This window comes from Myxocyprinus asiaticus, chromosome 4 (genome assembly GCF_019703515.2).
Source record: "Myxocyprinus asiaticus isolate MX2 ecotype Aquarium Trade chromosome 4, UBuf_Myxa_2, whole genome shotgun sequence".
Taxonomy (NCBI): Eukaryota; Metazoa; Chordata; class Actinopteri; order Cypriniformes; family Catostomidae; genus Myxocyprinus; species Myxocyprinus asiaticus.
In genome coordinates, this window is record NC_059347.1 from 53013720 (window position 1) to 53157898 (window position 144179).

Sequence of the window (144179 nt, forward strand, 5' to 3'; positions counted from 1 at the left end):
AAAGAAAGTGGTTTATCTTGGTATTAGCCACCACTGCTAAATAAATAAATAAAATCATAGAAAGGTTTTGAAGGCATATTATACTATTAACTAACACACACACATGCAGTAGCCTACCATTGGACATATACCATACCAATATAAAAGGCTTGAGGCTTTTGGAATATTTTGAAGTTTCTTGAGTCGTTTGTAAATAGGATATTTAAGGCTTGTTGTCTGGAGGATCTCCAGAGGGTTCCTGGTGTCTGAGGAAGCCCTTATAGTACTTAAATTATAGCTTTCTTTTTATTTGTGTTTACATCTGGAACACGTACAATTTTTTAGGTTGTTTGTTCATCTGCAACACGTTTATAGGATGTTTCCTCTCAGATGTCAATAAGATATTCAGCAGATGTCTTTGAGACATTCATGACTGAGAATGTTTGAAAATCTTATATTTTCTTATAATATGTTAAGCAGATCCCTTACAAAAATCGAGAGTTCTGGCTAAACCCTGTGGAAAACCTTCCGCTAATTTGTCAAAAAGCTAACATGCAAATAAGCTTTGCAGCAAACTCTTCATTGTTGACACAGGTTTGCCAGATAAGTGTTTGCCAGCAGCTGCAAACTGTCCATTGTTGCCAAAGGTCTGATGCAGGTTCACCAGAGCTGCAAACTTCTGGCAATAATTGGCGGCAAATCACAAGCTCACGTGCATGTGAAAATAATGAGTGGCAAATTTGTGGCAAGGCTGCCAGAACTCTAGATTCTTGTAAGGGATGTTAATTAAAATGCCATGCTTTCAGGTGAAATGCTCTTAAACCTACATCTCATAGACGTACAGGTGCCATCAGGGTGTACCTTCGGATACCATGTAAAATCCATTGTACAGAAAAATGCTAATGTTCAGTAGGCTACCTTATATGTATCAAATTACTATGATATTGGCTAATTAAAACATAACCATGGTGTTTCTTTAATCTAATTTTCACTCTTTTGTTGTTGTTGTTTTATTTTGTTCTACTTTCAAACTGTGAAAGAAACAGAGAAAGAAAAGCGCTCACGACTGACTACTTATCAGGTTAATAATGTCTGGAATAAAAGAAGAAAATATATCAGGCAGCGCCGAAGACACCTCTCCTCCGGCACGGGGGCTTTTCAAGTTCATTGTCGCATGTTTTTATTTCATCCCCACACGTGCCGTGCCGCCGTTTATTCAGGTACTACAATCACATTCGCTTAATGTATATGTTTTACCCTTATCATTTAATGGAAAATATTCGCATATTGTTGTATGTCGTTGTGCGCGTTATTGTGTGACTCTTAATGCTTTAGTTGTGTTTATGCAGCAGTGTGTGCAGAGAGTGTAGTATTCTACGTGGAGCTCGTGTATTGGGATGAAGCTGTCAAGGGTTTATCGCTCCTGTCAACACAGACTGTAAATCTACTGCTGCCATGCCGCCAGCCACATATTTAGGAATAGATCAGCAATCTGTTTTGCATGGATTGAATGGGTAGCATAGTTGCTATATATAGTCCATAATGTTGATCTGCATTAATATGCAAATTATTATTGATGTTTAAGTCAAGGTACATTTATTATAAGGTTTCTGTGCCATTGGTGTACCGTTTTTAGAATAATAAACCCTCTTGTATTTGTGCATTCAGTGGTTTTAGAAAGTTTTTTCTTTGGAAACTTTAAGGTGCACTCAGTAATTCTAATCCAATACACTTTTCAAATTCTGCTAATATCTCACAGTTTGCTAGCTGTCATTTCTGTGGGTGGGCTGAAAAATAATCTAGTATTTGTGCACATCCCTGGCTCTGTAAATGGGACAAACACAAAGTGGAACAGACCGATCCACACAACACTACTCCAGCCAATCAGCAACAGGGGGTGGTTCTTGCACGTGCACAGGATGGGGGGTGGGGACAGAGCGAGTGGGAAATTCATTAGAAGAGCGACGGCAAATCTGGCTGATGCAAACTTTCTATACACCAAGGAGGACAAATGGCTGAGAAACAGACCAAGAGGAAAAGGTCAGACGATTATAAACTAAAAAAGGATTATGATAAGTCGAGGGCTAGGAGCCGTGTCAACATCGGCGAGGCTTTTCAGCGGTAGAGAGACCTCCGAGAGGTAAAAGGAATGAATTTGCATGCACGAATTTGGGGGGGCGGAGCTTCCAAAAGAGCACTGAAGGGAGGGGTGTGTTTGTTTTGGCAGTTGAGTTTGAATATCAACAGTGTTTCTCAGGAATCACTGAGTGCACCTTTAAGCCACACATAAAAAATGTATGAACGTCATTAGATAGATTAGACCACAAAACAAGTGGCATTTATTTATATGAAAGATACCACAAGCACACATTTCAAGCTGAAAATTCTGCAAAAAAATTGTCATGTTTAAAATAATTAAATAACTAAAGATCATTGAAATTTAGATTCGACACTTTGTGATTGTCAAACAGTGCAAAAATTGCCAAAGATTTTAGTTTTCATAAAAGATGTAGCATCATTTGTTTGCAATTTTATTTTTATTTTTTAATACATTTTAATTTGACTTAACTGTCCAAGTGCCGTCAGAGCAGTGGACATGAACCTGTCTGCGTTCCGTCCAGTAAACCTGCATCTTGTCATACACTGCTGGAAGGAAACAGGTGGTAACGTCCACTGATAAATGAGCATTACCTGCAGGCCTCTTTAGTAATCAGCACAAAAAACCCTTAAGTCAGGATGCAATGACAAAGTGGCCACCATCACCCACGCACACACCCACACTAAGAGCAGCTATGCATTCTGCCCTTATCTGTCTCAGCCTTAGTGTGGCATTCACGCCATGGATGGGAACAATGCAGCCAGTCGCTCAGATTCGTCAGTCTGAGTGACAGGGTGACAGTGGGTGTGGAAACACTTGTGTCTGACATCAGCTCTCGATCTTCCACAGAGCTGTTTTTCCAGTCCAGATACCCCCTCCTTTTTCCTTTACTAATGCACAGCAGCACAATAAAGGGCGTGTGTACCCCTCACTTCCTCATCTGTTTGTTTAACTGAGCTTTAGAATGGACCTACAGGTCTGTTCGCCACATTTGCTTCCTCTACGGGAGAATTTGCCTCTTTTTTTTTTTTTTTTTTGGCATTGGGGGGTCGTGTGTAAACTGGGTTAGAAACGCTGACTAATGATTATGTGAGTGCTGTGTTCAGTGAGGTGGAAATGTCAGAGAGAGGGAGATGGGGGAAGCTGAGATAAGAATGAAGAAAAAGAATGACTAATTGTAGAGGTATGAAATCATGAAAACCGGAGAGTACCGGCTACAGTACCTCCCCGTGGCTTTCAAAATGAATCTACTCCCTCTCTGCTGTCCTTCATTCTGTTAATAAGGATTCATTGATGTTTTACCGAGGAACATTTTTAAACATTTCCAAATGAGCTTTTTACATATACTAGAAGAATATATAAGTGGTGTTTGCATGTTAAAAACTTGCCACCACAATGCTAGGGCGTTGCTAGGGGAAATATTTTTTTGTGGTAATCAACATTATGCCACAAATGCTGTCGATAGAGGTTAACTTGTATAGGCCATTTCAAGCATGTAAACAATAACAAGGAATTTGACTACAAGTTTTCCTGCATCACTTCCAGTATCATTAAAGTACAGGTTTTAAATCCTAAACGGCAATTTAAATCCTTTAAAAACGGTTCTCGAGTTGATTGAAAGATTATGTCTGTATCTAAAAGGTGATTGGCTCATTTACCTGTAAGGCGGGACTTGCTTTCTACATCTGTTGACCGTTAGGCGCTCCAGTGTCTCCCATTCATTTTAATAGAAGTGATCTGTCTCTCCTAAATAATCTCTGGTTATAATCATTGAAGCCATTTAATGAAGCTTTTTCTGTCAGCACGACCCGCGGGCAAGTTAAGGATTTCTTTTTTTAATGATTAAAATACTTTTCTTGTCTCTATGTTCTGGATAAAAGCGTCTGCTAAATGACTAAATGTCAAAGTAAATGACTTGCGGAGCTGAGTAATCGTGTTAAAGTCACTATGAATGAAGCTCCTCGCACTGTTGTTTTGAAATGAGGATGCATTCCATTCAGAAGTAATCATCACAATGCACTTTGAAGACTTTACCATCCACTGTGAAAATTTGAAAGGCTAAAAGGTATGGGGCTCAAAAATAAGGGTCATTTGGAACTCAACTTTTAAGTCATTTTTATGGGAAATTCTGTTTGAAACGATCTTACAGCATGACTATCATGATTGTTCTCCCTTCAAAGCGCCCTTCGGAAGGTGATTTATCCCGTTATGAATGCACAACTAGCAGGAAATGTTCAAGGAACAAAAAACGTCACTTCCATAAACTTGAAATGGTCTACTGAACCTGGAATATTCCTCTCTAACTGCCCGTCAGGTTAAAATCGGAAGCATGATCATATTGAAAAATAGTGGCACACCTCTCATCACCAAGTCGCACTATTTGAGTATCATGCTTATAGCTCAGAATGTAGGATGAGTTAGGCCTGCACATTAAAGGTTAATACTTGTGGTTAGGAGAAAAATCCCTAACCTTTAAAGGTGCACTCACTAATTTTTTTTCCCCCATTAAAAAAGTTTTATTTAATTGTAATTTTGAAACATATTTTACAAGTCGTGACCACTCACATGAGATGAGGACTCTTGTCTAGGGCTGCAACTAACAATTATTTTGATAATCGATTAATCTAACGATTAGAACGAATATTCGGCGATAATTGCAACGATTAATCATTAGCTCTTAACTTCAGCTTGTGCCTTGACTTAAAAGGTTGTATTAAACATGCTTACTAACAATAAAGAGGACAAAATCATCTTTTAAAAATACCCCTAAATGACATTCACTGAATTAAAAGGGGGAAAAAAATACTTTTTATTAAGTTTAATTCAGTAAAGAAACTCACTGCAACTTTTGTTATCAAGTGTTTTTGTCTTGTTTTCCATTTAAAATGGTCTAAATACCCTTAAAACAAGATACATTTACTTGAGAAGCAACATAAACTCAGCAAAAAAAAGAAACGTCCCTTTTTCAGGACACTGTATTTTAAAGATGATTTTGTAAAAATCCAAATAACTTTACATATATTATTGTAAAGGGTTTAAACAATGTTTTCCATGCTTGTTCAATGAACCATAAACAGTTAATGAACATGCACCTGTGGAACAGTCATTAAGACACTAACAGCTTACAGATGGTAGGCAATTAAGGTCATAGTTATAAAAACTTAGGACCCCAAAGAGACCTTTCTACTGACTCTGAAAAACACCAAAAGAAAGATGCCCAGGGTCCCTGCTCATCTGCGTGAACATGCCTTATGCATGCTGCGTGGAGGCATGAGGACTGCAGATGTGGCCAGGGCAATAAATTGCAATGTCCGTACCGTGAGACGCCTAAGACAGCGCTACAGGATGACTGGAAAGACAGCTGATCGTCCTCGCAGTGGCAGACCATGTGTAACAACACATGCACAGGATCAGTATATCCGAATATCACACCTGCGGGACAGGTACAGGATGGCAACAACAACTGCCCGAGATACACCAGGATCACACAATCCCTCCATCGGTGCTCAGACTGTCTGCAAATGGCTGAGAGAGGCTGGACTGAGGGCTTGTAGGCCTGATGCAAGGCAGGTCCTTACCATACATCACCGACAACAACGTCGCCCATGGGCACAAACCCACCTTCGCTGGATCATACAGGACTGGTAAAAAGTGCTCTTCACTGACGAGTCGCGGTTTTGTCTCACCAGGGGTGATGGTCGGACTCGCGTTTATCGAAGGAATGAGCATTACACTGAGGCCTGAATCCTGGAGCGGGATCGATTTGGAGGTGGAGGTTCCGTCATGGTCTGGGGCGGTGTGTCACAGCATCATCGGACTGAGCTTGTTGTCAGTGCAGGCAGTCTCAATGCTGTACGTTACAGGGAAGACAATCTCCTCCCTCATGTGGTACCCCTTCTGCAGGCTCATCCTGACATGACCCTCCAGCATGACAATGCCACCAGCCATACTGCTCATTCTGTGCGTGGTTTCCTGCAAGACAGGAATGTCAGTGTTCTGCCATGGCCAGCGAAGAGCCCGGATCTCAATCCCATTGAGCACGTCTGGGACCTGTTGGATTGGAGGGTGAGGGCTAGGGCCATTCCCCCCAGAAATGTCCGGGAAATTGCAAGTGCCTTGGTGGAAGAGTGGGGTAACATCTCACAGCAAGAACTGTCAAATCTGGTGCAGTCCATGAGGAGGAGATGCACTGCAGTACTCAATGCAGCTGGTGGCCACACCAGATACTGACTGTTACTTTTGATTTTGACCCCCCCCTTTGTTCAGGGACTCATTATTCCATTTCTGTTAGTCACATGTCTGTGAAACTTGTTCAGTTTATGTCTTAGTTGTTGAATCTTTTTATGTTCATACAAATATTTACACATGTTAAATTTGCTGAAAATAAAAGCAGTTGAAAGTGAGAGGATGTTTCTTTTTTTGCTGAGTTTATAAGATATTTAGACTTGCTTTAAGAGAATGTATCTTAAATATAAGTGTATTTTGTATAAGTGTATTTTTTCACTTGGTTATACTTCTGCGAGTGCAGTAAAGACAAAATGTACTTGAATACAAGATCTATTCTCTAAAAGCAAGTCTAAATATCTTAAATGCTGTTTCTCAGGTAAATAAATCTTTTTTTAAAGGAGTTTTAGATATTTATATTGGAAAACAAGCCAAAACAAATTTGTTGCAGTGTATAATGGGGTGAAGACTACTCTCTCTCACCTTTCTGTTCACTTCAATCCATCTTTAACTCACAAAAAAAAAAAAAACTCTGTCTTATTAATAAAGCTGCCTATTGCCAATTTTCTTCATGATATGAATTGCACAGTGACACATATATTATGATTTAATAAGTCACAAGCCATCACGTTATAATCTAGCTGCATTAAGCGTGCGCGCTTGAGGGACTAGTGTCCCCGTGACCGAGTGTGCCTCAGCCGGGCTTGTTGGTTTTGATTATTGGGGGGGGGGGTTACCTCCCCCCATCCCCCGGAATCTACGCCCTTGGTTTCAGCCCTACTCTAGTCATATCAATAACCTTATGAAAGCTGTTTTATTCTACATGGGACAGGGGCACCCTCATGGGGGCAGCCATTTTAGAATCACATGACCAGCTGAATACTACTCGCTTAATCTCAGTAACCATCTTGTTATTGGACACTTTCACTCTTGGATTAAATTAATCATGGATGATTGTGAATAGTGAATTTCTAATATGGCTGAAATTCTGTAACTGAAAACTATTAATTTTGAATGATGCTACATCCACACCACTAGGTGTCACTGTAAGGCCAAGATGACATGAGCAAAATGTTTCTCAGTGCACCTTTAAAGGGATAGTTCATCTGAAAATTGAAATCATGTCAAGTACTCAGTCAGTTTGCCTCAGTCAATACTCACTATCCACTTTCATTGGATGGAAAAAAGATGCAGTTAAAGTGAAAGGTGACTTGGAGTCTAACAGTGTGCCAAATATCTCCTTTTCTGTTCCACGGAAAAAAGAAAGTTATACAGGTTTGGAACAACATGAGGGTGAGACAGATTTTTCTTTTTTATCCCCTTAAGTACCTGAATGGGCGGTTGTAAAAGTGTTGCTTACCTTAGCAACATTTGTAAAACACAGAGTGATAAACCTTTTTTTTTTTTCTGCCGTTTTCACATCTCCCATGATTTTCTGCTCGTGTAATACTTCAGCGATGACGTTCACGTTGGCAGCAGTTATGACATTCTATATTCCCACAATCTCCAGGATCTTATTGGGGCTTATTTATGAATGGCAGCATATGACAGTGGCTTGGGCAGAGGTGTGTGGCTGCCCATCACTGGCTTCACGGACTCCAAAGCGCAGGGGAGGAGAGGAATGCAGACAGCCTATCCTCGATCTTTGAAGCCCACATTAAAATGACTTCTGCTCCCCCTCCGCCGGTATAAGTCGCAGCGCAAGGGGCACAGATAGAGCCCGTGTTTGATCTGAAGGTCGCCAGCCCTTTGCCTGTGTTGAGAGATACCTGGCTGACGTGGCTGCTGCTTATTTAATAACATGAAGGGGAAGCGAACTCTCTCTCATAATTAGGCCTAATTACCAAGCAGGTGTTGACAGAAGGCCCAAGAAGAGACAAACTGCCTTTATCCCAAGTCTTAGAGTCAGATTACTGGAGCTGTCTTATCTGTTACACAGAGAGAGAACTCAAACTCTCTCTCTCTCTCTCTCTCTCTTCTTCATCATTCCATCAGAAGAAATGGGCATTCTCGTTTTATTTCTGCCATTGGCTGTAAATTTAAGACCGTCATGTTCGTGGTGTTTCCAATTAGACATTCAAAACCACATCAGTTATTACTGGTTGCATACCAGTTTGGGTGTAAATATTTGGTCTGACAACAATACAATTCATAATAATTAAAAAAAATCTGGGATCTGTTTTTTTGTTGTTTTTTTTTACAACTGAAACTAGGTTGTGAATTAGGGCTGGGATCGATACAGATTTCTTGATATGATTTGATTAACAAGTAGGTATGTGACTATCAAATTTTCATATCACGATAATTGCTAAGGCATTTATCACGGTATACGGTATTCTGTATTTTATTGAATTACAAAACGGGTTAAAAGATAAAGAAACTTGTTGTTATTAATTACAAGAATTAAGTTACTTGTTAATTACTTAAATTTAGATACTTTTTTAATTAAATGATCACAAAGAAAATGATTTTGCAAAGATCAAAGAGACATGGTGGCTTTCAAGAGTCCAATGCTTCTATTTTGCATTTATCTAATTTATTACGGTTTATTTCTATTGCAAATGAACAAGTAACAGTGATAATATTTTGAGGGAAAAGTTTAATTGAAAAAGAGACATGCATTTTAGAGTTTCCTAGTAATTTGGTATTTATTCCTATCACTGTAAGAGTTAGAGTGTTGGAAATGTTAATTTACTGATGGAAAAGCTACAGTGCATTCAGAAAAATCTAAACAATTTGGTTAATAAGTTATCTATCACTGTATTTTTAAGTGCTCATGATAACAATATTGTGTTAAGTATCACGGTATACCTTATTATTGAAAATAGGCAAATGTCTATTCACATCAACTACCCATTTCTCAAGTTCATATAGTTCCAGAACGCATTAAGCTAAATGGATTTGGCGTTCTTTCTATAATGGAAGGACACTACACTGGCTTGAGCTCTGAGATCGGGATTGTTAAAATGAATATCGTGATCTATTGTAAATTTCGATTTTTACCCAGCCTTATTGTAAATCAAATTATTTTGGATAAGAAATGAATTTTTAAGGCATCAGGCATTATATTAAAACAAAAACAAAAAATATAACAGATGCACTGATTTTTCATTATCATAGATGTGTTGCGATTAGGGATGTAAATGATTAATCGATGGTCGATTAAGGTTATCGGTCATTGATTAATCAATTTCAGAACAAATGTGTTCAGTAATCTTTCCAGTAGACGTTGAAAAGACAGTCAACGGCCGCTAGAGGGTGCACTGCCTTTTGCGCATTGTATGTCACGTGCGCAACACAGAATAAAAACCACACAGACGTGCGTCTGTCACTTACTCTCTTGTAAAGAATCAGGCTCAGTGTAATCAGTGTTACTCTATAAATCAACTTTGTTTTCTGCATACACCGTGATGGCTTGTTAAAGTACGAGATTACAAAAAGCACTTAATCTGCCAGTCTCCTCGTCCCAGCCTACAATTATGTTAGTGATCGCCGGAAGAGCACAAAGGTACGTTCACCTAACATCTCACCATTACCAGAGAAGCAGTATGTTATGTACTGTGATTACACAACGTGTTATGATTTGACTTTTTTTTTATTTTTTTTGGATTTTTCCCCTTTTTCTCCCAATTTGGAATGCCCAATTCCCAATGCGCTCTAAGTCCTCGTGGTCGCATAGTGATTTGCCTCAGTCCGGGTGGCGGAGGACAAATCCCAGTTGCCTCAGCGTCTGAGACAGTCAACCCGCGCATCTTATCACGTGGCTTGTTGAGCGCGTTGCCACGGAGACATAGCGCGTGTGGAGGCTTCACACCATCCACCGCGGCAATCACGCTCAATTCACCATGCACCCCACCGAGAACAAACCACATTATAGCGACCACAGGGAGGTTACCCCATGTGACTCTACCCTCCATAGCAACCGGGCCAATTTGGTTGCTTAGGAGACCTGGCTGGAGTCACTCAGCACACCCTGGGATTCGAACTAGCGAACTAGCGAACTCCAGGGGTGGTAGCCAGCGTATTTTACCACTGAGCTACCCAGGCCCCCGTAATTTGACTTATTTTAAAATAAAAAAAAGTCAGAATATCCCATGATCCATGATGTTAAGTTTAAATGAACTCAAATATGTATCTGGTATAGATGTTATTATTAACAGTAATTAAATACGTACTAAACATAGCCTAAATGTATTAAAATACATTGAACTAAGAATATTTTAAGTGGTAAATGCCAATACATGCGTTTCTGATGAATTATTTGGAGTCCTCCATCTGCGTTTTGAGGTATTAACGTTAGCGATAATTAGACAAATTGATTGCTTATTTCCACGACAAACGATTATGAAAATGTCTGAAAATTGACCCCCCCCCACTAGAAACTGATGACAGCTGTTTTGCCTCCTTTGAAGGTTGTGCTAAACAAGGCTGAGTGATAACCTGCCAGTGGTTTGTTTTGCTTGTTTAAAGATTTTTTGTTGTCTCAACCCTTTGCAAACCTGAAAAGGGGTTTTTGTGGGTCACTTGAAAATGGGCTAGTTAAAAGTTGTGGTCGCCATTGTGACTGTCCTAAACTGGTGACTTATGATCCAGGTCAGACAAAATCAATTGACTTTTTGCATATTCTGTGTTGATTTTGAATCCCTGTAAGTTCAGTTTGGTGTGACTGGAACAGTTAAAATCCATAATATAAAAAATAGTGGCTCTGGTGTTAGAGCCATGGCTTAGTGGGTAGCGCTCATGCTCTAGACATGTTGAGCCATGAAGGTCATGAGGGGGAACAGGTTCAAATCCGACTTAAATTGTGTCCAGACCCTATGTCCAATCTTTACCCCACTAATATGCTTTCTTTACCATCTCTGTTAATCAAAAGTTACTGGGAAAAAAGTTGCCCTGAGTATGCAGCAAAGATTGAGTCTTTCCTTCTAGTTCCTCAGCCTGTGTTACTACTCTGTGCCTACATCTATATCTCCACATCTTTGACTGGCAGAGAAATGTTTTGATGCATTCTGTTTGCACAACGAGAACATGCATTTCCAGACCTGTGTGTCAAGCAGCCCTGGTGCTGTGAGTTTTACAATAAGGGCATGTTAATCCTCTTTAAACTGAAGAAAAACCTTGCTGTCACACACACACACACACTCATCCGACAGAGCACTCTGCAACCCTTGCACACACTTTAAGGACAGGAAACAACAACTCTTGCCATTTCCGAACATTTCTAAGAGCACCGAAAAGGTAAATGGCACTTTAATCAGTTTAAGGTTTGCCGTAAAGCAAACGGACACGTAGAGATATGGACAATTATTCAGACAGTTATCCGAACGTAAAGTTTAATTTCAGCCCCTTTATGTGCAGTAGACAGGGTCTGGCTCCTATACAGGCCTGATGGCGACTGATAGTTACGGGTTCTAATCCCACTACCTCCCTCCCCGCTCTCCTGGAAGAAGGTAGAGGGGCGTTTAGTGACTGTCCTCTTTGTGAGGAGCTAGTATGGGGCGGCAGAGGGCTTGACTCTTTATTAGGAAGGTAGGGCAGTGAAGAATCTCCGCTTGACAGATTAACATGCACAATTTAACCACTAACCTTCCAAAATGAGCTCCCCCAAAATACCGGTGGCTCCGGTTTCAGCGCGAGGGGCAGAGGTGAGCAGAAATGACACTGAGCACAAGGGGTCTTCATTAACCGGTGACTTCCATATCTCAAATCAGCAATATCAGTCACCACTCAAAGTAGAAAACCTGCTCTGTCTCTGAGCAAGTGGTAATTTTTGTTGTCCTGTGGTGTTTTTTTTTTTTGTGTGTGTTTTTTGTACAGTTTAAAGTCCTCTTCAAAGTTAAACATTAGAAGCAGTTTTAAATGAACAGTCACCCCAAAATATGTAGACACTTATGAGATTTGAAAGCTGCATGAAGATTGAAACAATATCAGAAACAATAACAGCATAAGGGGCCGTTCACACCGAACATGTTCAGATAGACCTCTTTGACCACTGCGGTGTGTCTTGCTGTTGCTGCATGAAGTTGATGCTGTGTCTGGCAAAAAAGAACCTCAACTTTTAAAAGCACATCTTGAGATACCCATGTTCTGTTATGTGTGGCTAGCGTTCTTGCTTTTTTTTCAGTCTGAACAGCCCTTAAGGGTTTTGGAACAACTTGAGTGAGAGTGGATAATGACAGAATATTTATTTTTGGATGGACTATTCCTTTTATGAGATTTTATATTGAATTTCTTTTTTTGTGTTGCAGTCTAACTGGTTGCAAACCACATCAGTGTCGCAAGTTGTCTTGAGAATCAACACTGACATCTTATTTCCGTCTGGATTTTCGTGGTCTGTTGCATCTCCACAGTGGCCCTCCCTGCAGCAGACAGAACCGTTTGCTCTCTCTCTCTCTCTCTGCACGCATTGACAACCTTTGTAACCTGCTGATAAAAATAAAAATAAAAAAACGGCTAAATCTAGTCTGTTTACAGTAATTAAGCTGTCTTGCTTTTGATTTATGATGTATTGAGTAAGAGCTTTTACAAACTCGAAAGAAGAGAGTTACAAAAAAATTACACCTTTTTTCTGTCTACTTCGGTGCTCTCAGGCTTTTGACATTTACAGTGTTAATGAGTGTCACATTTAAATGTGTGTTTGCACATGTTTTGTTTTCATGCCTTTTAATTTGAAATTAGTTTATTTCCTGTCCCTGTTTCTGGTCATGTGTCCTTGTCATGTGATTTCCTGTTCCCCTCATTTGTTCCTGTCATGTGAGTATTTGGTTTCATGTGTCTTGTTATCTTATTATCAGTTCTGTTTTATTATTGGTTCCTGTTTTTTGTCTTGTTATCATGTTCATTAGTTTAGTCTCGTCATTGGTTGTCTATGTCATGTGGTTACCCATGTCCATTTATTTAAGCCCTCATGTTTGCCATTTGTCCTTGGTCAAGTATACATGGACTTTGGCGGAGTTGATGGACAGTACCCTGGTGCTGAGCGGTTTGTCTTTCACTGTGGGAGTGGCTGATGAGGGACTTAGCACTCCCACAATGGCTGCCACATCTGAGTCGTGCACGCCTGCCAAGGTCCACGAGCCAGCGTCCATGCCTGCCACGGTCCACGAGCCAGCATCCACGCCTCTCAAGGTCCACGAGCCAGCATCCACGCCTGCCACGGTCCACGAGCCAGCGTCCACACTTGCCACGGTCCACGAGCCAGCATCCATGCCTGCCACGGTCCATGAGCCAGCGTCCACGCCTGCCACGAGCCAGCGTCCACGCCTGCCATGTTCCACGAGCCAGCGTCCACGCCTGCCATGCTCAACAAGCCAGTTCTTGAAGCCGCATCCGTCCCAGAGCCAGCGTTGCAAGCCTCGACCATCCCAGGGCCAGCGTTGCAAGCCTTGGCCGCCATGTCTGCCTCATCATGCCATGTTGCCATGTCTGCCACGTCATGCCATGTTACCATGCCTGCCATGTCTAGTCAAGAGGCCCTATCTTGCCATGTTGCTACATCTACCTTGTCATGCCATGTTGCCACATCTACTACGTCATGCCATGTAGCCACGTCTGCCTCGTCATGCCATGCTGTCCTGCCTGCCATGCCAAGCCAAGCTGCCACACCTGCCATGCCTAGTCGAGCGGCCTTGCCATGTCACCACGTCAGACCCGCCTTGCCAAGTCTGCACGCCTATCCCGTCATGCTAAGTTGCCATGACCCCTGAGCCTGGCACGCCTACACCCTCAGAGCCTTCCACAGCAGTGTTCACGACCACGGAGGTCGTTCTCCTGTCAATGCCGGTACCCATGACCATGGAGGTCGTTCCATCGTCACTGTCTGTGCTCAAGACCATGGAGACTGTTACCCTGCCACTGCCTGTGCTCACAGCCACTAAGACTGTTCCCTTGTCACGGCCAATCCCTGAGACTTCCATGGCTCTGCCCTCTGAGCCACTCCCTCCTGAACCCTGTCCAGCAGCCGCAGCCCAGAACTCTGTCTCCTCTGCCCTGTGGCCGCCTCCCAGGCCTCCTGACCCTGTTCCTGCCCTGTGGCTGCCTCCCAGGCCTCCTGACCCTGAACCCTGCCCTGTGGTCACCCCCCAAACTGCTGGCCCCGCTCCCTTTCTGGAGCCGCCACCAAACCCTCCACCGGCGCCTCCCTGGTCTCCTGCTCCACGCCATGCCTCACCAGGCCATGCCTCAAGGACCCCACCCCCCAGCTCCCTATTGAACTCTATTGTTAGTTTTGTTTATGTTTGGGTGTCGGGAGCCGCCCCTTGTGGGGGGTAAATGTCATGTTTAAATGTGTTTTTGTCTGGTAATCAACATTATGCCACAAATGCTGTCGATTGAGCGAAACTTGTATTGAACCAGAAATACTCCTTTAATTATGGGCTATTGGAATCAACTTAAATTTCTATAATGGTGCATATTTCTTTGTGTTTTTTAAAAGGAGGCAGTAAATTATTTTATATTTAATGTTAGGAGTAATGTTTTTGTTTCCAGTATACAGACCATTGATGTTGCTCGCCTAGGAGTTGCCATGTGATGGTGATGGCGCGCCCTCCTCCAGACCCATTGTACATCCTGAGGGGTTCAGGGGCTGCAGTCAACACCCTGCACTTCAGCTGTAGTGGACAGGGGCCTCCACTTCTGTACTCAGGGTTAGTATACAACAAGTAGGACCATAAAAAAGTGAAACCCTAAGTGCAAGAACGGTTTAGGGAAGCCACAGATTCACTGTTAGTCCTACACTAGCAGTCACAGCCCAGTTTCATGTTAATATTCAAACTGTTTGCAAGATCACTAGCATAAATAAATTCAGATAAGTTTACTGGATAGCTTTGTGGTTCATAATTTTTGCATTTCTGTATATATACTATATATCCTATTTTTTTGGCAGCCTCTATCCTATAACATTGATGTCCTTGTGCTTTAGGTCAGGTAAAGGTGCGATCCATGTGTGGAACCTGACCACCAGGAGAGCAGAATATGTTCTAGAAAGCCATGCTGGCAACTCCGTTATCTGGCTACAGACCTTCAATGAAAGCAACACCCTCATTAGGTATATCACATCCTGTTTCCTGAACATAAACACTTCTATTTACTTCCATTGGTTCAGTAAAACATGTTATGGTTAAGTTGCTTGAATGTGTCAGAGCTGTGGCCTAGCGGTTTGCACGGTCCAGGCGTAATGAGACTTGGTGCCAATGTGTTTAAATCCAGCCTGTGTCATGTCCAAATCACATTCCACGCATTTTCTCCCTAAAGAAAATCAAAATAATTCAGTTAATTAATTTGTGATCGCATGTGTGACAATGACTGTCTGTGTGTGTTTTCAGTCAGGGTCGTGACATGCAGGTATGCTTGTGGGATATGTCTGAAGGCCGCAGTACAGTGACGGACTCTCTCCTCACGGGCAGTGTGGGGTTCTGTCAGTGCTCTCTGCTGGAGACCTGTGCCGGATCCACTTTACTGGCTCACCCTACAGAACAGATGGAGGATGTGAGAGATGAAAGAGAGCTTTTCATACTTACATTACAATTTGTGGACAGTTTTGCCGCTTCCTTTGGTGATCGTTGTGCTGTACTGATAGGCTGAACACCGGGGCTGGTGAATGCTCTGACATCGCGATCCACATATGTCTTCTCCCTCGTAACGAATATTATCCATAACGATCAAATAAAAATTAAACATGATTGTCACTAGAGGGCGAAATGCAACTGTCTTATCCGCAGGTCGGAGACGGTGAAATGGGGGTGTTTTGTCAGTCATTGATGCTCTATGGCAGTTTGGGCATACCAATATGGCCGCTCGAACACTTCCGGTGGCTTCATGTCCTGCTGGAAGTTTAATGTTGCGTCAGTGATCCAGTTCTATATATATATCACTGGTCGTGATCCTTTTACTGAATAAGAAGCTGACAATTAAGGAGCTGGATTCAACCTTGCCTTTTTTACAGCGTGTTGTATCTCGTGAGTGCGCACCCTAAAGACAATTTACCTTATTTGGCTGCAGTGTTTAGTTCAGCCGTGAAATGGCATTGACATTGCATTTAATGACATCAACTCGTTTGGTTAAACTTTGAATTTGAGAACGCTACAATAAATATTTGTACAAGCAAGTCATACACATTATACAAGTAAAAGTTTCCTTTTGCTTCGTTCAGTGTATTTTGTATCTAAATATGAGACCCAGGCACCCCATTTTCATTTCATGTCTCTTTTAAAATCCTTTCTGTTATTTACAGTCAGTTGGTGATTAAAAATATAAAAAGAGAGATTATTTCTAAACATACAATGCACAGATGAGGGAAAAACAACTGTGCAACTTCACTCTCGTTAATGTGCGCTTCGCTCATTCAACCGTAAACTTTTGTTCACGGAGCAAACGTTCCCTTAAAGAGACAGTACCAAATTTAGTGTTTTTTTATACATATCAATGTAAGTAAGTAATAATTGACGACGGACCATAATGCGGTAACGATACGAAGTTGAGTGACTGTTACACCTCGGGTGTGCATTATTTTTAAACAGTTCCACTGGGCAGAGTCAATTATTCAGCTTATACCACAGTTACCAATCAAGTTATAATGTCTGTGTGTCTACGTGTGTGGGAGCTAAAGAGAGGGGGAGGGGGAGGGTGTTTCCCACAGATATTTCAGATAATATACCATACCACCTCAGCAGTGCCACAAACTGATCACCTCCATGCCACGCCGAATTGAGGCAGTAATTAAAGCAAAAGGAGCCCCTACCAAGTATTGAGTACATATACAGTAAATTAACATACTTTCCAGAAGGCCAACAATTCACTAAAAATGTTTTTTTTATTGGTCTTATGATGTATTCTAATTTTCTGAGATAGTGAATTGGTGGGTTTTTGTTAAATGTGAGCCAAAATCATCACAATTAAAAGAACCAAAGACTTAAACTACTTCATTCTGTGTGCATTGAATTTATTTAATACATGAGTTTCACAATTTGAGTTGAATTACTGAAATAAATGAACTTTTCCACGACATTCTAATTTATTGAGATGCACCTGTAGAAACTGTTGTATTGATCAAGTGTATCTTGCTCTGGTTCAGCTCAAGCCTTCGTTGCTAGTTCGAAAACGTCACTTTAGAACTAGCAACTGAGGTTGCGCTGCTTTTCGGCATTAGAGTAACAAGGTAGTGCGTGTGTGTGTGTGTGAGCGAGAGAAAGAGAGAAACTGAAAGAGATTGCGAGTTGAATTGCCTGTGTTTATAGTGTCTCTTGTCAGGAACAACATCTCTTCAAATTGCCAAAGTGTATGTTTCCACAGCAGTGAGTTTCGCCATTCTTATATATAGCATTTCTATTGCTAAACAACTGTTTACAATCGCAGTGAGTCTAGGGGGAGTGCTGACTTTGCTAACAAGAGAGTCTGTGTGAGAGCGAAAGAGGGGGGAGGGGTAGCGCAGTGCTTTTTTCCACAATAGCTATATGAGGCTGATTAGGGCGAAATACATTGAAACATTAAAAGTTATTTTGGATAATAGAAACTGTATTGATCAATACAGAATGCAGCTCTATTTGTTAGTCGCAACTCGAGTCTCAATATGCGTGTGTGTGTGTGTGTGTGTGTGTGTGTGTGTGTGCGTGTGCGCGTGTGTGTGCATGCGCGCGCATGCATATGTATGTGTGTGAGCGTATGTAAGTGCGGGTGAGACGAGTGAGAGCACAAGGGCTCTTTTTAACCAAAACTGAACTAAATGTAGGATATTTCAGACATTGTATGACGTTCTTAACTAATTTACTTTAACCAATGTCTTTGTTTTAATTGGTTATTTTGTTGTGGTAGCCTGTAGGGCTTTTTGAAATAACTGAAATGTGGTCAAGACCTGGAACTACTTCAAAGCCGTTCGTTTACTTGAAAAATAATTGCACACCTTAGAATGTCCATAAACCAATCAGAATCAAGCATTTAATAGACCCGTGATATAACTCAATGTAAATCACACAAGTGCATATAAACAAACATGTCACAAAATGTAGTAATGTAGTAAGTGTAATTTGTAAATACATAAATATTTAAAAGGCACAATCATACATTGTGAAATGTTTTAACTTCAGAAAACACTGTAAATATTAAATAATTTAACAAATAGGCTTGTGACACATCCATGCAAGGGATTAGCAATTATTTGAATAGTAATGTAGTTTTGATATAGTAGCACTTAAATTATTATTTTAATAATATAATTATATATTCTATTAGGTTCCTACGTTGTGAATATTTAGCTAAATATGTGTATAAAATTTCAAACAGTGACAACAGCTTGTATCATCATGACATCATTTGATATCAGTTGATAGAATGTGAAATTTGTACATTGGTACACAAGTTAAATGTGAGTAAAAGGATCAAAAGCAAAATAAAATGTACAATCTTGCATACTATTGTGTGAAATCATATACAGTATATGAAAACTATATATATATATATATATATATATATATATATATATATATATATATATATATATATATATATGTACAGTTGAAGTCAGAATTTACATACACCTTAGCCAACAACATTTAAACCTAGTTTTTCACAATTCCTGACATTTAATCATAGAAAACATTCCCTGTTTTAGGTCAGTTAGGATCACTATTTTATTTTAAGAATGTGAAATGTCAGAATAATAGTGGAGAGTATGATTTTTCTTTCATCACATTCCCAGTGGTTCAGAAGTTTACATACACTTTGTTAGTATTTAGTAGCATTGCCTTTAAATTGTTTAACTTGGGTCAAACGTTTTGGGGAGACTTCCACACACTTCTCACAATAAGTTGCTGGAATTTTGGCCCATTCCTCCAGACAGAACTGGTGTAACTAAGTTTGGTTTGTAGGCCTCCTTGCTCGCACACGCTTTTTCAGTTCTGCACACAAATTTTGTATCGGATTGAGGTCGGGGCTTTGTGATGGCCACTCCAATACCTTGACTTTGTTGTCCTTAAGCCATTTTGCCACAACTTTGGAGGTATACTTGGGGTCATAGTCCATTTGGAAGACCCATTTGCAACCGAGCTTTAACTTCCTGGCTGAAGTCTTGAGATGTTGCTTCAATATATCCACATAATTTTCCTTCTTCATGATGCCATCTATTTTGTGAAGTGCACCAGTCCCTTCTGCAGAAAAGCACCCCCACAACATGATGCTGCCACCCCCATGCTTCACGGTTGGGATGGTGTTCTTCGGCTTGCAAGCCTCACCCTTTTTCCTTCAAACATAACAATGGTCATTATGGCCAAACAGTTCAATTATTGTTTCATCAGACCAGAGGACATTTCTCCAAAAAGTAAGATCTTTGTCCCCATGTGCACTTGCAAACTGTAGTCTGGCTTTTTTATGGTAGTTTTGGAGCAGTGGCTTCTTCCTTGCTGAGCAGCCTTTCAGGTTATTTCGATATAGGACTTGTTTTACTGTAGATATAGATACCTGTCTACCTGTTTCCTCCAGCATCTTCACAAGGTCCTTTGCTGTTGTTCTGGGATTGATTTGCACTTTTCGCACCAAACTACGTTCATCTCTAGGGGACAGAATGCTTCTCCTTCCTGAGTGGTATGATGGCTGCATGGTCCCATGGTGTTTATACTTGCGCAGTATTGTTTGTACAGACGAACGTGGTACCTTCAGGCATTTGGAAATTGCTCCCAAGGATGAACCAGACTTGTGCAGGTCCACAATTTTTTTTCTGAGGTCTTGGCTGATTTCTTTTGATTTTCCCATGATATCAAGCAAAGAGGCAATGAGTTTAAAGGTAGGCCTTAAAATACATCCACAGGTACACCTCAAATTCAGTACACCTCCTATCAGAAGCTAATTGTCTAAAGGCTTGATATCATTTTCTGGAATTTTCCAAGCTGCTTAAAGGCACAGTTAACTTAGTGGATGAAAACTTCTGACCCACTGGAATTGTGATATAGTCAGTTAAAAGTGAAAAAATCTGTCTGTAAATAATTTTTAGAAAAATGACTCATGTCTTGCACAAAGTCCTAAACAACTTGCCAAAACTATAGTATGCTATAGATGCCCCCTTCTTGGTTTCCTTAATATCTTTTTTTAGTTTTCAGTTGCATTACAATTACATGTTGTCAAAAGTCTGTCAAGGAAAAACAAAAATATACTAGCCAATGGCAGTTCTTTCTCCAACGTGCCTATAGTGGGTTGCATAACAATGGGTGTTTTGATTTATGTTTAAAGGACACGCAATTCCAAAACCAGGATGGAAAATGCTCATGTTTTACTAAATTCTGTTTTTGGTACAAATAACTTCACAATATATTTTCACCTAAAGGAAAATACTGCTAAAGTGCTGAATTGCTAAATTATGACTAGTTTTGGTGCATAAAAAAAAAAAAAAAAAACACATTAAAATCTAACTTCACAGAAGGAAATATAATTAGGGATGTTGATTTAACATGGTAATTCATTGCAATTAAATATCTAAAAAATAATGTGTTAAAAAAATAATGTAATTAATCATGTCCCCAGACAGTTATAAGGAATATTCCCAACACAGGAGTAATTCAAGCTTAAAGTACCACGTGTTTTCAGCAGGGGGCAGTAAGCAAAACACCAGCTGTTTAGCCAATGCATAGCTGTACAGACAAAAAAACAAACGGGCTGTGTCTTGTTTCGAAGGCTGCGTGCTAGGTAGGATGCGTCCTTTGAAGGCAGCAGTATACCGAGCGTCCTCCTTTAAACAAATCTCATTTAAACGAGACGGCCTTCGTAGGACAAACGGAAATGGAACGTAACATGGTTGCTACGACAGCACGGCACTCTTTAACAAGCGCGAGCGTTTCGAGTGAAAAGGTAACAAAGTCCCTTGAGAAGGGAATGTATGAGGTACATTTTAGGAGAGTTATAAAGATGTAAAGAGAAAAGAAAATAGATTTTACAGGTGTACTTTTAGAATAATACTTTATTTTAATTATATATTAATATAATAATACATATTATATACTCTGCACCCATCTACTGAGGTACTTCAACTTGGGAATTAACATTACTTGCGCTTGAACATCATATTTACGGGCAAATTGGCGTTATTTTTTTTTAGACATTTCCGTTGAAGCAAAGAATTGTGGGTTGTGACTGGCCATGAAGGGTACACCTCATGCATCCTCCTAATTCCTGTGAAAGAAGGTCACATTCGAAGGTTGCATTCGAAGTGTCCTACTCGCTTTTCTGAAACGAGACAGCCTGATGTATGCGGCCGAGAAATGCGACATCCGGAGGATGCAGCCTTCCAAATGAGTAACAGCCATAGGCTTGTTTAATATCAGTGACAGCACATGATGAGAATGCTTTCAAAAACAGCTGGACGGAGTGCAATTCTAAATGCTGGTATGTTGAGATGTGTTTTTCTAAGTTTCATAATAAGTTTTACTCTACATAGCGACCAAAAATCGCTGTGTTTATGACACAACCAAAGTATCCGTCTGATGAATGTGCTCAATGATGCTTCCTTAGAAAAGCCCTTATAATACATTTATCCCGGAATGACTGACAAATTCAACTGCAAAATGAATTGCTGTGGACTGTAGGCCTATGATAGGCTTATGTTCAATAATATGGAAATAAACAATATATTGCCTTCTAGGGTTACTTTTTGTTTTGTCTAATCAGTGCCTTACTCCTCTGTCACAATAATGTAATGCATTTTAATTATTAGAATTATATTCATAATATATTGTATTAATAATTATGTAATCATTATATAATAAATTACCGGCATTGTTCTTTGGGGGGCTTTCTTAGCAAATATTTATATATGCGATTAATTGCGATTAATTTGATTAATCGGCATTTTGTGATTAATCTGATAAAAAAAATTTAAGCAATTAAAGCACTAAAAGTAATACATAAAAAAAAAAAAAAGTATGTCATGACACTTTAATGTTTGTTTGAATAGTTAGTGTCGCATTGATTTTCAAGCATGCTCCATACATGTTGTGCTGCTGTGCTCATGCGGCTGACCTGCACCATCTCCAGATCCCATTTTGTTTCTCTCTTCCAATAATTTCCTTTTACTCTCCACTTTATTTCTATCCAAAATAGGCAAAAGCAAAAATGTATATTTGTTTAAATAATTTAGTTTCTAGTGGTCATTTTAGGTGAGGCGCTTGAAGTCAAACCGTATATGTGATCTGTGCAGTGAAGCAGGTTACAGAGAGGCAGAAAGTGTGAGCTCTGGTCTGTCATGGCTTTTATTGGATCCAGATTCATGTTTCACCATCTATTCTGCCAGTTCTTCACTTGAGAGACTCTGAGCTGTCACTTGATCTGTATTACCATGCTTCAGCTCCCAGCAGTGCTCCCGCCAGACCAAACACACATCTTCAGTATTGCTATTATCCTTTTCACTTTGTCAGTTAAGACTGAATATGTTTCTCCTTTCCTCTTTTTGCTGTGTACTTTTTCACTCCATTTGCCCAACCTACTACTTGTACACCTTTTCCACTGGCCCTGTTCCGTGCATTTCCACAACAGAAAAGGCAGTTCTGGGATGGAAAAATCATTCTGTTTTTGTAATGCTGCAAAGCTTCTACTCCAGACACTTTATTTTCCGTTGGTCTGAAATATATTTAGAATTTTATGTGTTTACCTACATAAAATTCTGTCAGAATTGAATCACCATCATGTTGTACCAAACCATTGTGACTTCCTTTCTTCCACAGAACACAAAAGGTGATGTTAGGAAGAATGTTAGCCTGAGTCACCACTTTCATTGTAAGAAAAGACAGACAGCAGGGGCCGGTTGCATAAACATAGCTGTTAACTTAAGACTTCGTCTAACAATTAGTCTGACTAGCTAAAGACGCCACAGAAAGCCCGTTGCATAAAACAAGCTCACAGTTGTCTTTAGTAAGACAGTCTAATTCGCATTGCATTGTGGGAAAAGTAAGACACTGAACTGCTTAAAAAAAAGGGCAGACAATGGATGCTCAATACAGTTTACATTCACTGAAAATATTTGCTTATTAGAGGAATACAATGCTTCAAAATTGATTCTAATGAACAAATTTAGTGATTTTAACCCAAATAATAAAAAAATACTCAGCGAGTATTGACGCTGACTACCACCCCTGGAGTCGCGAGTTCGAATCCAGGGTGTGCTAAGTGACTCCAGCCAAGCAACCAAATTGGCCCAGTTGCTAGGGAGGGTAGAGTCACATGGGGTAATCTCCTCGTGGTCGCGATTAGTGGTTCTCGCTCTCAATGGGGCGCATGGTAAGTTGTGCATGGATTGCGAAGAGTAGCATGAGCCTCCACATGCGGAGTCTCTGAGGTGTAATGCACAACGAGCCACGTGATAAGATGCGTGGATTGACGGTCTCAGAAGCGGAGGCAACTGAGACTTGTCCTCCGCCACCCGGATTGAGGTGAGTAACCGCGCCACCACGAGGACCTACTAAGTAGTGGGAACTGGGCATTCCAAATTGGGAGAAAAAGGGGATTAAAAAAAACAAACAAAAAAAAACATAAGGAATTTTGTTACCATCATAGAAGTCTAATCTTCTACAAAGTCTCAACTCAAGCCCCTTTTAGTGCTCAACTAAAGCCCCCACCGGGTTAGCTGACAGTTATTTTTCATTGCAACATAGAATGTAAACAAAAGTTAGCCTGGGGGTCTTACATTTTGGTCTTAAATTAGACCAATCTAAGTGTTTATGTAACTGACTGAAAAAGTTAAGACCAAAATTTTAGACAACTAACAAGTAAGACTAGTCTAAAAGAGTTTTATGAGGTTGTAGATGATGACGGAATTTCAGTTTTTGCATTAATGAGGTGACATAGTAACATCAATTTATTACATTTAATCTTCAATAATTCAATGGTCCATTGTCAAATATTTCAGCTCTTTAATCTTTAGCAGATACTACACCCTGTACCAACACTAAAATGAGTGATACTCTCCTAATAATGTACTGTATAAGCACAGACTGCAAGAGCAAAATACACAAAACAGCAATCGCCCAAATTTTCCTGTCCATCTGATGTAAAATGATTTTATTCACAAATGCTGTTTATATTTATTGCTATTTTATTTAGAATGCATTTGTAGGTAGGTTAACGTAAAGCAGTTAGTAGTGTCATCTTTGCAGTGTTGGTTCAGTCTGATTACAAAGTAATTGATTACTGTAATCTAATTACTTTTTAGTACAAAATTAGTGTAGCACATTACATTTCAAATTCTTGTAATCAGATTACTGTTACTGTTTTACTGTTAATTACTTTTAAATGCATGGGTTACAATTTCTAAAATAATATACTTTATATGTAGAATACATTTAAAATATGAATTGCATTAATATGTACATCTGTTTGCGTTTTGTGACAGTTGAAGTGTGTGTGTCACCTAATGCGTCAAAGAACAAGGAGGAAATATAGACATTATTTTGAATTTGTTGAGTGGAAAAACAAAAGCTTTACTGTAAAAAGTGTTTTAGGAAGTAACTTAAAATTAATTAGTAATGTGATCGATTTCTATTAATTAATCAATATAGTAAGTAATCTGTTTACAATTTTAGAGTAGTAATTTATAGTAAATAACTTTTTTGAGCAACTTACCCAATACTGATTGCTTGGCTCTCAAGCACCAGCTTTCATTGCTAAGTATGCAACATAGTGTGCACTTCCCAGTGTACTTATTGCCCCTGTTACTAAAGCATATGGAATCTTTAGCTCTAATTCCTTCCCACCTCGTGCTCAGCTTTGTCAGAAGCCCATCAAGGTAATAACCGTCACAAGATCACTGCAGGCGAACAGCTCCAACATGCATACATCTCCTAAAACAAATGGCAATGCTGCAAGGCATGCTGGGAGCCCGGAACTGAAGCAACAACTCCATCTCCGTGTCTTCTAATTTCTGGAGACTTTCATGTTTAGCGTTCCAGTGAGGCTGACAGAGCAGGGCTTTAATTAATAGACTCGCTGTTATTTATTGACTGTTTAACTCAAGTCAAAATCTCTCTCCCTCTCTCTTTAACCTGGGGGGATGAGAGCTGCTCTTTTCTGCTGTTTATAGATACAGACGTAAACATATGTGATGTGCAGATGTGTTTTAGTGTTAAAATATGAATTGGTCTGAAATCAGAGATGTTAAATAGAATTTAATTAATGAGGAAGTTTCTTAATCATGGCTGCCTTTGCAATCAGCTTAAGATGCATTGCCCTGGAACAGTTCCTCATGGGTGTTATTAAGTTGTATGTATATTATACCGTGTACAGTACCCACAAACTGTATTTGACTAAAGCCACACTTAAAATATGTGTGAATGTTATTGCATTAGATAACAAATGAACAAACCAAATGGAATTTATTTAAAAGCAAGAAGAATGCACAAGCAAATTTTTTTCAAGCAAAACATTTCACACAAAAAACAACAAAAAACAATAGATATTATGTTCAAAATGTGTACAAAATGTGTCTGGTTTCCAAACGTTAGTGGAACATGTCCATAGGTAATTTGATGAACTAAACCTGTGGTTACTCTGCTAGGACACCTGTGTGAACTTGAGGGGAACCGACTTCGTAATACACTCAATTACCTTGAAACAATTTGTTTCAGTTGCATTTATTCATTGCAAAAATGGCTCAGAAAAGGGAAGTTAGTTCTGAGAAAAAGTCTAGCATCACTTGTTTGCAGATGCTTCTTGGTATAATACTTCATCTTGATTTGTCATACATTTTAAGTGTGACTTAAGTGTTTTAAAATATTTTTGGGTCACTGAAGTTGAAGAAAAATCTGAATGTTTATGCATGAGACACATTTTATCACAACAAGTTTCACTCTTTTAGCAGGCTGCATTAGTGTGCCCGTTGCATACTAATAGACATGGCCCATCTCTGTTGGAAAGTGTTGTGTTTGGGTCAGATGTCCCTGTTTGGAGTCAGGCGAGTCAAGTCAAGACTTGATAAGGCAGATCTCAGGAACATGGGAAGCTGCTGGCATAGGGCTGGGCGATATGGCAAAAAAAATACAAATGTATCTTGATTTTGATCAAACTTATGGACAATTCACAATTAAACTTTTTTAACTTTTAAATGTACTCCAACATGATTCAAAATATATGTTCTTTATTAGAATGCAAGGCAACCTGGTTAAAGAAATCCAAGTTCTTTTCATTATAGGAAACAAAGGTGTGCAAGAGAAATGTACAAATGCACTAAATGCACCACAGGGGGAAGTTGTCAGCAGAGTGTAAATATAAAATAAATTAAAATCTTATAAACCCAGATGTTCAGAAATAATAGAATAAGAAAACTGCAAAATAATTCTTAGCCAGTGTAGGTATTCATTTTATCTCAACCAAGTCTATCTAGAAAGTTATCTAGAAATCAATCAATAAATGATCAAGTTTATCTAGAAAGTACTCATTGTATATCAAACAATTTGTGTGTATGTTCATAAACCCCTGCAGATAGAGACGTGCCCTCTAGCGGTTCACGCTGAGCAGTGCAGCAATATGAAATAATTTATTAGTATTCAACTAGCAAAGTTTGTCAAAATGATCGCTTGCCAGATGTTGGCTATATATGCAGTACAACTGAAACACGTCACAGAACAAAGCAATAATTAGTGATAGGGATGGGCGATACCAATAATTCCAAGTCCAATATCGTTGATACCGATACCGATACTTCTATTAAATAGATTTTTTTGCGATGTCTTGGGATAAAATGGGTAATTAAAATATCATTTTTAGACATAATTCAAGTCATTAAAAAAAACCAAAAACATTTTTTTTAATTACTTATTAACAACAATTACACACAATTATAAGAAATAAGAAATGACACCTTTAGGTATGTTGTTATTTTAGCGTGAATTTACTCCAGAAGCAGTGGTGTAGTAGTGTCTGAAGAGGTGGGCATGCTGTGAATTTATGAAAGACCCAACCCAAAACACATGCACCCGATCTCTAAAATTCATTTACATTTATATACAGTACATATGTAAAATGTGTAAGATTATTTTTTTTCTTTTTTTTTTTTTCATTAAAAAAATGACTGTTGTAATTATAGTCCCACATAAACTTAATAAATGTACATCATGAGGGTAAGTTTCTTGCTGGCATGGTGTAGAGTACACTGCTAAGAACAGTGGTATGGTAACTTGATGTTATATATGTATTTAAATTAATAGGTGTCATTAATGTTCCTTTCATTAGGCTACTATGAAAATTGTTAATACATTATTATTACTCGAACTAATAAACTAATTCATAATATGCAATAAACGTTTAAGCATTGTAGCTAATATGAGTGTAGTAATGTTCACGTTAACACATTATCTTGTATTGCCATATATAGCCTACATAAACATTTATGGTTATTTGTTTTATTTGTGTACTATTATGTGCTTTTCTGTGTATAGTGACATTTTTTCCTACTTAGAAAAAATTATTTGTTATCACGAGAAAAAAGGCACCACAGACAGCAAAAAGGCAAAAAAAAAAAAAAAAGCATAAAAACTAGCAGGGATGTAATAACATGCAGTATTTTCACAGAGTTTAATTGTGTAAGTTAAATTTGAATATACTGTGCATCCGGAAAGTATTCACAGAGCTTCACTTTTTCCACAATTTGTTATGTTACAGCCTTATTCCAAAATGGATTAAATTAATTATTTTCCTCAAAATTCTACAAACAATACCCCATAATGACAATGTGAAAGATGTTTGTTTGAAATCTTTGCAAATGTATTAAAAATAAAAAACGAAAAAAAAAAATCACATGTACATAAGTATTCACAGCCTTTGCCATGACACTCAGAATTGATCTCAGGTGCATCCTGTTTCCACTGATCATCCTTGAGATGTTTCTACAACTTGATTGGAGTCCACCTGTGGTAAATTCAGTTGATTGGCCATGACTTGGAAAGGCACACACCTGTCTATATAAGGTCCCACAGTTAACAGTGCATGTCAGAGCACAAACCCAGCCAAGGAATTGTCTGTAGACCTCTGAGACAGGATTGTATCGAGGCACAGATCTGGGGAAGGGTACAGAAAAATTTCTGCAGCATTGAAGGTCCCAATGAGCACAGTGGCCTCCATCATCATGGAAGAAGTTTGGAACCACCAGGGCTCTTCCTAGAGCTGGCCGCCCAGCCAAACTGAGCGATCGGGGGAGAAGGGCCTTAGTCAGGGAGGTGACCAAGAACCCGATGGTCAATCTGACAGATCTCCAGCATTTCTCTGTGGAGAGAGGAGAACCTTCCAGAAGAACAACCATCTCTGCAGCACTCCACCAATCAGGCCTGTATGGTAGAGTGGCCAGACGGAAGCCACTCCTCAGTAAAAGGCACATGACAGCCCGCCTGGAGTTTGCCAAAAGGCACCTGAAGGACTCTCAGACCATGAGAAACTAAATTCTCTGGTCTGATGAAACAAAGATTGAACTCTTTGGCCTGAATGGCAAGCGTCATGTCTGGAGAAAACCAGGCACCGCTCATCACCTGGCCAATACCATCCCTACAGTGAAGCATGGTGGTGGCAGCATCATGCTATGGGGATGTTTTTCAGCGGCAGGAACTGGGAGACTAGTCAGGATTGAGGGAAGGATGAATGCAGCAATGTACAGAGACATCCTTGATGAAAACCTGCTCCAGAGCGCTCTGGACCTCAGACTGGGGCGAAGGTTCATCTTCCAACAGGACAACGACCCTAAGCACACAGCCAAGATAACAAAGGAGTGGCTACGGGACAACTCTGTGAATGTCCTTGAATGGCCCAGCCAGAGCCCAGACTTGAACCCGATTGAACATCTCTGGAGAGATCTGAAAATGGCTGTGCACCGACGCTCCCCATCCAACCTGATGGAGCTTGAGAGGTCCTGCAAAGAAGAATGGGAGAAACTGCCCAAAAATAGGTGTGCCAAGCTTGTAGCATCATACTCAAAAAGACTTAAGGCTATAATTGGTGCCAAAGGTGCTTCAACAAAGTATTGAGCAAAGGCTGTGAATTTTATTTTTTTTCCGTTTTTTATTTGTAATAAATTTGCAAAGATTTCAAACAAACTTCTTTCACGTTGTCATTATGGGGTATTGTTTGTAGAATTTTGAGGAAAATAATTAATTTAATCCATTTTGGAATAAGGCTGTAACATAACAAAATGTGGAAAAAGTGAAGCGCTGTGAATACTTTCCGGATGCACTGTATATATATTCAAAATCCTAAGAAAGATAGGTGGGCATATGGCATGTGCCTGCATATGCCCTAGACTACACTACTGTCCAGAAGCTGTTTCTCTGATTTTCTATCATTACCTCTACAAGACACTGATCCCACTTGTCTGCTTGTGCCTTTCAGCATGCATGTTAAGATGAGCGGAAGAAGAAATAGTTCCCATCCTGCAAGTATTTGTATTTTTGAAACACATAACATAGACCACGGGTTTTCAAAATGTGGGCGGAGAGACAGTGGTAAAAAAAAAAATTATATATATATATATATATATATATATATATATATATATATATATATACAGTTGTGCTCAAAAGTTTGCATACCCTTGGAGAATTGGTAATATATGTACCATTTTTAAAGAAAACATGAGTGCCAGGCAAAACACATTTCTTTTATTTCTTATGGGATTCATATTCAACTGTAGGTTATAACAGAATGGCACAATCATAAAACAAAACATGGCAACAAAGAAAAAAATGAAATGACCCCTGTTCAAAAGTCTGCATACCCTTAGTTCTTAATACTGTGTATTGCCCACTTTAGCATCAATTACAGCGTGCAGTCTTTTGTAATAGTTGTCTATGAGGCCCCAAATTCTTGCAGGTGGTATAGCTGCCCATTCGTCTTGGCAAAATGCCTCCAGGTCATGCAAAGTCTTTGGTCATCTTGCATGAACTGCATGTTTGAGATCTCCCCAGAGTGGCTCGATGATATTAAGGTCAGGAGACTGTGATGGCCACTCCAGAACCTTCACCTTTTTCTGCTGTAACCACTGGAGGGTCAACTTGGCCTTGTGCTTAGGGTCATTGTCGTGCTGGAAAGTCAAGAGCATCCCATGCACAGCTTTCGTGCAGAAGAATGCAAATTGTCTGCCAGTATTTTCTGATAACATGCTGCATTCATCTTGCCATCAATTGTTACAAGATTCTCCGTGCCTTTAGAGCTCACACACCCCCAAAACATCAGTGAGCCACCACCATACTTCACAGTGGGGATGGTATTCTTTTCACTAAAGGCCTTGTTGACCCCTCTCCAAACAAAGCTATATTTTGGTCTTGTCACTCCAAATTACAGTGTGCCAGAAGCTGTGAGGCATGTCAAGGTGTTGTCGGGCATTTTGTAACCGGGCTTTTTTGTGGCATTGGCGCAGTAAAGGCTTCTTTCTGGCAAATCAACCATGCAGCTCATTTTTGTTCAGGTATCGTCGTATTGTGCTCCAGAGCAGCCTGTATTTGTCCTGAGGTTACCTGTGGGTTTTTCTTTGTATCCCGAACAATTCTTCTGGCAGTTGTGGCTGAAATCTTTCTTGGTCTACCTGACCGTGGCTTGGTATCAAGAGATCCCTGAATTTTCCACTTCTTAATAAGTGATTGAACAGTACTGACTGGCATTTTCAAGGCTTTGGATATCTTTTTATATCCTTTTCCATCTTTATAAAGTTCCATTACCTTGTTACACAGGTCTTTTGACAGTTCTTTTCTGCTCCCCATGGCTCAGTATCTAGCCTGCTATGTACATCCACGTGAGAGCTAACAAACTCATTGACTATTTATACACAGACACTAATTGCAATTTAAAAATCCACAGGTGTGGGAAATTAACATTTATTTGCCATTTAAACCTGCGTGTGTCACCTTGTGTGTCTGTAACAAGGCCAAACATTCAAGTGTATGTAAACTTTTGATCAGGGCCATTTGGGTGATTTCTGTTATCATTATGATTTAAAAAGGAGTCAAACAACTATGTGATAATAAATGGCTTCATATGATCACTATCCTTAAATAAAAGACAATTTTTTTGCATGATCAGTCATATTTTCAAAATCAGTGCCAAAATTTCACAATTTCTGCCAGGGTATGCAAACTTTTGAGCACAACTGTGTGTGTGTGTGTGTGTGTGTGTGTATATATATATATATATATATATATATATATATTTAATATTATATATATATATATATATATATATATATATATATATAGTGTATATAACTATTATATATATATATATTTATCAAGAATCTTTGTGAAGATTTTCTGATATTTGTCAAGCCCGCAAATATAGCAGACGTCACGTATTACAATGGAGCGGTTTCTAAGACCACCAAATGCGAATCCTTCAGTTTTAGTGGTCAAACCCAAAAGATGACGATATGATGAGCAGAATTTAAGTTTAGGATTTACATGGACAGGATCAGTTGATACACCACGTTTATCAGGAAATTTTAACTAATGACAGCATGCGACCTTCAAAACTCCACAGACACTTTGACACCAAGCATGCTGAAGATCGACGAATCCACATGTGAGGTACGGTTGCCACCCGTCCCGTAAAATACGGGATTGTCCCGTATTTAAAGATTAAATGATGCATCCCGTATCGAATCAATAAGGGACGTGATTTGTCCCGTATTTAAGATGGTCAGATGGCATCACGGTGAAATCGTTTCAGACCACTAATTTAACATTGATATAAGTTGGAAATTTTGTCTACAGTGGGTAAGGGACCGTCTGAAAAGTCCACACATTATGCTAAACTTTTGGAGAGTGTGATAAGGGACCGTCTGAAAAGTCCACACATTGTGATAAACCTGTGGAGGGTGAGATAAGGGACCTTCTGAAAAGTCCACACATTGTGCTAAAACTGTGGAGGGTGTGGTTAGGGACCGTCTGAAAAGTGCACACGTTGTGCTAAAACTGTGTATATAAAGGTTCAATAAGATCAAACAATGTATGAATACAATCACTGAGTCATAAAGACAAGAAGTACAGGTGAAGGGAAAAAAATAAAAATTTTATAAACTAACCAAAATGTATACATAAATGAGATAAAGAAATCGCATATTGAGGGTTTTATATGTATGATGTTTTCAGGTGAGTGTGGTGGAGATGAGGAGCTGGACTCCAGTATGCACTCTGAAGTCAGACTCTAAACTAGGCATGCTCATGTGTATGAAGATGTGGCAGGTAAAATTCACACAACTTCTGACACCCTCCGCCCATTTCTTTCCCGCAATGTAATCATAGTGTTTTGAACAGTTTCGGTTCAACGGTGTGTGTTTTGTAAACACTGCTGTAAATTTTATTCAACTGCCTTTTAAGCAGCCTATAATTATTTTCAAGAATAATTCATATCTCTTTTTGTAGTATTTATGAGTTTCCCATCTGTATCCTTGAAGTAAAAATGAATCTCTGTGTCATTTGATAGCAGGGCGGGGTTTCCGCTGAGTTAATTGGCAGCGTTAACCTAAGCACTCGATGAAGACGGCATTGGCTGCAGGCGCTTTGGGTGCTTGCATTAATAACAGCCAAAGAAAAGACTGGTGTTGTAATTCTGTTTGTTTTTCACCAGGCTACCCTCATCCTTTTTCCAGGTCTTGAGCAGACAGTGGTGTTCCATGCTGCCTTCCTTTATTAGGACTGATAATTATGAAGTATACAAGCTGTCGTCTTTCATTGCTCAGACAGGAGAGATCTGTTACTGTCACGATCAAGGACAACGAGTTCAATTCCAAGGGACCTGCCTGCTCAGCCGGAGCCGGGAATATGGGCCAGACATGGGCCTGGAAGGGGGGAGAGAGTATGAATGAGTCCAGCTTGAATGTGTTAAAGAAATGTTCCGGGTTCATACAAGTTAAGCTGCATAGACAGCATTTGTGGCATAATGTATATTTCCACAAAAAATCATTTCAACTCGTCCCTTGTCTGTTTAAAAAAATAGCAAATATCACAGTTACAGTGAGGCACTTTCAATGGAAGTGAATGGGTCCAGTCCTAAAACATTAAAATACGCACTGTTTCAAAAGTATAGCCACAAGAGATAAACATTATACGTGTTAACTATAATGTTACTAATCTTACCTGTGTATGTTTATAGCAGATTTTAGTATGGTTAAGAGCAACTTCGTTGCTATTACCCTTTAATTGTGGGAATACTTTTGAAACCATGTGTATTTTAATGTTTATGGACTGGCCCCATTCACTTCCATTGTAAGTGCCTTACTGTAACCACAATTTTTAATAATGCTACAAATGCTGTTGATTGAGCTTGACCTGTATTGAACTCGGAATATTCCTCTAAGCAGCCTCACTCGGTTGTGGCACACTTGGCTGGTCACTTCTCAGACGGCTTTAACACATTGCTCACTCCCACTGTTAAATAATCAAGAAGCAATTGTCTTGTTGTCCTCATTATCCTTGTGAGTCCAGACTGCCATTTCATCAATCTCACACATATAGATGATCACTATCCCTCTTCGCTCTCTTCCCACCTATTCCTCTTTGAAAGCGTCTCTTCCATTATGCCGGCAACAGGCCTGATAACAGATTTATTGTCCTTCTTTAAGTGCTTTGTGCTGGACTATTGGAAGGGATTAAATGCAATATTAAGTAACTCTTTCTTTTGGGTTTGGCTTGGGTCCCATTTGCCACTTTTCGCCCTTCTTCTCCTCTGCACTTTCAGAGTGTTGATTGGTTTTGAAGGGGCCCCTGTAGCTTCTGATTGGTCAGATGGTCACATACAGCACCTCTTTGAGATAGGGCAGGCCTTGGTGTCAGGGATGCAGTGATGTACGACGTAGAAGGCCCTCAGCATCAACGGTGGCTGTTGACGAGAGGAAAATGTTCCTATACAGATATCCATCAAACTCAGCTCATCGCCCAAGAGGGCTATGACATCACCTTCAACCAGCTCTGCTATGATTGATTCCGGATGTTCTCTCCATCGAAATATGGCCTCTTGAATGCTCGTTCCAGAACACTACCTCTCACTCTCCTCCAAAGAACCCATGTGCCCACAATTCAAAGCTTCGCCTCTTCGGGTTCCTCATTATAGCCCCTGTTGCAGCACCATCGCTTTCATCAGCGTGTTGCATACTGAAGTAACCCTTTTGCACATCTGTTCACCCTTGTTCTAGGTGTGGCTTACATACATACACCACCCACAGTCCTTCACACAACTTGACCTGGGGTAACTCCTCTCTCCTGATCTTCCTTTGAAGGCCCCCAAGATGCAAGGAGGGTCTGGGATCAACTCTGTGGTTTCCCACTCAGCAGTGGCTTCGCTGTTGCATGGCGACTTGTTGCCATCCAGTGGAACGCCGCTGCTCTCCTCCCCTCTGTTCTGTTGTGGCTTCAGTGTAGAGCATCCATCTGAAGCAGCTGTTGGGATGATGAATCTTTCCCTGTAGACTGAGTCCTAATCCGGCTAAAGCACCCTCTTGTAGACCAACCATGGAGGATATAATGAATTAGGTGTCTACCCAGGGTTCCATGAACCTTGACCTGTGACATCATCAATCAAGGAGCACCTACACTTAGCTGAAGTGCAGGGGCCAGAGGGCAACAGACGGTAATGCTTAACCACTGTCTATGAGTCTAGAGGATTGATTTCCAGTTGTTTTGTTTTTTATTTCATCGTATAATATGCTTTGCTGGTGATATGTTTACATGGCATTCGTGATTCGGGTGAAAATTTGTTTAAGTGTAGCAGAAAAAGAAATACACTATGCACCAAGAGGATGACCTGTGTGAAAAAAGAGGAGAGGGAGTGAGGGAATATGAGTACGAGGAGAAAAAATAGTCCCGACGTTTTGGCCCTTACACATATGGAAAGAATTTTTCTTCAGCAGCTTTGTCTGTACCCAGTACACAACCATTGCCCACGGCCAAATGATTTGTAAAGATTTTTCATCCTTCTCTGTGTAAAACTCAAAGCGTGAACAAAACTAAATGATTGAACGCCCAAGAGGCCGTTCAGACCGAACATGTTCTTGTGCTAAAAGCTACATGCAGCACAGCGAATAGAACAGAAGTCTCATGAGGCATTTTAAAAAGATGTTTAAAGTTAAAAATGTAGTGCTTGTGAGTGGGAGGTTGAAAAAACAACGATATGTGGCACAACATTTAAAGAAATCCATCTAGCGCATGTATACATAGAAAAACAAGTAAAAAAACAGCACACATGGATGCAAAAAAATGGGTTTAGAATTGGCTGCTTTGCAGCTTGCCATTAGTCTCTGCTGGTAGATGCTGGAACTACACCCTGCATGTTTCTTTATTGAAGGCCATTCGAAAGTAGCCATGTTTTCTGAAGAAACAAATTATTTCCCAAGAAACCTCTGAATCGCAATCATTCAACTATATTGTAGTACATATTTTTCCAGTGACAGATTGTTCTTTAATGGCTCTCAAATGCAGGGACAAAAAATGAAATGTTTTTCATTTTAGTTCGTTCAGAGCAAAAACTGTATTTTTTCGTTCTGGTTCAGAAGTTCTGCAGCCTCCTTTCCAAAGGTTTACTGGTTAGAACTAAATAAAAGAACGGTTAATAATGTTCTTTTTAAAATGACAGTACTCTGTGCTAAGGGGTGGGTGAAATACCAACTGCTGTGTTGCCAGATCTCGCAAAAGAAACAAGCTACCTGGTCTGGAAAAACAAGCCCAGAAAAGCCACTTGCCTCACCAGCATGCAGGTAATTAACAGTTAAGTATAATTTTAATTACAGATCTGCTTCTCAGTAAAAACTCCAAAAGCATCAAATCTGTATTAATGCATCATATCTAACAATAATTCAGTGAAGACTTGGAAACAACTGAGAAATGTACTTTTTACATCTAATAATGTTTTCCTTGTATCTGGATTAGCTGTGCATGTATATGTAGTAATTATACATAGTTGATAAAAAAGTCTTCATTCACAGAATGTGACTTCCATAACGGGCAATTATGCAAAGAAGTGTGTAATGCAGCAGTTTTCTTCAGGATCAAAGCACGTTTATTTTTTTCCGGCAACATGAAGTGGTGTAATTTTAAAAAATTACTGTGATAAACCATTTAGCCTTTAGTTTCATGAAAAAATTATTGGAATGAAATTAACCGGTTAAAACCGGTAACCAACATTTAAACTCCAGAACAGTTGAAAATCACTTTGTTCTGGATTTCGGTTACATTCTGCAAAAAATGTCGGTTGTTTTCGGTTTTCGTTTTCGTTCCTTGAACCGTTTTTAGTTTCTGCTCAAAAGTGTGAAATGAATTTATAATCTGCCATTGACGAGTGATCGGTCACATGACAGCTGATCCCGGAACTGAGCGACCATAAGCAAAGATGGCAACCTCCATTTAGGGTACTTCCAGGAAACTCTGCGCTAGCCATACAGATGCCTTCGAAATGAATGGGGACACTAATGGATAGCTTTCACCAGGTATTTTAGAGCTCCTTGATGTAAACGGTTCCTAAGACAGGATGTTTAAGAACGCTTTCCACTGTTCGGAAGTTTTTTCCAAGTACAATGTCTGCCATCGCCTCAACATAGTTGTAAGGCTAAATATGTTTTATTCGGATTGCTATTTGTAAACATTGGTGTATGCCAGTGAGCAGGTCTGGGCCGTCACTTGCATAAGGAGATAAATGGTCTGCCAGAGAAGAGGTGTGTGTGTGTGAGAAGGAGGGAGAAAGGAGGGGAAGGACACCTCCATTGTAAATCTTGTTGTGTAGACAGCAGCACGCCTGCAGCTCTGTTGTGAGTTATGAGACTGTAGGCTTTTATCAGCTCCCTCATTCTGCTTTTATCCACTAAACTGATTTATGAGACAGCCTGCTGCGTATAGCTGTGTAGCGCAAGTGCTCATCCTAGCAGATAATGAGCAGGGATCATTGGAGGTGCTGTAAATCTGAGTAAACAAACACATACACACCTGAGCTGTCAGTTTCTTGAGGTTAAGTGAAAAGGTCACAGAGTGTAAACAAAGTCAGAGGTCACACTAATTGTGGTTGTAAAAAAGATAGTGAACTCAGGGCAAGCACTTCCAGCACAGTATTTATGCAACTGTTTTATTTTCAAATATTGCCATCTCTTTTAGAGCCATGGTCTAGAGTAGGGGTTTTAAAACTTTTTAATGCCAAGGACCCTCAAATGTGGATATACACTCACCGACCAGATGCACTTACTTTACCAGGTGCACCTGTACACCTACTTATTCATGCTGTTACCTAATCAGCCAATCATGTGGCAGCAGAGCATAAAATAAAGCAGATACGGGTCAGGAGCTTCAGTTAATGTTCACATCAACCATCAGAAGTGGTAACAATGTGATCTCAGTGATTTCGACTTTGGCATGATTGTTGGTGCCAGATGGGCTGTTTTGAGTATTTCTGTAACTGCTGATCTCCTAGGATTTTCATGCCCAACAGTCTCTAGAGTTTACTCAGAATGGTAGCAGGAACAAAAAACATCCAGTGAGTGTCAGTTCTGCGGACGGAAACACCTTGTTGATGAGAGAGATGTCAACAGAGAATGGCCAGACTGCTTTGAGCTGACAGAAAGACTACGGTAACTCAGATAAACACTCTGTACAATTGTAGTGAGCAGAATAGCATCTCAGAATGCACAACATATCGAACCTTGAGGCGGATGGGCTACAATAGCAGAAGACCATGTCGGGTTCCACTTCTGTTAGCCAAGAACAGAAAGCTGAGGCTGCTGTGGGTCTACCATCTGTGCATCTCAGCAGAAATCAATTCATCAGGCCAGGCTATGTTTTTCCAGTCTTCAACTGTCCAGTTTTGTTGAGCCTGTGCCTACTGCAGCCTCAGCTTTCTGTTCTTGGCTGACAGAAGTGGAACCCGATGTAGTCTTCTACTGTTGTAGCCCATTCACCTCAAGGTTCGACATGTGCATTCTGAGATGCTATTCTGCTCACTACAATTGTACAGAAGGGTTACGTGAGTTACCATAGCCTTTCTGTCAGCTTGAAGCAGTCCGGCCATCCTCCGTTGACCTCTCTCATCAACAAGGCGTTTACGTCCGCAGAACTGCCACTCAATGGATGTTTATGCTTTTTGGCACCATTGTCGTTTTTTTGCCAAAAAATTTAATTGTTTAAAGGCGCTCTGGAAGCACTTTGTCCTGTCACAAACCTGGTTTTGCTGAATGGTTGGATTCATGTCAGACACATCAAGTTTACTTTGCTTCATTCTTGTTTTCTGCAGTGTGTTTTAGCGAAAGATGCCAGTATCTATATTGCTGCTACACAGTATTGCCACAAACAATAGGCTGATTTGATAATCGCATGAATAAGTAGGTGAACAGGTGTACCTAATAAAGTGGTAGGTGAGTGTGTATATATATTGATTTTGAAAATATGATTGATCATGCAAAAAAACTGTCTTTTATTTAAGGATAGTGATCATATGAAGCAATTTATTATCATATAGTTGTTTGGCTCCTTTTTAAATCATAATGATAACAGAAATCACCCAAATGGCCCTGATCAAAAGTTTACATACCCTTGAATGTTTGGCCTTGTTACAGACACACAAGGTAACACACACAGGTTTAAATGGCAATTAAAGGTTATTTTCCCACACCTGTGGCTTTTTAAATTGCAATTATTGTCTGTGTATATATAGTCAATGAGTTTGTTAGCTCTCACGTGGATGCACTGAGCAGGCTAGATACTGAGCCATGGGGAGCAGAAAAGAACTTTCAAAAGACCTGTGTAACAAGGTAATGGAACTTTATAAAGTTGGAAAAGGATATAAAAAGATATCCAAAGCCTTGAAAATGGTAGTCAGTAATGTTCAATCACTTATTAAGAAGTGGAAAATTCGGGGATCTCTTGATACCAAGCCACGGTCAGGTAGACCAAGAAAGATTTCAGCCACAACTGCCAGAAGAATTGTTCAGGATACAAAGAAAAACCCACAGGTATCCTCAGGAGAAATACAGGCTGCTCTGGAAAAAGACGGTGTGGTTGTTTCAAGGAGCACAATATGACAATACTTGAACAAAAATGAGCTGCATGGTCGAGTTGCCAGAAAGAAGCCTTTACTGCGCCAATGGCACAAAAAAGCCTGGTTACAATATGCCCGACAACACCTTGACATGACTCACAGCTTCTGGCACACTGTAATTTGGAGTGACGAGACCAAAATAGAGCTTTGTGGTCACAACCATAAGCGCTGTTTGGAGAGGGGTCAACAAGGCCTTTAGTGAAAAGAATACCATCCCCACTGTGAAGCATGGTGGTGGCTCACTGATGTTTTGGGGGTGTGTGAACTCTAAAAGCACAGGGAATCTTGTGAAAATTGATGGCAAGATGAATGCAGCATGTTATCAGAAAATACTGGCAGACAATTTGCATTCTTCTGCACGAAAGCTGCGCATGGGACGCTCTTGGACTTTCCAGCATGACAATGACCCTAAGCACAAGGCCAAGTTGACCCTCCAGGGGTTACAGCAGAAAAAGATGAAGGTTCTGGAGTGGCCATCACATTCTTCTGACCTTAATATCATCGAGCCACTCTGGGGAGATCTCAAACGTGCAGTTCATGCAAGACGACCAAAGACTTTGCATGACCTGGAGGCATTTTGCCAAGACGAATGGGCAGCTATACCACCTGTAAGAATTTGGGGCCTCATAGACAACTATTACAAAAGACTGCACACTGTCATTGATGCTAAAGGGGGCAATACACAGTATTAAGAACTAAGGGTATGCAGACTTTTGAACAGGGGTCATTTCATTTTTTTATTTGTTGCCATGTTTTGTTTTATGATTGTGCCATTCTGTTATAACCTACAGTTGAATATGAATCCCATAAGAATTAAAAGAAATGTGTTTTGCCTGCTCACTCATGTTTTCTTTAAAAATGGTACATATATTACCAATTCTCCAAGGGTATGCAAACTTTTGAGCACAACTGTATATACACTACTGGTCAAAAGTTTTGAAACACTTACTCATTCTTTATTATAATTTTTTTTCACATTTTAGAATAATAGGAAAGTCATCAAAACTATGGAATAACATAAATGGAACTATGGGAATTATGTTGTAACTAAACAAAATCCAAAATAAATCAAAACTGTGTTATATTTTAGCATCTTCAAAGTAGTCACCCTTTGCCTAGAATTTGCAGACATGTAAACTTGACATTTTCTCAACCAGCTTCTTGAGGTATCATCCTGGGATGCTTTTTAAACAGTATTGAAGGAGTTCCCATCTATGTTGGGCAAGTATTGGCTGCTTTTCTTTATTATTTGGTCCAAGTCATCCATTTCAAAAACGTTTTTTTTTATTAAATTTTAGTTTTATAATGAAATAAATTAATATGTTGGCACAATTATATTTTTGTCTACAAAACTAATTTGAAACATTTAAGCATACGCTTTCAGATCAAAAGTGTTTCAAAACTTTTGACCGGTAGTGTATATTTGGTTAAATTCAGCTCTGTTTTCATTTTGTAAAGACAATTGGCGTTATTTATGAGTGGGATAGGTGGGACATGTCCCCACCACTTTTTCATAAGGTAAGTGTCTAATGCAGAAGAAACATCTCCAGTTCTTAAGCAGCAGTTTCCATTTAGTTTGTGTGTGTTATAATAAGTGCTGATCAGTTGCTGGAGTTTGTTATTTTGTATGGTATAATGAGTGCTTATTGCGGCTTTCATCCATGGTGTTGAGTGACAGCGAGCAGCAATGTTTTACTGTGCATCCAGACTCTTTCCCTGTTGTGCATCTTGCACTCCTTTTCAGTTAAATTGCAAAGCAAAATGCAAACAGATATGTCCCCACTCAAGATATACATTCACGAACAAACAGATGTATTCTTTGTTTTTAAATTTAAAGCTATATTAGGACAGTTTAGTACCCGGGACTCCTTCTACCAGAGGCAAAAACTTTACTATGAGACCAATCAGTTATTCTGGTTTGAACTTTCTGATCCATGTATTTATCCTCTGACTAAAATAATTTCAGGACTGACAGTGATAGATTAGTTATCAAATTAGTTATGCTAATTATTTATTGGAAGGCTTGAACTGGTAATCAATAAAGACAATCAGTAAATTTATAAAAACAGTGTTTCACCACATCATGGCATCAGCTGCCTCCCGCCAACTGTCCCCACCACTTTTTTAAACAAGTGTTGCCCATGATAAAGACCCATTTGTACTGTGTGAGAAAAACAATAATAATGGTTTAGCAAAAACAATGCAATTAATGTAATGATTTTTCTAGTATTTACTTTTAAAGGGATATTTCACCCAAAAATGACCATTATGTAATAATTTACTCAACCTCAGGTTGTTCCAAATCTGTATAATTTTTTTTTATTGTGTGGACAAAAGATGAAATGAAACTGAATGGTGACTGAGGCCTTCATCATGCTTAACATCAACTTTCATGTTTCACGGTAGAAAGTCATAGTGGTTTGGAAGTGTGACAGAAGTTTAATTTTTGATACACGCTCGACACACGACTGCACATCCTAACACAGAAACGAATTAGTGTGGAGCAGATTTACTGTACGGAGAATGGAGACTTTGCGTGAACCATGCATGTGAGAGATACGAGCCTGTAAATGCGCAACTACTGTCGTCTGAGCCAGTTTCAAATGCGGAACCACGAAAGAGTGACCCCGCGTGTACGTGTGATTGAGACTGATGTGAGTAAGAAGGACCTGACCGTTCAGCGAGCTGCAGCAGGTATACAGTTGAAGTCAGAAGTTCATATACACTTAGGTTCAAGTAATTAAAACTCATTTTTTAACCACTCCACAGATTTTATATTTGCAAACTATAGTTTTGTCAAGTCATTTATGACATCTACTTTGTGCATGACATGAGTAATTTTTCCAACAGTTGTTTACAGACAGAATGTTTCATTTTTAATTGACTATATCACATTTCCAGTGGGTCAGAAGTTTACATACACTAAGTAAACTGTGCCATTAAGCAGCTTGGAAAATTCAGCCATCATACTGCTCAGGAAGGAGACGCATTCTGTCTGCTAGAAATGAGCGTAGTTTGGTGCGAAAAGTGCAAATCAATCCCAGAACAACAGCAAAGGACCTTGTGAAGATGCTGAAGGAAACAGGTAGAGATGTATCTATAGCCACAGTAAAACAAGTCCTATATCGACATAACCTGAAAGGCTGCTCAGCAAGGAAAAAGCCACTGCTCCAAAACCGCCATAAAAAAATGCCAGAATACAGTTTGCAAGTGCACATAGGCACAAAGATCTTACTTTTTGGAGAAATGTCCTCTGGTCTTATGAAACAAAAATTTAACTGTTTGGCCATAATGACCATCGTTATGTGTGGAGGAAGAAGGGTGAGGCTTGCAAGCCGAAGAACACCATCCCAACCATGAAGCATGGGGGTGGCAGCATCATGTTGTGGGGTGTGTAGCAGGTTTACAATCTGGGCAAGGAAGGAGTCAGGAGGCAGCAAACTGTCAACATGAGTAATTTTTTTATTACTCTTCAGCATCTTTCACAAAACTTAAATAAAAAGCGCAATCAGTGGCCAAGTAATCATACACAAATGATTCAACAATTTTTGTCGAGCACACACACAGGAACAGTCTCTCTCTGGTCTCTCTCTGCCACTCTGCCACCCTGCCACCTCGTGCACCTTTTTATGTCTCTCTCCGCCATCATTACAACAAGAAACAGGTGTTAGAGATAATGATAACCCAGGTGACGAGCCTTACCACTCTGTCTCCCGCAGACAGATACACGACCACGCCCAACTCAGGCCAGGGCAACATCTGACCTGCCAACTCCCCCACCCCCTATTTCTGGAGAGAAAGTCAGCCACAGCCATCTGCGCCCCTGGTCTATGGATCACCTCAAATTTGAACGGCTGAAGTGCCAGATACCAACGGGTGATCCACGAATTGTTATCCTTCATGCGGTGGAGCCACTGGAGTGGGGCGTGGTCTGAACTAAGGGTGAAGGCCCACCCCGGCAGGTAGTAGCGGAGAGTGAGGATGGCCCACTTGATCGCTAGACACTCCTTCTCCACAGTGCTGTACTTAGTCTCTCTCAGCGAGATCTTACAACTAATGTACAGCACTGGTCGCTCCTCCACCTCCTGCGAGAGCACCGCCCCCAGACCTCTGTCAGATGCATCCATTTGCAAAATAAAGGGGATTGAGAAATTAGGAGCATGTAAAAGAGGCCCCCCACAAAGCGTGGATTTTATTTTTAGGAAAGCCTGTTGGCACGACTCAGTCCACTGGACTGGATCGGAGGCCCCTTTTCTATTAAGATCAGTCAGCGGGCTGATGACGTCAGAGTAACTAGGCACAAACCTTCGGTAGTAGCCATCCAGCCCCAGAAACGGTCTCACGTCCTTTTTGGTTTTGGGCCTTGGACAGGCCACAATCGCTGCGATTTTGTTAACCTGGGGACGCACCTGCCCATGGCCCAAGTGGAACCCCAGATACCAAACTTCCACCTGCCCAATTGTGCACTTCTTCGGGTTGGCCGTGAGTCCCGCCCATCACAGCGACCTCAGGACAGCTCTCAGACATTGCATATGCCGCCTCCAGTCATTACTTTAAATAATAATATCGTCTAAATATGTGGCGGCATATGCTGTATGTGGTCTGACAACTTTATCCATGAGATGCTGGAACGTGGCGGGGCCCCCGAACAAACTGAACGGAAGGGTCACAAATTGGTGTAAGCCGAACGATGTTGAAAAAGGGATCTGCCAATAACCCTTTGTTAAGTCCAGTGTCGAATAAAATTGAGCCACGCCCAACCGATCGAGCAACTCGTCAATCTGAGGCATTGAGTACACGTCAAATTTGGACACCGTGTTCTCTTTGCGATTAGCATACACAGAACCAGACCGTCCCGTTGCTCTTAGGTACCAGAACCACCGGGCTGGCCCAATCGCTGTGCGACTCTTCTATTACGCCCATCTCGAGCATTGCCTCCAATTCTTCCTGAACAACCTTTTCTTGTGTTCAGGAAGGCGATAGGGGCTGCTAAAACCACCACCCCCAGGGTGGTCTCGATATGGTGTTCTATAAGGTTTGTGCGACCGGGGAGATGTGAGAACACATCTGCGAATTCAGCTTGCAACTTGTTCACGTCCGTGAGCTGCGACGGGACCAGGGTGAATGAATTAGGTTTGAGAGTCACCTCCGGCCCAAGCTCCGCCCTCTCTGGTACTACCGTCACCAAGGCCACAGGGACCGCCTCCCTCCATGATTTTAGGAGCTTGAGATGGTAAATTTGACGTGCCACTCCCCTGTCAGATGCAGGGGAGAGAGAGAGAAGAAAGAGAAGGGAGAGTCTCTTGTTTGCTGCCTCCTAGAAACGCCGCTATGTAGTCCTTGACCAGCTGGACGGCCTCCTCCAGCGATGCCGGGCGGTGGCACTGGACCCACTCTACCATCTCCAGAGGAAGCTGGGAGATGAATTGTTCCAGTGTCACCAGGTCGATGATCTCCACGGTGCCTTGGGCTCCCTCAGCCAGCAACCATTTCCGGCAGGCATCCCAGAGCTTTTGTGCAAAAGCAAACAGGCAGTTTCCCAAACTTCAGGGACCTGAAACGCTGGCGGCTCTGTTCAGGACTACAGCCAACCCGTTGCACGATGGCCTTCTTCAGATTTCGATAATTGAGGAGGCTGAGGCTCCACACCTCAGCTGTCTTCTCAAAGAGGTCGAGGTAGGCCTCGGGATTATCACCTGGCCCCATTTTGATAAGGATCACTGGTGATGGGGTCTCCGGGTTTGCAGCGGCAGCCCCCTCTCTGTTGATCAGGCTCCGAATACCTGCTGGTCCTCCACTTGAGCCTGGAGCAGGAGTTGGAAACGCTGTTCCTGCTCCAGGCATAACTTGCTGGATGCCGGCGAAGGACTTGATGACTTCGTCCAGCGGTGAAGATTCCATGACAATGTAATTTCCTCAAAATTTTCCCAGATTTGGCACCACTGTAGCGGGTTCGCAATCTGGGCAAGGAAGGAGTCAGGAGGCAGTGAACTGTCAACGTGAGTATTTTGTATTACTCTTCAATGTCGTTCACAAAACTTAACAAAAAGTCACTCAGTGGCCAAGAAATCACACACATACGAGTCAACAATACTTGTCATGCGCACACACACAGGAACAGTCTTTCTCTGGTCTCTCTCTGTCACTCTGATACCTTGTGCGCCTTTTTATGTCTCCCTCCGCCATCACTACAACGAGAAACAGGTGTTAGAGATAATGATAACCCAGGTAACGAGATACATGACCACGCCCCATCACCACAGGGTACTTTGCTACAGGAGTGACTGGTGAACTTCACAAAATAGATGACATCATGAGGAAGTAAAATTATGTGGATATATTGAAGCAACATCTCAAGACATCAGCCAGGAAGTTAAAGCTCAGTCGCAATTGGGTCTTCCAAATGGACAATGACCCCAAGCATATCAGCAAAGTTGTGGCAAAATGGCTTAAGGACAACAAAGTCAAGGTATTGGAGTGGCCATCACAAAGCCCTGACCTCAATCCGATAGAAAATTTGTGTACAGAACTGAAAAAGCGTGTGCGAGCAAGGAGGCCTACAAACCTTACTCAGTTACACCAGCTCTGTCTGGAGGAATGGGCCAAAATTCCAGCAACTTATTGTGAGAAGTTTGTGGAAGGCTACCCAAAATGTTTGACCCAAGTTAAACATTTTAAAGGCAATGCTACCAAATACTAACAAAGTGTATGTAAACTTCTGACCCACTGGGAATGTGATGAAAGAAATAAAAGCTGAAATAAATCATTCTCTATACTATTATTCTGACATTTCACATTCTTAAAATAAAATAGTGATCCTAACTGACCTAAGACAGGGAAGGCTTTCTACAATTAAATGTCAGGAATTGTGATAAACTGAGTTTAAATGTATTTGGCTAAGGTGTATGTAAACTTCTGACTTCAACTGTACCTACTTGTAGAGACTGAACGGCAGCCAGAGAAAATAACAGTTTTGAGATATTAAACTTCAGCAAATTAATTCAGCATTCAATATGTTTTATATCTGTATGTATAGTGTCTAATAATGCATTGGAAATGTACACTTAAGTTTCTCTTGCCAATAAAGTTTGACATGAATCTGCCAATTTGATCCAATTATTAAAGTCCACTGGAAAACGTCAGATTTTGTCCACTGATTTTATGGCATGTATACATACTGCATACTTGTATCAAAGATCAGGGACTAAAAACAGTTCAAGGAATGAAAACAGAAAACAAACTAAATTTTTAGCAGAACGTAACTGAAAACCAGAACAAAGTGATTTTCAGTTGTTCCAGAGTGAAAACTTTACTTTTAAATGCTGGAAACCGGTTATAACCGGTTAATTTTGTTCCAATATTTTTTTCATGAAACTAAAGGCCAAAGGGTTTATCCCAGTATATTTTTGGAACTATACCACTTCATGTTGCCCGAAGGCAACTGAAGGAACCTGAAGGAAACTGCTGCATCACAAATTTCTTTGCCTAATTGTCCGTTGTGGATGTCACATTCTCGAAATGAAGACCTTTTTTAACAACTATGTATAATTACTACATATACATGCATGGCTATTTCAGATACAAGGAAAACGTTATTAGATGTAAAAAGTACATTTCTCAGTTGTTTCCAAGTCTTCACTGAATTATTGTTAGATATGATACATTAATACAGATTTTATGCTGCCGGGTTTTGACTCAGAAGCAGATCTTTAAAATGTTACTTAACTGTTAATTAACTGTATGCTTGTAATGATTTTTGGCTTATTTTGAGTTTTTTTCAGACAAGATTGCTTGCTTCTCTTCAATTGGTATGCTGCAATTGGTATTTCACCCACCCCTTAGTGTAGAGTACTGTCATTTTAAGAAGAACATTATTAACCGTTCTTTTATTTTGTTCTAACTGGTAACCATTTGGAAAGGAGGCTGCGGGACTTTTGAACCGGAGCGAAAAAATAGAGTTTTTGCTCAGAACGAACCGAAATGGAAAACATTTTGTTTTAAGTCCCTGTCAAAGATTAAAACCTGTAAAATTGTCTAATTAACTCTATCCACAAAAAAACTAAACAAAAAAAAAAAACCTGAACATGTACATATTCATCATTTATTTCAATTAAATCATTTATGATGATTGTTTTAATGTTTGTTGTAATGTATCATGTACCATAATTTAATTGCAGATTAATCAGGATTAATTAGTTAAAAAAATTGAATCAATTCCCAGCCCTACAAAATGTATATGTGTTGGGAATAGCGATTTGTGTGGATGACACTTGTAAAGTTCGAAAGGATATTTTTTTTATCCCATTCCGCCACTCTTTGCCAAATAATGTCCCTCCTCTCTCATCTTGTTATCATTGTATTCTCTAAGGTATGCCTTAGTGTGTGTGTGTTTAGTCTTTCACACTAGAGCTGTAGAAGACACACATGAAGCATATAGTGAGGTGTGCTGTGATTGGCCGATGGCAGCATCAGATGATTAATGCTGTGGTTCATTACAGCACGAGCAGCCAGATAACCTCTGATAAACACTGCTACCATTAGCTTGTGTTGATCTGTTACTCTCTTTCTACCTTCCCCTTAAAGAGATAGTTGAATTCTCATTGATGAGAATTCTGTCACCATTACTCACACTGCTGTTGTTCCAAACCAATAGGACTGACTGTACTTTATTCAGAAAAAACACGAGAGGACGTTAGGTAGAATGTTAGCCTCAGTCACCATTCGCTTTAGTTGTATGAAAAAAGATGCAATGCAAGTGAAAGGTGATTGAGACTAACAAACTGCCTAACCTAACAATGAGTTTTTCATTTTCATTTTTGGGTGAACTGTCCCTTTAATTATTCCCACATTCCTTTCCTTCTCTTTCCAACTCCATCTCTCACAGTGTTACATTGTCCTTCCTCTGTCTGTCTCTCTCTCTGTAGGCAGATTCTGGTCCGGTTCTGTGTGCTGGTTATGAAGATGGCTCTCTGGTGTTATGGGATGTTTCCAATCGGCGTCCGTTTAGCTGTCTGAAGGCCCATCCTGAGCCAGTCATGTGTCTAGACGTTGACTTACACAGGCAGAAAGGCATTTCAGGGTCTTCAGAGAAGATTCTCCACTCCTGGACACTTGACAACCAGCAAGTCCTTCAGGTCAGAAAAGCCACAACTCACACAATCTTGCGTACCCTGCTATATACATTCACACAGTCCATATACACTCTGTGATGTTTAGGGAGGAACAAATGCATTTACAGTTGAATTCAGAAGTTTACATATACCTTAGCCAAATGCATTTAAACTCAGTTTTTCACAATTCCTGACATTTAATTATAGAAAACATTCCCTGTCTTAGGCCAGCTAAATGTCAGAATAATAGTAGAGAATTATTTATTTCAGCTTTTATTTCTTTCATCACATTCCCAGTGGGTTAGAAGTTTACATACACTTTGTTAGTATTTAGTAGCATTGCCTTTAATTTGTTTAACTTGGGCCAAACCTTTTGGGTAGCCTTCCACAAACTTCTCACAATAAGTTGCTGGAATTTTGGCCCATTCTTTCAGACAGAACTGGTGTAACTGAGTCAGGTTTGTAGGCCTCCTTGCTCACACATGCTTTTTCAGTTCTGCCACACATTTTCTATCAGATTGAGGTCAGGGCTTTGTGATGGTCACTTCAATACCTTGACTTTGTTGTCCTTAAGCCATTTTGCCACAAATTTGGAGGTATGCTTGGGGTCATTGTCCATTTGAAGACCCATTTGCGACCGAGCTTTAACTTCCTGGCTGATGTCTTGAGATGTTGCTTCAATATATACACATAATTTTCCTTCCTCTTGATGCCATCTGTTTTGTGAAGTGCGCCAATCCCTCCTGCAGCAAAGCACCCCCACAATATGATACTGCCACCCCCATGCTTCACGGTTGGGATGGTGTTCTTTGGCTTGCAAGCCTCACCATTTTTCCTTCAAACATAAAGATGTTCATTATGGCCAAACAGTTACATTTTTATTTCATTAGACCAGAGGACATTTCTCCAAAAAGTAAGACCTCTGTACCCACGTGCACTTGCAAACTGTAGTCTGGCTTTTTTATGGTGGTTTTGGAGCAGTGGCTTCTTCCTTGCTGAGCAGCCTTTCAGGTTATGTTGATATAGGTCTTGTTTTACTGTGGATATAGATACTTGACTATCTGTTTCCTCCAGCATCTTCACAAGGTACTTTGCTGTTGTTCTGCGATTGATTCGCACTTTTCGCACCAAACTACGTTCATCATAGGAGACAGAAGGCGTCTCTTTCCTGAGCAGTATGATGGCTGCGTGGTCCTATGGTGTTTATACTTGCTTACTATTGTTTGCACAGATGAACGTGGTTTCTTCAGGCATTTGGAAATTGCTCCCAAGGATGAACCAGACTTGTGGAGGTCCACAATTTCTTTCTGAGGTCTTGGCTGATTTCTTTTGATTTTTCCATGATGTCAAGCAAAGAGGCACTGAGTTTGAAGGTAGGCCTTAAAATACATCCACAGGTACACCTCCAATTCAGTACACCTCCTATCAGAAGCTAATTGTCTAAAGGCTTGACATTATTTTCTGGAATTTTCCAAGCTGCTTAAAGGCAGAGTTAACTTAGTGTATGTAAACTTCTGACCCACTGGAATTGTGATATAGTCAATTAAAAGTGAAACAATCTGTCATGCACAAAGTAGGTCTCCTAAACGACATGACAAAACTATAGTTTGCTAATATTAAATCTGTGGCGAGCAACAATCTCCTGACAGTTTAAACGGCCTGGATCGCCTGCTTGGATTGTCAAGGAGTGACTGTCATTATTTGTGAATCAGAGGAACTTTGGATCCTGATCCTGAAGTTCTGATTCTAGCTGATAGAATACGTGCTTCAGAGGAAGATATTACATGAGCGCTCGACGTGAAGAAAATGCTGGATTTTCGTGAGGTTCGTAAATTACATCTGTTTAAACTAGAAATCTGCATATTTGCAAACGATATATAATAGAAGTTTTGTTAATATTTGCCTTTTATCATTAGAAAAGAAAGTTAAAAGTGACAGGGAACTGCTGAGGAGAGGCTGATAGAATACGTGCTTTAGAGGTAAATAAATGAGCACTCCAGGATGCTGATCTGCTCAAGTTTTGTGAGGTTTGTTTATTACATCTATATAACAAGATATGCATATATTTGCAGAAAGTATATGATATTATTTTTATTGATAATTGCCTTTTTATCATTAGACAAGACAGTTAAAAGTTACAGGGAACTGTTGAGGAGAGAGAAGGAGAATGAAACAGGTGAGCACTTTAACGTTTGAATAACACTGTGTTGCACACTGGTCTATTATTTTAGTAACACAATGGCACATAACAACAAAATGATCCATGACCGGTCATTTACATGTCTCACTTCACATGCAAGCAGGCGATTTTCGGTGCCCTCAAGAAACAAATCGGCCAAACAGGAAAATGTATCGGCCGATGCCGATAATTAAAAAAAGTCCGAATATCTGCCAATTTATTGGCCTCGGCTGTATATCGGTCGACCACTAAAGTGTATATCCTTTATTATATGCTGAGAACTTTCCTGACCCATGATTTATAAAAAATTATTTATTATTTATCTTCTTTATCTTCTTTATGCATACATCTGTGTTGGTTTATATATATTTTATGTTTTTTCTATCTTTTTTCTTATTTACTTTATTTTAATTATTTATTTTTTCCTTCACCTGTACTTGTCTTTATGACTCAGTGATTGTATTCATACATTGATTGATCTGTGTAATTTTGTTTTATATCTTATTGAACATTTATGTTGAACCTTCTGTTTTTCAATAAAAAAAAATCTACAGTTTCAGCACAATGTGTGGACTTTTCAGATGGTCCCTTACCACACCCTCCACACATTTAACATGTTTCAGCACAAAGTGTGGACTTGTCAGATGACCCCTTACCCACTATGAAAGATTTCCAACTTATTTCAATGTTAAATTAATGATCTGGAACGATTTTGAATCTGATGCCATCTGACCAGTTTACGGGACAAATCTCATCCCATATTGATTCGATACGGGATGCATCATTTCCTATTTAAATACGGGACGATCCCTTATGTATCAAAGTGTGGTTGCGGAAAATCGTAAGTTTATTGGGAGAAACTGTAAATCGGGAGGACAGCGGAAGGAGGAGTGGAAAAACAGGAGAAACCCGGTAAAATCTGGAGTGTTGGCAGGTATGGTTCTGTGCACTCTATACAGATTTTATGAAAATTCGGCTTTCACTACCTGAGTTTTTTCAGGGAAGAATTCAGTTGTAGAATGTGGTTGTCACTCCCTTAAATAGAAGAGCTTTGTGTGTACAGAACAGGATTAAATGGATATTTAACCCAAAAATGAAAATTCTGAAAAAGTTTGGTTGTAAATCATTTGCTCACCCTCATGTTGTTCCAAACTTGTATAACTTTCTTCCTTCTATGGAACACAGGAAGTTAGGCTGAATGTTAGTCACCATTCACTTTCATTGTATGGAGAAAAGACTAGCATCAGCAGTCTTCAAAATGTTTCCTCTTGTGTTACATGGAAGAAAGAAAGTCATACAGGTTTGGAACCGACATGAAGATAAGTGTCATTCATAGGTGAACTGACCATTTAAACACTCAGAAGAGAAGTGACAATTGCATTTATCTGCAGTGTGTACATGGCCATAAAAACACACACCACCTGATACACTTGGAAAGTATTTGGCATGCCGGGTGATAAATCAGGCTCTCTTTTACTTTAGATTGGCAACTCTTTGCCACATTGTGATGTCATGGTGTAGCTTTACTCTGCGCCACAATACTCTGCACATGTATACGCTTTTATAATTACATTTATACAACATTCTTTACAAAAATGAGATCTCACCAGAGCAGTGTTTTATCTTGCATAACACTTTACTCATCTGAAATGTAATGCCTCATTAGCGGCCATACTCTCTGCTGATTTCAGGTCTTTCAGATTCAATATTTCACATTCGTCCTGAAAATCTGCATGGAAAGGCTCTTATTTACAACACTCCAGCCCTGTGCTGGGATTGTTGTTCTTTCCAGAGTCTTTTACAGATGAATGGATGAATTAGAATTATCCCCAAACCTTCCTCCCTGTTTTGTCTGGCGTGAAAAATTAATCTGCAATAATACTGCAGAAGCATTTATTCATAATTTCTCAAAATAGGCACTATATGAACAGTTTAATTTATTTTGCATGTTGAAAAAAAAATTATTTAGAATGTAATTCTCGGAGGGGAGGGCTTTTTAAAAAAGAGGGCTTGGAAAAGGAGTCTGCTGGGGCTTTTAAATAACCCCTGAGTGCAGCGCAGTGTGACGTCCAGACAGCCGCTGCGAGCTCTTCCTACAGAAGTATTTTTGTGTGGCGGTAGCACTGGGGGTATCTGCTGGGTGGCTGCTCCTCTTGCTTAGCCTGCTCGCTCACTTGATGAACGACCCGCGAGAGGTAATAAAAACATCAAAACCTCGCAGGCTGCTAACCAAACAAAAAACACATCTGCAATAAAAGTAACAGTAGTTCACAGTGGGAGGCTCTACGAAAGGCTGAGAAGTGATGGAGCAACAAGGCCCGAGACTTCACTGTCCAAACCATAACATGCTGCTGAAATGCAGATGCTGTGGAGAAGGGAAACCTGTGAGCTTCAGTGTGCTGCAGGGAAACTGACAGTAGTCCTAAAGGAAGCAAGGCTAAACAATAAGAATTTTTACTGCTTGCCCTGTCAGGCCAGATTTTTACTTGCCCTGCCAACATGTTCACTGGACACCCCAATAAATAGCTATTTTTATTAGCTATTTTATTTATATACTATTAGCTATATTTTATCTTTCAGAAATATTTTTGTGTATTCAGTACATTTTTATTATTTTTATAATTATAATTTATTTATTTATTTTTAAATAAATCTGTAGTGTAATTACATGATGTAATACCATTAATTAACACACTTCTGCTGGAAAATGATACAGTGCAAAAGATCAGTGATTTGGGTAAAATTTTACAATAAAGTTCTATTCCATAAGATTAGTAAATGCATTTATTATAAACTAACAATGAACAATATTTTTTTTTACAAAATGTATTGATCTTGTTTAATAATAATGTTTTAAAATACTGTTGTTTATTGTTAGTTTATAATGCATTAACTAATGTTTACGTGCACCTTTAGTTGAAAAAGATATATTAGTACTGTGTTGAAGTGTTATGTTATTGTTCATTGTTAATTCATGTTAACTAATGTGGTTAACTGATGGTAATGGTTAAAGGGATAGTTCACCCAAAAATTACAATTCTCTGATCATTTACTCACCCTCATTCCTTTCCTAAATGTGTGTGACTTCCTTCTGCTGAACACAAAGATTTTTAGAAGAATGTTTCAGCTCTGTAGGTAATTTCAATGCAATTGAATGGTGGCCAGAACTCAGAAGGTCCAAAGAGCGCACAAAGGCAACATTAAAGTAATCCATTGGACTCCAGTTGTTTAATCAATGTATTCTGAAGTGATCCAATCAGTTTTGGGTGAGAACAGACCAAAACATAACTCCTTTTTCACTGTACATCTTGCTTAAGCAGTCTTTAGGCACGATCACGATTTCAAGCTTGATTACACTTCCTAGTGCTTGACACATGCGCAGAATGCTAGAGGCCATTATAGGAAGTATAATCGAGCTTGAAATCATGGTCGCCAAGGAGACTGCTGTCAAGATTTATAGTGAAAAAGAGTTATATTTTGGTCTGTTCTCACCCAAAATGGATTGGATTGCTTCAGATAGCATTGATTAACCCACTGGAGATTTATGGATTACTTCAGTGTTGCCTTTATCTGCTTTATTTTAGAGCTTTGGTCTGGCCACCATTCACTTGCATTGTATGGACCTACAGAGCTGAAATATTCTTCTAAAAATCTTTGTTTATGTTCTGCAGAAGAAAGAAAGTCATACACATCTGGAATGGCACGAGGGTGAGTAAAAGATGAAAGAATTTTAATTTTTGGGTGAACTAACCCTTTAACTATATATTTTTAGTATATGTTTCATTAAATGTTACATTTCTAATAAACAGTACTGATTTAATCATTTTCAACCAGTTCTAACCAATGCTACCAAGACTATCAGAATTAATTCTCGCAATTTCAACAAATCTGACATCTGTGTAAATCAACTAGATAACATTATCTTGGTATCACTGCAAAAAAGTTCAAAACACCACAGAAATCCAAATGTGCACATTTGCAAGGCATAAAAAACATGTACATGATCAATAAACACGTGAAGTAGTCACAACTTGGCAACTTGAAAAGTGCAAGTGACGGTTCTGTCAACTGGCCTGAAACTCTCTCACACTTGCCCCGGGCCATTGGGCCGTCTTTATTGTTGAACCCTGCAAAAGCTGCAACAGAGGTGAAGGACAGGAAACGTTTTGTTTTATTTTTTTTATTAAGCACAGATAAACTACGATTCACCCTGGGCTGCTCGCCTTTAACACTAGCTCACAGATATGAAAGCCATGGTGGTGGAATTTAGCAGCCGCATTTGTCACAGGGTTGACTAAGAGTAATTAAGCTTGCGTATCACTTTGCATGTGTGATTGCAGCAGTATATCTGTGTGATGCCTAAAAGGAAGATGTTGGTTCAGCTTTTGACAAGCTATGGGTGGTTGGCTGGGCTCCTTTCTATTGACAGATGTAGACAGACAAGATCCTAAAGACTGCGATGGTTGGTGTGCGTGTGTGCATGAAGATTAGTGTAAATCAGGCATGGCTGTCTGTGCATGCTGTTTGAAAAGTGCTGACAGCACTCACAGGTGGATCTCCCCATCTCTTCACATTCAGTCCCTGCATTCCTACCGCCCTCCTCAATTAAACGGCCCTCCTTTCCCCTACCCATGCACCAGACCGGGCTCCCTGATTCAGGTATCCAGCATCTGTCAACACCCCAGTGGATGGATCAGGCTCTCCTATCAAGGGGTGTTCTGGAATGGGGAAGTGGAATGGCTAGTAAATTCCCACTGAAAGTCCTTTGTTGGTATCAAAAATAACAGGCATAGATATAACTTTTTACATGAAAATGCAACTAGACATTTTGCTCAAGTGCATACACCTGTGTAGCTTGAAACTGGGTAGTGTAAATTTCAAAAAGTCATAATTTGTTGCAAGATTAATAGGAAAAGGGGTGTGTCCTAAAACACTGTCAGAGGCAAATGCACCCCTAGCCTGTACTGGAATGTCAGGCTCAAGTGGACAAGTGATGATAACTGGTTTCAATGGATCATTGTAAAGTTAGTTCTGCCTGCCAGGTCAAGGCCGATGAGAGTTACATAGGTGCTCTACGTCATCACACACTTTGAACATCTCGTTGCTTTGCTGCCAAAAATCGATTGCACTTACCTTTTTAATTGGCCTTTGTGTACTGTAACCAAGGAAACGTCTTGACCTCCAAATGTGCAGAAAGACATTGTATATTATTTGTTAAATTGCTGCCAAAACATTTTAAGAAGTATATCTCAGCTCTGTAGGTCCATACAATACAAGTGAATGGTGACCAAAACTTTGAAGCTCCAGAAAGCACATAAAGGCAGCATAAAAGTCATCCATAGGACTCCAGTGGTTAAATTCATGTCTTCAGAAACGATACAATAGGTGTGGGTGAGAAACAGATCAGTATTTAAGCCCTTTTTACTGTAAATCTCCACTTTTACATTCACATTCTTCTTTTGTTCTTGGCGATTCCCATTCTTGGTACATATCGCCACTTACTGGGCAAGGAGTAAAATTTATAGTAAAAAAGGACATAAATATTGATCTGTTTGTCACCGTCACCTTACGTATTGCTACTGAAGACATTAGTTAAACCACTGAAGTCTTATGGATTACTTTTATGCTACCTTCATGTGCTTTTTGGAGCTTCAAAGTTTTGGCGACCATTCACTTGCATTGTATGGACCTACAGAGCTGAGTTATTCATCTAAAAATCTTAATTTGTGTTCAGCAGAAGAAAGAAAGTCATACACATCTGGGATGGCATGAGGGTGAGTAAATGATGAGAGAATTTTCATTTTTGGGTAAATTATCCCTTTAAGCTCAGGGTTAAGCAAGTAATCACACACTCGTGCCTCGTTGCATTTCTAAAATAATCGATCACAGTTTGCTTCTTAATTGGCCTTCATGTAGTAACTAAAGATATGTCTTAACCTCCAAGTGTTGCAAGTCATTGCAGTCATTCCATTGCACCACTGCTAAAATTTAACCCAATTAGCTTTTAATGGCCTTTGTTTAGTGAAAACAGTGAACATTTCTCAAACTCTGAGGGTGGTGCATGTCATTGCACACTTTCATCCTGTTGTAGTGCTGCCAAAAACCGGGTGTATGTATCTTTTTGAATGGCCTTAGTGTATTGTAAACTAGAAAAAGTGTGCAAAAAGTCATAAGTCATCATGGTTTTGTATTGCTGCCAAAAATCCAATGTAGTTACCTTTTTAATTGGCCATTATGTAGCTTAACCAAGGAAACTTCTTAAGTCCTGTTGCGTTGCTGCCAAAAATGTATCGCAGTTTGCTTTTTAATTGGCTTTCTTGTAGTGTAACCAAAGAAACTTTTAACCTCCTTCTTGGAGTATGTTGCAAGTCATCATCATCCGTTGCATTGCTGCAAAGAATTGCGATTGTTAGCTTTTTATTTGGTCTTAAATTTGCAAAACCAGTGAAATGGGACAGTTGTGGCTCAGCGGTTAAGGCTCTTGGTTACTGATCAGAAGGTCGGGGGTTCAAGCCCCAGTACTGCCAAGATGCCACTGTTGGGCCCTTGAGCAAGGCCCTTGACCCTATCTGCTCCAGGGGCGCTGTATCATGGCTGATCTTGCACTCTGACCCCAGCTTAGCTGGGATATGTGAAAAAAAAAAAAAAAGAATTTCACTGTATATGTGCAAATGTATAACATGTGATAAATAAATACAATTATAATTATTATAAATGTCTTAACCTCCAGTGAGCAGCAAGTCTTTGCAAACTTTGGTCCTGTTGCATTGCTGCCAAAAATCAATTGTTTTTAACTTTTTAATTGGCCTTCATTTAGTAACCAAAGAAACGTTAAGTCCTGCAAGTCATCGCACACTTTTGTATTGTTAGATTTCTGCCAAAAATCCAATGCAGTTACCTTATTAATTAACCTTCTTGTAGCTTAACGAAAGAAACGTCTTAAGTTATGTTGCATTGCTGCCAAAAGGCTTTCGTTAAGGTTAACCAAAGAAAATTCTTGACCTCCAAGTTTGTTTCAAGTCATCGCACAGTTGCTCCATTACATTGCTGCCAAAATATGCACATAGTTAGCTTTTTATTTGGCTTTTGTTTAGCAAAAACTGTGAAATGTCTTAACCTACAAGTGTGTTTCAAGTCATCGCACACTTTCATCCTGTCCCATTGTTGCCAAAACTCAATTGCATTTAAATTTGCGTCGCATTTAACTTTTTAATTGGCCTTAGTGTAGTTTAACCAAGGAAACTTCATAAGCTCAATGTGCTGCTCGTCCCGTTGCATTGCAGACAAAAATGTAACATAGTGAGCTGTTTGATTGGCTTTCATGTAGTGTAACCAAGGAAATGTCTAAATCTTCGAGTATCCTAAGACTTTAAACACTTTCGTTCCATTGCGTTACTGCCAAAAAACGATTGCAGTTACTTTTTAACTGGCATCTGTGTAGCTTAACCAAAGCTCAAAATGTTCAAGTCATCACAAACATTTGTCCTGTTGCATTTCTGCCAAACATGGTTGGCTTTTTAATGGCCTTCATTTAGTGAAGATGGTGATGGTGACGGTGAAGTCATCGCAGTTGTTCTGTTGCATTGCTGCCAAAAATTGCAAGTAGTTAGCTTCTTAATTGGCCTTTGTTTAACAAAAACAAAAACAGTGAAATGTCTTTGTACACTTTTGATCCATTAATTTTCTGCCAAAAACCAAAAATTGTTATTTTTTAATTAGCCTTTTAAAGTACTAACCATTTAAATGTCTTAACCTCCAGTCCACCACTTGGCCTGAGGTGAGTTAAGGCATTTTGAGATTTGTTTTTGGCTAATCGTCAACAGAACTGGCATGTACAGTATATGTACAGTGCGTGCATAGATGACCTTTTGTTACATATCAGAATCAGAATGAGCTTTATTGCCAAGTATGCTTACACATACAAGGAATTTGTCTTGGTGACAGGAGCTTCCAGTGTACAACAATACAAATACAATACAAAAAACAGCAGCAAGACATAGATAATAATAAAAAATTAAAAATTATTATACACATACGTACAGACACACACATACATACACACATACACATGGGTAGTGCAAATCTAATACAATCTGTTATGTACAGTGTAAATACAAATCTGTTATGTACAGTGCAAATGTTTTTTGGGGGGGGGGGGTTTCCAGAGGAATGAAATGGCAGAAGAGGTTGGATGTGTTGGATAAATATAAGAAAGACTAAACTGTGTATTGCACATAGTTATTGCTCAATGGGGCAATTTAACTGTTCATGAGATGGATAGCCTGAGGGAAAAAACTGTTCCTGTGCTTGACGGTTCTGGTGCTCAGAACTCTGAAGTGTCGGCCAGAAGGCAACAGTTCAAAAAGGTAGTGGGCAGGGTGAGTGTGGTCCAGAGTGATTTTTCCAGCCTTTTTCCTCACTCTGGAAGTGTATAGTTCTTGAAGGGGGGCAGGGGGCAACCAATAATCCTCTCAGCAGTCCGAACTCTCCTTTGTAGTCTTCTGATGTCTGATTTCGTAGCTGAACCAAACCAGACAGTTATTGAAGTGCAGAGGACAGACTCAATGACTGCTGAGTAGAACTGTATCAGCAGCACCTGTGGCAGGTTGAATTTCCTCAGCTGGTGAAGGAAGTACAACCTCTGCTGGGCCTTTTTCACAGTGGAGTCAATGTGGGTCTCCCACTTCAGGTCCTGTGAGATGGTAGTGTCCAGGAACCTGAATGACTCCACTGCTGCCACAGTGCTGTTTAGAATGGTGAGAGGGGTCAGTGTTGGGGTGTTCCCCCTAAAGTCCACAATCATCTCCACCGTTTTGAGCGTGTTCAGCTCAAGGTTGTTTTGACTGCACCAGACAGCCAGCTGTTTAACCTCCCTTCTGTATGCAGACTCATCGTCATCTCGGATGAGGCTGATGACAGTGGTATCATCTGCAAACTTCAGGAGCTTGACAGAGGGGTCCTTGGCGATGCAGTCATTGGTGTAGAGGGAGAAGAGTAGTGGGGAGAGCACTCATCCCTGGGGGGCACCAGTGCTGATTGTACAGGTGCTGGAAGTGAATTTCCCCTGTCTCACAAGCTGCTGCCTGTCCATCAGAAAGCTGGTAATCCACTGACAGATAGACATGGGAACAGAGAATTGGTGTAATTTATTCTGGAGTATAGCTGGGATGATGGTGTTGAAAGCCGAACTGAAGTCCACAAAAAGGATCCTTGCATATGTCCCTGGTCTGTCCAGATGTTGCAGGATATGATGCAATCCCATGTTGACTGCATCATCCACAGACCTGTTTGCTCGATAAGCAAATTGAAGGGGATCTAGAAAGGATCCAGTGATGTTCTTCAGGTGGGCCAACAGCAGTCTCTCAAAAGATTTCATGACCACAGACATCAGGGCGACAGGTCTGTAGTCATTAAGTCCTGTGATTTTTGGTTTCTTTGGGATGGGGATGATAGTGGAACGTTTGAAGCAGCATGGGACTTCACACTGCTCCAGTGATCTATTGAAGATCTGTGTGAAGATGGGGGCCAGCTGGTTAGCACAGGATGTAAGACATGCAGGTGAAACGCCATCTGGGCCCTGTGCTTTCCTTATCCTTTGTTGTCGAAAGACGCAGCTCACATCATCTTCACAGATCTTAAGTGCAGGTTGAGTAGCAGGAGGGGGGAGGAGGGAGGTTGCAGGAGGTGTTGGTGTTTGTGTGAAGTGAAGGTCAGAGTGGGTGTGGGGTGTGAGATTGGGCCTTTCAAATCTACAGTAGAACACATTCAGGTCGTCAGCCAGTTGTTGGTCCACCACAGGGTTGGGGGCAGGAGTCCTGTAATTCATAAGTTGTTTCATGCCACTCCACACTGATGCAGGGTCATTAGCTGAAAACTTGTTTTTCATCTTCTTAGATTATCTTCTTTTAGCCACTCTGATTTCCTTATTCAGTGTGTTCCTGGCCTGATTGTACAAGACTTTATCCCCAACTCTGTAAGCATCCTCATTGGCCTGACGAAGCTGCCTGAGTTCCGCTGTAAACCATGGTTTGTCATTGTTAAATGTTAAATAAGTCCTAGTAGGAATGCACATATCCTCACAAAAACTGATATATGATGTAACAGTATCTGTGAGCTCGTCCAGATTGGTGTCTGCAGCCTCAAAAACACTTCAATCAGTGCAGTCAAAGCAGGCTTGTGGTTCCAGCTCTGCTTCGTTGGTCCATCTCTTTACAGTCCTTAATACAGGTTTAGTAGATTTTAATTTCTGTCTGTAGGTTGGAAGATGAACCAGACAGTGATCAGATAGTCCCAAAGCTGCTCTAGGAACAGAGCGATATGCATCCTTTATTGTTGTTTAGCAGTGATCCAGTATATTTCTGTCTCTGGTTGGGCATGTAATGTGCTGTTTGTATTTGGGCAGTTCATGTGTGAGGTTTGCTTTGTTAAAATCCCCAAGAATAATAATAACTGAGTCCGGGTATTGTTGTTCCATGTCTGTGATTTGATCAGCCAGCTGTTGCAGCGCGGCATTCAAACACGCATTTGGCGCGATATACACACCAAAATAAAGGAGGAAAACTCCCGTGGCGAGTAGAAAGGCTTAAAGTTAATAAAGGGCGCATCCAAATTAGGACAGTGCATCTTCTTTAACGTTGTTACATCTGTACACCAACTTTCATTGATGTAAAAGCATGTTCCACCGCCTCTCGTTTTCCCCGTTAACTCCGCGATGCGATCCGCTCTGAACAGCTGAAAGCCCGGCAGATGTAACGCGCTGTCCGCAATGGCTTCACTCAGCCAGGTTTCTGTGAAGCACAAGGCAGCAGAGTTTGAAAAGTCCTTGTTTGTGCGGGTGAGGAGATGTAGTTCATCCGTTTTGTTAGGGAGAGCGCGGAGATTCGCAAGATGAATGCTCGGCAGCCTGACCAGCGCGCCTGATCGTCTCCCTCGCCTGCGTCTCATAACGCGTTTAAACAACACAGCCGCGCCTCCGACTAAAATGTCAAAACGTCAGAATATTCAAAATCTGTTGCTGTTGAATGTTCAGCAGTTCGTCTCTGGTAAAACTGACTGAAAAAAGATTACTAAACACAGGACAAACAAAAAAAAATAACAAAACAATAGAAGCGCTCCACACCGAGGCAGCCATCCACGGCGCCATCATGATATCCCCATCAGGAAACAAAACTCAAACAGAAAAATGAAGGATGGTTCTTAAAGACTGATCTCTTTGATGTCTGGAAATTCATTGTAGAGGATCTGAGCTCATGGAGAAGTATTCCATAGGAAAGTTAATGATATGATCACTCTCAAACTCCATACTACTTGTAGTACATTTGACAGATGTTCATTATAGTGTACAGTATACACATGAAAGTTGTGCTTTTGTGCATGCAAGCTATACCTAGATGACATGCTCAAATAGCCAGAATTTGCAGTATACAAAAAACCTTTAATGTGCAATTTGTACACTTCTGATCAGTTTCAGGAATAATGAAAGTTGTTGTTGTACTGATAAAGTAGGCAGAATGCAATCTAACATTATGTGATTTTGGACTTTGTGTAAGTCACCGTCCTCTAATGGTTATTCCACAATACAGGCCTAACGGCTCACTTTATAAACACCAATTTACCTTTTTTATCACTCCGCTGTGACCTCTTAATTAAATTAATGTATTTTCCTGACACAAACTATGGGAATCATAACAAACACAGATAGACACATTAACCCATCATTATCAGCTCTGTAATATGGACCAGATGGGCGTTTAGTTCAGGCATACCAGCCTTAGCTCGGAGTGATTCATCTTTCTCTCCCGTCCCTCTTGGCCGCAACACACCACCATGTTTCTCCTTTTCCCATTGTGGGAAAGTTTCAGCCCGTGTCTTGCAGGTGACATCACTACTTTGTTCTAGAAGTCTGATTTGGTCTCTTTTCAAATTTCTGTTATGAATAGGACAAATGCTACAGCCAAACATTATATTTTCCCTTCGTAAAAGAGTGATGTTAGGCTTTTCTTGGGACGGTTTTCCTGGTGCATTCTTCATTATGCTCTGGTCGGGAATACCTGACTGGCTTATTTCTTCCACATGCAGGAGCGAATGGCTCTGATTTTCCAAGCAGAAACAGGAGCACGCCGACAAATTCTTCACTGTCTTCTCCCGCATGAGAGCCATTAGTCTCTTTGGACAACGCTTATGAAGTCAATTTTACGCTGTCCAGTTCGATTCCAGCGTTCGGACCAGATGCCTCCTGTGGAGAGACAATATACACACATACACACACACTTAGTACACGTGTAGAACCTGTAAGTCTCTCCAGGAAATACCTCAGGAATATCCTCAAAGGAGAGGGGCCACAGATAATGAGCTCTCTGTAATACTTTATAATATGTCACTTTGTTGCCCATTACTGAGATTTATCTGGTCTCTTGGCCACTGTAGATCACAGAAAGCAAGGGAAGGGTAATCTTTAGCCAGCCAGCAGTGCAGCATTTGGTTCCTTGCTCTGTTGACCAGACCTTTCAATGCAAATGTAATTCACTAGACTGCTAAAACAACAAGGGCTTTGCAAACAAAGATTTCAGCAAACGACAAAGGTAACTCGCCCTGTCCCTACCTCCTTATACTCCAAACCAAATAGTCATCGGCGTAGCATTTCGCTTGTGCCCCTCATGCTTGAATGTTTTACAGCCGATGATTGAGGCGCATGGATTTCCTCTGCCAGGTTCAACAGCTATTTAGCTGTTCATTTGCAGCTCAATCATCAGATCAGCTGAAGGTGGCTGAGGGGAATTGCTTTTTTTCTCTTTTTATGGATTTAAATGTACTCTCGCTCAGGTCATTAAACAACAAGCTCATCTGTTTCTGGTAAATAGTTTGTGTGTCGCACATTTAAACAGTAATACTTTCTAGCCATTGGGGATGAATAACCAAGTGCAGTGATAATTAGCATGAGGTGAGATAAATTTTCCATCTGATAATCAATTTACATCTCTACTGCCTCTATGAAATTGTAGGAATACCAAGCATTTGTTAATTACAGTCCCACAATCTCAAGTGGCATCTATGATGTTTAATTTGTCCAACAAACACTGATCCTGACTTGTGTTCCTTCACAGATGAACAACTCCAGTCATCTGACCAATCCTGGGGTCTCCCAGCTGCGTATCCGTGCCGATGGCAAGATCGTAGCAACAGCAGGCTGGGACAACAACATCAGAGTGTTCGGTTGGAAGAAACTGAAGCCACTGGCTGTTCTGCAACATCATACTGACATGGTGAATAGTGTGGCCTTCTCAGACCATCGGGACCCCCCACAGAGACTTTTGGCCGCAGGGTCTAAAGACCAACGGATTAGTGTGTGGTCTATATATAGCAAAAGTTGAGTCAGGCTTTGAAAGACAGAGGCCCTCTTTACCTTTTTCTTCAAACTGATTGTTGCAAATTACTGACTTTATTTACATACTTGAGCATGTTGCTAATATATATTTTAAGGAAAGCATAAATAAGTGGCTGACCGCCATTTAAACGCGTCCCTACAGCATGGTCTCATTTAGCAAGACTGTCATTATTTACATGTCCTAAGACTACATTATAACACCCCGTTACATGTTTCACCCTAAACGAACAAGGTTGGATTGCTGAAATGCTCTCATCACACACCAAGCAAAAACAGCCAATGTAAACATACTCCATCATCATGTTTTGTTGCAGTTTGTCACAATGGCCGATTGTTATTTAAACGTGTTGTATTGTCAAAGGCACAGCTTAAACCATTCACTCTGATCTGTTTGCTTTTCTGCAGGGTGATGTGCTTCGGTAGGTGTGTATTTACTCTTTAAGTCGCACCTGAGCGGCAAAGTAATCCACCGCTGTTTTTCCCCAAATCTGTCTTAGAGTTTAAGATTGCCCTCTGGACTGACCTGCATACATCACGCAGGGTTAATCACAAGGGCTCAGGCAGCACCGACAGGCCTGTTTGTTAGAAAGATTCATTGAGCAAGTTTCGTTTCATTCTTCCCTTTAAGTGAAGGAGACTATTTTTCGTCTGAAGACAAGGCTGACCTTTGTGTTTGGATGTGGCCACAAGACAAACTGGTTATTTTTGCATTTATTTCCTTTGCTCTGTGAATGCTGGACAGCTCAGTCACCGGAGTAGTTGCAGAAATTTATTTCTGGTTAAGATTGTAATGTTTTTCTTTTCTGATTTTAAATATTTATTTTTTTTTCTTGTTTATACAAAGATTTTTAATCGGCACTTTAGGTAAACAGATATCTAGCATTATTTATACTTATTGAAAATGAGGTTCTTGAGTGCTCAGACAATACTGAAAGAATGCTTTACTATTACATTTAAATAACTTACAGTTTAAGTCAGAATTTTACATACACTTAGATGTAACTCATTTTTTAACCAATCCACAGATTTAATATTAGCAAACTATAGATTTGGGACAACTATAGATTTGGGACATTTAGGACATCTACTTTGTGTATAACACGAGTAATTTTTCCAACAATTGTTTACAGACAGATTGTTTCACTTTTAATTGACTATCACAATTCCAGTGGGTCAGAAGTTTACATATACTAAGTTAACTGTGACTTAAGCAGCTTGGAAAATTCCAGAAATGATGTCAAGCCTTTATACAATTAGCCAGTTAGATTCTGATGGGAGGTGTGCTGAATTGGAGGTGTACCTGTGGATGTGTTTTAAGGCCTACCTTCATACTCAGTGCCTCTTTGCTTGACATCATGGGAAAATCAAAAGAAATCAGCCTAGACCTCAAAAAATTGTGGACCTCCAAAAGTCTGGTTTATCCTTGAGAGCAATTTCCAAATGCCTGAAATTATAACGTTCATCTGTTCAAACAATAGTACACAAGTATAAACACCATGGGACCATGCAGCCATCATACCACTCAGGAAGGAGACACATTCTGTCTCCTAGAGATGAACGTAGTTTGGTGCGAAAAGTGCAAATCAATCCCAGAACAAATAATAATTAATAATTATATTTATTTATCACACATTATACGTTTGCACATATACAGTGAAATTCTTTTTTTCACATATCCCAGCTAAGCTGGGGTCAGAGCAGCAAAGAACCTTGTGAAGATGCTGGAGGAAACAGGTAGACAAGTATCTATATCCACAGTAAAACGAGTCCTATATCGACATAACCTGAAAGGCTGCTCAGCAAGGAAGAAGCCAGTGCTCCAAAACCACCATAAAAAAGCCAGACTACAGTTTGCAGGTGCACATGGGGACAAAGATCTTACTTTTTGGAGAAATTTCCTCTTGTCTGATGAAAAATTTTTTGGCCATAATGACCATCGTTATGTTTGGAGGAAAAAGGGTGGGACTTGCAAGCCGAAGAACACCATCCCAACAGTGAAGCATGTGGGTGGCAGCATCATGTTGTAGGGGTGTTTTGCTGCAGGAGGGACTGGTGCACTTCACAAAATAGATGGCATCATGAGGAAGGAAAATTATGTGTATATATTGAAGCAACATCTTAAGACACCAGCCATGAAGTTAAAGATTGGTCGCAAATGGGTCTTCCAAATGGACAATGACCCGAAGCATACCTCCAATGTTGTGGCAAAATGGTTTAAAGACAACAAAGTCAAGGTATTGGAGTGGCCATCACAAAGTCCTGACCTCAATCTGATAGAAAATTTGTGGGCAGAACTGAAAAAGCGTGTGCGAGCAAGGAGGCCTACAAACCTGATACGGTTACACCAGTTCTGTCTGGAGGAATGGGCCAGAAGTCCAGCAGCTTATTGTGAGAAGCTTGTGTAAGGCTACCCAAAATGCTTGACCCAAGTTAAACAATTTAAAGGCAATGCTACCAAATACTAACAAATTGTATGTAAACTTCTGACCCACTGAGAATGTGATGAAAGAAATAAAAGCTGAAATAAATCATTCTCTCTACTATTATTCTGACATTTCACATTCTTAAAATAAAGTAGTGATCCTAACTGACCTAAGACAGGGAATGTTTTCTACGATTAAATATCAGGAATTGTGAAAAACTGAGTTTAAATGTACTTGGCTAAGGTGTATGTAAATTTCTGACTTCAACTGTAAATTGTTTGTTTTTATATTCAGGTAATAAACACATTTTTATTTAGCACATCATGATCTTATTTCACAAAATTGCAAAGAATTTGAAATTGCATATTTTTGTCAGTGTGTATAAAAAATAATAGCCATAGTACTAAGCGAAGTGGGATTTCATGCGTCTCAAAGCGGTGGTGCTAGAACATCAAACGGCTCAAAGCCATTATGCCCCATAAAGCACGTGTCTCTAGGGGTGTACCCAGACAAGAATATCGCATCAGACAGTACAGGAAGCTCAGGGAACTTGGAGGCCATCCTTGTAAAGGAAAAACAACAGCGGGCGAGTCGCCGGCCAGAGAGGAAGACAAAACAGTTAATTTCACAGTCTGCCCAGTCATTAGCCCACCCCTTGTCATCTTTGGACCCTCACGTACCTTTGTCCATGACCTCTTTGGAGCTTGTCTGATTGGTAATCACTTCCTACATTTGTAGACTTGGGGGGGGCAAAACAAAGCCTTCAGTTCTGTGAATAAAGCACATAAGCATCCATTGCTGGAGATTTGAATTTATATCTCCCAAGTCAATAATAGATCACTTAAGAATTCAACATAAGCAGAACCTGGACATGGGCCACTGACTAAAACCTGTGGCTCACTGAACAACAGACATGCCTGTCTACTGCCCCAGGGGTCAGAGGTCATGTGGTCATTCTATGGCAGTTTAAACAAACTCACAGTCACCCACAATGGACTCTAAATGGCATGTGTCAAAGATACCCTTGGGTTCCTATGGTTAGACTCGCTGAATAGATAAAAGTTTTTGGAAACACAGAATAATCCCGGGTAATCACGAATGAGGGAACTGTACACATGGTTATGACAATTTATTAAATGTTGGTGATCTGATTTCAGATGATTTACGATTTCTAAAATCAGCGTGGATGTGATTTGTTTACATATTCAGCAATGACTAATGAAACGCAAATGTACCTAAGCTTGTTGAAAAACGCGGGAAAATGTGGAACACGTGCACATCTGAGGGGAATGTTTTCTTTTTTCTTTTGAAAGACTGTCTTTGGATTTGCCGGAATAAATTTACACACGATAGGCTTGTCACAACAGATGTTCTAGATGCGACCCTGTGTCCGATGAATGGCGATGTCTTAACCTGTATTTGTCGAACTTCGCGTTTAGTAAGCTGTCGGATAAGAAATGTACATACGCGGTTAATTACACTGTATTCTCTCACTTTTTTAAATAGACTGTCGTATGATTTTATTCATATAGGGCCTTTTTTTTTTTTTTTTTTTTTTTTTTTGCAAATGGATTGAGGCTCTTAACATTTTCAGAAATATTTTGTGCAATGTATAGACCTACAGAGAATGCATCGATTTCATATATTTTAGTACTTTTTTAGTCAAACGAAAAACAGTTAACCAGACAATTTCAAGCTTTTTACAAAAACCTTTTACGAAATAATAATAAAAAATAAAAATAAAAAACGCACAAAAGGAACAATAATGCGTATTCATGTAAGCCGTTTATAATTTTTGTTTCTTACAACAGTAGATCTAATAATTAAAATGTTGCCTGCCTTCAACTACAGTCATCACCTAACCATTGCATATTAAATGGATTTAACTTTTTAAAAGTTTTTTAAACGAACCTTTAGCCTGTTTTAACAGTTTAAGCAAAAATAAAACAAAATGTAGGCTACAACCATATTTATATAAAAGCGTATGTAATTGAGTATGCAAGTATTGCATGTAAACGAACCCTATCAATTTTTCGAAATGGCAAACATAAAAAATAATAATAATAATAATTAGTTAGCTTATTACAATATATTAAATATTTTATCTACGGTAATGTCCAACAATTAAACAAGTCTTATAAATAATAATTGAATCATTATTAAATATATATATATATATATATATATATATATATATATATATATATATATATATATATATATATTAAAATAGTTGTGACGTGATAAGTGTTAACGTATTCTGCATCTGATGCTGAACGGGGCAGTAGCCTGTCTTGCACATAATTACTCGATCTGTCACAGTACTTGCCTATATTTTCAAAACACGCGTAATTGTGGGATCAAACAGTGTTCCTATGCTGAATTTCTCACGCATCGTTTTGAACTTCTAAAGACAGACGTAATTTTCGGTGCATTCGGCACATAAATAATGAATATTTTTAGAAGCGGTCATTGTTAGAAACAGACGTCAATCGTCATTCAGGGATGAAGGTACAGGTTGCGCGACTGTGGGCCCCACGTCGGCCCCTCACATCAAGGCGAAGCGGTACCAGAGAAAACACAGATGGGTAGACCCCTAACGGAAGAGCCATGGGTCCCGGTGTCCCCGTCTTCCTGACGGGCCAAACTCATTACCCCTGGCCGGGAACAGGCTCACGCGAAGGGAGGCCCAATCCTCCAAACGGGATCTTCCTGCCCCAAATGTACTAGGTCAGGAAAATAAACATTAAACTCCTTTTTTATTTATTTATTTATTTTTATGTGTGTGTGTGTGTGTGTGTGTGTGTGTTAATTCCGTGAGAATTAAAATTAATAACGCGCAGGAGTTTATTTTATTTATTTTTTATTAGATAATTCGATGATAAAATAGCCTACGTTCTCGAACAGGATATTCTTTATTGATATACCATTCATTTTGCGTAAAAAATAAATTATTTTTCTTTTCTTTTTTTCTTTTCTTTTTTTATTATTTACATTGTGCATTGAATTTTTACTTCAAACAAAAAAGTATACGACTAATTAGTTGTTCTTCAAATGGCTGGACACAATGGTTAACCCTTTGACACTTCAAAAAGTCGTTAGCTGTCAGAGGTCAAATGGTGTGCAAGTTTTCTTTCCTCTACCATGGGATTAGCTAAATCACTTTTGTAGTGAAAAGGTAGAGTAGAAGCATAGTTTTTGTATTCATAAATTTGAAATATAAATATTGGGTCACACATTAAAGTGTTCATGTAACAGTTTAATTACAGTGTAAGTTCTGAGTAATACAAATGAACTTTTGTGGAGCTTTTTGTAAATACACAAAGTATGTTCTGCATGTAATATTTGCAACATGCACTTATTTCATTTGTTACCCATCTCTCTCTCTCTCTCTCTCTAGCTCTTTTTTCTTTATTCATTAGTAGCCTGTGGGTATAGGTTTCCCAAATGATGAAATTGGAGTTTGATTGAGCACACTGACTTCAACCCTGTCTTTGTAGTTAAAGCAAGTCTAAAAAAGGAGTATAAACCTTTTGGGGGGAAATGACATGAATTAAAATATTTAATAAAACTGAAGTTAGACAGCGTTCAATATTTGTTTAGTATTCAGCCATGTCCTTTTCATTGAGATAAAAATATTAATCTGGCCAACCAAAAATGACATCTTCTGACATAATCTATCACATTGTTTTTGGCTGGCATGATGAATATTTTACCATCACAGTTGTGCACCCTCTTTTTACTTTCAATGGAGCAATATCTGCAGTGGGGCAGTAATGTTTGGAAGACAAAATGGGCCCAAACTAACAATATATCAAAATGTCTAATTCGATAATGCCTAATTCCTTTCTAAATTAAACATGTATGAGTTCAGATGAATGGAATTGTATCCTCCCCCCTTAACATATCAGGCTATATGAGAGTTGAATTATATAAAGCTTAAGGTAAAACTGGAGAAGAATTTTAAACCGTTATGGGCATGTTCAAAGGTAAAATATTTAATGTTTATTTTACAAGTTCAGCACAGTCATTCTGTTATGTTTTCATTTGAATTGCTATAAGTCAGTGCCACGTTACAAGCTTCATGGACCTGCTAAAGGTGGTTTAGCATTTTCAAAAACGATTCATTCTCAACCAGGAAAAAAAGTTCAGGGCATTTTAGCACCTTGAAAACAGCGCAACATGCAGATATTCCCTCTATCTAGAAGCTCAATGGCTCAAGGATAATATATAATTTATGGCTTTTTAAAAGCAAAAACAAAAAGTGCATTCAACACACAAAAAGTTCAGTTCCAGTCTGTGATAATGCATTATTTGTCTAAAGAAGTCTTTTTCACCTTGTTATTTTAACACTTATACTGCAGTTTCCAGGTCTACTGTTGCCCTGGTATGTTTCTGATTCTCAGATCCCAGGCAAACCAGAGCTAATGTTGAGTCCACAGAGCTCATCCTTTCATTCCACAAGGACATTTCTCCCTTTAATAAATATGACAGTTTAACTTTCCGTCTGCAGTAGCCACTTCAAAAGATGTGCCCAACCCAAAACTCATGTTTCGTGAGTCTGGAACACAAAGGTATGTGTTTTTTTTTGTTTGTTTGTTTTTTTTTTTCTGTATATTTTGAGGAAACCAGAGTGAGTGGCAGTTCTGTCATTATCTGGGTCCATAGTCGTAATTAGTCGGTGCGCTTGTCGCAGAGTACATGTTGGCTGTGGTGGGGTTCATATGGGGGTGGTAACCGTGGCTTCTAATGCTTGGTGAGGGATACGGAGATGGCCTGGTTTTGGCTCCCAGATAATGTTCATAGGTGGTGGGGTATTTGTACGGATGGTGGTGCAGGGTGTCCGGCGGTTGGGGGTGTCCGTCGAGGCGCAGTTCGTGGGGTGGGCTGCGTGGGCCAGCTGTGAGGGGTACGGCGTGTAGGCCACCAAGGACGGGAAGAGCAGGGCTGAGAACTCGGGACATCAGCTGGTGAGCCGGGTCAGAATGAAGGGTAGTGCCGCTGGGGTCACGGTCATATTCTCGTCTACTGTCCTCTGTGTTCAGGACAAAAAAAGAATACGTTTAAACTGTAAGTTGTTAAACAATATTATTATGTGGTTATCACCAGGTGCATGTAATACATGTTTTTCTTAGGATTATATCAAACAAAAAACTGCTGATTAGAGACCTTTTTGTGTATAGACACACATTAACAGTTGAATGGCTCTCTACAAACTATGTAGGAACCCAAACAATGAGTTAGAGACCTGCGAGTTGAACTTGCATGGAAAAGCAATGTAATTTAGTTAGTTTGTGAAATAAGATGCGTTATGGTTGATTGGCAGGATAAGTCATAAGTGTCCTTCTGCCAAAGAGGCAAATTCTCACAGGAAATCATTTTACACTGACAGAAAAAAAAGCTCTGTGTAGAGATTTCAGTCTGAGCATGTCCTCCAGGCATGCAGCTGTTCAAACCTTTGTGTATTGAAATTTGCAGTGCTCAACTAGACAAATGCAACTGTTTTGCCCACTGGAACATATATGCTAAGAAACCAAACAGACTGGATCCATTAGTTGACTGAAAATCCTAACTGCCTTTATTTGCACAATTCTAGTGAATTGGCCTTTGCACCATAATCTGAATACAGTCTGTTTATGAACAGTATATTCATGTAGGCTCCTAAACAGACTATATTACCAGTAATGAATATGAATATGAATGTGTAATAAACCTGATCGCATGAAAAGCCTTAAAGGAATATTATGGGTTCATTACAAGTTTAGCTAAATCGACACCATTTATGGCATAATATTGATTACCCCAACAAGTTATTTTGACTTGCCCCTCTTTATATTAAAAAAAAAATAATAAAAAAAAATCTGGGTTCCAGTTAGGCACTTACAATGGAAGTGAATGGGGCCAGTCCGTAAACATTAAAGCCTCCCTGTTTCAAAAGTATAGCCACAAGACATAAATAATATGCTTGTAAACATGATTTTAGTGTGATAAAAATCACTCACTAATCTTTTCTGTTACCACATTTTTGCCATGACAAATTAATGCCAACAGACCCTGAAACCCTAAAATTACAGTAAAAATGCTTGCTTAACTTTACAGCTCAAATAATACATTAGTTTTAACGGAAGAATTAATGTAGGTGCTTTTATAAAATTATAAGCTTCACATTTCTGCCTTTAAACCCTCAAAAAAATTGGCCCCATTCACTTCCATTGTAAGTGCCACACTTTAACCTCGATTTTTGCTATTTTTTTTTTTTTTTTTTTTTTTTTTTTTAGAAAAGGAGAGACGAGCCGAAATTAATTTATGTGGGAATCAACATTATGCCACAAAGCTGTTGATTGAGCTTAACTTGTACTGAACTCGAATATTCCTTGAAGTATAAAGCACTATAAAGCCGTATGTATTAGCCTCCCAGACTGTATGATTTCGCCATCTCATGCGAAAAAGTAGACTAGCCTACGAAATCTCCCAGAATTTATGTTTACGCTTTTTAAATGCATTCGTTGGTTTTGTGGTAAATGGGATTTTGTTAGCTGTGCATTATATACAGACCTTTCTCTGTGCCGTTCTGCTGTGGGGGAGAGGACATGGGGTTCCTGGTTCGAGCAAACGCACTCATGATTTGCAAAGAGCCCGGCCTGTGATTCCGGGGCCTGAAAAGTAGGCGAAATAGAATTAGTTATGTGCACTCATACACATAGTTTTATGTATGAATAAGTGCTTTGTCTAACAGTATTCTAACAGAACAAATAATATTTCAGACACAGTAATGATACATATTTAATGTACTTTTCTAGTTTGTGTACCTGTTTGGTCTATTAGCATTAATGGAGATTTTTGTTGGTCAGTATAAAGATAAATGGTCCTTATAACACATTCCTTATTATATTTCCATGAAGTTTTCCCTCTATAAAAACGATGTTGCTAAAACACAGAAGCAAATGGAAAAACCAACACACCAGTCCTCAGGATCGCAGTCCCTGAAACCCTTGGCAAACGGATTGCTGGCGATTTTCAGTTGTGTTATCTGAGAGAGAAAGAGTGAAAATTTGATGTTACTTGAGTTGCCAAATGATTTATTCTTGATTTATTCTTATTCAGACGATGAAATTGTTTATACAGGTAATCATTTCTCAAAGTCCATTCCAGAGCGTGTGTTATTATAAGGCGTTTTTAAATGGTAAACTCATTTTTCTGCTATGTTACGCTCCAATTAATAGCGTATACAGCAACTTTAATGAATGTGAGCTATTCGTGAAATAGCGTAGACGTTCGTCGATTGTATTTATATTAACATTAACATGCTTAAACATTTAATTCTAGACAGACTGAAAGCTATTTATGTTAAATATCAAGGTGCGCCGTTGTGCCTCTTGGCCGTGGAAAAGCGCTGGATGAAGATATGTGTGCGTGATTTTCCGGAGTGAGTTGAAAAACAAATGTAAAGCCCGCGGTGAGAGTTAGAGATCAAGAGGTCAAACTGATAGAAGACAGAGCAGGAAAGACAGACGAAAAAAAAAAAAAAAGAAGAAGAAAAACACTGGACAGCTGTGCGGGAGCATCAGTGACACCACAGTCTTTATTCAGCACTCAACTGTATTGTAAGTCAAGTGTATCGTTTTAAAATGTAGCCTTTTGTATTCGCAAAAAATGTTTGCTTTTTATAAAGACGATTACCAGAGCCGTGTGTGAAATATAAGCGATAAATAAATAGCTCTTACATTTATAGGTAAATGTAAAAAGTCATATGAAAATTGGCAATTTATTTAAGCTAAGTAATAAAAAAACTTGCATAAAAATCTTCTAAAAATATTACCAGCTCATTTAAATGTTGTGATTTTACACAAAACAATATAGCTGTTCATAGACCTTATTCAGGGAAATTAATATTTGGCTGTAAACGATAGACTAACAGTCTCCTCAATGGGTTTAAGTGGCGATACAAGTATTGAAGAAAAAATATATATTTCTATGATTTTATTTATTTAATTATTTTTCAGAAAAAAAGAAAACCCCAACACGAATTGTGAAAATTATCATATGATCTCTACGACCTTTATACAGTGCATGCCACTGAAGAGACCTCTCACAGCCTCGTTTTCATTCCCGTCAAAAATGCAATATTTTTTTTAAATATTCTGAATAAGGAGGGGGAGGGGGGATTTAATGCTTGCTAAAATCAGTGGTGTATATGATAACAGGAAAATATATCTTTTTTAAAGTATTAGGCTAATTATCGTCAGAGATGAGGACTTACTCTGTGATTTTGATATGCTGTAACGGCGGTGAATCTGGTCTCCTCGAAAACAAATGTCTTGTAATTTTCCTCGGCGTATTTCTCACTGTCTTTCCGAGGATCTACGTAGACCACGTGGAATCTGGGCTGGTATCTGTGCATTGAATTCAGGATTATCTGCAATAGAGAAATAGAGTTTCATGAAAAAAGAAAAAAGAAAAAAAAAATCAGTGTATAGCTCCTGTATAACACATCCGTTTGAGGTCATTGTAAATCACAATAATTACGTGCCGCACATTAAGCGTACTTTAATTGGCGCATACTTTGATTTGTTGTCTAATTTTTCCTAATTTGGAATATTTACCACCTCACATTAATACTCACCGGGGCGATCTTAAAATTAAAATATTATTGTTACGTAAAAATGTTATATATTTAAAAAATCATCTAATTAACAATAAAAGAAATTAAGGTTCTAACGACAGTTTATCATTAATTAATTCGTTATTAATAATTAATCATTACGCGTTTTCCATGTTCATTTGCAATTACGCTGTAATTTTATGACCGTATAATTAACACCTTTTAAGGCCTACTTCAAAAATAAACAGAGATTTGGAACTATTTCCACTACCACATCATTATAACGCCATTAAATACTACCTTTAAAAATGTATTCTTGTCAGAAAAACTAATTTAAGAACATTTACTCACAATCTTCCACTGGTCTGTGCTGTTCTCTAATAAATATGAAATTTGACAACACCTCAATACATCAAAATTCAGAAACACAAGTAGGACCGGGCAAATAGTAACACCTACGTGTCCATTGTCGTCCAGCAGATTGTTGGTTAGTTTTAGTTTATCGAAGGAAACTATCTGTTTCATCCACTGTGCTCCTTTGGCAGGTGAGTCGGGGTGGTAGTGCACTCTGCCTGGAGTCGCTGGATCAGCTTTCCCAGCCACCAGCCACGATGAACTGTGGAAGGCATACCTTTAACATAGGGAAGAGAATGGAAAACGACTTCAGTGCGCCACCTGGAAAGGGACACATCTGTGGTGTACTGCTCGGTAACCCTTTATAATTGCTTAGAAACAATGCCATTACGCATTATTGCACTATGCATTCAAGTAGTTAGAAGTCTCATGAAAATTTTATTCAGTTAGATTCATATTTACATGTGCATGAATCGAAGTGATTTGTTAATCAATTTAGTGTTTTTTTTTTTTTTTTTTTTTTTTTTATTAACGAAGGCTAAAAAAAATCAACTATACGTCATACTATAAATATCTACTATTGCTGTTCTTATCAAATGCATATCACAACGGTTATCCTTAATGTGTTCAATGTCTGGAATTATTCAGTTTTGGTGCTCTCAATTAATGGTATGCGTGTCCGTAATGCATAGTATGTCTATGCCATACCTGTATCGTTTATCATCCACTGGTAAGAAATCCATCAGGAGCATGTAATCTGCCATTGGATCCATTCCAAATATTTTGACTTGAAACGTAGGAAACATTCGCCTGGAGAATGCAGATAGAATACGTTTGGTTATTTATATTAAGGTTTTGCATTTGAGAGAAAATAATTGAATGCAATTTCTCTTCATGCGATTGAGAAATCTTTCTCTGTTTTGACTTCTTTCATATGATATCAAATTTCAAAATATGTTTGTGCAAATCTTGCTGATACATTTCTCGAGATCAAATTGTCCATGCATGCTTATATTGGCTACAAATTGATTTGAAATAAGCCATACGTAAAAGCTTCTCTCTCTCTCTCTCTCTCTCTCTCTCTCTCTCTCTCTCACACACACACACACGCACACACACACACGCACACACACACACACACATTTAGGTCTACTTTTACGCGCTGAAATTATCTCCAGTACACTTCATATACATCTCTTACACACACGCATATAGGCCTCTATACGCACAAACATGCATGCATTCTCCGCGTATTTAGCACAAACATACAAGGACAAAGTTGTTTTTAAAAGCGGATCTACAAATACATTACTCTGAAACCGTAAGATACCCTCTAAAGCTTAGGGAAACCACATGTTGCATATCAGTTAAAGTGATACTGGAATCATTGTTCAGTGAACGTGAGTGTCTTTTCATGGTGCTAGTTTTGGACAGGTGAAGCTAAAGTAGCTTTTAAAGTGCTTCCCTTAGATCCAATGTAGCGAGCACCTTTGGAATGACAGATGCAAATAGTGATACAGTGTAAAAATACATTAAGGTGCAAATTGGTATACATGTTGTTTTTTGCCTTTAAATAAAAGTATTTTTTTTTCCAGTGTAGCTAGCTACTTGAGGTCGAGATTATTTTTTCTTTCTTTCTTTATTTTTATTTTTTCTTCGTCTAAACTATAGCAATAAATACAGTTGCTAGTCTGTTTTGCAGACCTTTAAATACGCTACAGATCAGAAATAAATTGTAGATATTAACAGACAGATGAGTGTTCCTGCAATGTTCGGCTATACCTACTGGAAGATACCCTCAATTTGTTCGAGCACTATGAGTTTTGTTTATATGATGCATGCAATGTTTTATTCCCCAGTGAACTGCTTTGGAGATTTAGTAGGCCACTGACGCTGCAGGAAATAACACTAAATAAACTGTCCATACAGTGGTTTAGTGACCTCACTGTCAACATTTACGCAGATGCAATGCTTTTAAAATGAGGTTTATAGTGACTTCAGCGTTCTTCAGCTAGTTCCCTTTTGCCTTTCCCATGCAATGTGACTTTCATTTAAAAGATAAAACGTAACATAACATGTTCCTTAGAGCATTACACAGTGCTCATTTCTGGCCGAGGCCTGGTCATATCCAAATGTGTGTGAATGTGTGGGCTCGCACTCCCATTTTTGATTATTTTCAAGACATTTATCTTAGTCGTATAGTATATATTCATTTATTATGCATTCGTTTAATCATGGCCTGTTCTGCCAGAAGAAATGGCAAACCAAAGCATTCGACATTCACCTGAATAAACAAAAGGGCTGTAAAAATAGGACACTACAGTTATGCAACTGCTAGTGTATCAATCGTGAATGCCAGACACAGGTGATAAAAAAAAAAAAAAAAAAAAAAAACATGTTTTAACTGTATTTCGTGCTATCTGCTTATCCTGTCTTATCACTGTGTAAATACACACAATGAGCTGTTTACACTTCATTTTAAATACCAGTGATTGTGCTAAGCTAATGCACTGTTCAATTCAGACCTATTGAACTTAATATAATACAATAATATAATACATGTATCTTCTCCCTGTACAGGTTCGATTAATCGGCTTTGCTTGTGCCTCAGGCAAGATTTTCTGGGGTGACACTTCATAATAACTTTTGAAAACTTAATAAAAACTTTAGAACAATTAATAACTCACTAACAAACATTAGGCTATAATGTTTAACAGGTCAGTAATGCATGCACATTCAAACATGAATATATAAATATATGAATATTACATTTCTAACTATTTAAATGTACATTAATCTGTTAAGCATTAAATGCTTGTTAATGTCATTAATGAAAGTTATTATAAAGTGTTACCTTTTTGAAATTAAAAACAAAGTCAAATAAATAGATAAATGTCAATATATATCAGAGCATTTAAAGTTTAGTAGAAACCTGTCGACTCACCTCCCGGCTTTTGTGACGATCATTTCAGTTCCAAGTTGATTAAATTCGTCCCAGAGCGCCTTCATTTCCAACTGTACATTAATATTGGCCACTTTAGGGTTCTTTTTCACCAGCGTTTTATTCGGCGTTGAGCTTGACGACGACGAGGAGCAGTTGGATGTCCCGGTGTCTCCCTGCGTCGGGGCCTGTGCTGGGTTGGATCCGGAATAGGTGTAGCCGTGCTGGGCTGCCGGGCACGGCTCGAACTGGCTTTCGTGGTGGCTGTACGGATCCCCAGGGGAAGGAGAGAGATGGTAACTCCCGGGCGTATTGAGACTGCTCAGGCTGCTGGTCGTGAAGGCTGCAACATCGCAAAAATGGGACAGCTGCGTCAGCCACGGGCTTGATATTGCTGAAATCATTCCAAAAGTTGGATTTACAATTTGCGCTGGACTAGAGTCCAAAGCAAAAATATGCAAGTGAATTCAGGTGTTCGCCTATGGTTATCAAACAGAAAGTAATTGCACGATGTCCCCAAGAGAATAAAAGCCGTCCTCGCGTTTATGAGAGTCGGTGTATCCAAGAACTTTAAGAGCGATTGTCTCCTAGGTTAACACATCAGGAGTAGTAGCTTACTTGTGGATAAAAACCAGCGCAAGAAATGCCTTCGTTTTTGCTGAATCTGTAAAAAACGCCTTTCTAAACTATTTTAGTAAGTTTGGATTGATTGCCGATTACCATAAACCTATGCGTATACGCGCTCCGCAGTTTACGAAGGGTTGCGTGCTGAACTGTTCCATGCGGCCCCTCTCTCCTGCACCACTGCTATATGCTAAACTGAAATCCAGACTTCTTTCTTATCTCTCGCATAGGGCCTCCCCTTTGCGATTAAACCGGTTCTTATTTCTATTTAGATAAGGAACTGCAGGTAATGTGCCTTTCCTCGCCTTGGGACGTGACTGAATGACAGAGAAGTGCGCCCCTTATAATGGTCTTTCCGGCACCCATTTACTTTTGGATAAGTGTATCGCCCACATCACCCTGCTCTAACAATAGGCTGTTTAGCTGGCACGGCGGAGAGTAAACTTTTTTCTTTCTTTCTTTTTTTTTTTTTTTTTTTTTTTTTTTTTTTTTGCAAAGCAAACAAACACCCGCGCAACAATGACAAACAAAACATCTAATGTCGTGGGATGTGCATGGGATAAGCGAAGGCGCAACTCCCCGGACGATTTCTACAATGTTATTTCCTTTTATTCACAGATTTGCAATCGGCTATATCTGTGACACTGCTCGTCTGACAGACTCATCCTTCAATAGCTACACGGAGACACTTCAAACAACCATTTCTATCCCTCGCGCATTTTTAGTTAATGAGTTAATGTTTTATTTTGAACGTTTCTGTTATCTGGGGACCATGCAATGGCTATTTTATACGTGCATGTAAGATCGAGGTTGTAATATGCAGCTTAGAACAACATATGTGCGTTATGCGTTTAAGGCTATTTCTACAAATTAGTGTGCGGAGATATACAACACTTTATTTGATGCGTAAAATAGTGTATGGATAGAGCATGCTTTGTTGAATATGTTTGCATTCAAATATTGAAATGCACGTGTCTCTGATGTGGCACTAACTGAAAGTTTCTCGACTCGAATGTGCTATGCGCGTCAAGTTAAACAAACTGCGCGAGACCGACAAATCACAAGGTTAATGTCAAGATCGTGCCCGTACCTTCCATCTCCCGCGTGACAGTGCTGTAATGCATTTTAAAGGATCCGGAGCAGTTTTGCGCCACTTGCTTGTCCAGGCCAATGCCGTGTTTTTCGAATGTTGCGTTTCCTGCTTGCTCCCTCGCTGAAATCAGAGAGGCAATACTGAAAGCATTTGCCTTTGGAGAAAGCGGACTACTGTCGTCCATAAGCGAGGAACCGAGTCAAGGAACGCCGTTTCCCCCTGTCCTCCCCCTTCCGAGCTATTCCATGTCAAGAACAGAGACAGAACAAACAATAACTCGAAGTTGCATTCGTTCGGAATTGGCCTTTTGGCGATGTTGGTTAACTCCACTGTTTTCAAAACAAACTATTCCCACGGAATTTGGCAAGGCATGGTCGGCTTTATATGCTCCAATTAAAAAGATCTGCTCGTACACGTCCAGCCGTGTTAAAACTTCGTTCTTCAACTAAAAAAAACAAAACAAAAAACTTTTCTTCAGACGCGGTACCTGGCTGATGTCATTAAGGCTCGCAGGAGAAGAGCTACTGCGAGAGAGAATGTCAGAAGCGCGAGCTCCACGCCTCCCGTGCACGGCTTGAAAAAAGTGTGCACGCTCTTCGCGGTATGTTTTATTTGAATAGGATCTTGTCAATCACGGTACTAAATTTGAATTCACGGACAAGAAGAAGAAAAAAAGAAAAGAAAAAGAAAACGTCACGAGGATGTCCGCCTTCAAAGTGCAACAGTACAGCAAATTATATGTTGTGCCTTTCCCCTGGTAGTGGAAAACATTGCATGCGCAGACACTCAGAACTGTACACCAATGAACTGCATGCAGACACTCTGAACTGTTCACCAATGAATTGCATGCAGACACTCTGAGCTGATCAGTAAATGAATCCAGCTTTGAGCGGTTAACCTATCAGTGCATTCATGGGTAAAATAACTATCCCATTTGTTATTCTCACGCATTTTGCAGGGTCTGAAGTCCCTTTATGTGCATTAGGAAAATGTCCTTGCAGTCTGATATTGCATTTATACTTTCTGCTCGAGTGGCATTTGTGTCATTTATCTAATGCAATCAACAATACACTATAGATATCAACACATATGGACCAGTCCAAAGTATATATATATATATATATATATATATATATATATATATATATATATATATATATATATATATACTTTGTAATATATAAATATGTAGGCCTATTTAAATTACTCCGTATGTAAAATGCAGTACAGTCCGGCTGTTCTCGGTGGGCAATAACAGCAAGTCAGACATTATATGTTGGGCTAAATGCTGGGTAAAAAAGTGCCTTTTTTAAAAGAATGTCGTTGCCAATCAAGTCAACGCATGCAGCCAGAAAATGACCCAAGTGCATGTGTAACGCAAGGAGTGCAGCGCGTGCAAGGCACTTGACCTTTCTCTTTGGTATACAATATCTAACTGGTTATCGGCTTATCGAGGTTCATAATTAATGAATAGTAACAAAAGTTATGTTTTGTTGACCTGCAGCGATAGCAACCGGATTGAATCTAATTTACACTCGGGCGATTGAATAACAGGCAAAAGCAACGGGGCACTAATGAGATAACCTAGTTAACGACACCACTGTTTTCACTGCAGCTTAACTCTATTTGTTTTTGGATGTTTATCTTACTCCTAGCATGTTAAATAAACAAACGTGATGATTTTTTTTTTTTTTGCTTTTTTTTTTTTTTTTTTTTTTTTTTTTTGAGGAAAGAGTTGATGTGTGGACCGTTAATTCAAAGAATTATTATTATTATTATTAATAGTTAGTTTTTAAAAATGTGCCAATTCCTGGTGGCATTTTTGACACTTCTTTAACATATCCATGGCACTTTAAATTTCCCTTATATCCCTTCGATTAATAAATTTGATGTTAAAAGAAAACAATTTGTGAACCAAATTGTTACATTGGTGACATCTCTCAACAACGGCCTGGATTGGAATTTTTATTTTTATTTTTTTATTTTTTATTTTTTTCAATTTTTAGGAATGGGTTATGAGCAGTGATTTTGTGCAAGATCAAGCAGCAGACGTGCGTAAGTATTTCATACTTATATCAGATGCGTCTGATTCCAGATCACTTAATCACTGACAAGTCGGAAACGTCATTTGTAAATACACAGGTGATAACAGACAAAATTCAGAACCTGATTAAAGACAGACCTCTTTTCAGTTACAGGTAGGTACAAGCTGCGCAACGGAAAACAATGTATAGATTCTGCGCACTAAAAAATCCACAAGCAACTTGTATAAATATGCATGAAGAAAAAAAATATGTCACGCGTGCATTTTGTCGTTTATATAAAGTGAGTGAGCAACACTCCATACAGCTAGGCCTACAAGATTCAGCGGATCAACAAACATAAGAGTCAGACGGAGGGGAAAATTGCATTTATATTTGTTAGTAATCCGGGTTGACTTTCAGAGAACTATTATGCACACTTTGATTTGTCACACTTTTTACGTCACAAATAATACTTTTAGGGATACAAAAGTATCAAACAAATTATAGTCTAATATTAAAATAACACAACAAATATATGTTAGGATTGGGTGTTTATTATTTGCTTAGCTTCATATATTTTAATTAAATAATACTCTGTCGCTTTCTCTTCTTTCTTTTTTCTTTTCCTACATGCAGTAGTTAAGTTTAATCCAAGTGATAAAAAAATTAACAGGTTATGCTGCAATGGAATTAAAATGCACATTATTAATTTGTGGTTTGGATTTTACATTTCCTGTTTTGTCTCTCAGTGGCGCCTTACAGAATTCACCAGGTGCGTGTGTACAATTTCTGTCTGCACCGTATTACCTCTTAAATACAAGCCATTTTTTCTCAAGAGACTATAGAACTTAAAAAAATCAAGTCTTTAAATTAGCTAAAGATTAGGCTACTTTTCTTTGGATTTTTGGCAGTCTTTAAATAATCACAAACTAACATTATATTGCCATTCCACAGATAGTCCATGTACATTCATATTAAATATATGAAATACATGATTCAAGGTTTTGTGATAGTCTATTTCTATAGGCTTGCTTTCTGAATGTACGTTAACTGAAGATCAGCTAACCTGGCTTTAAAAATAAAAATGTTTGGTAATGGTAATAATGTTAAGTGTCCCCAAATCTATTGATTGTTTTGAACAATTGTTAATCTATTTTGGAGCAATGCTTTCTTGTGAAGTTCACGTTTAATCCATAAGAATTACATAACCAGTAGGCATTGATAAAAAATCTTTCAATTTATTGTTTTGATCGAAATAATAATAATAATAATAATAATTATTATTATTATTTTTAATACAGTATCTGTTACCTTTAGAGCAAGTGTTTCTTGTGTTCTTTGGTGAGCTCCGTTTAATTCTAGCACATTTGAAGAGATAACCATGAACATTTGTTAATTAGATTTGTTCAGTCTCTGAAAATTACATTGAACGTTTCAGCTATAACAGCAGCCAAATAAAGGTCTATAAAACATGGTAATATGTCCTGATAAAATCAATGTCCTTAACTATTTAGTCAATCATGATATTTTAGAGTAATAAAGCTTATATCGTTATTCAGTCACTAAACTCTAGACACTATGGCTACTAAAACGAACTAAGTTTCTTTACACTTAACTATATCATTTAATGTAATTGTGACTGATGCGCCTTTCATTTCACTGCTCTTTTGTAGACAATCGAGCGCTTATATCACAACGGAGCAATCTAAACGAAAAAAGTGCTCGTTTATGCAAATAATGCGATTTATATGGTTTCTGATATGTCAGCTCGTAGAATACCGTAAATGAAAACACTATTTATTTATTTATTTATTTTTATAAAAAAAGGCATCAATCATTTAAAGAACATTATTATTGTTGTTATTATTCTAATTATTATTATCATCGAATTTCTATATGAACAAGAATCTTGCCTTTTATATATATATATATATATAGTTCAATTTGATCTATATTTTTGACAATTTAGTACGAGCTGGTTTAAATTAGATAATGGATTTTTTATCAATTGGATGGCACCAAGTCAGGGTGCGTTATGCACAGGAAACAATAGCCAACTGCAAAACAAGTGACATCCCTCGGTCGAAGAGTTGCTTGAATTTAATTCAGTTGGATTCTCGACCTATTATTATTCCGGTATAAATAGCTATATAAACTATGTGCGCAAAACATTGCATTTCGGTCTTCATTTAGTGGTTGTATGAAGGGTTTGTGAACCAACTTATATGAATATTTATGATATGGAAGGGGCATAAGTCGAGCAGTTGTTCATACATTTCTTGCATTAAAGAGAGTGAGATGTGAACTGTGTGGTCCTGAGTTTGGGTTCTGGTAACACGAGACATGAGCTCGCGCCCATGCTTCATTAGAAAGCTCACGAGAAACTTTCATATCTTAAGACATGTTCTGCACCCTTTCAAATGTGCGAGTATGATTAACCTGCTGAGGAAAACATCGCAAACACCCAAACAAAAATATTCCCTTAATTTCAGGCCCTCTTTTGAAACCGAACAGGAACTTATTTGAACATTTTCACTGGGGTCTGTTTTTGATATTTTCTTCTATCAACATCTAAGATTTATGAAGCGGAATCTTGCATGAAGCTCATAGTGTGCAACATACAGCCTCCGGGCGTTTTTAGGTATCTCTCCAATTTTGACAAAACCCTGGAGGGAAAGCGGTCAGATGTTAATTAGAACCCGAGATCAATTAGCAGATAATAAATCATGCCTTGTCAGAGGAGCGCGCTGCGCTGATTTCGCCCATTCATATATGGGGACGGTATTTAAAATCCAATCCTATCTAAATATTAGCCCAAATCCCTGAATAAGACCCGCAGGAAGTGAGCAGCTGACCGCTGACAGTTGGGTTGCTGAGTAGATATCCCCTGATTCCCAAGCTGGTTTCGCATAGCAGTCGTGCGCAAACATACGAGGATGCCCAAAAACTGGCATACAAAAAAAGAAAAAAAAAGTTTTGCAAATTTTGCATGCATTTAATGTGCAAAGCAAGCGAATGAATGTTAGCGATGAGTGAAGAAATATTAACGCTTTTCCCATACAGAAATGTTATATAAGGCAATATGTAAAACACATAGTATAATATGTCTATGTATGGTTTTCTCTGATATATAAAACAAGTTTACATTTACGTTTCTAAATACTACAAAAGTGACCGTTTTCATATAGCTACGCAATAAGCTAATTTTCTAAAATCATAGTGACATTAAAATATGTACACATACCCATACATAGCTTATACATTTTAATTTTATATTCACATATTGCCATATATCAGATTTCTGTGTGGGTTTTGACGATGTAGGCAATGGAATTTTAATTGAATTTAGGATATAAAGCCTATAACAGTGATTTACTTAAAAAAAAAAAAAAAAAAAAGCCTGAAGAACTGCAATTAAAATATTTTATTAGCAAAATATTAGACTATAGTTCACTTTTTATATATATGCATGTAGGCTAATTATGCATATAAAATTTACTTATTTGCATATTTATACCTATAATTAAGCCTATATAACAACTTTAAAAACGAAAAATATTTTCTATTCAAATGTTTTTCATGGTGCATTGATTTACCAAAATTCAATTCCCCCCCAAAATTATTCAGCATATTGTTTACAATAATGCATGGGTTTATTAACATGTTTGAGTACGAAGTCCACCGAAGCTGCATACAGGATGGTGTTTCTCTTGTCGTTGGAGTTCTGATAGTTTGTTCAGAATCCTTGTCATGGAATCTGTCTGTCAGAAAGGGGAAATGTGACAATAACTAGAGACACGAACTGGGCATGGTTAAAGAACATTTACTGTAAACACGCTTCCTTTTTGGCTCAAAAATTCAGGTTTCCTGTTAACTTTTCATTTTTTATTTTTGTCATTTGAGTATAGGGACGTAAAAACACAATGGGCATGGACACAATGAAAGCGTTATCCCCCTGTGTCTAGTCGAACACTAACCTTGGACAACAAGCTCAACTGTTGTCACGCACATTTTGCTCATAAGGCTGGAGAGAATTTTGATATGATGAGATTGCTGATGACTCCTCTTAGATTAAGACATTTAAAGTCTTTTGGTTGATATCCTTTAAAACTGAAGTTGAGGATGTCATTACATTTATGTCAAGTGTTTGTCTTATTGTTTGTAAAGATCTATCATATTTTATAACTAAAATTGAATACACTTCTATTTTTATTTCGGATATCTTTATTATTATTATTATTCCTTTATATTTCTATCACCACTCAAAATGCAGTTTTCTGTAATCTCAAAGATTTTCATAGACCACTGAACTAACAATATTAGTAAAATAGGTGTCATCTTGGTCTACTGCTCGATGGGTTTAATGTCTATTTGTCTTAATAAATAGTACATTTATTTAGATGTTTTATTAATTAGATATAAAATTATTTATACTTAATAACCCATACATAAATCTGATGCATGGCAACATATATTTAATTTATGTGTTTTGCATATGTTTATACATGGTTTTCTCTGATATAAAAAGCTACATACTTGTACATATATATATATATATATATATATATATATATATATATATATATATATATATATATATATTTGCAACATGGACTATATTTCAAAATACTACAAATAGTTTTTCTTTTAAAAGTAACAATTTTCCCCTAAATGGTAGTACTGATTCACAATCACAAATGAATATGTACATATACCCACATATTAATGTACTATAATTTTTTATATATGTTCATGTATGGCTATATCAGATTTCTGTATAGGAAAACATAATTTTAGACACAAAAATGGCTAAACTTGCTTTCATTTAAATTTAGGGTTCACAGTTGTTTTACTAAAAAATAAAAATGAATGAGCCTTGCAATGATTTGCTTTTTGTAAAATCCAAAAAAGCAAAAAGAGTCACATTTCAAATGTTGAATGAATCCTTTCAGGAGTCCCATTGAAAGACAGAAACAGACTGTCTTCCCTCAGACTCATAATGAGGCATGAGACTTGTTTATTTGTTAAGAAGAAAAGCTCCATATCGCTGCGAATAGGACCCTTTGGTAAATATCCACCCCAAACATCTACCCTGCCAACCCTTGCTGCTATCAACTGATCTCTGAGAGCTATAAACGGCTTAAAAATCTAAATGTTTCTTTATTGCCTTCGATATACAGTAAGAGTGTGTGGTAGGTTGATTTTCTAGGTTGTTTTAAAGTATTGAAACAATACAGTACAGAAAAAAAATAAATCAAAAATAAAAATAGACTGATAAATGTGACCACTCATGGGTTTCCCAGGTTCACCATACATATTAATCAAGGCAGTCTTTGAAGATCACGAAAACATATTTTGTCAAGCAAATTTCTCACAGAACACAGATAGACCTGGAATGTCCCATGGACTGAGGTTTCTCAAAAAATCACTTCTCCCCTCTCTCCCCCACCTTTGTTTTAAAATGGGAAAGCTTTTAGCTTGTGAAAAGTATCCTTTTCCTATCTGAGCAGAGGCGACAAGCCCATCATCACCTAACCCCTCTCCAGCTCTGCTATTGGCTAGCCTGTAAATAGCTGGCATTCCTGTTACAAAGAACCGATGATATGGAAGCAGAGCCGCAGTGATCTCCCAAATTAATTAAGACCGTTTCTCAGTGTTGGAGGGATCTAATGCTTTTGTGCTTCTTAATACATTTTAAGCTAAGAATTAAATATACTGTAGGAGAATCTCTGTTCATTATTAACATGCAAGTGGTCATTTCACATGAGTGAACTGTCTTTAACGTTGAGTCCATATCCCCCTCTGTTTCTTCCAGCTGACCCCTTCACCAACACAAGCCAGTGTTTATTTTAATATGAGAAGGCCTCATGTTGTTATTCTGGAGAGATTGCAAGCTCATATCACCCCCTGTTTCTCCCTCCTACTGCTACTGCTGTCCTTACTATATACAAAGCTTAAAACTGGAGCCTCTGCCTATCTTACAGTAGCTAGTCGTGTAGAAAATGGTTGATGGACAGCTGGACCGACTGCAAAATGGACTATTTTGTAGGTTATAGACTGTATTTCTGTTCTGATTTTCTCATTTTCCTCTCAAACTCCCACTCTCCATCTGTCTTCCTGTGCAGTTCATTCATATTTGGGGGACTGTAATTTGATGACACTCTTCCATTATGCAAAGGGTTTGAGTTTTTGCCATTTTAGTTCTCAACTTGTTCCTTTAAAAAGACCCATGTGAATCACAGAGAGTGCAACTTAAGATAAAATGGTTTGATATCCTGAAGAATGGCCCAGAATGGCAAACTTGTACCCACCTGCCCAGTCCCAATGCCCAATTGACGTGGATGGAAAACCAGAAGTTCGGTCCACAGAGGGCAGAACAAACAGGCAATGGCCTTTACTCTTTCCTTTGCTCCTCATCTCTGGTATCCAGATAGAAGCAGGAAGTCACATGGGCTTGCAAACAAAATGGGATATGAGCGGAATGCTAAATTTGGAAGAATTCTCTCCTTGCTAAATAGCGCCATGGTCCTTCACCATATGTAAATGGATACAACATTCCCATACCTATGAACAAATATATAGCAACATAGCAAAACATGATAATAAAATTCCTATGAGACAATCAATCTCAATCAATGAGATCTCAATCAATGTCATGCTACAACGATGCCCAATTGAAATGTTTAACAAAGTTGTGGTCAAATCCATGGTTATGTTGTTTTCGGGCCTTCAGAGGACGTGCTGACTGTTATTACGTGGCACAGATTTGCGAGCAAGAATAAGACTGCAGGACAGTTTGGCTGATAAAGATTAAAGTGATTCATCATCTCAGTGCTGGCTGCCTCCACACATTTGTTTTGATCTCTTTGTGTGAAGTGTGTTCTGACAGTGAGGAATTAGGGAGCATGTGGTCCAGTTAGGTAGCTATGGTACCATGGAATGTAAATGCACATGTCTGTGTGCGCTTATATGTATAGGTATTTCATGTACACCACTGTATACCTTTGCAGGTGGATGTGTCTGTAAATGTGTGAGCACACTGTGGGCAAGCAGCTGAGGTGAAAATTGAGTTAAAAGACCATGGCATTTTGACATTTGCTCATTGGTGTGTGCATACACCGACACCCCTCACCATGAATGGTCAGTTATGGAAATCCCTTGTGCTCCAGAGAGCGGGTGCTATGGCTGTTTATGGTGGGCAGAGTGTAATGGGAGAGGTGGAGGTTGACCGCTGTGTCTCGCAAAGTATGTACAAGCCATTTATTATGTTTGTCACACACTTTCTCCATTTGCATCCACTAAGGTGTGTTTAGTAGATGGCATGAACATTTGAGACTGAGAAAAATAATACAGCAGATTATGTTTCCTGTTTATAATATAAGGGTTCACTCTGTTGTGGCATATAGCCTACATTTTCTTAGAATTCCACAGTTCTTATTGGTTGTCTGAATACAGACACTATGAAGTGATTGTCCACAGCAAAATAAAGTATATTTTTCTCAGTTTTTGTTTTGTGTTCAAATTTAATATATATTTTTTGCCCCCAGCTAAAAATAGTCAGTCATTTACTTATCTTATTGTGAAATAATAATAATGAAAACAATATACAGTTTGTTCTTTTCTGTTCTGTTCTTTTTTCAATTCTTGTTTCAGTTCCTATTTAAGAATTTTAGTCTAATGTTGCACAGCTGAATTTAATGCAGAATCTCAAAATTATATGTAAACAGTTATTTCCGCTTCAGTTATTTCTATTAAAAATTATTAGAATATATTGTGTTGCTCCTATTATTGTTATTATTGCTTATATTACAGTTCCAGACTGCTGGAATAGTCTGAATAAAGGAAATATGTGTTATATATTTGTCTGTGCAAAGTTTAAATTGTTTATTTGATTATTTTCTGCTTTTAATGCCTCATTTATGTTTTTCTAACTATTCTTATTAATTGTTGAGCTATATAAATACATGTGTGTGTGTGTGTGTGTGTGTAATATTTATCCATATTTATATAACTCAATTAATAAGAATAGTTAGAAAAATATAAATGAGGCATTAAAAAGCAGAAAATTATATATATATATATATATATATATATATATATATATATATATATATACACACACACACACACACACACACACACACACACACACACACACTCTCCTGGTCAAAAGTTTTGTAGACAGAAATATAATTGTGCCACCATATCAATTTCATTATAAAACTAAAATGTAATAAAAATAAAAAAGTTTTTGAACTTGATGACTTGGACCAAATAATAAAGAAAAGCAGCCAATAAGTGCCCAACATAGATGGGAACTCCTTCAATACTGTTTAAAAAGCATCCCAGGGTGATACCTCAAAAAGTTGGTTGAGAAAATGTCAAGAGTACATGTCTGCAAATTCTTTGAAGATGCTAAAATATAACACAGTTTTGATTTATTTTGGATTTTGTTTAGTCACAACATAATTCCCATAGTTCAATTTATGTTATTCCATAGTTTTGATGACTTTACTATTATTCTAAAATAATAAAATAGTAATATTAAAAAAAAAAAAAATTATAATAAAGAATAAGTTTCTCAAAACTTTTGACCGGTAGTGTATATATATATTATACAATTATATATTAAGTAAATACATATCAAAAATAAAAATGTAAACCATATTTCAGGCTTCTGTCCCTCTCTCTGCCTCATCCGGCAGATTTCAGCATTACTGATTCTAAATCTACTGCCTATCAGCCCCTGAGAAAATGCCATGACATGTCACCCTAAATCCCTACACTTAAATGCATCCCTAAAATCCTTCTTCCCGTATCCAGTGCATTAGAAAAAAACAGTGGGATTTTCCTCTGTTTTCACTAGTCAAAAGAATCTTGATTTGTGTGAGCATATTATTTGTTTTTTTATCTCCTCTACTCCCAGACCCACAAAACTCACAACACCGACTTCTTTTTACACCATCACCAGACTGAAATATGGAGCAAATCTTGGGCGAGCGGAGAAAAGAAAAACAGACAACAGAGTGAAGCCTCTTTCTGCAGTGTGTTGTAGTAACCTCCCATGTGGATAAAACGAGAGGAGCGAAAACACAGTAATGAGACGGGGGAAAAAAAGAGAGAGTCTATGTTTGGGTCCAATTTCTCTCCCCATTCATCTTCACAGCACTGGTTTTGTGTGGGACTAGGAATGATGAGATTTTTGGCACAACCCCTGTGTGATGATATTTACTGAAGCGTGTTTACGCCCTTGGACCGTCCTGCTGTGTGGTTATGCGAAAGACTTTTGAGCTTCATTTACGAGATCTTTTTTAGCACACTTCCGTGAATTCCCTTAATTTTCCAGACTATCTTTTGTCTGTTTTATTACGTACAGTTACGTTCACCCTGCCTACTCAGTGAAAGTGTTTGTATTGTTTTGAGTTTGTTGAATTGTTTCTGGACATCAGGGACATGTGTCTGTGGGTAGTTTGTGTGTGGCTGTGTGTTTCTGTGAGTGTGTGACTGTGTTACACCCCTGAAGAAAAGGAAAAATAGACAATTAAAAGAACTGGAACACGACAGTGCTGTTTTCTTAGCACATGGAAGTGTATTGATTTCAAGTCATTTTCCAATACATGACATGGACAAACAGGTAAGTATATGTAAATGTAACTCTTTGCAGAACATTTGCATTAATACATTACCGTTTCCTTTTGTTACAAAAGACAGTTTCTCACAGTTGACAATATAAACTCTTGAAAAATGAAATAAATCTTTTGTACAACCCTATGAATGGTATCTAATGTCACCACATGAACTTGAATATTAATGTCGAATAAATCACGAAACTTCTCCAAGTGTCAGTTGCATCTCTTTCGTTTTAAATACACTTTTCCTTAAAGGCTTCTGTTAAACAATGAATAATGAATAATATGAATGAACCAACACTTGAAAAATGTGATTTCATACAAACATTGTTCAGATTGAATTAGAATGCAATTCACATCTATCACTCTTTGTCTAACTAACTTTGACTTAATATATATTGCATCATTATCAAACATCACACAATACAATAGAGATATTCGAGTTTCACCCTTGTTTTCCTCTGGTACTAATGAGCATATATTGGCAGCAAGACTAGCAATACTGCTTTTCTCCGTGAATTTAACTTAATATCTCGAACATATGAAAACAAAAACAATAACTTCTTTGAACAACAGGTGACTAAAGTTGTTAGACATTCAAAATGACAAAGTTAATCAACTTTCTGTACCTGAAGAAGGGGAAAATAGACAATTAAAAGAACAGGAACACGACGCAGTGCTGTTTTCTTGGAGCATGGAAGTGTATTGATTTCCGCGCACGGCACACCTTGTATTAATTACCACATACAGCACAGTTCCCCCTCTACAGGCCACTCCCGGAATTACACCAACCTTTTTCTACTCAGTTTCAAACTAAAAGCATTTCAATGTTGTAAAGAGATGACTTCTTGACCCATTTTTATTAAATAAATGAATTGTTAATTCTTCACTCCTTGGGTAAATCATATTGATTTCTTAACGTATTCCATAAATTCCTTTGGTTATATAAATCATATTGATTTGATAACTTGTTCTATAAATTCTTTTGATTATGTTAGTCATATTGATTTCTTACCGCTACATCTGCACTATTCCAAAAAGCTGCAGCTCCCCTATGTGGTCCAGCAGTGATCTGCAGTGCTGTGGGAAGGACATAATCACATCCAAAGGGAACTGAGGAACCTTGTTCTGGTTCAGCAAATGTAGAGTCAGCATTCTCTGAGAGAAGCTATGCAGGAATGATACTTTATAAAGGATCATGATCATAGGTTTTTTTCAAATTATTTACACTGCCAGTCAAAAGTTCAGACACACTTGACTCATGTTTCTCATGATCTTACAAACTTTTTGATCTAAAGGCTTATGCTTAAATGTTTGGCGTTTGTATTGTAGATGAATATAAATTGTGCCTATGTGCAAATTTCTTTACAAAATTTAATTTAATTATTCAAATGGATGAGTTGGTCTGGATAGTGAAGTAAAGCAGCAAGCATACATGGAAACCCCAATACTGTTCAAAAAGCATCCCAGGTCATTCTATGCCATGAAGTTGGTTGAGAGAATGACCGGAGTGTGCATAACTGTAATCTGGCAAAGGGTGGCTACTCTGAAGAAGCTGAAATATATTACAGTTTTGTCCTAAAGGAATATTCAGGGTTAATTTTCAATACAAGTTTAGCTCAATCGGAAGCATTTGTGACATAACGTTGATTACCACAAAACAATAATTTAAACTCATCCTCTCCCAAAAAAAAAAAAAAAAAAATCGAGGCTACAGTGAGGCACTTACAATAGAAGTGAATGGGGCAAATTTTGGAGGGGTTTAAAGGCAGAAATGTGAAGCTTATGATTTTCTAAAAGCACCTACATTTAATTATTCTGTTAAAACTTGTTTTTTATTTGAGCTTTAAAGTTGTTTAAAACGTCATTTACTGAGATTACAGGGTTTATGGCATTACGTAGTCATGGCAACAAAGTTGTAAAATTGGATATAACTTTACACAGAAAAAGTAAGCAAATTTATCTTTACACGCATATTGTTTACGTCTTGTTGCCATACTTTTGAATCAGTGAGTATTTTAACATTTATGGATTGGCCCCATTCACGTTCATTGTAAGTGCCTCACTGTTACCCAGATTTGTGCTCTTTTTAAAGAAAAGGAGGGAGAATTCTAAATGAATGTGGCAGATGCTATTTACACCCCAGTCAAATAGTGTCAGATTCTATTTGCACCCATATTTAAATACTAACATACAGTATGGGCATCACTGCAGTGTTTTTAAATTAATACAAAATTTAACAGGTAGCCAATGTAACGACGATATAATGGGGCTAATATGATCATATTTCTTGGTTCTAGTCAGCACTCTGGCAGCTGAATTTTGAACCAATTGAAGTTTATTTATTGAACTTGCTGGACATCCTCCCAGTAATGCATTACAATAATCTAGTCTTGAGGTCATGAACGCATGAATTAGTTTTTCGGCATCAGCAACAGAGAGCATGTGTTGTAACTTAGCAATATTTCTGAGCTGGAAGAATGCTGTTCTACAATCATTTGAAATTTGATTTTCAAAGGACAGATTGGTATCAAATATAACACCTAATTTCTTCGCTGTAGAAAATGATGTAACAGTACATCCATACAGTACAGTCAAATTATATTTTAGCAGCTTATTTTTAGAGGTTTTAGGTCCAATAATTAGTACCTCTGTTTAGTCGGAATTGAGTTGAAGGAAATTTCTGGCCATCCAATCTTTGATTTCATTGATACACTCTGCTAATTTGGACAGCAGGTTTTGACAGGTTTAGAAGAAATATAAAGTTGGGTATCATTGGCATAACAGTGGAAACTTATTCCACAATTCCTGATAATATCTCCCAGGGGAAGCATATATAAAGAGAAAAGCAGAGGCCCTAAAACAGATCTTTGTGGCACTCCATACTTAACTTTTGTTTGATTTGATAATTCCTCGTTTACACATACAAAGTGGTAGCAGATAAATAGGAACTAAACCATGTTAGTGCAAATCCAATAATGCCAACATAATTCTCCAGCCTATTCAAGAGAATGTCATGATCTCTGGTGTCGAAGGCAGCACTAAGATCTAAAAGCACTAGAAGAGAAATGCAGCCGCAATCAGATGAGAGCAAGTCATTTGTAACTCTGATAAGTGCAGTCTGTGTACTGTGATGGGGTCTAAATACTGACTGAAATTCTTCATATATACTATTTCTCTGTAGGAATGAACATAGTTGGGAGAACACTACCTTTTCTAGAATTTTCGACATAAATGGGAGATTTGAAATCGGTCTACAATTAGCCAATTCTACAGGATCAAGCTGTGGCTTCTTAATAAGCGGTTTGATTATTGCCATTTTAAAGTTTCTTGGGACATGTTCTAAGGATATTTATTTATTTATTTATTTTAAGCGCCATGTCAGCAACAAGGCTATCCACATGTGGTGAACAGATTAAATATCAAAAACATAAAAATTAAATAAGGAATTTTAGTTTTATGTTAGACAGAAACTCTAAGATATTTTTAGGTGATACATTTGTAAAAATGTCTGATAAGCTTGTTTCTGAGTAAAACCTATGTCTAATAGTATTAAAAGCAGCGCAATCCAATAAAATGTGCTTAATAGTCAGTATAGTCTGACAGGAAAGACATGACGGAGGTTCTTCACCTTTTAATAAAAATCCATGTGTCAGTCTAGAATGACATATTTGACAACTAGTATATACAATTAGAGAAAAGATTATTAGTTATACTGGGATTTATTTCATAAAGCATATTGTTTTTATATTCGTCCCATTCTATCTGCCACTTGTTAGAGATATAAGAGTTTAGTAAGGGTTTTAGGTTCATGGGTGGAATACTACAATCTGTGATTTCTAGAGAAAGGGCTTCTTTAGCTGTGATATCTGCTTTCTCATTGCCTGACAGTCCAAAATGACCTGGGATCCAGCAGAAAAAGATACTGAAGTTTTCTTTCTGTAAGTTGTCTACCTTAGTTAAAATACTCAAAATAATGGGAAGATCAGTCTTTACAGATTCCAAAGCTTGAAGGCAAGATTTTGAGTCTGTGATGATTAAAAAATTTCGTCCTTGTTCATTCTTAAAATTTTCCAGGACTAAAAGCAGAGCACGAGCTTCAACAGTAAAGATGGAGCATTGTCTAGGAATCCAGATTCCATAGTGTTGATCTCCGATAACTGCTGCTGCCGAAACTTTATTATCTGCTTTTGATCCATCAGAGAAAACAGGTATATGGAGAGGAAAAGCACATCTTATATCTAAAAATTGCTGGTGGTACTCATTAGGGTGTGTCTCTGTCTTTTTGTACTGGGTCACTGTCAAAATGATATTTGGACTTTTCAGATCCCACAGTGGTATAGGACAAACATGAGCTTGGGTTAAGTTGTCCAAATTGATATCCAGGTTTTCTAGATAAGGTTTCATCCTCATTCCAAAAGATCTGATATATCTGGGTCTGGCTTCATATACTATAAGTACGATCGTTCGGGGTGAAAAACTGTCTGGTAGACTGGATTGCTTTGGTTTGCCTAAAGTTTCACTGCATATTGTAGTGCCAACTTCAAACGTCTGTTCTAGAGTGAAGGTTCTCTGGCTTCTGTGAAAAGACTCTGAACAGGAGAGGTTCTGAAAGCTCCTAAAGCCAGTCGTAGTCCTTGGTGATGTAAGATGTCCAGAATTTGAATGTAGGACTTTCCTGCTGAGCCATATACAAAGCACACATAGTCTAGCCGGGATCTGACTAGCACTCTGTAAAGTCGTAAAAGTACAGTGAAGTCAGCACCCCATTTTGATTCTGCCAGCACTTTTATAATATTCAATGTCTTGAAACACTTTTTCCTCAGGTTTCTCATGTGTGGAATAAAGGTGAGTTTGTTATCGAACACAAGTCCTAAAAATGTAAGTTCTTTGACGAATTTGATGGGTTCTCCTTAAAAAAAAAAAAAAAAAACCTGGGTCAGGATGTAGAGACCACAAAAGGCAAAAGTGATTATATGGTCCCATATTGTTTGAGGAGAAATCAAGGGGTTTCTGTCCTTGTTTTATTCTTATTGTATTGAAATTATGTCGACAGTTTTCTAGTAAGGAGTTCTTCTCATTCTCAATATTTGCTATTTCCTGTTTTGGAAATTGATGCCTTGATGTTTAATATGTTGAACTTGTGGACCACCTCCCCTATTTTCCATCTTTTGAATCAAATCCCAGATCTTTTTGAATGGTGTATCTGATGTAAGACTAGATACAAAATTTCTCCAGCTCTGTCTTTTTGTCTCATTAATGATTCTTCGTGCTTGTGCCCAACACCTTTTTAGTTTTGCAAGATTCTCTGTTGTTGGATGTGAGTTGAAGAGCTTTTTTCCGGGATTTGATAGCCTTTTTACAGTTGTCGTTGAACCATGGGTCAGACTTACAATGTGGCTTTGATGATGTCTTAGGTATATTTTCATTTGCTATTTCAATTAAAGTGTCCGTAAAGCTTTTTGCTGGGTCTTGGTTATTTTTAATCCTCATGTTAAATTTTTCATAGCATATGGTTTGAAACATGTACCAATTGGCTTTTTTGAGTTGCCATCTTGGGGTTCTTTGTTGGATGTCTAGTCTTGTAGAGGAGAGTATCAAAGGGAAGTGGTCACTTCCACATAGATCATCCCAGGTTTTCCACGAGAAGTCAAGCAATAACTCGGGTTTGCATATTGTCAAGTCAATGGCAGAATATGTTCCATATCCCGGGTATAAATAAATATTTGAACCATCATTGAAGAGGCACAGAGTGTTATTACTAATAAAGTCTTCAACTCTTTTTCCCTTCACATTAATGTGGCTTCCTCCCCATAATGGACTGTGACTGTTAAAGTCACCCATGATGATGTAAGGGAGTGGCAACTGATCAGCCAATTTGTTCAAGTCTTGTAAGGTCACAGTAACATCAGGGGGTATATAAATTGAGCACAAAGTAATAGTTTTATGGAGAGTTATATGTAAGGCCATTGTTTGTAGGTGGGTGTCAATTGTGATCTGACTGTGATTTATATCCTGTCTTAATAAAATGGCCACCCCACCAGACGAACGATGTACATTTGGGCCAAATGCATTAAAATGTATAAATTGTTTCAGAGAAAAAGTGCTGTTTGGTGATAAGTGTGTCTCTTGGAGAAAAACATCAAGAGGATTAAGTAAAGCAGTTAGATGCTGAAGTTCAGCAAAATTTGCCTTAACTCCTTGACAGTTCCACTGAATAATGTGACTACCCATCAGGTGGGTAGAACGGGAATATGCCCTCTACCCCTACCCTTAGGGGAAGCACTACGGCTACGGGGGGCTAATATTCCCTCCATATTGATGTCCTTTGTGTGTTCAATCTTCTGAGATCTACTTTCCTGACAAGCCTTTGATTGATGTGCTCATGTGTCATGCTGTGACTTCTTTCCTTTTGAAGAGAGAGAGTTCTTTATTATCAAGCTTTGATCTTCACTTGTTTGAGTCTGACTTGTTGAAGTTTGGGTTTCTTGCACCTTCTTTTTTGAGGACATTGAACTTTTGATAATTAGTTGTGGTTTGTCTTTATTTAACCAGGTCATATCTGTTTGGCATTCAACAGTATTCGTCATCAGTTGAGCTACAGAGGCAAAGGATTTTTCAAATTTGAAGTTAGTCATCCTCTTAACCTCTTTGCATGCTTCCAGGTTGCTCATGTTTTTAATGCATTTTACTTTTTGGATTTCTTTTTCTTTGATCCATATAGTACAATCTTTAGATGAGGCTCGATGGTCGCCTTTGCAATCAGTACATTTTGATGGCTTTGAACAAGTTGCACATCCTTCTTCTCCACAATTACAGCAAATAGGCTTGTTCTTACATCCAGCAGAGCCATGACCAAACTTTTGGCAATTAAAACATCTTAAAGGATTAGGAAAGAAGATATCAACAAGAACACTCAAATATCCTAGTCGGATTCTTTCTGGTGGTTGAGGTTTGTTAAAAGTCATGATATACGTGTTAGTTTTTATTATTTGGTCTTCTTTTTTAATTGTGATTCTCTTCACATATGTTACTCCTTGCTGTGTTAGTTCTGAGGCTATATCGTCTCATCCATATCCTGAAGTTCTCTTGTACGGATTACTCCTATTTAGATATGGGTGATAAGAGACTTTCATAGGAACCCCAGCCAATATATTAGCACGCATTAGATTATCATCATGAGCTTTCTTTGCACATTCCACAAGGATTTGACCAGACCTCAACTTTGACAGTCTTTGCTATACCTTAGATTCCTTTCTGTATTGCGAAAGGGGATAACTTGGTAAGGGGCGCGTCCGGTGATAAAGATTCAAGTAGAATAAACCTCTGCCAGTTTACAGTTTTTTTTGGGAGAACACACAACCATTCTCTGAATCATTGTCCGAATTCTGATCCAACATTCGTCATTTTGGGGTTTGTTTGTTAGCCATGTTAGTATTGTTTGGTTTCATCATCTCTACTCCCCACAAACCTCGGAGCCCAACAGGGGGATGCACAGAGCCGCAGATCTCCTGCAGATATGCACCAGAGATACAGAGATGATATACTCAAGCAAGAAGAACTGAAATTTCAACTTACTCGATTGACCCTAAGCCATCGCCTTCAGGATGAGTAAGATATGGCTGGTTGAATTGCCAAAGACTATCCAGGGCATGTAATGACTAGCCGCTTGATTGGATCGGGACCTTCCAACCTCCCATCTATATGAAGTTAGAGCCAAAGCACTGTGTTGGACCTTGGAAAGCCACAGCTAACCGCATTCCTCAAGTAACAGGACCTCTTCCTCCACAGACACGGATTGCAACTTATGGCAAAGACGTTGCCCCATTTGTCAAATTTTACGAACAGCAAGAGGGTGCTGGGGACCTATTCTACCCTGGGTCGTCACTGGGGATGAGTATCAAAGTAAAATGAAGAGAAGTTTGTAACCCTAGTAAGGGAGGGCTTAAGGGTTATTCTTCTCTTGCCCAAGGAGAAGACCCTAGCACTATGGAGGGAAGAAGCGTGCCACTGTTCCTTTCATGAGCTGCCACCAAAATGATGGGTCCCGGACATGTTCTAAGGATAGCGAGGAGTTAATAATGTTAAGAAGAGGTTCTGAGATTACATGGAATACCTCTTTTAAGAGCTTAGTTGGTATTGGATCTAACATAAATGTTGTGGCTTTTGATTTTTTGATAAGTTTTGTTATCTCTTCATAACCTATGACAGCAAAGGATTGTTGCTCATGAGGAAAATTCTGAGACATTGTTTTCTGAGGTGCTATGACAGTGGATTTCAAAATTCCAATTTTATTTCTGATGATTTCTATTATATCAGTAAAGAAATTCATTAAGTCATTACTATTGTGCTGTGACAAAATATCTGGTTCAGTTGAGGCTTTATTCCTAACCAATTTAGCCACAGAAATTAATAAACACCTAGGATTGTTGTGGTTATTTTCTATGAGTTTGCTAAAATATGCTGACCTAGCAGCTTTTAGTGCCTGTCTGTAGCTACAGACACTTTCCATGCACTGCAAAATACCTCTAATTTTGTATTCTTCCACCTGTGCTCCATTTTCCAAGCTGCTCTCTTGAGAGCATGAGTGTGATCATTGTACCATGGTGTGGGGCTTTTTTCTTTAATTTTCTTTAATTGAAGGGGGGCGACACTATCAAGAGTGCAATTCCATTTGCTATTAGTGCTTTGGTTGAAAGAGATCTAATGTTTAGTAACCTTTATATAGCTTATCTTATTTTTTATTTTATTTTTTTCAAGTTTGACCTTAATCAAATTTTTTCTAAATTATTTAGTGAGGGGTTTGTGTTTGGTACTTCGGAGAACAGACACAGTCTCTATATGATATCTAGGTGATACAGTCTCTATGTGTTGTATTTTATGTGACTTGCGTGACGTCTCAAGGCAGCTTGCAGATGGATGGTCTTTCTGTCTGCTTCCTGACCTGGGCCCCAGTTAGTCAAATAATATCACTATTAAGACTATGGGCCAAATTACTAGAGAGGAGAGAGGCACTTTCCCTGAAGGGATGGAGTCCATCTCTCTTTAGCAGGTCAGATCTACCCCAGAAACTCTTTCAATTGTCTATAAATCCTATGCTATTCTCCGGACACCACTCAGACATCCAGCCATTCAGTGACACTAATCGACTATAAACCTCATATCTCCTGTAACCAGGGCTCTTTCAACATGATTCTCAGTGGGTGCATCACTGAGTGGGGAGAATCGATTGGAAACCCTAACAGGAACGGGAGAGTGGTGTTGCTTTGCTGAGAGAGTATGCCGCCGAGATGTCACCCAAACACCCTGCTGCGGGGGCTCTACAGCCGGAACCAAAGTGTGTGTGTTGCTCACTGTACTACCCTTATCCGAAACAGTATCTACCGGCTTCTCTTTCTCACTGACCTCCACTAGCGTTCGAATGCGTGTCTCTAACTCATTAACCTTCGCCATCAGCCTGACTAATTCCTTACATTCATCACATTTACATCCCCCACTGCTGATGGAAGAAGCTCTAGTAAACATGTGGCATGCAATGCAGGAAGAAATATCATGAGCGTATGCCATGACTTACCGCAGTTGTTTGTTGTTGTTGTTATGGTTGTTCTTGAGCGGTTTGAGATCGATGTGGTTTGATGTGGTTCCTGATCAGCAAAGATTTTAAATTAATGCAATAATCCGTGTAAAACACAGAGGAGAAAACGAATGCACGCATTCGAGACATGAGATGTAGACAAGCGGAAAAAAGAAAAGAAAAAAGAGAGAAAAGGGGAGCGTGCGGTAAAATACACGCAGTTGAAACAGTAGAAAAGTGGAAAAAACAAGCATGTGGTAAAATGGCAAAGGATAAAATGATGAACGTATAAGAATAAGCAATGCTAAACAGGCTAGCAAGCTACAAACACAGACTCGTGCAGCGTGCCGGCAGCAACCGGAAAATGTATAATGTTGTATCTTAACATAAAATCAGCTCTGTCAACCCTTAATCTTTTTCTGCAAGGACAACAGAACACATTCACACACTGTCTTTACAACCCACGCCACTGCAGCAACATCTATTGTTTAGTTTGTCAGATATTTGTCTGGTTACACTAGACTATTGGGGTGCACATAGCTGCCCTGTGTGGCAGATGCTATTTACACCGGGGTGCAAATAGAAACTCCGAGTTTATTTTTGTGGTAATCAATATTACGGCACAAATGCTGTATTAAGCTTAACTTGAATTGAACCCAGAATATTAGTCACTTCATAATTCCCAAAGTTCCATTTGTGTTATATCATAGTTTTGGTGACTTTACTATTATTCTAAAATGTGTAATAGTAGGCTAATAATAAAGAATGATTATCCTCTTTGACTTTAAACTGGTATAGTGTATTGTTTTTCCACATAAAAACTCCTTTTAGAAGAACAAAATTAAAATTTTTTAAAATTCTTGTTTCATTTCAGATGGGATATTTTATAGATATCATAAAATTGCATCTTTGTGTTTCTTGTTTATTATATTATATATGTGTATTTGCAGGTGGGTGAAGAATTTTTGATAGGCTACTAATTATAACACATTTACAGCCTAATTTGCTGTCCACATTGAGCCCCAGTGCACACACACAGGCACACACACTTTCAGTTGTTTGCCCATGGCACTTTGGTTCAAGTTTGTGTTTATGGTGCGTTGTGGTGCGGTGAGCATCAGAGGAGGGCAGCTTCTCTAATGTTGAATCAGGTGACTCATCTATATTAGATGTGTTTGGACACACACACTCATGTTTTTGGGACACAGGTCTGAGATGCAACACTCTCTCTTGCAATGGACCACTTCACCTTTCACACACCTGATGATGCAACCTGGGTGGCAGGACATCAGTGGAGGCCCATGTGTGCAAACACACACTTGGAGCGACAAATATCCTTTCTTTCTCTGTCTCTTAACACTTGGACAAGTACACACACCCTTATGCAAAAATACATACTGGAACACAAATGTATGCAGAATCGTAAACATGAAATTCACTGGTTATTTACATTGGTGCAAGAATCAATAAATGAACACACATACCCCTCACACATTCCAGCATCATGGCTCATTGCTCGCAGTGCTTTGAAGAAGCTGCATGACTGTTTACTGATACAAATTAGGCTGCAGAGGAAGAGCCCAAAGATTTTCTGTCAGTGTCAATGGAATGTTGAGCAGGGCAGTGGCTTCTCACTCCTGACTTGTCCTCCAATCTCTTCTTCCCCACTCTCTACTGCAGCCAGACATAGAAAATACAGGCAATTCTAAATGCTTAGTGCATTTGTTTTTAAAATTTTGCTTAAAAAATGTCATAAATTCATTGCATAAGATTTTCTTTTTATCATGTAATCCCCATTCAAAATGATAAATTACTTTACAATAGTAGAATCTTTAAATTGTAAAACCAATTGGTAGCCGACATGACATTTCAAGCAGTGTACAAACATGGACATGTTATACTCCATTAAAAACATATTAAACAGCATTCCCCCCCTTGGATAATTACTATATTATGACTTCTGTTTTTATGACTTTATAAAATATTAAGAGACGTATCGTTATAAAAAATTATTGTCACAATACATGACTATTTAAGCGAAATGAAAAAAAGGTCACTATAAAAATAAAAAAAAATCACATCATCTAAAATGTACACTTTCTCTTATACATATATAGGCCTATACATTTAAATAAAAAATTTTGATGTTGAGAAAGCTGATGCATTTTTCATGGTATTTGTCAGCTAGGCTACCTAGTAAAAAAGTCCTACGGAACTTTCAGTCGGCAGATGAATCACATGTTTGAGTCTGTTCTTTAATGAATCAGTCCAACGGTTTAGCAAAATGGCATGAAGTCATTTGCAATTCAGTTCTATGCATTCATTCAGCTCAGTGAATGAATTGTTCAATTAATCTTCAGTGAATGAAGCCCAGTTGACGCAATGAATCGTTTGTACTGGAACGGTTTCACACTCAGCAAAATATTAATGGGAAGCTTAACAACACAGAAAACAGAAAGTGCTTTCGATGGAGTGGAATATTTACCTACAATCAACTGAAATAAAACCTACAAGTGCATCCTACCGTTTAGCGATGAGAAAGGTCCTTATTAAGTTCAACACCTGCACATGCAGCTTGTGAACGACTCACTTCAGGTAAGAGTGGAACAGAACATGAAAACATTCAAAGTAGCCAACCATGCAATAACCATGTTTTTGGACATGTACCATGGTAGTAACATGGTATTCTTCTAATTAACTGTGGTGATCATTCAGTACCATCAAAGTACCATGGTCCCACCATATATTAAATAGCTTAAATGTTATAAGCTTCCTTTGCCAAATAGCTTGTTGTGTAACTAGCTACATATTCTTATTGGTAAGCTATTTTTTTTCGTAGTACAGTAGTTAGTAGTGCAAGTGCAACACTACATTTTTCAGTGTGCTGCATCAGTCAATTCAGGTATAAATATTTATGCATATTTTAATTTTAATAAGACATATTTTTGGAAATATGTTCTTAAGTATCTTTTTACTGTATTAATTTGTTCCTGCATCATTAGAAAATCTGTCTACTTGTGCTTTTGCAAAGTAATGTTTGATTGTGTGACTCATGTTGAAGCGTAGGCCTACTGTATGTAAGCTATACTGTATGTCTATGGCTAATAAAAGCATTAAATGTCCACAAAAGTTTTTAATCAACATCAAGATTTCAGGTTAAAGTAATAGTTTACCCAAAAATGAAAATTCTCTCATCATTTACTCACCCTCATGCCATCCCAGATGTGTATGACTTTCTTTCTACTGCTGAACAAAAGCAAAGATATTTAGAAGAATAGCTCAGCTCTGTTTGTCCATACAATGCAAGTCAACATGGTCCAAAAATCTGAAGCTCAAAAAGCAATATAAAGGCAGCATAAAAGTAATCCAAATGACTCCAGTGGTTAAATCCATGTCTTCAGAAGCGATATGGTGTGGGTGAGGAAAAAGATCGATACTTAAGCCCTTTAACAATAAAACTCCTCTTTCAAACAGCCCTCCTAAGCGCTCTTCTCTCCTTAGAGTTCTTTTTCTTTTGTTTTTGGCTTTCCCATTCTTCATGTATATCGCCACCTACTGGGCAGGAGGAGAATGTATAGTAAAAAAGGATTTAACTATTGATCTGTTATTTATACACACTCCTAGATTTATCCACTGGAGTTTGATTATTTCTATGCCGCCTTTATGCTTTTTCTTTTTGAGCTTCAAAGTTTTGGAACCTGTTGACTTGCATTGTGAGGACCTACAGAGCTGAGATATTCTTCTAAAAATCTTTGTTAGTGTTCAGTAGAATAAAAAAAGTCATGCACTTCTGGGATGGCATGAGAGCGAATTTTCATTTTTGGGTGAACTACTAGGCAATTCCATTACATTTTTTGATTTTTGAGGGACAGTGTGTCCTGTAAATGGTCACCATTACTACACCATTACAGGTTTTACAAATTGTATTCTACATTTTCCTGCTGTGACAATTTTTTTTTTCTTAAGTACAACTATTTAATGTAGGCGTTTAATTTTAGAATAACATAAGTTAATAAGAAGTCCCACAATGATATAAAACATGGCATGTATTTATATGTGCGTGTGTGTGTGTGTGCTCAAATCTTTCCAATCTATACCATCTGCAAGGTTTGCAGAGAGTGTTTATAATCACTCTCAGTAGCTGTGCAGTGGTGGTACTGTTACTGATGTGTAAAATGTCCTCACCTGACCTCGGAGGGATACATTTGTAGTGATCCACAAAACTGATGGTTGGATTGGGCCCGTTAGCATCCCATTACCTGATATCTTACACACTGCTGCAGTGAGCCTATTGTTGGGTGTAAAACTTTGAAAAAGTTGGATGTTATTTCTGTAATGTGCATAAACTGATTTCCCAAAACATTCCAAGAGTCTTGCATGGAGCATATATAACAAGACATCTCTGCACACACTTGAAGGCACACATTTAAATCGTATGCTTTAATTAAAGATATGATTCAAATGGTAAAGTCTATGTCATATGTTAATTCTGCTGTAGGTAAAGAATGTTTATGGCTTGTAAAACCCCCAATTTTAGCCCCTATAAATAAACTCCCCATGATGAATGGGTCTGTGATAGCTTCAGAAGCCTTGCTGAATCAGGGCTGGAGTTTCAGTGGTGGTTTTAAGTGTGTTTATCCTGGCTCCGCACAGCAAGCTCATTATTGCTGATGCAGATGAGCTCCCATGGCTTAAACCAGCAGCTGGTGTTTTCTTTTAGTGGCAGCAGCCACTGTGTGTGTTGGTTTCTCGGCGGAGAGAGGAAGCCGGACCACAGAGGCTGACTGCACGCTGAGGATGTTGACCCCGAGCAGCAGGGGTCAGCCCTGAGGAGGAAGCTGTTTCTGTAGGAAAGAGGAGTTGCAGAGGTACAAGCTTGTAATGAAGATGCTAAAATAATCTGTCATTGATTGTTTATGTTGTTAGGCAAGAAAAATAACAAATTAGATCCATTTAATATCTCAGTTGTTTCTCTTAGACAGCAAATTTAGTATTTTGCATATGTCTCTTGCTTCTCACATTTTTCACCTGAGAAAAAACCTAGTAATCTCACATGTGTCTTTAGAAGAGATCACAACAATGTCTCATTCATGCTCGGTCAAAGATTTCCATATGATCTCAGACATGTTGCATCAAATTCTTTCTGTGCTATGCTATCCACATCAATGGAATAGTTCACCCAGAAATGAAAATTCTTTCATTATTTTCCCATCCTCATGTTGATCCAAACCCATATGACTTTCTTTCATGAAGCACAGTGAACAAGGCAGATTGTTACCCTCAGTCACCATTCATTTTCATTGTGTAAAAAAAGTTTCAATGAAAGTGAATGGTGACTGAGACTAACACACCGCCCCAAGTCTCCCTTCGTGTTCCACAGAAGACAGAAAGACATTTGGGTTTGGAACAACATGAAGACGAGTAAGAGATGACAGAATTTTCATTTTTGGGTGAACTTTCCCTTTATTTTTATTTTTTTTTACCTCTAAACCAGAGTATAGAGTATTGCATCCACTTTTCTAATCTGGAAATGCAGGTTGAATCAGCATGGGAGATCTGGGTTCACATTCCATGCTGAAACCAGGAAGTAATCACGTTTGCATAATCAGTGTCGAGCACGATTCTGAGGTTGCATTTTCCCCTCTAACATTACATTTTTACTCCACTGATGGTTAGGATTGGGGTTTAGGTTGGGGGATACAATTTATAAAATATGCATTCCATTTCACTGTATTAAAGCCTGTACACCTGAAAAACTCACTATACAACTCACTTTTGGCACCCCTCTATGGACATTACATCCGGAAAATGGAGCTCACTCGTGCCCATACGCACAACAACACTTACCGCTTTAGCCACTGAGGGCAGTGTTTCAAAGAACAGACCGATTTTAGCTAAAGAAAAGTCAACCAACTGTTTCCTACTTCACTGTGAGATCAGTATGGTGTGAGTGTAGGTGTATGCATGCATGCATGACATTCATTCATTCTGAGGTATTGAGGTATTTTATTTGTTGATATTATTGTTTGTTTTATTTGCAATATTGTTATTTTAAGGTATTTTTCTTATATTGCACAATATTTAATTGTACATTGTCATGCCAATTAAGCACACTAAATTGAAACTGAAATTTGGATTGAGAGAGAGAGAGAGAGAGAGAGAGAGAGAGAGAGAGAGAGAGAGAGAGAGAGAGAGATACAGCAGCTCTCTCCCTCCTGGTGGCTGTTCCTTGATGGGACTCTCAGATCTCCTCAGGGTCTCATCACTCCTCTAGCAGTCAATGAGTCGGTGGGTGGTCCATCTCTCTCTCTCTCTCTCTCTCTCTCTCTCTCTCTCTCTCACTTTCTCTCTCATTCTCAATGTAACAAACATGAAGCAGATGCATGTCTCTTTGCCTACACAGCCATTATTGTACAAGCCAAACCCTAACCCAAACATACATAGGGTTGGGAGGGTTACTTTTGAAATGTATTCCACTACAGATTAGAGAATACATGCTGTAAAATATAATTTGTAACATATTCCATTAGATTACTCAAGGTCAGTTACGTATTCTAAATACTTTGGATTACTTCTTCAGCACTAGTAGATTTTTTCACTTGTTATGACTATAAAAACTCTGCCAGTACAGTAAGACAAAATACACATGATGAAAACACTCTGAAAAACCTAAATATCTTATGCAGTGTTGTTTCTAAAACAAGATCAATCAAATTGATCTTGTTTTAAGGATTTTCAAAACAATACAAAAATAATATAAATATAATAATAATATCAAAGGTCTTACTAGAAAAAAAGAAATTATAATCCAACGTTAATTTTGTTGATAAAAAAAAAATATGATCGTGCCCGGTAACGTGCATTTAAAATGGCTAGAAATAGCATTTTATCTTAGCGTAAAGCTGACAATTTACACAAGGTTTATTTCTTCTGCTCCAAACTTACTTCAAACTTACTTCTCTGTCTGCTCGTATGAATGTAACACATCATAAGAAAGTGTTTCACCGCTGTTCAAATGCACTTTGGATCGCATCATTTATATGTATAAATGTTTTCCATCTGAAAGGACTAAATATTAAATGAAACAAATGACAATAAAATGCAAAGTAATCTCTTTAGTAATCAAAATACTTTTTGAATGTAACTGTATTGTAATTACCAATGATTTAAACTGTAACTGTAGTGGAATACAGTTACTTATATTTTGTATTTTAAATACGTATTCCTGTTACATGTATTTCATTACTCCCCAACTTTGAACATACAGATGTACACACATACAAACAGCTGGTCTGGAACTGGAACTGGAATGGCGAAACTCTGTGATTATTGTCCTCTGAAACTGATGCTGTTTGAGAATTTTTAAATTCCTCAGGTCAGGTGGACCCCCACCATTCTCAGTCCTACAGCTGTACTGTTCTGTGTTGTGAATTATAATTCCTCTAAGGTTTATGTATGTGTGTGTAATAGGTTTTGGTGTTCAAAGTGCCTGCAGTGTTTTGCATGTTGTGTTAAATGCTTCCTATACTTCATTTAGCATGTTCTTCGCTTCACATTTAAACACAAACGCTCACTAAATATACAGTCGGGTCCAAAAATTAAAGTAAAAAAATTTGCATTTGTATAAATTACATTTTTCTCATTTAAAAATTCCATTATAAATGATTAACAGCATAACAATTGGAGTGAAAATCTGAATAGAAAAATTAACATGAATTTCTTTGTATTTTCTCTCTCCACCTTTTGCTTTTATGACAGCATGCACTCAAGCTGGCATGGCCTCCAAAATTTTGTGCTAAATCTGATGATCCATGTTAACCAGCATGAATTGAGATTTTTCCAAAGAGCGTCTTGTGCTTCATGGAAGCAAAAAAAAAGTTAACATGGCCAATGTAACACATTTGTGATTAATGACTTAGAAATAGTCCACAACCTGAAATAATTCTTCTTCATTTTACACCATGAACTTTTCTGTTTAATACCAGGTTTAAATGAAAAACAAAACAATAAAACTTAAGATTTTCATTGTGGTCTCATACATTTGGACCACACTGTAAATTGGTCATCGACAAATAGTGTTGTCCGAGGTGATAGAAATTAGAAGATGTTTAAAAATCTATCTTAAAACATGTTTCAACTTTGTAGAAATATAATCTTTCTGTCTGTCATGATTACTTAAAGTTTGTAAAAATATTTAAAGCATTTTCTACAAAAACTTGATTTAATGACTTTAAAAATGTCAAGAGGTATAACCATCAAGTAAATGGTAATAAAATACTTTTCTTGCACCTTGAATACTAATGAACTTAATCATTAATAAAAAAAAGTTTTTAAACATATTTATTTATTCATTTGTACAAATATAATTAATTTTGAGTTAAGAATGTCAAGAAGTTTTCTTAGGGTTGCTCCATTTGACCCTAACAAAATGTGCCTTTTTGTAAAGATAGCAAAATATCTTATATGTTCCTTCTACATTGTCATTAAGACCTAAATCTTTGTTTCCTCACTGTTTTATGTTTTTTTTTTTTTTTTTGTCACATGTTAAAGGGTCACGAAACCTACCTAGGTGAGCCCCAATTTTTCACACCTCAGACTGAGAAATGGCTCTCGAAATAGGCGGGAAAATATGTAAATATCTGGGCAGGAAGAGGGAAAATGGAAGGGGGTCAAGTGCTACTTCCAAACACACACACACACACACACACACAACCACACACACACACACACACTGAGATGGCTGTTGAACCTCACATTATGAGTGAAGATGAAAACAAAGGAGTTTGGGGCTGAGTGAAAACAATATAACAGTTTGCATATCTGCAAAAAGATTTGGATATTTTGTTCAAACTTTTGAGAATGAAGAGAGAACAGCTCTCAAAGCAGACATTACCATCAAATCCAGCACTGCTTTGAGACTTTACAATAATTCATAGATATTTATTCTTACAAGGAGTGTTTTGGGTTTTTAAAAGTATAGCCACAATACTTAAGCGTAATATGTTTTAACATGACTCTAAAAATCGCTCTACAATAGATAAAATCGCTTGCTAACCTTATCTGTGTAAAGTTATATTTCATCTCCATTGTCATGATGACATAACACTGGTAAACAATGGGTGTAAATCACAGAAACTTGATGTAAAGTAGATCAAAAATACACATGGAATACACCGCTACTTCATGTTTGAAGTGCAACACCGGCCGGCTAACAAATGCTCGCTTCGGTGCGGTTATGAGGTGGACTGTGGTCCATTCTGACGTGTGATTTCAATCTTATCATGTCCATTATCCGACACACAGAGAAGAAGCGATGGAATCAGTGTTTTCGAGTGCAACCAGCACAACTGAAGCCAAGAAATGTTTGCACTGGTCTGGTGATGGACTGCGGTGTATTTTGTGGAATGATTTCGATCTGACCATGATGTTTAGTGTAAAAGTCCGCTCTCATGTCTGTTCCCTGAGTGCTGTTGAAGTCTCGCATCTGCGGAACAGCTGTTACATTCATGAGTTTGACTTCTCAGTTGTGGCTGTAACGCCAGCTCAAGCATGAGGCAGCACTGCGACTGAATGAAACTGTTGGAAATGTGGAATAATGTGGAAAAATGCTCAGAATCTGGTGATGTAATTACGTGCTGTCCTACCAATCATAACTCGGAGTTTACGCATTTACCTCATTTTTGTGATGTTGCTTCAAATCATTGTTTTCAGTGATGTGCAACCTGTACATATCTGTTCACATATCAAAACATTTGTGTTGGGGTTTCATGACCCTTTAACTAAATGGCAACCTGCATGTTGGTTACACCATGACTTTGATTTGTTGTACATGCGTTTTTAAAATATTAATAATATTTTAAAACTAAATGGTTTCACTGCTTAATTTTTATATGAAAGATTATTAATAAAAGATTATTATACTACTTACACCAACATTTCTTTTGTCAAGATTTGAGCTTTTAATGAGACTTTAGCTGCGTCCGTAATCACGTACTGTCAGCGTAAGAAATGACTGATGAAAGACACACTTCTTGGCCGGTAAAACAGTATGTTCTAAAAGTATGCATACGAGATGTTTAAATAGATTCCAGACATACTTCATCTGGAAATGTGGGCATTGTCCCGTGACCCGAAATATATGTCGTAAAAATAACCATGAAAATAATGAACTCTGGTTTTGTTAAAGAAGCACCATTTAAGCTCAAGGAACAACTTTCTTGGTATATAAAATAGTTACAGCTGAAAAGAGCAGTCTAACTCGTGGTTATCTGTCATTCTTTTAAATCCAGTGTTTTCAACGTGATATCTCCTCAGCTCCTGTGGCATTATGGGATAGAAAAGTGTCAAGTAAAGTGTCCGCACTTCAGAATCTTGCCGGAAATATTTGGTCATCCGGGTATTTATCGCTTACTCTTATATGAATAAGAATACTGAGGATTCGGACATACTACTCCATTGGCATACTGTTTTTGGCATACTAAATAATAGGGAAGTATGGATATTCAGACGTAGCATTTTTATTTTATTTTCCTGTCTCCTGAACGGTTACACCACTTACCAGTGTTCCTGTCATGTGATCTCATGTTTTCCCTCCATGTTCATGTGTCTTATTTTCATTGGTTTATTGTCTAGTTATCTTGGTATCAGTTCTGTCTTTTCATTGGTTAACTTGTTTGTCTTGTTACCCTTGTCCATGTTTTTAAGCCTCATGTTTGCCATTGTCCATTGTCAGGTATTGATTGTTTGTATGTAACTTTGTTGGATAGTCAAGTCTATGTCAAATCTAGTTAAGTTTATGTTATGTCAAGTTCATGTTTATGTTTACTTCATGTTTGTAGTTAGAGTTTATGGAATACACATTGGAATACATTTGCACTTGGGTTCTTTACTTCATTGTCTGCCCGTCTTTGTCATTGCCAGCGCCAGCAATGTTACAGAATACCTGACCGACACAAGATGAACCCAGCAGTTCAGTTCCTCCGTCTACGCCAGGGGAGTCGTCCCCTGGAGGATAATGTGGAGGAATTCTGCGCTCTGGCCTGCAGGGTGGATTTTAATGAGGTGGCCCTCAAGGACTGTTTCAGATTTGGACTGAATGAGCCCATCCCTTCTCTGATGCCAGGCGGTCAGAGTACCCACAGCCTGACTCAGTATTTCGACCTTGCCCTGCAGATTATTGGTTCTGTGTTCACTGTGGGGGAGGGGGATGCTGAGCCAGAGTTCCACGTCATGGCCGCCGAGCTAGCGCCATCTTTCACAGCAACGCCTCAGCCTGCTCCATGCCACGTCATAGCAACGCCTCAGCCAGCTCCATGCCATTTCACAGCAACGCCTCAGCCGGCTCCATGCCATGTCACAGCAACGCCTCAGCCTGCTCCATGCCACGTCACAGCAATGCCTCAGCCTGCTCCATGCCACGTCACAGCCACGCCTGAGCCTGCTCCATGCCACGTCACAGCCATGCCTGAGCCTGCTCCATGCCACGTCACAGCCACGCCTCAGCCTGCTCCATGCCACGTCACAGTCAAGATTTAGTCTGCTCCATGCAAGGTCTCAGGCTCATCTCTGGCCAACGAACCAGCGTTGCAGGCCTCGTTCATTCCAGAACCATCTCTCACTGGGCTGTTTGAGCTGGAATCGGTTCCTGCCCTTGTACCCACCCTTAAATCTCCTTATCAGGCAAGGGGAACATTCGACCCTCCGACCCCACCTAGCCCTGGACTCCGCCTTGGCCTGTCGATCCCTCGACATCACCTTGGCTCTACGTTCCCTCGGCTCCACTGCGGTCCTTCAGCCTGTCAGCTTTACCAGGGTCCCTCATCCCTCCAGCTCCTCCTTGGTCTGTTGGTCACCTGGCTCTGCCTTGGCTCTCTGATCCTCTGGCTATGCCTCGTCTCTCCGAACCTTCAGCTCCACCAAGGACCTCCATCCCTACGGCTCTCACCAGGCCACGCCCCACAACTTTTTTCACCATGTTTCCATGTCCTGCCATGTAACCACGTCAAGTAACCCCCACCCACCCACCACCCAGCTCCCTTTTGAACTATGTGTTTTTCTTTTGGGGCATCGGGAACCACCCCTAGAGGGGGGATATGTCAGGATTGTATGTGTTTTTGTTCCATGCCATGTTTGTTCCTGTCATGTGATCTTGTCATATGGTCCCCTGGTCATGTGATCTCATGTTTTCCCTCCATGTTCATTTGTCTTGTTTTCATTGGTTTATTTTCTAGTTATCTTGTTATCAGTTCTGTCTTTTCATTGGTTAACTTGTTTGTCTTGTTACCCTTGTCCATGTATTTAAGTCTCATGTTTGCCATTGTCCATTGTCAGCTATTGATTGTTTGTATGTAACTTTGTTGGAGAGTCAAGTCTAGTTATGCCAAGCCAAGTTTATGTTATGTCAAGTTCATGTTTATGTTTACTTCATGTTTGTAGTTAGGGTTTATGGAATACACATTGGAATATATTTGCACTTGTGTTCTTTACTTCATCGTCATCGTCTTTGTCATTGCCAGCGCCAGCCTAACGTTACAGGTTTTAGTTACATTAATTGGTTAAACTTAATTGTGGAAAATAAATAAATCAGTAATGCATTGTATTGAACAGAAGAATGCACAACTGTAAGAAGATTCATAACCTTTTTTAAACATTCTTTGCATTTATGGAGTACTGGGAGGTTTGGTTCATAATAAAAAAAAAGAAAAAATAATACTGTTGTTACGTTAATTATTAAGCAATATAAAGGTTAATACCATGTCAGACATGATGCAAACAGTAAAGCATAGGAAAAAAAGCCATTTCATTAAAGTGTGCAAGCTTACATTTTGGGTGGCAGTTGCACACCCTAGCACACCCGTGGTTACGCCACTGCACATAGACATTTTTCTATTTTAAGCCCCAGAAAAAATAGCAAAATGACTTTGAACTCAGAAATTGAAATCATGTTCATCATATCTGTAGTCAAATAATTGTTTTGTGTGAATTGTGTTTTTGATGGACTTTTGAATTCAATATGTCTGTAGAAAATAATGAGCGTCATGCCATTGACCACACATATTTTCATCCTCAAATATACACACACTGCCTATCCTCATACCACTAGAACATTAGGGATGCTGGGATCTGTTTTGAAATGGTTGGGAAGGCAAAAAGTTTTGCATATAGTTATGGTCCTTGTTTCACTCTCTCTCTCTCTCTCTCTCTCTCTCTCTCTCTCTCTCTCTCTCTCTCTCTCCCTCTTGCCCTCTTTGTTGCTGATTTATATGGTTGACTGTTTTCTCTAGCCCACATGATCCTGGAGTTTGCATGAAGCTTCCTCAACCAGAACCGATGTCATTTAAATCCAGTTAAATAAATGACCCCATAAATTTTCTCCAATAATAAGCTAGACAGCTGAGAGGAATGCCAGGAGGTGAGATGGAGAACCAGCGTCTGGCCACTGTGCTCTGCTTAAAGAGTCTGCCATCTCTGTCTCTCTCTCTCTCTGTCTATCTCTCTTTTATTCCAGGAGAATAGGACCTCGGGGAGAGAGAAAGACAGCCCACCCAGGGCTGTATTCACTGGAGGCCACTAAACCTCAGCACTCATGTGAGAAACACAGACAAGAACTTTTTTCTAAAGCATTCTCCTCTTCTTCAAATCTCTTCACTTTTTATTCCGCTTCTATCTATTTCATGTTAAATTTGAGTCTTTGTTTCCCCCTCATGCTTTTAGCTGACTTCAGGTTTCAGGCAGGCCGATAAACCCAATAGACACCAACAGTGATCAGCCACTTTTTAGCTACCTTGGTGTTTTCCCACAAAGTATTGCAAATGATGTAATGGAATTAGTTTAATCAGAGATTTTAATGATTTAAATGTGTTTTTTTTGTTTTGTTTTTTTAATCAGAAAACGTTATTTAAATTTTTTTTATTTTTTTTATATACACTACCGGTCAAAAGTTTTGAAACACTTGACCGAAATGTTTCCCATGATCTTAAAAATCTTTTGATCTGAAGGCATGTGCTTAAATGTTTGAAATTAGTTTTGTAGACAAAAATATAATTGTGCCACCATATTAATTTATTCTAAAATGTAATTAAAAAAAAAAGTTTTTGAAATTGATGACTTGGACCAAATAATAAAGAAAAGCAGCCAATAAGTGTCCAACATATAGATGGGAACTCCTTCAATACTGTTTAAAAGCATCCCAGGGTGATACCTCAAGAAGTTGGTTGAGAAAATGTCAAGAGTACATGTCTGCAAATTCTAGGCAAAGCGTGACTACTTTGAAGATGCTAAAATATAACACGGTTTTGATTTATTTTGGATTTTGTTTAGTCACAACATAATTCCCATAGTTCCATTTATGTTATTCCATAGTTTTAATTACTTTACTATTATCTAAAATGTGAAGAAAAAAAATATACTAAAGAATGAGTGTTTCAAAAATTTTGACCAGTAGTGTATATACTATAATGCTACAATATCCCATAATAACTAACATTATAGGTAAATTGCTAGGTAGCTACTGTAGCTAACATTTGGTGCATTTAGTTTTTTCTCAAAGATTTGGCATGAGCATATTGACTTGAATTAATAATGATAGTAATGTAGTTATGTACTGTAGAAAAGTAAACAGATCCATTTGGTGTCATAAACATTGCCATAAAAACAAATAATTTGAGTCTTAGGCTACGTTCACACTAATCCTTTTAATTTGGCTACATTTACGCCTCTTCTCCACACTGGAGACTTTCAAAATCACTTTCCATAAACACATATTTTGGAAAACAATAATGTTAAGAAACTGAAAATGGAGGTTTCACACTTAAACTGATTAGTGTGTGGCCTGAGAACAGCAATAGCTCTGAGTAGAATCTCCAAACAGTCCTCTCGTAATTACGATGGTTCACACAATGTAAATGCAGCATGTGTGATTTTTACTTCCAGAACCCCACTTTTACAATCTGTAGGGACTGACAAGTATCATGATGTTTCAAAAGAGCTGGGATATATCACAAAAAGACTTAGGGCTATGTGAAGTCAAGTGTTTGTGTGTGTGTGTGTGCATATGTGTGGGTTAGGCTGAAGTCTGATTTACTAAGGCCTCCACAGCTCCCTGGCTGGCAACTCATTGGGTTCCTGTAGCCACTGGTCTACTGTGGGAAACAGGAAATCTCAATATTATTCCTGCACACAGCTCAAAGATGCGCTAAAGTGAGTGAGAGGGATGTGGATTATGGTAACAAGCGACACAAGTGAGAAAGACAGGGCCAAATGCGAAGGGTGAGCAACCGATTTTTGGGGGGATGGTCAGTTCTTTTCCCCACACTTAGTGTGAGAGAACGGGGTAAAGAGGGTGCTGGTCCTGGTGGAGGGGTTCCTGGGGAGTGTGCTGACTGAGGTACTGTGTGATTTCAGTGACCCAAATCCCATAACTGCCTCTGAAAGTCTCCTTAAAAAGAACAAAATTGGTGGGATACTTTTAAACGGGGCCATGAATTTTAAAATGAGCAGTCCTTCATCCATACTGCTGTGACAGAAATATTGAACGATCTGTTCTTCAATATGGTGGAAAGAACTAGGTCATTGCTGACCACACCATCCAATAGTAGGCTGTACAGTACTTAGCTATAGTTTGGGGTTGTCCTCAACTGGAAAATCGATATAGATTTAAAAGTAAATACTGTTTGAAATTCTAAGATTTGGCTCGCACTAAGACAAAACAAACGCAAAAACAAAAGGAAAAACTTCCTACGAAATCGAAGAATGAACAGGTGTGACTGCATTTAGAACAAACTCTGGCCAAAACAAAGATGTTTTTGAGTTAGTTTCGGTGGTTCATAACAGCTTGCCAGGGCGAACTTTCAGGAAAACTTCTTACTGGCTGCTAAACACCTTCAAACTGCCATTGGTCCACGTCATCGGTAGGTGTGACCGGGAGCTCCACCTACTTTAAGGCTGACAGCTAATTCCTGTTCAGTCAGTTAAGATCAGTCAACATGAACACACCTGTGTGCAGAGTTATTAGCGAGCTGGTACAAACTTAGATACATCTGTGCGATCATTCATGTAGAGACATTTTCCAAGACCGAGTCATAAGATTTATTTTTTATTTGTCTACAAAAGGAATCAAATCTACTCAAATACTCTTTAGAGCCCATTCACTCATGTGCCATCTGCAGCTGAAAGCCATTCACACATCTGCCCAAAGTAAGATATCCTATCACCATTCTTTTGTCTGTATTCTACCCATTGACACTCTTTTATACATCCATCTTTGCAGTAGTATCAGTGTCATCATAAATTACAATTAATTCTGTTAATTACAATTAACAGAATGCAATCGGTGCATATTATGGCTGCGTAGCCACCTTATTTTGCAACGTGGAAATAAGCAAGCGGCTGCATTTCCGGTAAGTGTGACAAAGTTCTGCTGTCATTGACCCCAGTGTAAATAACTAGAAGGATAATAAGACAAGAATTTAGTGATATGGGCTTATAAACTATTACACAACCATAGGATGTACAGATGAATAATATCCTAATGTCAGATACTTTTCTAAGTAGGCATTTATAGTAAAAGAGTACCTGTAAGTATTCACTTGTTGCTGTGTGTTGTTATTGAAAAGACAATAATAAAATCTGCTTTTTAACTGACTGAGAGCGTGACGATGCAGTTTTTTAATATCTCCATATAAACCTCCATACAAATTTATCTGCAAAACCTCCGATGTTGCCTTTACTTATTAATTTCAAAAGGCAATCTATGCCTGATCTCTCATTCATTCTGCCTGTGCAACAGTGTGTGATAAAACGATGGCAAAATGCGATAAACGCTAAAAACCAATGTGTTTATGAAAATAATGATTAATGATAGTAATCCATAAAGAGGTCCACATTCAAGGAGGATAATGGCGGCACCTTAGTCATGCTGAAAAATAAGGTGAATAGCATTTTAGTGCATTAGCTCCATGAATTCAGAATGCAAACATGACTAATTACACGTTATTTACTACATATATATTACTTTAAATCATCGAGTAGTTAATACAGCTTCTTTTACTGATCTCGTGTGAATTCTACTCATAGAATGAGGCCTGAAGTCACTGATAACACACTTTTATGTCATAGTTGATGTTTTACATGTAGTCTTGAGCGTCCTGGTATTTAAATGTAATTTTAAATGCCTCCCCCTGCAGCGTGGTGGGTGTTTGAATGTTTACAAACAGTATGTCATTGCTCAGCTGTTTCGAAATTCTTTTTACATCTGAACGAACTTCTCCATAAGTGTGCTGGGGCCTTAAGTGTCTCATTTCTACCGAAGAGCCGAAACGTTACATATATATTCTGCATTGTGTATTAGGGCTGAAACGATTAATCTACATTATTGACAACGTCGACAATAAAAAAATGTCAACAAAAATTGTAATTGTCGAATAGTCATTTGATCTTATTTAACGTAACATGAGATTACATTAAACTCTAATGATGACGCATAAGAGCAGCACTGCAGTTCGCGCCCGACTGAGTTGTGTGTCGAGCGTCTTTAAAGGAAACACCCCGGAGTTACATCTAAAATGCAGTTATATTTAATGCGTTATAGCTTTAATAAAGTTCATACAGAATACAGAAGCAGGTCATGTAAATAACTACAAACTCCAAAACTGGCATTTCTCTGTGCAGTCAGCGCCTCTTCTATGAGTTGTGTGAAGTGTCTTGATCTAAGGGGAAGAGATTGAAACTGCACCCGGCTGAGGCACACACTGGGGCGGGGACATTTGTCCCTCGTGTGTGCGCTTGCTGCAGCTAGATTATAATGTGATGGCTCGCGACTTATTGAATCATAATATATGTGTCACTGTGCATTTCTTATCATGAAGAAAATTGGCAAAACGCAGCTTTATTAATAAGAGAGAATTTGTATTTTGTGAGTTAATGATGGACTGAAGTGAACAGAAAGGTGAGAGAGGTAGTCTTCGCCCCATTATACACTGCAACAAATTTGTTTTTGATTTGTTTTTGTTTTGGCTTGTTTTCCTATATAAATATCTAAAACTCCTTTAAAACAATGTACATTTACTTTAGGAGCTATACTTTAGAAGACAAAATTGTTATCTGAGAATGTTGAGTATAATATTAAAAATACAAATATTTTGAAATATATAAAAATACTTTAAAAAAGATGTATTCACCTAAGATATTTAGACTTGCTTTTAGAGAATAGATCTTGAATATAAGTATATTTTGTCTTTACAGCACTTGCAGAAGTATAACCAGGTGAAAAAAATACACTTATATACAAAATATACTTATATTTAAGACACATTCTCTTAAAGCAAGTCTAAATATCTTGTATGGTGCTTCTCAAGTAAATGTATCTTGTTTTAAGGATTTTTAGACAATTTTAAATGGAAAACAAGACAAAAACACTTGATAACAATATGATTTTTTGCAGTGAATTTCTTTACTGAATTAAGCTCAATAAAAATATTTTTTTCCCCTTAAATTCAGGGAATGTCATTGAGATATTTTTAAAAGATGATTTTGTCCTCTTTATTGTTATTAAGCACGTTTAATACAACCTTTTAAGTCGGGGCACAAGCTGAATAATCGGTTAAGAGCTAATGATTAATTGTTGCAATAATCGCATAATAGTCGAATAATCGTTCTAATAATCGTTAGATTAATCGATTATCAAAATAATCATTAGTTGCAGCCCTATTGTGTATGTAAATGAGCATGTTTACATTTGCGTTCTTACGCTAATTATGCTTAATAAGCCGACAACATGTAAGGTCATGTAACTGGCTTAAATTGTGTTCATTTATCAAGGTAAAGTCATAAAGGGTAATAAGCAAAAAAAGATCAGCACACAGATTTTTGCCAATACCCTGATTTTGCATTGCATGTAAACACCTTTACCGGTGTTCTTACTAGCTTATCCAATGTGTGCAAGTTTTGTGCGCATGCCTGTTTACATTTTTACATTAAAACGATGATCAAATGTCATGTAAACGCGGTTTTCTTGTGTTGTTGGATTTTTTGAATAAGCACTGATTTTTGATAGTTGTCAGAGTAATGGTGTGGATGTTAAAGTACTCAATAAAGACAACAAATGAATTTAATTGTTAGGATCAGAATGTTATGTAAGGAATTAATGGTGACGACTGTTGCACTCCCAAGGTGGTAATTTGGCCACAATGCTAAGCAGGTGTGTATTCATTTTCAGTGATTCATAGATTCAGAGTCAATTATTCCAATTAAAGCATGGTTACCACATCTACATGTCTATATATTGTGTTCATCCCAAGATATTTTGCTGGTTTTTGTCCCAAAAATGCTGTTGTGAAGAACTGCATTATTCTAATGCCACTGATTAAGTATCTTGCTTTAAACAGTCTAAGCCAGTTTTAATAGTTTGGAAATAATGGGTTGAAGTGACATGGAACTGTTATGCAGTCAGCAAACCTGGAACTACTTCATAAACCATGCAGTTGTAAAAAATGAATCAAAACCCAATTAAAAAATGAAACAATACCTTGTTATAACTAACTATAATTCCTTCTTGTGATATAGCCACTAGTGGATGCATGTGTATGTGCGTGTATGGCTTGCAATCAATGACCTAGCACATATATCATTTCCATTCTGCTTACCTGCCACCTCTGCAGTGTGTATGCCCAAAGTAAACATGTATTATTACATGCAAATGACCAACCTCAAATCTCAGTGTCAACAAAGAAGGCCATTCAGCCAGCATGCACCATTTCTGGCCATAGCTGAACTGATACCAGGAGATTACAGCCTTGTTCTTTTTCCATGTTTGTCTTATCAGGCAAACATAAGCTCAATCACATATTAAAGAGCTGTTGCTGTCTGATCTGATTTGAAAATATTTTAAATTGGTGAAGCCACACAGTGGTAAAATTGATCTTGAAGTTTATCTGTAACTCTGAGGGAGGTGTCATCTGCACTGTAATTGTAGTAATTTTGTGGTAAAACACCTTTGGCTACATCCGCTTCTTGTGTGGTTAAGGTTATGAAGTTTGACACATTGTGTCAGTATGGAAGGAGATGATTTATATGGCACTAATAAGCACTGTGTTTATTTTCAAGGAAATGTACAGAATGTCTCAGAATGAAAGAGAAAGGAACAAAAAGAGACAGACCGTAACAGAAAAAAGATAGGTTCATAAATAACTGACTCATGCTGTTTGGCTGCACACCATTAATTGATAAGCATTCGTGTTTTTTATATTTTGAATTCAAGGTGCGAATGCCTTTCTGTAATTTACCAGTGACTTCTACTGTGAAATTAACTTTACAAGTTATTTTACAAACAGTATGTTAAATCAACACAATGATAAGAGGTCCTGTTAGTCTTCAAGTTCCCATGAAATTGTGCAGTTTTCTGTTAGTGCAACACTGCCTGTACTCTTTTTCAGCTGTGTTGGTGTAGGACGTATTTTTCCCATTCATTTCTTCCATAGGGATTTCTAAAAGTACTTCATAAAAGTGTTCTAAGCCATGGACCAGACCAATCAGCTCTGAGGTGAATCACAACATTTCAAAGTTTAATTTGAAGCAAAAAAGTAAAGGAACAAGACTGTGTACCTACCTTCTTTCATGATGGAATGGACTACAATTCCATGAAGCACTGCGAATGACACAATTGAATGAAAAACAATAGAAAAATATAAAACTATTGATATTAAGTTGTTGACTATAAGTATAGAAACAATATATTTTATATACTTTCTACCTGATATGTTAGGTTTAGGGGTCCTGATATGTTAGGTTTAGGGGTCCCATTCTACCTTTCTATCTACCAAGGGTGCTTTTCCTGAAAATGGTTGAAAACCCCTGGAGTGGGGTATGTTTTGGGCAAAAGTCCTAATTGTGTAACAGTTTTGCATTCTGGTACTTAAATAATCAGATATAGCTTTCCATAATAGAGTACATTGTCAATACAGAGTAAAGTTTTCTTCATGTATATGCTAAAATGTAATTTAAGAGACTCTTAATGTGCAGTAGACAATTAAGGAGGGTCTTTTTTTAGGTTACTGGGTGAGACTAATCACTCACTCACTGCTAACGCAATAGATCCAAATTGATTGCATGTACAGGTGTCGGTCCAGGCATGTTCCCCCAGCTGCCTCAAGTGCATCAAAGTGCCGTCGACTACTCTGAGGCAAGCTAACAATACATACAGACCTGTGCACGTAGTCAAGGCCCTACTTAAGCGGGAGCCCTGAATGAAGGATTTGGTAAAATCACTCAGGTTGAGAAACACATTGGGAATGAGGAACTGCATAAACTCCAGGTGTGCAGTTTCCTTCCATACAGCTGTCCATACAAAACAAACACGCACACTCTGACACATTCATGCAAAATGTATTCATCCAGTATATTTTCTAGACGTTTACTTATTGGCGGCAGCTGCCTGACTTTCTCAGTCCTCATAGTAGCGGGATTATGGGGCTTTTATGAGTGCAGATCCTATGTGTATGTGATTGTGTGTGTGTGTGTGTGTGTGTCTGCTATGATTTCGCAATGCAATTCCATCACCTCCATAAACACGTTCTAAGGTCTTCATACTTAATGCAGCAGGGATTAGCTAAATTTTGCTGCCTCTCTCTCGAATTTTTGTACACACATTCATTTTCACGTTTAACAGTTCGATCACGTTTTCTCAAAACAGTTCTAGAGAAGCAACTATGAAAATGTAGCTTGTCAAGATTTCAAAGACATCGTAAAACTCTGCGCAGACTCAAATGAATCAGTGAATTGTTCTTTTGAACAGCTTCATTTAAATGAATTGTTTGAATGGTCTGATTCACTAAAACGAATCAAACTTCACAAAGCTTCAACAGAGATAGTGGACACAGGCGAGCATTTTGTAGAGTTTTGTCGGGTGACACCACTACTCTGGAAAAAGTTACTGAAAAAGCTACTCTGTTTTATAAAAATTCTTCAGTCCATTTGTGAGTTGCTACTTTTATATAGTTATTCCCCAATAGGTTTGTGAATTGAGAACTAAATAAGAACTGTTTTTTCATGATTTTTGTTTCAGTTAACAGTTCTCCATTATGGATTCTTCCCGTGATTGGTCAGAAAACTGTATTAAATACTCTGACAGTGTTGCTTGCAATGCTATTTTGCAGCCCTGAAACACTGCTATTGACCAGTGGCATGTGATGCACAAACCGGGTACCCCTTCAATCCTTCACAATCCCCCACCCCACCGTGCATACATAAATACACTCAGTCATACTACCCCACAGTCACCGATGCGCCTCTAAGGCTTGAGGCTGTCTACACTGGATGCATCAAAGTGAACTTTTTAAACAGTTCAAATGTCTGGTTGGTTGATGTAGTGACAGCGCGTCGCAGCGCAAAATGGAACAGGACATCTTTTTACTGTTGGCGCTATGCCGCAACGGACGATTCCAGTGTTGACAGCTTCATTGATTATAGAATGTATTTGCTTTTGACGCGATACGCCGCTCACGTCTGATGTAAACAGGGTAGTCAACACAGGCATATTTTCAGTCACACTTTTTCTGTTGTGTTTCTGATAGTGTTGTCACAGTACCACAATTTCAGTAGTCGGTACCAATACCAGTGAAATTTCATGGTTCCCCTTCTGTCACTCACTCGACGTTGTGTCGATGTAGTGACACTAGGGGTTGATCTTGAGAGCCTGAGACACCTTCAGATCTTTGAGAAAAGGCCAATGAGAATTGGCGAGTAGAATTTGCATGCCACTCCCCCCGACATACAGGTATAAAAGGGAGGCGGATTCATTCAGATTTTTTCTTTGGAGCTGAGCGGTTGTATTTCAGCGAGCTGAATACTACTACTGATTCATTCACCTCTTCAGAAGCGTGTGCTGTTGGATATACGGCGCATTCCAGCAGCTTTCTCTCCACTCTGCACTCCACTGCAGACTACGCCCCTGGGCGCTTTGACAGCGCTTTAAAAGAGTTTATTTCCTCTAAAGAGTATATTTGCTCTATTAGAGCAGGCACAGTGACGTTGGACGTCTTTTTAAAGATGCCCTTCCGTCTCTGTGCAGTTCCCGGATGCGGTCGTTACCTCTCCGCCTCTGACGGTCATGATCACTGCCTCACGTGCCAGGGCCAAAATCACGTTGAGGAAGCGTTCGTGGATGGTTCATGTTCTCATTGCGAGAGCATGACCATGGCATCGTTGCGGTCGCGACTTTCCTTCTTTCGAGGGAAAGCCACTTCAGCTGTACGAGGCCACCCTGGTTGATGCTGGAGGCGATTCGGAGGCATCAATGGGTACGGTTTCCACCGGGTAAACCCCCACGGACCGCCCACTCCCCGGTATGCTCGTTTGCGCCCATCCAGTTCTGGGATGAGACAGGCAGCTCACCTCAGTGCCAGCCTAATGTCTCTTTCGGAGCTCGTGAGCAGGATGAGATGTCGATCGCTGCATCAGAGAGCGCCTTGGTCATGTCGGACTCCGAGGACTTGACCGGGCTGCCACCTTCGTGTGTGGCAGCCCAGTCTGAGGCTGACGTGGAACTGACCGCCATGCTTGCCCGGGCCGCCGCGAGTGTTGGGCTTGAGTGGAACCCTCCACCCACCCCTGAGCACACTCGAGGCTTGACGACTGGTTCCTGGGTTCGGTGCGCCACTCGCGGCCACGCCCTCCTCCAGTCCCCTTCTTCCCGGCAGTGCACGACGAGCTGATGTGATCGTGGAGGGCACCTTTCGCTGCCCGAACCCGATCCTTCTGTTCATCTGCTCTCACTACCCTCGACAGTGGGGCGGCCGAGGGTTATGCCACGATACCCCAGGTGGATAAGGCGATTGCGGCACACCTGTGCCCGCTGAGCACCACCACCTGGCTAGAGTTCGGTCCGGAAGACTCTTACGTGATCCTGAGACCCCGACCGGGCTATGTGCCCAAGGTTCCCACGACCCCTTTTAGGGATCAGGTGGTGAGCCTGCAAGCACTTCCCCTGGAGGAGGCAGACCCAGCCTTATCGTTGCTGTGACCGGTGCATGCTTTGCGCATCTATTTGGAGCAGCTCTTTGTCTGCTACGGCGGACAGCGGAAAGGGAACACTGTCTCTAAACAGAGGCTTGCCCACTGGATCAGGAACACCATCGCTTTGGCCTACCAGACCCAGTCCGTGCCCGCCTCCTTGCGGGTTCGAGCACACTCCACAAGGAGTGTGGCATCCTTGTGGGCACTGGCCAATGGCACCTCTCAGAGCAGCGGGCTGGGCAACACCCAATACCTTCGCGAGATTTTACAATATCCGTGTTGAGCCGGTTTGTCGAACAGGTAAGTTTCATTATGCGGGGCAGCTGGCTGGGTGTACCGCTTGTGTATAGCGCCTTTCCCCTCCACGAGGTGAAGCCGTGTGCTCTTCTCTCCCATGCGTGTTCACAACCTGTGAACCCTGGATGTCCTTCCTCCTAGCCCTTTGGCTCACGAATTCAGCGGAGGAATTCGTAGTCGGACCTATTACGTGTGCTAACGTGCCCTGTACTGGGGTAAGTGCTCCACAGGTCTCGGTTACCCCGGCAACCTCCTGTGATGTATCTTCCGCGGTACGGTCTCCCTTTTTCAGTAGACCTACGTCTCCCTTGGCAGAGCCCTCTCTACCCCGGTCGCTGCGTTTGTAGAGCTCCTCCCCTACGAAGGGAAGGACCTACCGCCGCACCTCTTCCAAGTGCGGCCTTAGGCCCATATGATGTATTCGCCACTTTTTTACCCTCCTCTTCAGGGCAGAGTGTGGCCTCTGTGGGGTCTTTTCCACCTGAAAGAACAGGAACGGAAAGGAACGCCTTCCCCGGTGCATTTTATGAGCATTTAAAGGCCCCAGCCGAATCTAATTTTCTGTGGAGAGAAAAACTTAGAGAGACTTAGCGTGGCCTGCTCCCATACTAGATACGTCTCCTTCCCCCCCTCAGGGTTGTTGGGAATTACATAACGTTTTGGGGCATCTGTCGTAACCTCCGTTCCCTGATGGAGGGAATGAGACGTTGTGTCCCTCTTGCCACAGGCTGAACTACACCGCTGTAATGGCCAGGACCTTGTCTCGGCTCCTCAGTGCAAAAACCTGAATGAATCCGCCTCCGTTTTATACCTGTATGTCGGGGGAGTGGCATGCAAATTCTACTCGCCAATTCTCATTGGCCTTTTCTCAAAGATCTGAAGGTGTCTCGGGCTCTCAAGATCGACCCCTAGTGTCACTACATCGACACAACATTTCATTCCCTCCATCAGGGAACGGAGGTTACGACAGTAACCGAGACATTTTCGATACCAAATTCAGTACCACAGCAAAAATATGCTAATATGATAATGTGCTATTGAACACACCAGTTCTGTTATTTCATAAGTATTTTAATGAGTATAGTTTAATAATTATTATTATTTTCCAGAACTTAGAATTTCATCATCAATATGGTGTCTAATCAATTCATTATTTTAACTTATTATTATTATTATAATTATTTTTTTATTTATTTAAATAACGCGTGAATATATAACTTTTCAACATGTGATTGCATTTTTGTGACAAACTTTTATTCAACAGCAGTCTTGCTTGTGATATATTGCTTAATTATTATTATTGTTGTTGTTGTTATTATTATTATTATTATTACAGTGAATATTACAGTACATTTTACTATACAGTTGTAATATATTTTCAGTCACAATTTCTTCAATTTCTGGCATCTAGCTTTTATTTTGAATCTTACTTTTATTATGATGTGTTTTTTGCTGGAAGCTTCACTTTTCCAGATAAACAGTTCACAATATGGCCCAGTGTGATCATTGTTGCTGACATTTTCATATGGTCCCTTACCACACCCTCTGCAGCTTAATCACGTTTTAGCACAACATGTGGACTTTTCAGATAGTCCCTTACCCACTGTAGTCAAAATATTCTACGAATATCAAGGTTAAATTAAAGTTCTTGATGCCGTGATGCCATCAGACCACCTGAAATCCAGTTCAAATCGCGTCCCGTATTGATTCAATATGGGACGCATCATTTCATCTTTTAATATGGGACGATCCCATATTTTTCGGGATGGGTGGCAACCCTATTCTCAATGTATGTGGAATTTCCAGTGTTTGAGCAGTCCGTCATTTAAAGTACGCAACTCATCCATACAAAGATTGCAGCCTTTTGTGGTATAATAAATCACACTAGGACATGTCACAATTTTAATATGATTAACTGTCCATTTCAGTGTAAAAGAAGTAACAGAGCACGCATTCAAAATAAGCCTGTGAGCATTATAAAGCTATCGTGTGTCAGTCATACTGGTACTATCAGTAGTGTAGAAACACTGGTATCGTTACATCTTTTTTGTTTTAGTAAAAAGAGGCATTTGACACAGAAATTGTTAGAACAAAGTTTCTTTGACATGCCAATAAATTACGATTGTGCACAGCGCAGGAAAGTTGTCAGTTAGTCCGTTCGTTTGAAGAAAATAATGTAATTCGGATTCTTCCCTGTAAATCATCTACAGAATTAAGACTTCTTGCTCGGCCTGTAGCTGGACATGTCCCGCTGTTCATAGTAGCCTCATGTAGAGACGGAAACACGGCTGTAGGAAGGGAAACATTCTGTCTTGTGTCCAAAGCGTAAACCCTTCTCACTGGAGCGCTGAAGGTGCAAATTGCTGAGGCCAACCCCCAAGGTGAAAATAACACATTTAATTGGTCAGATTTTCTGTCACTCTGCTAGTACAAATGAATGACAGAACCCTTCAAAACATTTAAGTTGTTTTTGAAGTTGTATATTTATGTTTTTTTAATGCATTTATTTATTTAATGCACATACTGTACATTGTTAAATAAATGGGGAAAGAACATTTTATAATTTTAATAATGTTTCCATCTCAGTTTGTCACACCTTCTCTGAAGGGTTTGAAGGGGTTGACTGCACGCCACTGCTATTGAATCAGCAACACAAAACATATAGTGCAACTAGTGGAGTTTGATTCCTGAACAAATTACCTTCAAGAGCCAGTTCATTTGAATCTACTGAAACATACAGCATGACTAGTGTAGCCAAGTTCCTCAATTAATTACTCCAATGAGTCAGTTTATTTGAATTGATACCGCAAAACATACAGCATAACCTACCAAACAAATAACTTTTATCAGCTTTTACCAGCTTTTTACCACCCTTTTTATTGGTGGATCAACTACTTACTGAGCCTGACTTGAAATGAATCAAGAATTCAGAGTAATTTACTATATTATTTACTGCATTTATTGCATGTTGTTGATATGGCAATAAGTGTATGCTCATCATGAGATTTGTTGTAATTTGTGGTATTAAAAAAAAAAAAAAAAAGAATAAAATCTTCATTAAAAAGTTTAGTAAACACTATTTGCAAGAATTTGTACTGTTACAATATGAAATAGTTTCATAATTTGGTAACAGACTGTCTAAGGGCAGTAAATCCAATAAAAATTACTTTTCTTATTTCCAAATAATTCTTCCTCAAAAGTATCAAAAGAATTGTTAATAGAACTGTGACTCTTAATCATTCAGCAGAATGGAACCAGAATCGTTCCGATCCTACTTCCCAACACTGTCTTAAACTTTTGCACCTTTGCTATATTGAAACCTAAACACTACAGCTCGTTAAATAATGAATTGTATAAAGAAAACTAACCTAATGACATTTTATACTGATGTTTTTCCCGCTGTACAGATGAAGCGTGTGGATTGATGGTGCTTTTGTCCATTGAGGGTTCCACAGGAAAGCGCTGTAATTAAGAGTTAGAGATGTAGATCCATCTATTTACTTTCCCTGAGTGATCATTAGTCCGACTGTGGCTTTTTCATTAGTCACTGATGGGGAGTTTGGCATCAAACCCACCTTCAGTTTGCCAGGCCTATCCCACGATCCCCAGCTCTGATGACATCATTAGGACAGTTTACTGCTCTGTAAACACTTCATGGCATGGGCTCTCAGAGATATGGATTACAAAATTACCGAATTACAAAATATAGTAGGTTTCTGATTAGATTAGACAGAGAGTTGGTGTAGAATCTAAGAACACAGCAGCTGACAACATGAATGGTGCTTGCTCATGCAAATGTTGCTGTCAAGATGCTAGGGTGTTTTGGGTGGTTACCAGGGGATAGCAATGCAATTGCTAAGGTGTTTGGAGTGGTTTTAAGTGTGCTGCTATGTGGTTGCTGGGTGGTTACTGGTCCAAGTCAAAAGATCCTACCCCAAGTCTGTAATATTCCAACACGATCACACAGGAAGTCAGCATGTCGTTTCCGAGAGTTCCGGTACACTAGGATCAGCCACATTATGCAGAAACACTGACAAAATCCATATATCCTATCAGACATTTTTGCTTTGGCTCCAGCATGTTTACCTTCCCCTGTGGTGCGACCAGAAGTGTGTTGCGTCAGTAGCATGGAAGACCTGGGTTCAGATCCCAGGAAGTAATTGTGTTCACATAATCAGTGACCAGTGCGATTTGGAGGTTGCATTTTTCCCTCTAACATTACATATTTACTGCAGTGATGATTAGGTTTAGGTATGGGGTTTGGAGTTAGGGGGTATAATTTATTAAATATGCATTCATCCACATTGTATTACAGCCTGTACAGCTAAAAACAACTCTTTACAACTCGCTTTTGGCACCCCTCTGTGGACATTACACCCGGAAAATGGAGCTCACACGTGCCCATACGCCCAATGCCATGGGAGAAAGGTGCCTCAGGTTGTTCCTGGCAGGAACCAGCCCTAGAGGCTCCATATGGTTAGGATTAGGATGGAGGCAGGGTTAGAGCATCTGCTGTTTGACAGGATCAAACAGAGGCACCTTTGTACAATGGGTGACGCCCAACAACAATTTCCACTTTGGCCACATGGTGTTTCGCATTTCAGTAAGCACAGACCGATTTTAGCTAAAGAAGAGTCAACCTACTGGTTCTGATTTTACTGTGAGATCATTCTGAGTATTCTCGTCCCTTCTCCGCTTCGGTCTCTCCTTAATGTTGGCTAAGATTATAGGATTTTTTATTTAATTTTTTTGCTGTAGGATTTAACATTCACCAGGTGAAAATCATAAGTCTGCCTAGTCCATAACAGTACACCTCTTCTTAACAAACCACACAATTTAAGATATCATCAATCCCTGTGAACAAACATTCTCATACATGACAATTTAGTTTATATTGTTTGTGAAAACGAAGTGCGTCTAATCTCTTTACTACATATATGACTAGACAAGGTAAGGTATATGAGGTAACTCAAAGTTGAGTTAATGTGTGTTTGTGTATATGCTTGTGTGTGTGATGAATTTGGTGAGGTTCAGCCCAGCTGTGATTTATGGGGCTGAGATTCTCTCTGACTGCGGTGTTTAGTGTATGGCTTGCCCCTGTCAGCTCACACTACACACCGCCATAAATTATTGATCATTTAAAACAACAAAGCAAAGACTATATGTGTGCGCATAGGAGAGTATTCATGTGCATGTGGCTTTTTGTTAGGATGTGTGTATACATTTGTGTGTGTGGAGAGAGAAAGAGGGAAATGGATAGAGAAAAACTGATTTATGAAGAGGGCTGTAGGACTTAATTTCAACGTTTAGCAAATGGCTAGCTAATACCCAATGAATCTTCTAAGTTTGTACAACAAAATGATTGACTCTACATCAAATGCTTCACTTCCTTTTCAAATGAGAGGACACAATCAGAATCAAGTGTGCAGCCGAGCATACGACACAGCAAACTAAACACAAGACCTTCCAGACATTTTACAGTATCATAACAATGTTAGAAAGCTTGGTTGGGTTTCTTGGGTAAGATACAAGGATTTCTTGTTTGCTCTGAACAACATGTCATTAAAGAAAAAGAAAGATGAAGAAAAAAAAGGATGAGTTAAGGAAGAAAATGTGACCCTTTTCTGAATGAATGTGGAGGGAAGATCCTGTTCGGACTTGCGAGGTCCAATAAAAACTGAGACAATTAAAATCTAATTTCCTGGAGACAAGCCACAGACATGCAGGAAGTTTCCTCAGGTGTTTACCTGCTGTGTGGGTACACATGTGTTACACACCCTGGAGTGGGTGTGTCATATATATGAGAGCAGTGTCTATGTGTAGTTCCTTGGAAAGTGACACTATATTGGAAGATCCTCTCTGGTGGGATGCAACATGCATTCCTCTTCACTGTATTACAGCCTGTACAGCTGAAAACAACTCGCTTCACAACTCGCTTTTGGCGCCCCTCCATGGTCATTTCACCCGGAAAATGGAGCTCACACATGCCCATATGCCTAACAACTCTTATCACTTTGGCCACCAGGAGCAGTGTTAAGCAAAAGAAAAGTAAACCCACTGTGTCTGATCTTACTGTGAGAGCTGTGTGGCACATAATGTAATTATGTTACAAAAAGGCCTAAATGCTATTAGAGTGCCACCAATAAAAAAAATCATCTTTATATGCTTTTTATTTTTTACATTTTAATCACACTTTGTGTTCTGTGGTAAAGTTTAAAAGTAAATGTGTTAATAAAAGATGTGGATGTATGTGACAGTGGCATCCAGTGTTCAGAATATGATTTACATAGGCTATAATTGTTCAGTTTCACAAATCAAAATTTTAAAGCGGGTAAAACTCTGTTTTATTTCAAAAATGTCTTGCAGGACACACCAGAGTGGACGGCAGGCTGCAGATGGCCTGCAGGCCGTAGTTTGGACACCCCTGCTGTAATGCATAAAAACATGATATTTTTTAACATTTTCAAGTATATTTAAATCATGGTAGTATTTTATTTATTTATTAATTATTTTTTATTTTTTTGGTACTGCGTTTAATTTACGCTGATATATATATATATATATATATATATATATATATATATATATATATATATATATATATATATTAAAAAAATTTAATAGTGTAATAAAAGTACTCTATTAAAATTAATGAGAATCTAATGGGAATCACTAGTGAGAATAATGGGAATTACACAGAAACAAAAAACAAAACTAAAACGTTCTGATGCATTACGGTAATGAGATTTTTGGGGAAAAATGTATTGTTAATTTTTACTCTGAATTACTCTGAATTCTTGATTCATTTCAAGTCAGGCTCAGTAAGTTTTAGTAAATCAATTTATTAATTATATGAATATAATTTCACAATGCAAAAAATTTCAATGATGTAAAAAGTGGGCTTCATTTTCTTTATGTATATAAATAAGGGCTGTCAGTCAATTAAAATATGTAATCAAATTATTTACATGATGTGCCAGTTAATTAATACAGTCATTATAATTATACTGTATAATACATATTGGATCTGTTCCAAAACGTAGTGCCTCCATAGGCAGCACTTTAAGACATAGATGCCCTCCTGACTTGAAGGCTGTTCCAAAAGGTAGGTATCTTAAAGGGGTCATGACATGCATTTTTTTATTATTTTAATATGTTCCTTAAGGTTCACTTATAATATTAGTAAAGTTTTTTTGCACAAAAAAACAGTTGTGTATTTGTAAAACATAATCATTTTCCACCCTTATTCTGACCCTCTGTCAGAAATGCTCAGTTTTGGTGCTGCTTCTCCTTTAAGATCTTACAGTAAACGCTCTCTGTTCTTGACTGACTTGATCTCTCCTTGCCATCTCACTGCTCACCACTACTGGGCAGGGCTACGGAAGTGATAAGGTAAAGTAGGCATTGATGTGTTGTTGTGGAGGTGGTCAGATGCCAATGTCTACCACAGTGTGACATCACAATGCGGAGGAAGTAGAGAGACAGTTGTTTTGGCAGCAGTGAGGAGGAAGTTTTGAGTTCTGAAACTTACATTTTATTTTTATAGTACAATGACCTCTTATATGTCAAAAGATCAAGGAAAATTTTATTCCTCATGTCATGACCCCTTTAATTATGAGTGGTGCTTGCTCGTTTCACCTGCTGGGTTTCCATCCAAAATGTTTAGCATTTTTTAAGCACATTTCAAAAAATTAGACTTAAGAAAAAACGAATTGTTGCGTGTTTCCATCCACTACGTAATGAGCATTATCATGAGGGAGCCGCCTTGTCATGATGGAGCAGCTGAATGACCTCTCCCTGCTTTGGTGACAGTTTTATTTGCAAGACTGGAGCAAGTATCATTTTATTAAATGCATCCACGAGACACTGCAGAATAAGTGTAATATCTGATATAATGTGGGCTGAAACCACCAGTCTTCGCATACCTAGGAGTGCCCGCTTTCAAAACCTTTCTGGCGTATTGTGAGGACCCACTTTATCGACCAGCTGTGGGTTAAGCACTTTCAAATGACAAGCGCTATGTTCAAAGAATTGTGTGCCAAGGTCAAACCTTTCAGTGGGCTAGTCACATCAAGCTATCGCACACTCAACGTAAAACACATCATCGTTTTGTGATTAAACCATTTCCATCACCTTATGCGCATTTTAACTAATGCGAAAATCTAGAAAATCCACCTCCTCCTAGCGCATAAAATTTTAAGTGAATTTAGAAAGTTTATTCACATATCAAGCTTTTCCATTCAGGATTTCCTATGTGCAATTTCAAAATGTGCATAAAATAGTTGGATGGAAACCCACCAATTGTTTGTATCCTTTCCCGGGTAGGCAATTCCAGAATGCACCATGATGAGCTCAGTGGAAAAAAAAAAATCCAAGATGTGAGAGATATTTCGATTATAAATATACATATAATCCATTCAGCACTGAAAAGTATCGATACAAATAGCTTAATATGATAGAAAACAGCACCTGTGTTATGAGTCGAGTCTACCGTGCGCTGCACATGAGAAGCACTATTTGAAAAAGCCATTGAGTTGCTAACTATGAAGAGTGTTCCAAATTGGTCTCTTATGAGGCTCCATTTCAGTTAGGATAGACAGCAAGCCAGCTAAGTTTTGGAATAGTCCCATAATGTTTCAGACAATTCAAAAACATTAAGCTACATAATATACATATATTGTGGCAACAGACAAGTAAAGCATTTAGACAATACAAAAAATGGCTTTAATAGTCAAAACATGATTTGTTTAATTTCCATATCATTGAACATAACCCTGTAATGTGCCTACATCCCTCTGCTCTATTTTTAATTGTTGGTCTATGCACTCGTTCCTCAGATGAACACTTGTGGAGCATCTCACTTTGGTTGTGTCGCGCCACAAATTTTCAGTGCTAGTCTTAAAGGTGCACTAATTTTTAACGACTTAAAAAAGTTTTACACATAAAAACATGAATATAATTTATTTTTAGAAATTACTCCAGTCATATCAGAAAACTAATAAAAGCTGTTTAATTTTACATGGAGCAGGTCACCCCCTCATGAGCGCTGCCATGTTGACAGCACATGACAACCTGTGTCATGCAATTGACCGAGTTACTACCACTAATAATGACAATAATAATAATAACATGTTTACTTTATATAGCGCTGTAACGGGGTTCTTAAAATGGGTGCCAGTTCTCTCTCTCGAACTGGCGACTCCGGCTCATCTTTATCCCCCTCCTGGCTGATTAGAACAATTCAGGGCCGGGTGTGCTTTATCATGGCCTGGCCACGCCCTCCTCCTCATCACACTCCTCCACCGCCCGGGGAAACCTCCGGCATGACGTACTCCCCTCCCCTCCCTTCCTGGAGGGGAGGTGTTGCCCTTCTGGCCGTTCTTCTGCCAGTAGGTCTTCCCCGCCTCTCTGGAGCCCTGGCACAGACGAGGGGAGGGAAAGGGGAGAGGGAAAGAGTGAGGGGGAGAGATGAAAAGAGAGAGAGAGATTAGAGAAAAACTCACTTGCCCGTCCACGGACACGCCGTCGCCTGTTCCTCAGCCACTCCTCCGCCCTCTGGCGGAAGGCAGCGAGTCCTCTGACCCCTGGTGGATGGAATGGCTCCTCCCCTTCCTGGTGGATGGCAGCGGTTCCTCCGACTCCCGGCGGCTGGCAGCCACTCCTCTGTCCCCCGGCAGACGGCAGCTGCAAGAACCCAATGACAGCGCATCCCCCTTATTCTTGGATTTCGGCACCAGTGTAACTGGGTTCTTACGATGGGCAAGGAGGCGGCGGGAACCGGCAGAACAGTCAACATAACTTTAATGACATAAATCAACTGAAACATAATGTAAAACACACAGACACGCACACACACAGCGGCCGTGTGTGTCTCTCTCTGTGTCTGGCACATCCAGCTCATCTTTATTCCCCTTCCCAGCTGATTAGAACAATTCAGGGCCAGGCGTGCATCATCACAGCCCGGCCATGCCCTCCTCCTCATCACAAGTGCTTTAGCCATTGCTCAGGCAGTCCAAACAGAATGAGTGCAAGTGGAAAGATAAAATGTCCAAGCAAGAGGTCCCTGCTGGAGTCATGAAACAAACTGCTACTACCTGCAGCTATCACGGATAAGTGGCGCGACAACGAATGCCAAGCGCAAGTACAAGGCGGTGTTCACCCAGGGCAGAGAGCTCGCGAGCCATGGTTGCACAGTCCAGTGCGCAACAATACGCCAATTTTTTTTTATTGGATACAAGAATGTCCATTATATGGATGTGTGTATTATGAGATGGATAAAAACACAGACTAAAAGTTACAAAACAGGAGATAAACAATCATATTCTGTGTAAAGCGGCAGCACTTAGTTCCAGTATCCATGATGATGGTCGTCAGTAGTCCAAAACCACAAGTGCTAATGGGACCGATACGACGATTAAGAGCCAGCTAAAATCTTACTTAGTGCATCTTTAAGCACTATATTTTTAGGACGATGTGCCAAGTTAAACTTAGTTTGAACATTTGAAAAAAGCTTATCGAGATCCAGATGTTTTTGAGGGCAAAAATGCGTCATCTGTGGATTTATTTATCTGCTCATTGGTTTGATGAAGTGCATTGCATGTGCAGCTGGAGTGCTGACTGCCCCCTGCTGCATCAAGGTGGTACATCAAGCTCGAATTGCTCGGATGGTACATGCAATCTCTGTACAGGTCGGGGGCACAATTAATTGTGTTATTTTTTTATACCCTACATTATATGTATATATATATATATATATATATATATATATATATATATATATATATATATATATATATAAATACGTTTTCATGAGATTCACCCTGTAGGTGGTCTCTTTTTTTTGTATGCGTGTTTGTGTTTGTGTACGTTTCTATATGTATATCAGTTCCAGGCATTTTCTTGTGGTACCCTTGTGTGTAGGTTACAGTTTGTTTCAAAAAACTCCTCCCTGGGGACGAAGCCAGACCTGGCTACCTCTCAAAGACAGCCTTTTTCTCACTTATCCTGGGGAAACCTCCCCTCCCACTCTGAAATTTATGCAATGACAATATTCCCTAATTGCTGTATCACATTACCAGTACATTCTTCCAAAGCCAAGATTTCTCAGAGAGAGAGAGAGAGAGAGAGAGAGTGAGAGAGAGAGAGAGAGAGAAAGGAATGAGGAAAAAAATAATAAAAATGATTACTTGTTCTGTACTAGTACATTATAACTTATGTGTTTCTTTTTTGACACTTATTTTGAATCTAATAATCTTTTATTAGTGGTGCATGCTAAGGCAAGCATTACTATTATTGTCGCTCACATTTAGGGTTAGGGATTTAAGCAAACCCCCTAATCCTAACTATTACATTTAGACATGATGTACAATTATTTGTTATGCCAATGAAGACCAGTAAAGTTGTACTTGTTAAAACTTTATTTTATTATTTGCTGCCATACAGTAGATGCAACATCTTGCAAAAGCAGAAGTTCTTTGGTTTCTTTTAGTTCTTTATTCTGTGGTCAGTTGCAGGATATTATTGAGATAAAGCAAGTAATAATTGGCCGGTCATATAATCTCACCTAAGCTGATGTCTGATAAATGAATTCAATTTAGATTTCTGTTTCAGTTCAGCCAGGTGAAATACAGAATTAAATGATTCACTTGTTTCCAAGGTTACACACTCCTCTGTCTCCTGGACGTGAATGAATGTGAAACACAAACACAGCTATACTTCTTTTATGAAACATAAATGCTAGATTTGGAGTGTCTGTCCCCCAATGCTAGGACATGTTAAAGGTCGATTGTGGACAAAGACATGGCTTATACTCCCAAACCTGTTGCTTGTTTGCCCCATGGATGAAAGTGCAAGCCAAGCCAACTCCCCCATCCGCCTCTGAAGAAATGGTTAGGCAAAATCTCAGGGCACACAAACATTACAGCAAAAACCACATGCGCTGGCAGAGACACGTACAGGTGGGTACCTCTCTATAGAATCACACACTTCCTCTGCATCTAAGTGGTTTCCATTATCAAGATTGCTCGTTTTAGATGCGATGCTTGGCCGAATCTTTTCTTTGCAAGGGGGTTTTACGTGTCTTTGTGCACTCAAAGCTGTCTAAACACACAGCACCTGAGAAGCAGAGAGGATTACGAGTCTTTGAGGGTGGCGTGAGCATATGTGTGCAGTTGTGTCTGTGTAAGATCTAATATCGGTCAGCCCCGTTCACCTAAGCCTGCTTTATTGAGTCTTCCTTCTGTTCCTCTGATGAGTGCATTAACTGATGCCTTGTTCAGTGTACGTGTCATGATGGGCTGATGGGTGTGGGGAGGAGATGATACAAGGGTTGAGAAGAGGATCAGTGATAAGATTAAGACTAGAGCAGACGCCTGTAATTAAAAGGCTGCAAATTGAATTTTCATCTTTGATGTTCTCAAGAGGCTGTGTCCACATGGCAGCAGTTTGGAGGAAGTCAGAATACATGAGCTTAACCTCACTGTGCTTGTCTTGAGGCTTGTAATGCCAATGTCTCACTAGGATGGGATGTCCATGAAGGATTTCAAGAATGTGTCTTAAAGGAATAGTGAGTAAATGATGAATTCTTTCATCTTTTACACACCGTCATGTCATACCAAACCTATATGCAGTTATATTTTTCTGTGGAACACAAAAGGATAAAATTTGAATATTTACATAGCTCTTTTAATGACGGTTTATAGTTACCATGGCTGTCAGTAGTTCTTTTCCATACAATGATGGTTTATAGTTACCATGCCTCTCATGCCATTATTTTTTTTTTTGGTACTTTTGCAGCAAAAACACCATAGAATTACCATAAAATTGATTTGTTTGCTATATTCCATATATAGGCCTATCTGAAACCATATGATAGCTTTGCATGTGGAAGACAGAAATTTATGTTGTTATTCGATGAAAACCTTGAATTTCGCATTTTCAAACTGGTGCACTGCAATAAGTTACAAACTTGAAACAATGGTGTTTGTGTCATTGACATCAAACCTGGAACAACAAGTCATGTTTTGAATTGAACACAAGCGCGAATGAGATTTAAGAGCTTTGGGTGTGGGGAAGAATATAATAAGTGAATAACGACTCAAAGTAAGATTTGTTCCTCACACAAAGCTTCAGAAGACTTGGAATAAAAGCGCACAAGTAATAAGCTATGGACAAATTATATGCTGCTGCCTTTTTGTCATTTTTGGAAATTGTCAGCCATGATCACGATCAATTGTCTTTGTGTTCCACAAAAAATAGAAGAATACAGGTTTGGAACAATATGAGGGTGAGCACATGATAACAGAATTTACATTTTTGGATGAACTATTCCTTGAACTTCTAGGTCATTCTATGGTAGGGGATTTCTCTCTCTCTCTCTCTCTTCTTCTCTCTTTGCCCTTGCTCTGTATGCAGTAGATGTGTTTATCAAAGCCCACAGAGGCCCAGCAAAGCGAATTGCTGGCACTCGTCTCAGTGCCGTCTGCCCCCTCTCCCCTCCATAGCTGATGCTACGGCCCCTTTCTGTCTGTCTACAGCTGCGCTTCTCGCGACACACAGAGGGCCCTGCCAATCACAAAGAGCAGTGGTTCCCAACTGTTTTTTCTTCAGGACCCAGATTTTACATTGCACATCAAGTTCAACACAGTATCAAAATTGTTGATCATACAGAGTACAGAAATAACAAAAAATCCTTAAAAGCAAACATTTCAGTTCATTAATATAACCATGAACGTCTGTCATTTGTATGTCTAACAATATGAAAATTAGTGGACATGGAGTAATTGAAAAGGAAAACTGACTTTGTTTTCTAAATGTCTCTTGAATTTTGTTGCAACAGTTCACTGCACAAAACAAATTGTGTTTGGCACAAATCAAGTTTATCCCCTCTACAAGTGAACTCATATATAATTTAGAATGGGTTGCAACATTATCACATGGGAACTCGACATGTTGCTACTGAATGCTCCACTACCCTGATGTACACCCCTTTTTGCCCCACTACTGACAAGTATCATCTGCCATCAGACAACTTTGCATCAAATGTGTTTACCTTTTCCTGTGACACTAGTGATAGAGCCTCAGAGACATGGGTTCTGGTCCTGTGGAAACCAGGAAGTAATTGCATTCACATAATCCATGGTGAGAGTGATTCCAATACATTTTCCCACTAAGATTAATTTTTACTCCACTGATGGTTAGTTTTAGGGTTAGAGCATATGGTTAATAAAATATGCATTTCTGTTGACTGTGTTAAATCATTTACAACAAAAACATCTTTTGGTGCCACTCTGTAGACATATCAACCGGCATACCTGCCAACGCTCCCAATTTTACCGGGTTTCTCTCATTTTACAATTTCTCTCGATAAACTCACAATTTTCCATATCCACACATTGCTCATGAGAATGTAGTAGACCTCCAGATACTGCAGGTATGGTTGCCACCCATCCCGTAAAATATGTGTTTAACTATGAAATGATGTGTCCTGCGATTTGGCCGTAAACTGGTCAGACTGAATCACGGAGAAATCATTCCAGATTGTTAATTTAACATTTATAAATTGGACATTTTTCATATGGTGGTTAAGGGGTCATTTGAAAAGTCCACACATTGTGCTAAAACATGCTAATTCTGTGGAGGGTGTGGTAAGGGACCGTCTGAAAAGTCCACACATTGTGCTTAAAGAGTAGAATTTTTTTTTTATTATTGAAAAACAAGGTTCAAAATAAATTTGTAATAAGATGTACAAAATTACACAGATCCAACAATATACAGCATGTATACATTCACTGAGTCATAAAAACATGAAGTACATGTTTTTCAAAATCTCCTTATGTCACAATAAGTGAATGAGGCTCAGGACCCAAGTGCAGAGTAAAAATAAAGGAATTTATTTATTACAACAAAGAGGGCAAAAAACAAACCAAAACTCTCACGAGGGGGAAAATAAACATAAAATACACAGAAGGGGAAAAAGGGTAAAAGACCAACCGGAATGGGCTGGGATGAAACAGGACCGAAACGAGACAGGACCGACTGGAGACACGACCAACAAACGCAGATCCTCGATAAAATCACAGTATGCCCACCTCTTCAGTCACTACTACACCACTGATGTCACGCAACCTGTCCATGTTAGCATCTGCCTAATTTGGACTTCTACTAAGAGACAGATGAATTTGTGGCAAAATGCCATAGAGCTTAATTGGGCACACAACCTTTTTTTTCATTCAAATAAAATGAATAGTGACTTAGACTAACATACTGCATTACATATTTCGTGTTCTATGGAAGAAAGAAAGCCATTTGGGTTTGGAACAACATGAGGGTCAGTAATTAATGACACAAGTAAATAATTGATTTTTGGGTGAACTATCCATTTAATATAATAATACTATATAGTATAAAAATGTATCTTTATAAAATAATTATTTTGGTACCCAGACCACTACATTATTAGTGGTTATTATTATTATTATTATTATTATTATTAATGGTAAAAAAAAAAGTTAAATATACAGTGTAAATGGAAAGTGGACTGAGACCTGATCTCGACTAAAGTGGAACAAAAAGAGATCCGAGCCCACTTTTAAGGCCAGGGACAATGTGAATGAAAAGGGAATTTTTTTTTCACTTTAAGAGGTTCAAGGAAATTCTAGCTACTCAGTGTGATCTACCTCTGCCTTGTGCTGGATAAAAGAGAGCCACATGATAAATTACATGACTCTCTGTCTACTGACAGTATACTTGCGCTTTCTCTGCTTTGTAGTTGGCATTACTTAATATCCTGAGTCTTTATTTTCTTGTCTGCAAAATAGATAGACAAACACGACAGTGCCATGTTTGTTTGATCAGTCTCTTAAACGTACACTATAATTTGTAATACAATAAGGCCGTGCTTAGGCAGGAATGTGCTCGCATACTGCCGTATTTGTCATGTGTGAAAAAGATCGATGACTCCAGATCTAAAGATTAGCTTGAGTACACTGTACCAAGATTTGTCACCTTTGGCCAAGCTGACACTTGAAATCCGGTAGGAATTTACTTTCAAAGGTGCTACACCTGAGCACACTTGTACACATAACGCAAGATTAACTGTGCCATTTGCTCCTGAGCAATACAAACTGAAAGCAAGACAACACCCATTCTTAGAAAGAGCTTTAAATACTCCAGATTCGAATGACATTTGTGGAAGAGGAAGAGAGTTAGTTAATTCAACAGTACAAAGCTAGCTAACCATCATGTTCTGTTGAGATCAATTTGTACAGTCTTTTTGTTTGCAGTCCCTGAGACCCCAATGAATTATGAGTAAAAATAATAATAGTAATTTAAAGGTCACCTATTATTTTCCCTTCCAATTCCTTTCATATGTTGCTCTGTTCCAATTAAAACCCATTTGACAGGTAATGATGTCAAATGGCTAAAGCTTAAGTTTTAAGCCATCTGTTGTATTACAAAGTAGAGATGCACTTTGGGGTCAGTTAGAGCCGTACAATTTTTTTTATTTTTTATGTTGGCTTGTCTTAAAGTTTAAACTTGTCTTAAGAATTTGATGGTTTATGGCTATACAGACATTACAGTAAGACAAAAACCAACCAGCTAGCTAGCTAGGTAGACAGACTGTCACACAGATAAATCATCATATACATAAACTCAGCCAATAAAGAAACGTCCTCTCACTTTCAACTGCTTTTATTTTCAGCAAATTTAACATGTGTAAATATTTGTATGAACATAAAAAGATTCAACAACTAAGGGTGGAGGGTTTGGGGGCATCAAAAGAAATAGTCAGTATCTGGCGTAGCCACCAGCTGCATTGAGTACTGCAGTGCATTCCCTCCTCATGGACTGCACCAGATTTGCAAGTTCTTGCTGTGAGATGTTACCCCACTCTTCCACCAAGGCACTTGCAAGTTTCCGGACATTCCTGGGGGGAATGGCCCTAGCCCTCACCCTCCGATCCAACAGGTCCCAGACGTGCTCAATGGGATTGAGATCCGGGCTCTTCGCTGGCCATGGCAGAACACTGACATTCCTGTCTTGCAGGAAATCATGCACAGAACGAGCAGTATGGCTGGTGGCATTGTCATGCTGGAGGGTCATGTCAGGATGAGCATGCGGGAAGGGTATCACATTAGGGAGGAGGATGTCTTCCCTGTAACACACAGCGTTGAGACTGCCTGCAATGACAACAAGCTCAGTCCGATGATGCTGTGAAACACCTCCCCAGACCATGACGGACCCTCCACCTCCAAATCGATCCCGCTCCAGAGTACAGGCCTCGGTGTAACACTCATTCCTTCGACGATAAACGAGAGTCTGACCATCACCCCTGGTGAGACAAAACCGCGACTTGTCAGTGAAGAGCACTTTTTGGCAGTCCTGTCTGGTCCAGTGAAGGTGGGTTTGTGCCCATAGGCGACATTGTTGCCGGTGATGTCTGGTAAGGACCTGCCTTACAACAGGCCTACAAGCCCTCAGTCCAGCCGCTCTCAGGCTATTGCAGAGAGTCTGAGCGCTGATGGAGGGATTGTACATTCCTGGTGTAACTCGGGCAGTTGTTGTTGCCATCCTGTACCTGTCCTGCAGGTGTGAAATTCGGATGTACCGATCCTGTGCAGGTGTTGTTACACGTGGTCTACCACTGCAAGGAAGATCAGCTGTCCTTTCTGTCTCCCTGTAGCGCTGTCTTAGGTGTCTCACAGTATGGACATTGCAATTTATTGCCCTGGCCACATCTGCAGTCCTCATGCCTCCATGCAGCATGCCTAAGGCACGTTCATGCAGATGAGCAGGGAACCTGGGCATCTTTCTTTTGGTGTTTTTCAGAGTCAGTAGAAAGGTTTCTTTAGTGTCCTAAGTTTTTATAACTGTGACCTTAATTGCCTACTGTCTGTAAGCTGTTAGTGTCTTAACGACCGTTCCACAGGTGCATGTTCATTAATTGTTTATGGTTCATTGAACAAGCATGGAAAACATTGTTTAAACCCTTTACAATAAAGATCTGTAAAGTTATTTGGATTTTTACAAAATTATCTTTAAAATACAGTGTCCTGAAAAAGGGACGTTTCTTTTTTTCCTAGACATATGAATAAATATATACTGTATTTTTTCATATCTAGGGTCTCTGAGACTCAAAACAAAAGTAATGCAAAATGTTTTTGGTGAGGGATACATGATCAGTGCTATTCAGTTGAATTTTTAGTTGAAAGTTCTCACAAGACTAGGAAAAGTCATGAAGTTTCAACCTGATGCTTCAATGTTAAGTATGTATTTTGAGATGTTTAACATAATGTGATTATTAATACACAGCATAAACTCTAGATAATATCATACAGGTTTGTTTTCAGCAGACCCAAATGACGGAAAGCTTGTATGTTCACAATTCTCACATATCACAAAAAAAGCTAACAGAATTTTGTAGGTCGTAAAGTAGGCGATTCGTTTCCTGCTCGTGCCGGATTGGCTTGTAGCTTTTGATGGTAAATGACAGGGTGAAATCCCTAGCAGCTAGCATGTAATTTTTGTTGGCCCAAGAGTGGACTGGCACAAGCCTTACACATCATGTAAGAAATCTAACCTTGGCAATTCTCCTGTAGTCTTGTCAAAGACAGAATTAATGCATTGCCCTC

At 38.9% G+C, this 144179-nt stretch overlaps 2 protein-coding genes across 6 annotated transcripts; one reads left to right on the plus strand and one right to left on the minus strand.

Moving 5' to 3' along the window:
• Positions 1 to 1136: 1136 nt before the first annotated feature.
• On the plus strand, positions 1137 to 66719 carry LOC127440235 (guanine nucleotide-binding protein subunit beta-like protein 1). Of its 4 annotated transcripts, XM_051696736.1 has the most exons (8): positions 1170 to 1199; positions 12550 to 12677; positions 14789 to 14946; positions 15222 to 15347; positions 15625 to 15787; positions 32389 to 32481; positions 48232 to 48441; positions 63700 to 66719. In XM_051696736.1, exons 3-8 carry the CDS (start codon positions 14831 to 14833, stop codon positions 63964 to 63966), a joined length of 975 nt encoding a protein of 324 aa, XP_051552696.1. In that variant the 5' UTR covers positions 1170 to 1199; positions 12550 to 12677; positions 14789 to 14830; the 3' UTR covers positions 63967 to 66719. The 4 variants fall into 4 exon arrangements, with proteins under 4 accessions (XP_051552697.1, XP_051552696.1, XP_051552699.1 ...); XM_051696737.1 differs by lacking the exon at positions 12550 to 12677 and having other exon boundaries at positions 1137 to 1199; XM_051696739.1 differs by lacking the exon at positions 32389 to 32481.
• A 3662-nt stretch (positions 66720 to 70381) lies between these two features.
• LOC127440233 (T-box transcription factor TBX1-like) lies at positions 70382 to 80710 on the minus strand. Of its 2 annotated transcripts, none has more exons than XM_051696730.1 (8): positions 80015 to 80710; positions 78304 to 78643; positions 76068 to 76169; positions 75465 to 75636; positions 74664 to 74819; positions 73366 to 73433; positions 72959 to 73059; positions 70382 to 71438 (listed from the first exon to the last, which is right to left on the minus strand). In XM_051696730.1, exons 1-8 carry the CDS (start codon positions 80199 to 80201, stop codon positions 71056 to 71058), a joined length of 1509 nt encoding a protein of 502 aa, XP_051552690.1. In that variant the 5' UTR covers positions 80202 to 80710; the 3' UTR covers positions 70382 to 71055. The 2 variants fall into 2 exon arrangements, with proteins under 2 accessions (XP_051552690.1, XP_051552689.1); XM_051696729.1 differs by having other exon boundaries at positions 78304 to 78694.
• Between the last annotated feature and the right edge of the window lie 63469 nt (positions 80711 to 144179).

What these genes read in the sequence shown, in the direction of transcription:
- LOC127440235 (XM_051696737.1), top strand. Translation starts at nt 14,831, where the DNA reads ATGGTGATGGCGCGCCCTCCTCCAGACCCATTGTACATCCTGAGGGGT. An exon ending in GAAAGCAACACCCTCATTAG is followed by an intron (nt 15,348 to 15,624) that starts GTATATCACATC and finishes GTGTGTTTTCAG; the next exon opens with TCAGGGTCGTGACATGCAGG. An exon ending in CTACAGAACAGATGGAGGAT is followed by an intron (nt 15,788 to 32,388) that starts GTGAGAGATGAA and finishes TGATGTTTTCAG; the next exon opens with GTGAGTGTGGTGGAGATGAG.
- LOC127440233 (XM_051696729.1), bottom strand. Translation starts at nt 80,201, where the DNA reads ATGGACGACAGTAGTCCGCTTTCTCCAAAGGCAAATGCTTTCAGTATT. An exon ending in TGTCACGCGGGAGATGGAAG is followed by an intron (nt 78,695 to 80,014) that starts GTACGGGCACGA and finishes GAATGATTTCAG; the next exon opens with CAATATCAAGCCCGTGGCTG. An exon ending in GCAGAACGGCACAGAGAAAG is followed by an intron (nt 71,439 to 72,958) that starts GTCTGTATATAA and finishes TCCTGAACACAG; the next exon opens with AGGACAGTAGACGAGAATAT.